General features: G+C 45.5%; 2 protein-coding genes and 1 long non-coding RNA gene across 6 annotated transcripts; all 3 read right to left on the bottom strand.

The window, feature by feature from the left end:
* Positions 1-3,279: 3,279 nt before the first annotated feature.
* On the bottom strand, positions 3,280-8,001 carry LOC137341756 (uncharacterized). Its single transcript, XR_010967114.1, has 3 exons — positions 7,892-8,001; positions 4,921-4,980; positions 3,280-3,703 (listed from the first exon to the last, which is right to left on the bottom strand). It is a non-coding gene; the product is annotated as an uncharacterized lncRNA (long non-coding RNA).
* Positions 8,002-10,881: 2,880 nt separating this feature from the next.
* LOC137341794 (SE-cephalotoxin-like) lies at positions 10,882-46,071 on the bottom strand. Its single transcript, XM_068005296.1, has 8 exons — positions 46,023-46,071; positions 37,614-37,867; positions 36,545-36,688; positions 34,668-34,866; positions 32,056-32,700; positions 28,448-30,365; positions 27,808-27,892; positions 10,882-10,944 (listed from the first exon to the last, which is right to left on the bottom strand). Exons 1-8 carry the CDS (start codon positions 46,069-46,071, stop codon positions 10,882-10,884), a joined length of 3,357 nt encoding a protein of 1,118 aa, XP_067861397.1.
* Positions 46,072-58,145: 12,074 nt separating this feature from the next.
* On the bottom strand, positions 58,146-102,160 carry LOC137341753 (peroxisomal succinyl-coenzyme A thioesterase-like). 4 transcript variants are annotated; one of them, XM_068005219.1, is made up of 12 exons: positions 102,003-102,159; positions 99,016-99,143; positions 95,986-96,186; positions 91,961-92,060; positions 87,704-87,894; positions 79,246-79,421; positions 76,914-77,033; positions 76,192-76,283; positions 68,248-68,341; positions 64,812-64,892; positions 64,558-64,699; positions 58,146-60,043 (listed from the first exon to the last, which is right to left on the bottom strand). In XM_068005219.1, the coding sequence occupies exons 2-12, from the start codon at positions 99,107-99,109 to the stop codon at positions 59,910-59,912; spliced, it is 1,425 nt and encodes a 474-aa protein (XP_067861320.1). In that variant the 5' UTR covers positions 99,110-99,143; positions 102,003-102,159; the 3' UTR covers positions 58,146-59,909. The 4 variants fall into 4 exon arrangements, with proteins under 4 accessions (XP_067861320.1, XP_067861321.1, XP_067861319.1 ...); XM_068005220.1 differs by lacking the exon at positions 99,016-99,143 and having other exon boundaries at positions 102,003-102,160; XM_068005218.1 differs by lacking the exon at positions 102,003-102,159 and having other exon boundaries at positions 99,016-99,260.
* Positions 102,161-111,280: the final 9,120 nt, after the last annotated feature.

Genomic DNA, 111,280 nt, shown 5'->3' with positions numbered 1-111,280 from the left:
AAACATCAACAATAAATGCTTTTGAACCCTGTTATTTTGAGGGGTAACTGAGAAACTCCCGAAAACCACAGCATAAACATCCTACTGTTAATCACTTATTGACCACTCAATGAGCGATCTGATTCCAAGAAACCAGAGCGATGGTGGTAACAGAGACAGGATGGACTCGGTGACACAGTGGAGTAGCAGTGTAACAGACACACCTAGGAGGAGCAGGGATTACAATGACCGAGATTGCCAAATGTAAGGAATCTTACAACACCAGGTTATAGTCCAACAATTTTATTTTAAAATCACAGCTTTCGGAGATTATCCCCTTCGTCAGGTGAGTGAGTGAAAGGTTCTCAAATCGCATATCTTATATTAGGCTGGGACACCATCACACCAATCAAAAGGTGTCGATGGTGTTCAGACAGGTTAGCCACGGAAAACAGTAGGTCCCAGTATACTGAATACACAATGGGTCAAATTACACAGACAGAGAGAAAGAGACCCAAAAGGCAGAGAGAGAGAGAGAGAGAGAGAATATTAAAAACAGATAACTTTTTCTTCCCCTTGCTGGTGGGGTTACATGTAGCGTGACATGAACCCAAGCTCCCGGTTGAGGCCGTCCTCATGGGTGCGGAACTTGGCTATCAATTTCTGCTCGACGATTTTGCGTTGTCGTGTGTCTCGAAGGCCGCCTTGGAGAACGCTTACCCGAAGATCGGTGGTTGAATGTCCTTGACTGCTAAAGCGTTCCCCGACTGGGAGGGAACCCTCCTGTCTGGCGATTGTTGCGCGGTGTCCGTTCATCCGTTGTCGCAGTGTCTACATGGTCTCGCCAATGTACCATGCTCTGGGGCATCCTTTCCTGCAACCTATGAGGTAGACAATGTTGGCCGAGTCACAGGAGTATGAACCATGTACCTGGTGGGTGGTGTCCTCTCGTGTGATGGTGGTATCTGTGTCGATGATCTGGCATGTCTTGTAGAGGTTGCCGTGGCAGGGTTGTGTGGTGTCGTGGACGCTGTTCTCCTGAAAGCTGGGTAACTTGCTGCGAACGATAGTCTGTTTGAGGTTGGGTGGCTGTTTGAAGGCGAGTAGTGGAGGCGTGGGGATGGCCTTAGCGAGATTGCCAGACAGACAGAGAGAGATTTGAACAAGCTGGCTGTAAGTGGACAAAGTACTGTGAATAAAATTGGGGGGTTTTGAAATAAAAGCATCAACAGAGACATGTTTTGTGCTAGAGCAGGACAGGGTGCTGATCAGGGAAATAAAGGTCATCTCACTTCCATCCACAACGATTGAGAAGCTGATCTAATCACAAAACACACCCGCTCTTACCACAAAGAAACCAATGTTTGGATCGGAGACAAAGATAGAAAAAGACTTGTGTGTATTTTATCTGCGATGGAATATGTGTGTAGAGAGTTAGTGACCACCAGACACACTGCGGTAAAATTTAACTTGGTCTGCCCGGCGTAAATGGTAACAGCCCAAGAATAACTTACTGATCGGTTTACGACAGCGCACCGGTCACTACCATCATCAAAGGGGCTGACTGCTGGATGGTCAGTTCCTAGCGGGCAGTTCTGCCCACAGATAGTCCATATCAGAAAATTGAGAACACAGTGCCCACGATTTTCCGAGTGTTCATTTTAACGCTTGGAGAATTGTGGGCACTGCCCACCCATGTGCTCCCCACTGTCCGAGAGTGCAGGCTCGTTTAATTATCTCTGATTTATATATAGGCACATTGGGTATGGTAGTGTAGTGGGTTATGGTGCTGAGCTAACAAACCAGAGTTTCAATTCCCACCATAGAATTCAAAAATTGGGTAATTTCTGGCTTGGCACCATGAAAACTGACCATGAAAGCTGGCAAATTGTCTTAAAAACCTAACTGGTTCAGTGTCCCTTAGGCAAGGGAGCCTGCCCAGTACAAACGGGCTGATAATGTTGTCAGGTCACTCGCTGTCCCCTTTACTCTGGCTGCTCTGCCATGTTGGGTGGGGTCCTGAGATGGGCGGCTGGAGCATCTGCCTGCTTCTGGGCGGAGGCCAGTTGTAATATGCAAATGGGGGGGGGGGGGTGGTGTTCTTCTGGCCCCATTAGTACTAGCCGGTGTGCAGACTAGCCCTCGCTCCTTAAAGGGGCCACTGGAGGCTGCTCACTAAACGGGCCAGGATGTGTCAACATATTTTTTTGTCTGTCAATATTCACAGCTGGACCTCTGGGAGGCGTCAAAACTGACGGAGGGTCCCCGGTCGGATTGGCAACTCTGGAGAGACGTCTTCCGGAAGGTCGAATCATGAGACTTCACGCAGCCGGTGGGAGTGAGAGAGTTCTGGGGTGGTGGGAGGGGGAAGCTGCTGGGAGAAGTATCGTGGGGAACTGGAGTATGGAGGGCCAGATCCCACTGGAAAAGGAGCTGCAGGAGGCGTTCAGCTCCGTGGAGCCACACGGTGGGAATGTGGGAAGGTGAATAGCATCAAAAGAGAAGCAAAGTTAAAAAAAAATAATAGTTTCAACAGAAAAAAAGTCAGCTCCCTTTTTCACTCCAGAGAGAATATTTCTGTTCCCTCCCAGCTCGATAAGGGAGAGGAAGGATTTACTTCTTGTACCTTGAGCCCGAAGGACGGTGCGTTGAAAGAATCTTCCAAATAGAAGGTTATGCTGATAGGGTGAGATGAAGAGGGGAGGGAGGAGGCTTGTGTGGAGCATAAACACCAGCATAGACCAGTTGGGCCGAATGGCCTATTTCTGTGCTGTAAATTCAATTATGTTAAAGTTGCTATAATCGATGTAAGTTGTTGTAGAGGAGGAGAAACACACTCATTGTCTCCGATCACACATTAAGAACAACTCTTGGTGAGTGTGATACTGGAAAGCGGCCAGGAGCCATGTGACCAGAGACCCCAGCAGCTTCAGGAGAGGGGAGATTATTTTTATAATTAATTCTCAGGACGCGGTTGTCGCTGGCGAGGCCGGCATTTATTGCCCATCCCTAATTTCCCCTTGAGAAGGTGGTGGTGAGCCGCCTTCTTGAACCGCTGCAGTCCGTGTGGTGACGGTTCTCCCACAGTGCAGTTAGGAAGGGAGTTCCAGGATTTTGACCCGATGATGAAGGAACGGCCGATATATTTCCAAGTCGGGATGGTGTGTGACTCGGAGGGGAACTTGGAGCTGATGGTGTTGAGAAAGAAAGTTACAGGAGCATTGTATTTTTCATGAATGTACATCACTGGAAGGAGATGATTATATTGGAAACACAAACAGCACAAGACAATGATCACTCTTTCAAGGTTTTGATATTTTTATTGGGAGTTTCATAAAGACAGAAATTATGCGTACAGCCTTGTAAAACATGGGGCATTTTCTTTACCAGCTGGGGCCCCTCGTCCCAACTAACCAAGCAACGCAGACAACCTGAAGCGAAAAAAATAAACTAAAATAAAAAATAAAAAGAATCTTTTGTGGTTTGTTTGTTGCTTTGGTTGAATCGTCATTTGTTTCGTTGCTTTGAGTGCTCAGCTCTTCCCAGCACTGAAGCCGACCAATCAGGCAACTTTGCGTTGCCTCGAACTGCTGGGCTTCAGTGCTTTGCCTCTCCAGATGTTTCCAATCTACACGCTCATCACTGGACTATCCACTCTGCGCACTAGTGCCCAAGGCACCAGTGTTCCTGCCGCATGGGAGCAGGGCCATCTTGTCTCTCAATCCTGCCAAGAAAAAAAACATATTGGAATGAGAAAAGGCCGCTCAGCCCATTAGACTTGCTTCTTCCACAGATCATGGACAATCTACCTCATCGTGGACTCTCCCCCTTATTTCCTGAGGCCAAGTTCTGCCTCAATACCACCTGATGCCTGAACCTCCAACTATTCATCCATCCCTACATCTCAACTACTTAATCTTGGCCTTCTCCCTTCCACAGGCCATCAGTCCACTGGCCCCATCAGCAAAGACACCATTGTGTCCTCTGGAGTGTTTGATCTTTTTACTCCGTACCTTTCTCTAATCTCATTCCCAGCCAGATATTTCGATACCTTTGAATAATTTGATAACCTTCAAAGATCAGGGAGAATATTTCAAAGAAAACTCCAGAATATTTATCTTGCCTCACACTGTCCAGATGTCAACCCAGCGCTTCTCCCCTCCAGGCAACACCCTCCCCAACCTTCCCAAGCTACATGAACTATAATATCCTGTGGACTCTTTGGTCTTCTCAGTCTGTACGTATCCCTGTAAACATCAATCTCATTACCGACCAGATACTTATTCATCTCCTTTTCACAGGAATTAAAGCACATCCTGGTGGAAAACGTGCAGAGTAGATCGGCTGCTATTGGGTTTTGAATTAGCAACCGACGGATATGGGGAGATCTGTCAGTGTGACATAGGATCGAGATTGTCATACGATGCCCCAGGAGATGGAACTAATATTACCAATAACTCCCTGTGTGTGGTTTAACTACAAATATCCCACTGTCTCTCACCCCTTATACGACAGAAGTGTGTTTGGAGTTTTAGGCCAAATGACAAAACACCTCTGGAGTCCCAGGGGGTAATTTTGAAATCCAACCTTCACCCAGCCACTACTCTTTGGTTCATCTAATCTTCTCTCCAACCCGTTTCGGTTTTGGTGTTGTCAAGCACTATGGGCCTTGGCCTGTCATTTGTGTATCTCAATATTAAAAAAAAAGGTTACACATTACTGGGGAACAGCTGACAGATTCACCATTCGCCCACCTCGTAGGGCCCACGCAGTGTGCAAACCCCCTCACTTCTTAAAGGAAACGTCAGTTTGGATGCAATCTGGGAACTTGTACAGATGACAGGGTTATACTACGGGTTACGCCCCATCCGCCTCCCCAGCCCTCAGAATAATCTGTTACTTTCACTGCAGATCCAGCGAGCCTGTAATTAAAATACTCACCATAGAACTACGAAAATAAACTACTGCAAGCAGAATCAGCTGGGTCACCGATCGGTGTCCCTGGGAAAAGGAAAGAAAAAAAGAACTGATAAGACAAAATTGGAAAGAACCTGCATTTATATAGCGCCTTTCACAACCTCAGGATGTCACAAAGCACTTTACAGCCAATGAAGTACTTTTGAAGTGTAGTCACTGTTGTAATGTAGGAAACACGGCAGCCAATTTGCACACAGCAAGAGCCCACAAACAGCAAAGTGATAAATGACCAAATAATCTGTTCTAGCTGTTGGTTGAGGGATAAATATTGGCCAGGGCACCGGTGATGGACTGGGGTTGACAATTGTAAACAATTTTACAACACCGAGTTATAGTCCAGCAATTTTATTTTAAATTCACAAGCTTTCGGAGGCTTCCTCCTTCGTCAGGTGAACGATGTGAAAAATGGAAACTAGACTGCAGCACAGGATGGGCTAAAAACACACACACAGGCAGGTTATTTGCATCCATAAGTGAGTTGCTGGTGTGAGTGGAGGTTTGGGAACTGGCCACAGCAGGGAATCATTTTAATCAGTTAGGGGACAAACTGGTAGGTAATGGAGCTCAGCTGTTTGCCCGCGGGCTAACACAGCAGGCAGACTGCTTCTGTGGTTCTCGGCACTCGCAGTCAGGCACTGACATGCCCTCTAATGTTCTGCTGTTACACACAACAGGAATGCAGCGGGACTGGTCTATAGGCAGCAACATTTCAAGGAAGAGTTGATTTATGAAGCTGTGCTACCAACCTCTCTGGGTGGGGCCACAGAAAGAAAGAAAGAAAGAAAGACTTGCATTTCTACAGCGCCTTTCATGACCTCAGGACGTCCCAAAGCACCTTATAGCCAATTAAGTACTTTTTGTTTTGAAGTGTAGTCACTGTTGTGATGTAGGAAACACAGCAGCCAATTTGCGCACAGCAAGATCCCACAAACAGCAATGAGATAAATGACCAGATAACCTATTTTAGTGAAAACCAAAAGCAAAATACTGCGGATGCTGGAAATCTGAAATAATAACAGAAAATGCTGGAGAAGCTCAGCAAGTGAGGCAGCACATGTGGGGAAAGAAACAGAGATAATGTTTCAGGTCGAAGTTTTAGTGATGTTGGTTGAGGGATAAATATTGGCCAAAACATCGGGCAGAACTCCGCTGCTCTTCTTCGAAATAGTGCGATGGGATCTTCATGCCCACCTGAGAGGGCAGACGGGGCCTCAATTTAACGTCTCATCCGAAAGACGGCACCTCCCTCAGACTGCCCTGGGACTGTCAGCCTAGATTTTGTGCTCCAGTCTCTGGAGTGGGACTTGAACCCACAACTTTCTGACTCAGAGGGTTACTCACTGAGCCAAGCAGAATCTCCGGCCTGGGCTGCTGGTTAGCTGAGATGCAGCTTCGCAAAAATCACCCTCTTGATTTATTTCAGGTCAATCATTAATTTTCCAATAACATCATCATAACAATCACCCCATTTCTGTTTTCACTCAGTCACATGACACGTAAACAAATAACAAGTCAATTGTGCAGCCTTAAACAACAGCACTTGATACAAGAGAGAGAGAGAGACACGCAGAGAGAGAGGGAGAGTGTGGAGAGAGAGAGAGAGAGACACACAGAGAGAAAAAAACACAGAGAGAGAGAAACACAGAGAGAGAGAGAAACACAGAGAGAAAAAAAAACAGAGAGAGAAAAAAAACAGAGAGAGAAAAAAAGAGAAAAAAAAACAGAGAGAAAAAAAGAGAGAAAAAAAGAGAGAAAAAAGAGAAAAAAACACAGAGAGAGAGAAAAAAAGAGAGAGAGAGAAAAAAACACAGAGAGAAAAAAAAACAGAGAGAGAGAAAAAAAAGGAGAGAGAGAGAAACACAGAAAGAGAGAGAGAAACAGAGAGAGAGAGAGAGAAACACAGACACACACAGAGAGGGAGATACAGAGAGGGGGAGAGAGACATAGACAGAGAGACACAGAGAGAGAGAGAGAGAGACATGAGACAGTGAGAGAGAGAGACAGAGAGAGAGAGAGACACACAGACGGCGGGAGACACACACAGGCAGAGAGAGAGAGACACACACTCACACACAGGCAGAGAGAGAGACACACACACAGGCAGAGAGAGACACACACACACAGGCAGAGAGAGAGAGACACACACTCACACACAGGCAGAGAGAGAGACACACACACAGGCAGAGAGAGACACACACACACAGGCAGAGAGAGAGACACACACACAGGCAGAGAGAGAGAGACACACACTCACACACAGGCAGAGAGAGAGACACACACACAGGCAGAGAGAGAGACACACACACAGGCAGAGAGAGAGAGACACACACTCACACACAGGCAGAGAGAGAGACACACACACAGGCAGAGAGAGAGAGACACACACTCACACACAGGCAGAGAGAGAGACACACACACAGGCAGAGAGAGACACACACACACAGGCAGAGAGAGAGACACACACACAGGCAGAGAGAGAGAGACACACACTCACACACAGGCAGAGAGAGAGACACACACACAGGCAGAGAGAGACACACACACACAGGCAGAGAGAGAGACACACACACACAGAGACAGAGACACACACACACACACAGAGACACAGACAGACAGAGACAGAGACAGAGAGGCAGAGAGAGAGACACACAGTCAGACAGACAGACAGAGAGAGGCAGAGTGAGAGAGAGACATGAACACAAACTCCAGACAAACGGAGCAACTGCTCGTTTACACCATTTCTCAGTTTCCATCGAATTTACGGCGAGCGATCGGGCGAAACCCCCTCCCCCTCGCCCTCCCCCTCGGAAATTCTACCCCGTAGAATCTGGGCGAGAAACAGAGGAAGATCCTGAGAGACCAAGCAGTGACGGAGAGGTAGAGAGAGAGTTGGAGGAGCTCCAGTGATGAGGACCCTGTGGATCAGCGCTCTTACCTTAGAAAGAAGAGAGAATGGCAGGTCTGGTCCGCCCGCTGAGGGGAGACGCCCGCAGTGAAAAGGAACAAACAGCCCAGAGAGCAGCCTCTTATTCTCCACTCTGAGACACACACTGTCCAATCAGCTGGAGCTGGGAATCCCCCTGCTCTCTCTCCACTTCCTGAGTTGCTCAATGGGCCGAATCAGCTGATGTAACTTAAAGTGGGACAACAGCCATCCCGACACATTGACATTCAGGGCAGTGGTCACTTTACAAACCACTGGCCCGGCAAAGAATGGTCCCCCCCCCGGCATAGAATGGTCCCCCCGGCATAGAATGGTCCCCCAGCATAGAATGGTCCCCCCCGGCATAGAATGGTCCCCCCCGGCATAGAATGGCCCCCCCGGCATAGAATGGTTCCCCCCCCCCGGCATAGAATGGTCCCCCCCGGCATAGAATGGTCCCCCCCGGCATAGAATGGTCCCCCCGGCATAGAATGGCCCCCTGGCAAAGAATGGTCCCCCGGCAAAGAATGGTCCCCTGGCATAGAATGGTCCCCCCCGGCATAGAATGGTCCCCCCCAGCATAGAATGGTTCCCCCCCCCCCGGCATAGAATGGCCCCCTGGCATAGAATGGTCCCCCCCGGCATAGAATGGTCCCCCCCAGCATAGAATGGTTCCCCCCCCCCGGCATAGAATGGTCCCCCCCGGCATAGAATGGTTCCCCCCCCCCGGCATAGAATGGTTCCCCCCCCCCGGCATAGAATGGTTCCCCCCCTCCGGCAAAGAATGGTCCCCTGGCAAAGAATGGTCCCCCGGCAAAGAATGGTCCCCTCCAGCAAAGAATGGTCCCCCTCCGGCATAGAATGGTCCCCCCCAGCATAGAATGGTCCCCCCCGGCATAGAATGGTCCCCTGGCAAAGAATGGTCCCCCCCGGCATAGAATGGCCTCCCCGGCATGGCACCCCCCCACCCGGTCAGCTGTAGGTCTTGAGGCCACAGAGGCCAGCAACGACCAGAAGGGCAGAATATAAGGGGAAAAACAGGTGGGGAGGGGAACAGGTGTTAAACGGTAATGAAAGAGGGGGCAGGGTTGACGTCAGTGAAGGGGGAAGTGGGCGGCAATGAAGAGAGAGTGAAAGGGAAAATCAAAGGGAAAGATAAATGGATGGCAATGGAGGGAATGGGGAAAAGAGTGGTGTAAGGAAAGAAGGGAGAAGCTGGGGGCGGTGCTTTGGGGAAAGAGAGGGGAGAAGCTGGGAGCAGTGTTTTGGGGAAAGAGAGGGGAGAAGCTGGGAGCAGTGTTTTGGGGAAAGAGAGGGGAGAAGCTGGGAGCAGTGTTTTGGGGAGAGAGGGGAGAAGCTGGTCGTTATCACATCGCTGTTTGTGGGACCTTGCTGTGTGTAAATTGATTGTCGGATTTCCCATTTAACAACAGTGACTGTTCTTTTTGGCTCCGAAGTTCTTTGGGTTGTGAAAGGTGTTGTACAAAACGCAAGTTTTTCTTTCCTTCTTCTGTTATCTCTGGACGAAGAGCGGGTGATCGCGAATGGGCCGCCCATTTCAAACCTCGCCCAATTCGATTGACTTCAATGGAAAGGTAACCGGGTGAGGTGTAAACCGGGCGGCCTGGTCGCTATCACTCGTTTTTCACCTGGTGATAACAGTTAAAATTAACCCCAACATCTTGATAGTTGCCTAATGTTAGCTGCGTGCGGTCTCACTGCGTCTGAGATACGTCTTTACTCTGTTACGCAGAGCTTGCGTAACAGAGTAAAGCACATGCAAGGCTACGTGTTAGCGCACACTGTGTGAGAAGTGAACAACTGATTAGATTATCTTCTGCAAACAAAGAATGGCAGGGCATGTCCGAGTCCTGTTTGGGGAATGTGGAATGTTATATTGGGAATTGCAGTACGCCTGAGCTGCAAAAACCAAGTACACAATCTGCTTGCCTTGTGTTTTAATAGGCTGGTTTTGTTTTGACAACAATTGTGTATCTGGCGCTCCATCTGAACTTGGTCAGAGAGGAGAGGTTACGACAAACATGAAACCAAAAGAAGAACCTTCGTTAAAACCCGCGGGGAATCAGCAGGAAGGAGTCCAAACGGAAGGACAGGCTGGGCGGCTAGAAATGAGCAGGGTCAGAAGCCCATGGCAAAAGGCAGGATGTGCAGACAGGAGACCCTTTTAGCATCAACAACAACAACTTGCATTTATATAGCGCCTTTAACGTAGTAAAACGTCCCAAGGCGCTTCACAGAAGCGATTATCAAACAAAAATTGACACCGAGCCACATAAGGAGATATTAGAACAGGTGACCAAAAGCTCGGTCAAAGAGGTAGGTTTTAAGGAGCTTCTTAAAGGAGGAGAGAGAGGCGGAGAGGTTTAGGGAGGGAATTCCAGAGCTTAGGGCCCAGGCAGCCGAAGGCACGGCCGCCGATGGTGGAGCGAAGGAAATCAGGGAGGCGCAAGAGGCCAGAATTGGAGGAGCGCAGAGATCTCGGAGGGTTGTCGGGCTGGAGGAGGTTACAGGGATAGGGAGAGTGGGGGAGGCCATGGAGGGATTTGAAAACAAGTGCTACTGAATGGAACCATTTGCCACTTTAGGCATAAAGTAATAACATTCCTACATGCGGAATCTCAAGAGTAAGAAGTCACTGATTTAGGAAATGTTAAAACAAAAGCAAAATACTGCGGATGCTGGAAATCCAAAACAAAAGCAGAAAATGCTGGAAAACACTCAGCGGGTCAGGCAGTCTCTGTGGAGAGAGAAACAGAGTTAACATTTCAGGTCGATGTTAACTCTGTTTCTGTCTCCATGGGTGCCTCTTTTGGTGAACCTGTAAGGAGGCACTGAGTTCCCCAAAATCTAACAAAAGTGCCCCCTTTTAAGAGGGGCACAACTAATAAACACAAAAATCATACAAAAGGAAAACAAAATTTATCAAATTAAATCATAACATTATTTCCAGTGTCAACTAAGCACTCCAGTCCCTGCGGTGCTCATCGGCTGCGGAAGGCCTCACACCTACTGGCGGACACCAGGCGCTCCTTCTCCAGTGTAACCTGGGCACAGAGAAAGCCGTGGGACAGAGGCAGGCAGTCAGAGCGACCACCCCCCCACCACGGGCCACATCCAATAACTGGCCACCTCGGCCATGCCCAGGAGCAGACCCACGAGGAGGCCCTCCGACATTCCCGCTCCCCACCTCCGCAACCGGGCGGCCAAAGGTCAGGAGCGTGGGACTGAAGTGCAGCCAGCAGTCGAGGAGCAGGTCCTTCAAATATTGGAACCTCTCCACAGAGGCTGCTTGACCTGCTGAGTGTTTTCCAGCACTTTCCTGGCTAGAAAAGGTTGTTCGGCCTCATCCTGGCATCTGATTGTACTTTGAATGACCCCAGTGTTTCTGCCTCCATTTACCTGGTCTGGTGGATTATTCCAAAGTTTTCTCAGACCGGTCCTGAATTTCTGCCGGGACCAGAGTCACACTCCCGGGTCAGATGTGAGTGCAGTCTTGCCAAAGAGGATATCGAATGGGTTCCCGGATACACGGCTCCCAGCTCAGGTTGTGACCTTCCGAGCTCGAGAACTGTAACGAGTAAATTCTCTGCTGAACTCACAAGGTAACACCGTAAGTGTGCTGTTACGTGTATGAGTAATTACATCGAGTTACATTGAGTCTACGGTGTAGAAACAGGCCATTCGGCCCAACTGGTCCATGCTGGTGTTTATGCTCCACACGAGCCTCCTCCCTCCTGACTTTATCTCACCCTATCAGAATATCCTTCTATTCCTTTCTCCCTCATGTGCTGATCCAGCTTCCCCTCAAATGTATCTATACTATTCGCCTCAACTACTCCTTGTGGTAGCAAGTTCCACATTCTCACCACTCTCTGGGTAAAGAAGTTTCTCCTGAATTCCCTATTGGATTTATTAGTGACGATCTTATATTTATGACCTCTAGTTCTGGTCTCCCCCACAAGTGGAAACATCTTCTCTACGTCTACCCTATCAAACCCTTTCATAATCTTAAAGACCTCTATCAGGTCACCCCTCAGCCTTCTCTTTTCGAGAGAAAAGAGCCCAAGCTTGTTTAGTTTTTTCTGGTAAGTATATCCTCTCAGTTCTGATATCATCCTTGTGAATGTTTTTTGCACCTTCTTCAATGCCTCTATATCCTTTTTATAATATGGAGACCAGAACAGTGCACAATACTCCCAAGTGTGGTCCAACCAATGTTTTATACAAGTTTAACATAACTTCTCTGCTTTTCAATTCTATTCCTCTAGAAATGAACCCCGAGTGCTTGATTTGCCTTTTTTATGGCGTGCGACGCTACTTTTAGTGATTTGTGTATCTGTACCCCGAGATCCATTTGCTCCTGTATCCCGTTTAGACCCTTATTCTTCCGACCAATATGCAAGAAGATAATAATGATTCTTATTATCAAAAATAGTTTTCACTCTATGCTTAATATTCTGTGTCTATCAACAATAAATGCTTTTGAACTCTATTATTTTAAGGAATAACTTTTAAACTTATAAGTAAGAACACCTATTCTCCAACACATTAGGCGTGCAAGAAAGTATTAAAAACTAGGGAGTTAGTAACACTGGACCCAGCAAAATGGACACTCGGTAAATTTAGTTCCAGTTTTTAATACTTAACTAGCTATACATCTCCCACACCAATACTTTTGGAGTGAGCCTTTGGCTCAGTGGTAGTATTCCTGCCTCTGAGGCTAAACAGCGGAAGCAACATGCTATAGACAGAGCTAAGTGATTCCACAACCAACGGATCAGATCAAAGCTCTGCAGTCCTGCCACATCCAGTCGTGAATGGTGGTGGACAATTAAACAACTAACGGGAAGAGGAGGCTCTGTAAACATTCCCACCCTCAATGATGGCGGAGTCCAGCACGTAAGTGCAAAAGCCAAGGCTGAAGCGTTTGCAACCATCTTCAGCCAGAAGTGCCGAGTGGATGATCCATCTTGGCCTCCTCCCGATATCCCCACCATCTCAGAAGCCAGTCTTCAGCCAATTCAATTCACTCTACGTGATATCAAGAAATGGCTGAATGCACCGGATATAGCAAAGGCTATGGGCCCCGACAACATCCCGGCTGTAGTGCTGAAAACTTGTGCTCCAGAACTAGCTGCGCCTCTAGCCAAGCTGTTCCAGTACAGCTACAACACTGGCATCTACACGACAATGTGGAAAATTGCTCAGGTATGTCCTGTCCACAAAAAGCAGGACAAATCCAATCTGGCCAATTACCGCCCCATCAGTCTACACTCAATCATCGGCAAAGTGATGGAAGGCGTCATCGACAGTGCTATCAAGCGGCACTTACTCACCAATAACCTGCTCACCGATGCTCAGTTTGGGTTCCGCCAGGACCACTCAGCTCCAGACCTCATTACAGCCTTGGTCCAAACATGGACAAAAGAGCTGAATTCCAGAGGTGAGGTGAGAGTGACTGCCCTTGACATCAAGACAGCATTTGACCGAGTGTGGCACCAAGGAGCCCTAGTAAAATTGAAGTCAATGGGAATCAGGGAGAAAACTCTCCAGTGGCTGGAGTCATACCTAGCACAAAGGAAGATGGTAGTGGTTGTTGGAGGCCAAGCATCTCAGCCCCAGGGCATTGCTGCAGGAGTTCCTCAGGGCAGTGTCCTAGGCCCAACCATCTTCAGCTGCTTCATCAATGACCTTCCCTCCATTATAAGGTCAGAAATGGGGATGTTTGCTGATGATTGCACAGTGATCAGTTCCAATCGCAACCTCTCAGATAATGAAGCAGTCCGAGCCCGCATGCAGCAAGACCTGGACAACATCCAGGCTTGGGCTGATAAGTGGCAAGTAACATTCGTGCCAGACAAGTGTCAGGCAATGACCATCTCCAACAAGAGAGAGTCTAACCACCTCCCATTGACATTCAACAGCATTACCATCGCCGAATCCCTCACCATCAACATCCTGGGGGTCACCATTGACCAGAAACTTAACTGGACCAGCCATATAAATACTGTGGCTACAAAAGCAGGTCAGAGGCTGGGTATTCTGCGGCGAGTGACTCACCTCCTGACTCCACAAAGCCTTTCCACCATCTACAAGGCACAAGTCAGGAGTGTGATGGAATACTCTCCACTTGCCTGGATGAGTGCAGCTCCAACAACACTCAAGAAGCTCAACACCATCCAGGACAAAGTAGCCCGCTTGATTGGCACCCCATCCACCACCCTAAACATTCACTCCCTTCACCACCGGCGCACAGTGGCTGCGGTCTGTATCATCCACAGGATGCACTGCAGCAACTCGCCAAGGCTTCTTCGACAGCACCTCCCAAACCCACGACCTCTACCACCTAGAAGGACAAGAGCAGCAGGAACATGGGAACAACACCACCTGCACGTTCCCCTCCAAGTCACACACCATCCCGACTTGGAAATATATCGCCATTCCTTCATCGTCGCTGGGTCAAAATCCTGGAACTCCCTTCCTAACAGCACTGTGGGAGAACCGTCACCACACGGACTGCAGCGGTTTAAGGCGGCTCACCACCACCTTCTCAAGGGCAATTAGGGATGGGCAATAAATGCCGACCTCGCCAGCGACGCCCACATCCCATGAACGAATAATTAAAAAAAAGAAGGTGCAGTGTTCAAACCACACTCCAGAAAGTCCCAACAAGTGGAGACTAGAGCTCCAGCTCTGAATTCTAGATTGACATCCAGTGGGTGTGGGTGGACCCCTCTCATCATGTCGGTTGTGGGAGCCCATTAAAACCCTCCCTCCCCCCAATCGGACTATTTCCACATGGGCTGGTCTAAAGGTGGTTCTGGCAATGGAAAGAACGTTGACATCGTGGCCTGTGAATCATCACACTGTTCTCCAAGGGAAGAGTGTGAAAGTGCAACAATCTATACATTTTAAACAATTACAAGCACTTTTTGGCAAATTGATTATCCGAGGTGAAACAGATAAATGTTTATCAATGAACTATCCAAAAATCGGGTTACAAGTGTGAGCCATGTCTCTCACCCCATTTACTTTAGTTTGGATCTGAGTTGAATCTGATTGATGTAGCACTTAGTGCTGGAACATTGTACGTCTCTCTCCTCCTTTAAGACGCTACTTAAAACCTACGTCTTTGACCAAGACCTGGTCCTAATATCTCCTTATGTGGCTCGGTGTCAAATTTTGTTTGATAATCGCTCCTATGAAGCGCCTTGGGACATTTTACTATGTTAAAGGCACTATATAAATCCAAGTTGTTGTGTTATATTACAGAGTGACACATGAAAGATATTCTGACAGCAACAATTCAAATCAATCTATTTATGAGAGCCCACTTCCTTCCTATGGAGCTAGCAACAAGATGTGGAATGTTTTTACAAAGTAAATCTACGTAATGTCGACGATAATCTTAATACAAAACGGCCTCAAATTGGAAAGTAGTCCCATATACCTTGCTTCTGCCTTAATACAGTGTTCCCCTTAGTATAGTTCCGGCAGCCACTAATTTATATTACTTGATTTATATTTCCCCAGCCCACCAAGCCAAACTTTCCCCTACGGTTCCCCCCTGCCCTAGCCCTGAACTCACCTCTTTCTCTAGTTTCTCTCCCATCTCTCCTCATGGCCTCTCCGAGCTTATCTAATCAATGAGACCCACCTCCTGCTCCCTCTCCTCAGATTCTGTCTGTTCCACCCCTTCAAATCTGCCGTTGTCACCCCCCTCCTCAAAAAATCCACCCTTGACCCATCAACTACCGCTCCATCTCCAACCTCCCTTTCCTCTCTAAAGTCCTTGAACATTTTGTTGTCTCCCAAATCTGTGTCCATCTTTCCCGCAACTCCATGTTTGAATCCCTCTAATCAGGTTTCCGCCCCTGCCACAGAACTGAAACGGCCCTTATCAAAGTCACAAATGACATCCTCTGTGACTGTGACCATGGTAAACTATCCCTCCTCATCCTTCTCCACCTGTCTTCAGCCTTTGACAGGGTTGACCACTCCATCCTCCTCCAACGCCTCTCCGTTGTCCAGCTGGGTGGGACTGGTTCCATTCTTATCTATCCAGTCATAGCCAGAGAATTACCTGCAGTGGCTTCTTTTCCTGCTCCCACACTGTTACCTCTGGAGCCCCCCAAAGATCTATCCTTGGTCCCTTCTTATTTCTCATCTACATGCTGCCCCTCGGCGACATTATCCGAAAACATGTCAGATTCCACATGTACGCTGACGACACCCAGCTCCACCTCACCACCCCTCTCTCGACCCCTCCACTGCCTCTGATTTGTCACGTTGCTTGTCCGACATCCAGGACTGGATGAGCAGAAAGTTTCTCCAATGAAATATTGGGAAGACCAAAGCCATTGTCTTTGGTCCCCACCACAAACTCCATTCCCTAGCCACTGACTCCATCCCTCTCCCTGGCCACTGTCTGAGACTGAACCAGACTGTTCCGAAGCTCAGCACCCTGTTTGACTCTGAGCTGAGCTTCTGATCCCATATCCTCTCCAGCATCAAGACCGCCTACTTCTACCTCCGTAATATCGGCCATCTCCGCTCCTGCCTCAAACCATCTGCTGTTGAAACCCTTTGTTACCTCCAGACCTGACTATTCCAATGCTCCCCCGGCCAGCCTCCCACCTTCTACCCTCCGTAAACTTGAGCTCATCCAAAACTCTGCTGCCCATATCCTAACTCGCACCAAGTCCCGTTCACCCATCGCCCCTGTGCTCGCTGACCTACATCGGCTCCCGGTCCGGGAACGCCTCGATTAAAAAATTCTCATCTTTGTTTTCAAATCCCTCCATGGCCTCAACCCTCCCTATGTCTGGAACCTCCTCTAGCCCTAAGCTCTGAAGTTCCCTCCCTAAACCTCTCCGCCTCTCTACCTCTCTCTCCTCCTTTAAAATGCTCCTTAAAACCTACCTCTTTGACCAAGCTTTTGGTCACCTGTCCTAATATCTCCTTATGTGGCTCGGTGTCAAATTTTGTTTGATAATCGCTCCCGTGATGTCCTGTGGGACATTTTACTGTGTTCAAAGTGCAATATAAATGTAAATTGTTGTTGACTAACTGCTTCTCGGCTTTCTGATGTGAAAGATACAGTTCTCCCATTGTTAGCAGTTGGTTTTCCTTGTTGCTGTTTAAGTTGCTTAGAAACTTGAAGTGAGGACGCCTTTGTAGGACACAATTATGCAATGGCTACACCCTTGCTGCCATGGCTACGCCCTCGGTTACAAGATTGAGTAACGCCAAAGAAGTGACTACCTGAAAAAATAAAATCGGAGTCTTTGGCGTGGGAGCGATTTACATGGGATTGAAAGTAGGAGGTTTAATGAGGTTGTCACACGTTTTTCACAAGGCTTCCAAACAGCTGAGAAAATTGTGACTTGCTGAACATAGCGTGAATCAATGGTTGGGCCTACTGGCTGGATCCATTGATGTCTCTCTGACACGCCATCCACGTGAATAGATGTGCTTACAGAGTGCACTATTATTGAATTGGCTCTATTCTTTCAGCCTTTGTAAAGATTAAAAATCATAGAATCATAGAATGGTTACAGCACAGAAGGAGGCCATTCGGCCCAACGAGACCGTGCCGGCTCTTTGCATGTATAGAGCATTGAGCAATCCAGCTAGTCCCACTCTCCTGCCCTTTCCCCATATCCCTGAATTTTTTTTTTCTTTCAAGGACTTATCCAGTTCCCTTTTGAAGGCCATGATTGAATCTGCCTCCACCACCCCCTCAGGCACTGCATTCCAGATCATAGCTACTCACTGCCTAAAAAATGTTTTTCCTCATGTCGCCTCTGGCTCTTTTGCCAATCACCTTAAATCTGTGTCCTCTGGTTCTCGATCCTTCCGCCTTTGTCAAGACAGTGATTTCAAATGCCTTTGAAATATCCGCCAGCCTTTGCCAAGGCTGTGGATGGAAAAAGGAAGGAAAGGCGTGCCAGGCAAAAATAAAGTCAAGATTAAACCCAATGTGGAGTTACAAAATGGAGCTTGTGGGCAAATAATGGACTGGCACACCACCCAACCTGTCTAATGGCTGGCAACGTCGCATTGCTGCCGCAAGATCTGGGTACAAGGAATGTTGCCCCATTTGGCAATCTAAGGTACCTTTCTCGGAGGTCAGCAGTGCAACTGGCCTATTAGATGTTGGCAGCCAAGCTTAATGCTCTATACAGTAAATGGACACCACCTACTCTGCCCTGTACTCTCAGGGACTCTTCCACCCATGGACACCACCTACTCTGCCCTGTACTCTCAGGAACTCTTCCACCCATGGACACCATCTACTCTGCCCTGTACTCTCAGGAACTCTTCCACCCATGGACACCATCTACTCTGCCCTGTACTCTCAGGGACTCTTCCACCCATGGACACCATCTACTCTGCCCTGTACTCTCAGGGACTCTTCCACCCATGGACACCATCTACTCTGCCCTGTACTCTCAGGGACTCTGCCACCCATGGACACCATCTACTCTGCCCTGTACTCTCAGGAACTCTTCCACCCATGGACACCATCTACTCTGCCCTGTACTCTCAGGGACTCTTCCACCCATGGACACCATCTACTCTGCCCTGTACTCTCAGGGACTCTTCCACCCATGGACACCATCTACTCTGCCCTGTACTCTCAGGAACTCTTCCACCCATGGACACCATCTACTCTGCCCTGTACTCTCAGGGACTCTTCCACCCATGGACACCATCTACTCTGCCCTGTACTCTCAGGGACTCTTCCACCCATGGACACTATCTACTCTGCCCTGTACTCTCAGGGACTCTTCCACCCATGGACACCATCTACTCTGCCCTGTACTCTCAGGAACTCTTCCACCCATGGACACCATCTACTCTGCCCTGTACTCTCAGGGACTCTTCCACCCATGGACACCATCTACTCTGCCCTGTACTCTCAGGGACTCTTCCACCCATGGACACCATCTACTCTGCCCTGTACTCTCAGGAACTCTTCCACCCATGGACACCATCTACTCTGCCCTGTACTCTCAGGGACTCTTCCACCCATGGACACTATCTACTCTGCCCTGTACTCTCAGGGACTCTTCCACCCATGGACACTATCTACTCTGCCCTGTACTCTCAGGGACTCTTCCACCCATGGACACTATCTACTCTGCCCTGTACTCTCAGGGACTCTTCCACCCATGGACACTATCTACTCTGCCCTGTACTCTCAGGGACTCTTCCACCCATGGACACTATCTACTCTGCCCTGTACTCTCAGGGACTCTTCCACCCATGGACACTATCTACTCTGCCCTGTACTCTCAGGGACTCTGCCACCCATGGACACTATCTACTCTGCCCTGTACTCTCAGGAACTCTTCCACCCATGGACACCATCTACTCTGCCCTGTACTCTCAGGGACTCTTCCACCCATGGACACTATCTACTCTGCCCTGTACGCTCAGGAACTCTGCCACCCCGGAAAAGTTCTGTGCTCTGTTGAGTTGGTGCCTCCTTTTCATTTGACAAGGGGTGAATCAATTGCCCCTAGCAGCAAAATATAGCACGGCCAGGGCAGGATGAAAATCCAAAAATTAAAAATAACCAGAGCAGAGCAGGTTGGGGCTAGAATAGCCTGGGACCTAACAATTGGGTGCAGTGACATTCGAAAAATAGAGAGATGTAACTCGGCAACAGGAAAGAGGTAACATTCATCCCTCCATCCATCCCTCCCTCCCTCCTTCCATCCCTCCCTCCCTTCAGATCTAAAATCGGGGCAAGGATCTTGGTTGCAGATATTTATTTATTTATACTTGGTGTCAGCAGGGAAAATCTTCACGGCCAGAGGAAGAGATATATAAAAACACCACTAAAGTATACATAGTCCAATGCTGCATCCCAAACTTACTCATCACCAACTGCCTAATCCAGGTCCCTATGGGAAGGGCTTTGGCAACCATAAGGCAGATTTCCCTGTGTACTTGGTGGTGACAGGTTGGCTCCCTCCCTCTCTGCAAACTCTTCCCTGTTTGCCACAAATCCAGTTCACAATCTGTTGAGTCATACCAGTAACAGCTGAATTAAATTTCCATTTCTCAGGAGCTGTGTGTTGTAAAGTTAACTTCTTGTGAGCTGGTTTTATCTTGATATTATTTTAATATCGTTTACATCGAAATCCTTCTATGACCAAATAATCAGAAATCCTCAAACATGAGAGTCTGTCTCTGTTTCTATGTTTTTCTTGCTATCTCACAGCTGTAAAATAATGTCAACATTCTGATTCCCAACTAGCAACTAAACACAAGTGATAATTAGAGCTTTCAAGATTCAACTTTTTTTTATTTAATAAAAGGATTCAAATTAAGATGAGAGAGACAAGTGTCTGGCTGAGTTTGGTAGTTGTTAGTAATTAGAATGTTAACATTTTCTAACTATCATTAAACCTACCATTAAATGGCTTTCTATCTACTTTCAGCTACAGGATGCTGCTGTGCCTCCTCGAAATTGGGTACATTGCACATGCTCAGACTGCATAACATGCACTCAGTTAACAGAGTCACAGCTCTGTGTAACATTATCAATTGTAAACAATTTTACAACACCAAGTTATAGTCCAGCAATTTTATTTTAAATTCACAAGCTTTCGGAGGCTTCCTCCTTCGTCAGGTGAACATCGTTCACCTGACGAAGGAGGAAGCCTCCGAAAGCTTGTGAATTTAAAATAAAATTGCTGGACTATAACTTGGTGTTGTAAAATTGTTTACAATTGTCAACCCCAGTCCATCACCGGCATCTCCACATCATAACATTATCAAGTCCAAGTCAATGCTTTTGGGAGAGACTGAGTCCTTCAAGTAGAAACTTTAACAAAGGCATTAAAAGATGCAGAAGACAATTCAATGGATATATTTAACCATGTTATTGTGAAACATGTAACTTTCTGATTGTTTTTATTTTGTTTAAACCCCTTTTTTGGACATTAGAAGTTTCAATTGCTGAGGGAAAAAAATGGCTAGTGAAAAACGTTACAGATAACATTTTGGGCGATTTGCGAGCAATAGATAATACCGTGCTATCTAATGGTCTGAACTTGAAATTACTCATTGACTGCGGACAGTTGACATAGGCCTTTGCCATTTTAAATGTGAAAACAGGAATTTAGAATAGCAGAAGTTAACTCAAAAGTGTGACTGAAAGTGTGATAATAGGAAGTGAGGTTTTATAGACAGGAAGTACATGCAGACAGAAGATTTTTAATAAGATTTATAAAATATATTTAGGTTTAATGATAGTTAGAAAATGTTAACATTCTAATTACTAACAACTACCAAACTCAGCTAGACACTTGGCTCTCTCATCTTAATTTGAATCCTTTTATTAAATAAAAAAATATAAAAACAGATGGAGAGGAATGGTGTACAATCTCAGTGTTAATTTGACATTTCTAAGTTAAAGTTTATGACACAATCTTAACCTTTTGATTGCGTTTCCACCTTGTAACTTGCTAACTTTCTTACCCATTATTTCATATTTACATCCTTAGGAATTCCCAAAGCACTGCACAACCAATGGATTACTTTTTTAAAATTCAGTCACAGTGTTAGAAAGAAACAAAGAAAGAATTCACATTTATATAGCGTCTTTCACAACCACAGGATGTCCCAAATGCTTTACAGCCAATGAAATACTTTTAGAAGTGTAGTCCCTGTTGTAACGTAAGAAACACGGCAGCCAATTTTATGAATAGCAAGCTCCCACAAATAGCAATGTGATAATGGCCAGATAATCTGTTTTAGTGATATTGGTTGAGGGATAAATATTGGCCAGGACACCAGGGAGAACTCCCCTGTTACATAGGCAAATGTTGACAAGAAGATCCAGCAAATAGCAAATGAATGAAAGCCCGCATAATTTGTTTTTGGTTGTGTTAGTTGAGAGAGGAGTGTCGATCGAGGAACAAGAGAACTCTATGCTTCTCGTCGAATAGTCTTTATGTGCAGCTTTTTTTTTTATTCGTTCACGGGATGTGGGCGTCGCTGGCGAGGCCAGCATTTATTGCCCATCCCGAATTGCCCACGAGAAGGTGGTGGTGAGCCGCCTTCTTGAACCGCTGCAGTCCGTGTGATGACGGTTCTCCCACAGTGCTGTTAGGAAGGGAGTTCCAGGATTTTGACCCAGCGACGATGAAGGAACGGCGATATATTTCCAAGTCGGGATGGTGTGTGACTTGGAGGGGAACGTGCAGGTGGTGTTGTTCCCATGTGCCTGCTGCTCTTGTCCTTCTAGGTGGTAGAGGTCGCGGGTTTGGGAGGTGCTGTCGAAGAAGCCTTGGCGAGTTGCAGCAGTGCATCCTGTGGATGGTACACACTGCAGCCACTGTGCGCCGGTGGTGAAGGGAGTGAACGTTTAGGGTGGCGGATGGGGTGCCAATCAAGCGGGCTGCTTTATCTTGGATGGTGTCGAGCTTCTTGAGTGTTGTTGGAGCTGCACTCATCCAAGCAAGTGGAGAATATTCCATCACACTCCTGACTTGTGCCTTGTAGATGGTGGAAAGGCTTTGTGGAGTCAGGAGGTGAGTCACTCTCCGCAGAATACCCAGCCTCTGACCTGCTCTCGTAGCCACAGTATTTATATGGCTGGTCCAGTTAAGTTTCTGGTCAATGGTAACCCCCAGGATGTTGATGGTGGGGGATTTGGCGATGGTAATGCCGTTGAATGTCAATGGGTGGTGGTTAGACTCTCTCTTGTTGGAGATGGTCATTGCCTGGCATTTATCTGGCGCGAATGTTACTTGCCACTTATGAGCCCAAGCCTGGATGTTGTCCAGGTCTTGCTGCATGCGGGCTCGGACTGCTTCGTTATTTGAGGGGTTGCGAATGGAACTGAACACCGTGCAGTCATCAGCGAACATCCCCTTTTCTGACCTTATGATGGAGGGAAGGTCATTGATGAAGCAGCTGAAGACGGTTGGGCCTAGGACACTGCCCTGAGGAACTCCTGCAGCTAAGCAGTCAGACATTGCTTCGGTTTGACGTCACATCCAAAACATGGCACCTCGAACAGTCCAGCGGTCCCTCAGCGCTCTGATGAAGTGGCAGCTAAGATAACGGGGGTAATTTTCAACTGGGTGGTAACCTGGCGGAGCAGATCATGTACCTGTTGGAGAGCCCGACGGAGTTTCGTTCCATGGATTTTAATGGGCGGGCGATCCACCAGGTTACTGCCCAGGTGGTGAGGGTGAAAATTACCGCCAGTCTGTGAAGTGTCTAGAGCCCTTAATCTTCTGAAACAATAGTTCTAACCAACTGTACCATGCTGAGGCACTGAAGAGGACTGAAGATCTCTCTCCGACTTTGATGCTAAGAATGATACTTGAATTACAAGTATAGAATCATACAGCACAGAAGGAGGCCATTCGGCCCATCGTGCCTGTGCCAGCTCTTTGAAAGAGCTATCCAATTAGTCTCACTCCTCCTGTTCTTTCCCCATAGCTCTGTAAATTTTTCCTTTTCAAGTATTTATCCAATTCCCTCTATTACTATAGTTACTATTGAATCTGCTTCCACCATCTTTTCAGGAAGTGCATTCCAGATCACAACAACTCACTGCGTAAAGAAATTCTCCCCATCTCCCCTCGGGGTCTTTTGCCAATTACCATAAATCAGTGTCCTCTGGTCACTGACTGATATAAGTCCAGGTGGCAAAACTATATGAATTTCCAATGCTCACAGCGTGTGACCTCGGGTGAAACTTTTAAAGCATTGCGTGCCTTTTACACACTAGTCTCTGTAGTTGGGAGTACAGGCTAAGCTCCAAAATCACAGTCCTGCACACCCTTCCTTTCCCGTTTCAGTATTGAAACAAAAACTTGTCAAACTGAGTCATCAAGAACTAGAGAATTGTATACCAGCATAAACTGTAACCTCAAATAATACTTGCCATGGAGGAGGTACTGAGTCACCAGTTGGGGGGGGGGGGGGTGGCAATCAACAAGAAATTCCCTTAGTTTTGTTAAATCAGACGCCAAGAGACTTCATGGGGTCTGGAGCCAATGTTGACAACTCCCAAAGACTCCCATCCAATTGTACACCACTGTGTCCCCAGGTCTGCCGATAGATATGATTCTGTATTTACGACTACATCGGGCTGTTGCTCGACTAATTCTGTGGGACAGCTCTCCCAACATGGGCACCAGCCCTCAGATGTTAGCGATGAAGACTTTGCAGGTTTGACTAGGCTGGGATTGCTTTAGTCCTGACACGATGCCTGGGTCATTGCCAATAGGTCTGTCCCATTTTCTTCTACTTATTGGAATTTTGTAGCAACATTTTACAACTGGATGGTTTACCAGGCCACTTCAGAGAGCGTCAAGAGTTAACCACATAGTGTGGGCTGGAGTCACATGCAAGCCAGAACAGGGACGGATGGCAGGCTCCCCTGCCTGAAGGACATACACACTTATTCCATCACAGATAAAATACACACAAGTCTTTCTCTACCTTTTGGGGATCATTGCCTCCGATCCAAACATTGGTTTCTTTCTGGTAAGAGTGGATGTGTTTTGTGATTATATCAGCTTCTCGATCATTGTGGATGGAAGTGAGATGACCTTTATTTCTATGTGATGTACAATCAAACTAGAAGAAGGGGAGAAGAATTAAGAATTGCATCCTGGACTTTCAAGGCAACATCTACCGCTCTGATTTGTGGCGTCACCATAACTGAATTCTGTCCTGCACACTCAGGATTTATTCAGAAATACCATTTATTTGGTGTTTCAGCTAAACTGTGAAGCAGGGAACGCCTTGCTTTCTCCTTGTGTGGCTCAGTCAAATTTTGTTGAATTATGCTCCTGTGAAACGGCTTGGGGTGTTTTACTACGTTAAAAGGCGCTATATAACTGCAAGTTGCTGTTGTTGTTGCTGCATTAGAGCCCACAAAGAGTGCCCCCTAAGATATGGTCGCTGTACGCTGCAACGGGGACAAAACATGGAACCACCATCAGAGGATTGACCTTCAGCATGATGACGAGGGAGAGGACACCAATAACATCGAGGCTCCGACATTTGCCTGCGGCCAGAACTGTTCAGCGGTGCCTTGAAGAGATCTTCAGTTGAACAATCGTGGTCTCGCAAATAAGAACAGAGAGACACTGGTCTGCAAATTACAATGATTGTTTTATTATTGTGGTGGGTAATCTTATCATTATTTCATATTCATTTTGTACACAGAACACTCAGAAACAGGCAAAGCACTAAATTACATAAAATTACATAGAATGTACAGCACAGAAATAGACCATACAGCCCAACAGGTCCATGCCAGTGTTTACGCTCCATGTGAGCCTCCTCCCACCCATCTTCATCTAACCCTATCAACATATCCTTCTTTTCCTTTCTCCCTCATGTGCTTATTTAGTTTCCCCTTAAATGGATCTATGCTATTTGCCTCAACTACTCCTTGTGGTAACGAGTTCCACATTTTTTCTGAGTGAAGACGTTTCTCCTGAATTCCCTATTGGATTTATTAGTGACTATATTATGTTTATGACCTCTAGTTCTGGTCTCTCCCACAAATGGAGTCATTTCCTAGTACCTAAATACACGATTTTTAAAACAAATTGTTTCTTGTATTTTGTCACTTCTCATGGTCCTTATTCTCTTGTCGATATATAAACATGGTACAATACTCTTTACCACATAGATTAGCCTTAATTTCTTGATTGGTATTATTTTAACTCCAGTATTAACCTCTTTTCTTTAAACGGTTTAATGCCTGCGTTTAAGTAACGTCCATTGGGAAATCTAGGCCACTGACCCTTGCTGCTTGCAGTTTAAAGACTCCTGACCAAATAACTAAACCAATAATTATTGTCAATATCCAGCACCAATAGTGATTGTGCGTCTGAAGTCACTCTAGGCAAAGTAATTATTAATAACCTTCTATAACTGCCAGTAAAAGCAATGAAAATGGACATGGTATGGATCCATTTTAAATTCATTGTATACAATCCGAGAAAATCACATTTATAATCAATATGAAGGAAGAAGTTTCATTTATAAAACATCTCATTACTTCTTCAATGCCTCTGGCATCTCACATAAAATCATCAACAACAACTTGCATTTATATAGCGCCTTTAACGTAGTAAAAACGTCCCAAGGCGCTTCACAGGAGTGTTATCAAACAAAGTTTGACACATATGGAGGGCAGGTGACAAAAAGCTTAGTAAAGGAGGGTCTTAAAGGAGGAGAGGGAGGTAGAGAGGCAGAGAGGTTTAGGGGGGGATTTCCAGAGTTGAGGGCCTAGACAGCTGATAGCACGGCCGCCAATGGTGGAGTGATTAAAATCAGGGAAATGCAAGAGGCAAGAATTGGAGGAGCGCAGAGATCTCAGAGGGTTGTAGGGTTGGAGGAGGTTCCAGAGATAGGCAGGGGCGAGGCCATTTGAAAACAAGGATCATACTTTTTTAATTGAGGCGTTGCCAGACTGGGAGCCAATGTAGGTCAGCGAGCTCAGGGGTGATGGATGAACAGGACTTGGTGCGAGTTAGGATATGGGCAGCAGAATTTTGGATGAGCTGAAGTTTCTGGAGGGTGCAAGGTGGGAGGCCGGCCAGGGGAGCATTGGAATAGTTGAGTCTGGAGGTAACAAAGGCACGGATGAGGGATTCAGCAGCAGATGAGCTGAGACAGGGGCGGAGACGGGCGATGTTACGGAGGTGGAAGTAGGAATAATCATAGAACCATACAGCACAGAAGGAGGCCATTCGGCCCATCGTGTCTGTGCCGGCTCTTTGAAAGAGCTACCAATTAGTTCCACTCTCTTGCTCTTTCCCCATAGAGATGCAAATTTTCCCTTTCAAGAATATATCCAATTACCTTTTGAAAGTTACTATTGAATCTGCTTCCACCACCCTTTCAGGCAGCGCGTTCCAGATCTTCACAACTCGACGTATAGAAAAAAATTCTTCTCCTCTCCCCTCTTGTTCTTTTGCCAATTACCTTAAATCTGTGTCCTCTGGTTACCGACCCCTCTGCCACTGGAAACAGTTTCTCCCTATTTACTATATCAAAACCCCTCATACTTGTTCAAGTATATTTGATACCATTATATAGGGAAACATGGCAGCCAATCTGTGCACAACAAGATCCCACTGACGGCAAATGAGATAAATGAGCAATTATTCTATTTTTGGTGGTGTTGGTTGAGAGAGGAATACTAGCTCGGGCACTGCAAGAACGCCCTCCTTTTTTTTTTAATCATGCAATGAGATCTTTTATGCCCACCTTAATCAGGACCTTGGTTTAACGTCTCATCTGAGTCAGTGCAGCACTCCCTCAGGACTGAATTGAAGTGAAAGCCAGAACCCACAACCTTCTGACAGACAGGCGAAAGTGACCCCCCACCCCTCCCTGTGATTTTGAGGCCCCAGCATCATTAAAATCTGGCAGGCGAACCGTGGGACACCTGGATTGTAGCCTTAAAATCAGGCCGGGGTGGTCCCCAGCCAGGGGACAATTCCCGAATCTAGAGAGCTTTGGAAAATTATGACAGATGCATCTGCAATTTTCCCACCAGTTTCCAGTTTCTTTTAATCCCAAGGGTGGAAACCATCAGGTCCTGGAGACTTGTCTACCTTAAGTCCCATTATTTTCTGCATTGCCATTTTTTAAACTTATATTAAATCTACTAAGTTCCTTCCCTTGACTTATTTTTAGGTTCCTTTGTACCTTTGATTCCTCTCGGCCAAAATACATGAAGTCCATCTCATGTGTCTCAGTATACTGGTCCACTGCTGAAAGATTGGGTCCCCATCCAGCACCAGGACCAGGACTGGGAGCTCCCTGCTTATCCCTCAGCCCATCATTTGCCTTGTACCGGGGTCGGGGGGCGGGAAGGGGTGGACAGAAGTTTCACCCCTTACAGGATCAATCACAAACTGGCCGAGACGGCGGGCACCCAAAGTTAGGCCAGGAAATCGGTAGAACCCCCATGGAATTTCAAAGAGCCTAAGTGAATAACGACACATTGGTTATAGTGTGAGAACAGAAGATGATTCGAGGAAAAACATGTATTGTCAATATCTTTTGGAGATTGTCCAGCTCTCACAAAGACATCTTGTTCCATAAGGATTATATTTCCCAGGGCATGGCCTAGTCCCAACCCATTTTAAGTCCTCACTGAGCCATTGCCTGCTATCAACAGTGGACCTCATCAGTACAACATCCCCATGCTGAATATTGTTCCCTATACATAAAGAGAATGTATCTGAAGAGCAGTCCCCTCTTCTTGCAGCTGAGAAGATAAAAAATCTTTCCCAAGTACAAGATTGCAATCTGGGACTATCAACGCTGCCTGGACAAGATCTGGTTTTGCACCATCTGCCTCCAGGTTCACAACTCAACCACTCAGCCATCGCTTGGGAATATATAGCAATCTCATCACCATGGCGAATGGGCCCGCCTCTCAATGACTTTATGGTAAACCTCTCATATGGACATCCATGGGCCCATTCATGTGGCTCCATTTCACTCCCTGGACAAGGGCGGGTCATGCATTTATACCAAATTGGACAATACTGGCACTGGCAACTCAGCCAGTGGTTTTCTGTGCAGGAGGCTTTGAGGGCTATGGTGTCACCCGATTGGATTATTTCAGGACACTTTGGTCCGAACTCATCGTCTCCATTCCAACAGTCGTTATTCCCATCACACAACTGCGACTGATGGATACATCTTCCATTTGAACATCTATAATTTCCATCCTTTGACAAACAACACTTCTTGTTGATGCAGGTCTTTTCCTGCCTCGACATTGAGCCACAGTAGCTCGTCCCATGGTTAACACACCCACGTGTACGATTCTGTATACCGATACCGCAGGTAACGGAACAGGAACTCCAGCTTCCCCACATGGCCCACTGGTAATTGCACTTTGGAATCGCGCTCCACACAAGCTTACCATCTTTCCTGACACACTGCACCGAACTGGGAGAAGGGACCTTGTGATCGGAGCAGCTAAGCTGGACCTTCATATTTTCATAACTAAGCTTCTCAGAACAGTAATTTTCAATTAATCCTGGGGCTATTAGAGATGGGCAACTGGTCTTTTTCCAATAATTATGAAAGTTGCGCTGCCGAGTGCTGAAATCCTGAGTAAAGGTCTCAAGACTTGTAATTGCTATCTTATTTCCTTTCTCTATCCCCCATTTTTTATAGGTTAATAAGGCTTCACCAACGGCCTCATCAAGGTAAGCCAGATTTGTTTTCAAATTGTTTACTGCAGTGGAATAGGCTTGAGTGCATGCATTGTTATACTTAGAGACATAATTTCTCTTGAAGGTGTTAAAAAAATCCTCTCCTTTTAAGTCTGCTATCCCTTCGCCAAGTAAAATTCCTCTCAGTCTAAAAAGAATATAATTCTCAGAATTAAACTGCAAGAAGTTTTCCAACAACTTTCCAAAAGTATCAAAATTCTTCCTTCCTTGTCTTAAGTCAATGAAAAGATGCAAGATATAGCTGGCCTTGTACAGTATCTCCGAGTGTTTAACCAAGGTCTGTGTGTGTGTTATAGCATCGTTTATGTTTTTCAAACCAGTTTTCAATCCATTCTGTAGTTCAAAGTAAATGTCCACTACACTAGGTATCCCATTAACAGCCATAAATTCTGTTCGCAGTGTGGCTAAATGTTTTAAAATCACATTGTTGAAAACAATTTCTCTCTCACATGTCTCACCAGCATACATCGCATGACAGATACACATGAACTGGTTTGTATCAGGGACAGGGTAACACTGTCCGTGTCCATTACAGACCTGCGGTTGACCACACATATCTTTCCGTGCCTCAACATCAACTGCAACCCAGTCCCAGTGCAAGCTCACCGTTGCGGTTAAATTATCCTTAATACATTGTAGGTTTAAAGTGTGTGGGCAGCGTTTCTTGATCAGGATATTCTGTGAAGCAGAGACATGATTATCATTACACTGATCACAACGCAGGTAGGGCACTCGTGTTTTGGCTAGACTGAGGTCAATGCAGCTTAAGTGGTCATTGATGTCCTGCCATGTTACCAGGATGTTTCTCTTCTGCTTACCAATGTTCGTAATAGTCAAATAGTTGGAGCCTTGTCTTCCCAATCCTGAAATGCAGGACGATTCACCAATCTTCTTAAACTCAGCGACTCCCCAGGCATACCAGGGATACAGGTGTGTCAGTCTCTGTGATATAAGCTGTACCAAGACCTCAGAATAGGGGAGAACGTTTTTCTCCAGTATCTTTTCCACTTCTTTCTTTCCATTTCTGATTGTGTTTTTCTTGCAGGAATAGACACGTTTTTGGAACTCTTGGCGCATTTTGAAGAGATACTTTTTTACTATTTCATACGAGCCCTTGGCGCGAGCATTCTCGCCCTTGAAGTAGTAATAAGTCAAAGTCTGCTGTGCAGCACTTGTCATCAGGCCTTTCAGAATGATCATTAAACCTGCAAAAGATGATTTTAACGTGATCAAAGGAAACAAAATAAGGAAAAAATAGACATTTTAATCCTCAACATAAAGAGACTCTCTCTCATTCCCTGTATGTGTCTCTTCTATCTCTCTCTTTCTATAACACACACATTTCCATTTTCATTATGATTTGTCTTGTACAGCACTATTCCGTGACTGATGCATGTGAACTAGCCCAAGAGTTCAATGGATAAATGCACCATTGGGGGTAGATCTTGACTTTGTGCGATAGTGTAAAACAGGTGATAGTGAAACAGGAAGGATTCAGATTCTGGTCGAGTCCATGATCGCTATTACAGCTGCCAGTATGTCCATTTCACTGGTGATATTCTTGGCTTGGTTGCACACCACTATTGATTCAGTTGATATTACCTAGGAATTGCTAGACGAGAAAAGACCAAAGTCCATCTAGTTCGCCTTCTACCACCCTGGTAGTCACATGATACAACGATAAAGGAGTCTAATCATAGCGATCAATCTCTATCAATTAGTCTACAACAGACCCAGAAATTACACAAGAAAAACCCCAGTGGTTGGAGAGCATTGGGAACCATAAGTTCAAAGTGACCATCTTCTTCCCCAGCCTGCTACACTTATTGTATATCAGAAGTTACCATTACATGGTGCTCCATCAAAGTGAAGTTCATGGCCAAGTAAGGGTACATTTTCCACCCCTGTGCACCAGTGGTGCAGATGCACGGAGGAGATGTGAAATGCACTGCCTGGTATTTTCAGTGCTGGACAAGTAGGAGAACTTTCACGCTCCCAACACGCAAGGTTCATTAGACCTTTAAAAATTATGTAAATGAGCCTGGACCATTTTCTGTAAGCTAACCACTGTGCACTGGTATAAAGAGACTCAAAGAACTGTAAGCTGGCCCACAGCCAGGAGAAGGCAGGTGCTGCCATTCTTAAGGCAGTGCACTCCATTGTTTTGGAGAGTAATTCAGATCTTTTTTAGAGCTCCTCCCTTTGCAATAATTAGGAGCTTTTTTTTTGGCATTTCAGTTTTATTCATCATATTTTAAATGTAATTCTTTTTCACAACGTTCAACAGAATTGAAATGAAATGAAAGAGGCAACAGTCCTCTCTGCTCTGTTCTTTTGGGAATTCCCTTTGTCTTTGGGCACAGGAATATTACAGCCAGACACGCCTACACTGGAGGAGGGCTCAGTGCTCCCATGACTACCCAAGAAGCCATGTGCTTAGACTATTTACTTTGACATGTCAGAGGAGCTGTATTTTCATCACATGTCACTAGGGAAGCAGATGCAGAACTTTACTGTCTTCTGCAGCCAGACTTCCATCCAAAGCACCTCTACAACTAGGACATCTCTAGTCGTGATGGTGGAAGTCATGACTCCCTTGAACTTCAATGCCACTGAATCCTTTCAAGCTGCTTTTGTTGATGTCTTTTCAGATCAGCCAGTATGCAGTGGACTGCTACATAATCCGATCAATGATGCATTGTATGCCAGGGCCAAAGGCTTTATCATTTTTCCTAAGGCCGCTGACCATCAACGAGGAGGCCTCGGGCCTCATGGTTTGGGCTCATCCAGCAGCTGCGTCACCGACTTTACGCCCGAAACCTTGGGTGGTGGGGTCGAATTCATATCCCTATTATCTGCTGAACTTAAAGAAATAACAGGGGTGACACTGTGCACCTGATAATTGTTTGACGTCACAAGAGTGTTGCTCAGCGAGGAGGTCGAACAGATTCCGGTTGGTTGGGTTGTTCGCTGTAACTGTGATGCGATACACATTGAGCATTCTCCCCTCCAGCTGATTGTCATTGTAGTACGTTATATAATCTAAAGCCAGGTTCCTCTGCTTCCTTTTGTCTTGCGTTTGTCCTATCCGTTCTCTGATAGTTCTCAGTTTCTCCGCGCCGTTTCTAATGGCATACTCCCACTCAATGTAGGTGGAAAGGAATGTGTTAAATGCTATCGAAGTTTTGATATTAGTTTCCATGAGCGTTAAACTATTTAACAATTTGTCCAATTTCCTGTTGATCTGATTGAACCGTAAACTAACTAGCTCTGTGATTAGATCCAGCTCACTCGGGAGAATGATGGCAAAAATAAAACTGGCGATAGCAGCAGCAGGCTCAACGACTTGAAGAGCCACTTCTACATTACCAGCCATTTGCAGCAAATCAAGCTGTCTCTGTAATATCTCCTCTTGACTGAACGAATCAGCCGTGTTCATGCCATCAATCACAATAAGCATCCTTTCTGACATTTGATCATTTGCCCCTTGCAATGTCAACTCAACGAGTTCCAGCTCAGTCTCTATCTCCACTTGGTCACCTGGAAGAAATAAAACAAAAAAAAATAGCTTTTATCAGACAATATAAAATACACAGAGTAGAATTTCAGTTCGATTAGCATACTGACACACTGGGGGTAATTTTTGACTTTGGGCGATAGAATAAAATGGGCGATATCCATTCATCTCTCCTCATTTTCATTTATGATGTGGAGATGCCGGTGATGGACTGGGGTTGACAATTGTAAACAATTTTACAACACCAAGTTATAGTCCAGCAATTTTATTTTAAATTCACAAGCTTTCGGAGATTTTCTCCTTCCTCAGGCAAATGTTTCAAGAGCTCCTTGAAGCCTACGCATTTATACATATTGAACAATACATGGTGTTTACAGACTGCCCCTGCAACTGCCCGTTGCCAAGGCAATCACCGTGTTCAGACAGAGAGGTGTCACCTGCAGAACCCCCGAATACACATTCAACAAAAAAACAAACAGGGAAAAAAAACAGAGAAAAAAAAAACATAGAGAGAGGCAGAAACATCCGGAAGGCAGAGAGAGCCAGCAAATGACCCATTATATTAAAAACAGATAACATTTGTTCGCTGGTGGGGTAACGTGTAGCGTGACATGAACCCAAGATCCCGGTTGAGGCCGTCCTCATGGGTGCGGAACTTGGCTATCAATTTCTGCTCGACGATTTTGCGTTGTCGTGTGTCTCGAAGGCCGCCTTGGAGTACGCTTACCCGAAGGTCGGTGGATGAATGTCCATGACTGCTGAAGTGTTCCCCGACTGGGAGGGAACCCTCCTGTTTGGCGATTGTTGCGCGGTGTCCGTTCATCCGTTGTCGCAGCGTCTGCATGGTCTCGCCAATGTACCATGCTCTGGGGCATCCTTTCCTGCAACGTATGAGGTAGACAACGTTGGCCGAGTCACAGGAGTATGAACCATGCACCTGGTGGGTGGTGTCATCTCGTGTGATGGTGGTATCTGTGTCGATGATCTGGCATGTCTTGCAGAGGTTACCGTGGCAGGGTTGTGTGGCGTCGTGGACGCTGTTCTCTTGAAAGCTAGGTAGTTTGCTGCGAACGATGGTCTGTTTGAGGTTGGGTGGCTGTTTAAAGGCGAGTAGTGGAGGTGTGGGGATGGCCATAGCGAGGTGTTTGTCCTCATTGATGACATGTTGAAGGCTGCGGAGAACATGGCGTAGTTTCTCCGCTCCGGGGAAGTACTGGACGACAAAGGGTACTCTGTTGGTTGCGTCCCGTGTTAGTCTCCTGAGGAGGTCTATGCGATTTTTTGCTGTGGCCCGTCGGAACTGTCGATCGATGAGTCGAGCGTCATATCCCGTTCTTACTAGGGCGTCTTTCAGCGTCTGTATGTGTCCATCGCGTTCCTCCTCGTCTGAGCAGACCCTGTGTATTCGCAGGGCCTGTCCATAGGGGATGGCCTCTTTGACGTGGTTAGGGTGGAAGCTGGAAAAGTGGAGCATCGTGAGGTTGTCCGTGGGCTTGCGGTAGAGTGAGGTGCTGAGGTGCCCGTCTTTGATGGAGATTCGTGTGTCCAAGAAAGAAACTGATTCTGAGGAGTAGTCCATGGTGAGCTTGATGGTGGAATGGAACTTGTTGATGTTATCGTGTAGTCTCTTTAGTGATTCCTTGCCGTGGGTCCATAGAAAGAAAATATCGTCGATGTATCTGGTGTATAGTGTTGGTTGGAGGTCTTGTGCAGTGAAGAAGTCCTGCTCGAACTTGTGCATGAAAATGTTGGCGTATTGGGGTGCGAATTTGGTCCCCATGGCTGTTCCGTGTGTTTGGGTAAAGAACTGGTTATCGAAGGTGAAGACATTGTGATCCAGGATGAAGCGGATGAGTTGTAGGATGGCGTCTGGAGATTGGCTGTTGTTGGTGTTGAGTATTGATGCTGTCGCCGCGTGCTGAAGTCACCCAGCGACTCGTGGTGCTGACAGGCAGGAAGGACCCTTCATCAGGGATCATCCACCATTTACAGGTTTGTTCCTGGTTTGTCGTTTGAGACTCCTGGTTAACTTCTGTGCGTTTTTTTGGTCTGTTTTCTGACTCTGGAAAGTTCAGTTTGATGTCTGAGAAGATTTTGCTGGTGTTGCTGTTTTTATCTGCCTTATAAACAATTTGACTGCGGTCATGGGTGGTCTGGCAGGTCTGGCAGGGCTGGAGGAGCGGGGCGAGCTGCAAGGAAGACAGAAGAGAGCAGGTGCAGTTCGCAGAAGAGGGAGGAGGAGGAGGAGGAGGAGGAGGGCACTGAACAGGAGGCCATATCCACAGAGGGGCTTCAGGCAGCACTTCTCCTACTCAACTTCACTGAGGAGCATTGTCTCAGGTACCTCCGTCTCACAAAGGAGACTGTCACCGAGCTACGTCAGCTGCTGCACCACAACTCCAGCCTCGCGCCAGAGCATGGACGGCACTGCCTGTGGCTGTCAAGATCACCGTGGCCCTTAACTTTCAGGCTGCGGCAGGAGATATCAGTGAATCTCCCAATTCACAGTCCACCACTGCATCAGGGAGGTCACCAAGGCTCTCTCCGCCGGTAGGAACACCTACTCCTCCTTCCCTATGTACAGTGCGAAGCAAGACGAGAGAGCACTAGGCTTCGCCCACTTGGGAGTCTTCCCCAGGGTGCAAAGTGCCATAGACTGCACCCACATCACCAATCAAAAGGGATTCCACTCCCTCAGCATCCAGCTGGTTTGTGACCACAGGCAGCGCATCATCCAGGGCTGTGCCCGGTATTCTGGCAGCAGTCGCGACTCATTTATCCTGCGCCAGTCCTCTGTGCCGCCTTTATTTCAACCACGCCATTAAGTTATAGCCTGGCTATTGGACGACAGGAAATCCCCTCTGGACTTGGCTCATGACTGCTGCCAGGAACCTGGGCATGGCTGCAGAGCAGGTCTACAATGGGAGCCATGCCACCACAAGAAACATCATTGAACAAATAATCGGCGTACTCAAGCAACGCTTCCGCTGCCTGGAGCGTTCAGGAAGAGCTTTGCAGTAAATCCCCGAACGGGTATCCAGATTTGTGGTTGTCTATTGCATGCTCCATAACTTTGCCATCATGAGGGACCAGCCCTTCTCATCACCTGGGCAGCAACAAGCGCAGGAGCAGGAGGAGGAGGAGCATGAAGAGGAGGAAAAGCAGGAGCAGCATCGACCACCAGTGCCCCTTGCTGCCAGAGCTCTCGGAGAGCAATTCATCCAAGAGCGCTTAACACGGGCCATCCCTCCCATCCCCAGTACACCAGCAGTCCCACAATCCTTATCACCACCATCCAATTGCCTGCCTTTACTCCTGCCTGATGGATCTACTCCTCACTTCACTACAAAGATAAACACCAACGCCAAGTCCAGAACAAAAGACAAATTCATCAAACAACTCAATTCCATCTCTATCTAAGTTAACAGAAACAATTGTGAATCGCACTTGTGCAAGCCCCTAGTGCCTGTCTTCTGTGCTCCTTCCCCTATCCTAGTGCTCCAAGAAGTGTTTCCCAATAGCTGCAGCTTGGTGGGGACGGTTGGTGGAGGATGCTGAGTTCCCATTGAGGACCCTTCAGATGGCCGTGGTGGGTGACCTTGAGCAGCTCTGGGTCTTGAGGGCCCGGCAGCAGACTGCAATCTGGCCCAGCTGGCTGTGTGGCACCAACAAGGGCACCGGCGGAGTGAGGTGGCGGGGGGAGCAGGCATGCTGTCGTCCTGAGAGAGGACAGCAGGTGCCTCTCTCATCGAGCCAAAGCCGCCCTCCTGGGGACTGGGCCTCAACATTCCTGCGGCTTTGCGCAAGAACAGAGTGCAGGAGTGAGGTGACCTCTTGAAGCCCCTGTCAACACTGGCCCCCAGAAACCAAGATGGCAGCTGTTTGAGCTTCCATGGCAGCTGTGAGAGATGTCAGCAGAGGCTCCATGGCGCTGGGCACCACTGTCCTGTTGATAGAGCTGACTGCTCGGTCCATATTGGACAGAATGATCTCAATGCTCTGTGCAAAAACCTTGAGATAAGATTTTGGGCAGGATCAAATTTCGAGGCCGGAATCTTTCGCTGCATCTCGCCCATCCTTACGTGGCAGGGCATGAAGCTGCCACTAAGTGCATCGACTAGAGAAAAAGGCTTTTTAAAACTCCTGATCATCACCCAACATGATGTTATAATGGTATCGGGAATGAGGGACTTCAGTTATTTCAACCATCTGGAGAAGCTGGGATTGTTTTCCTTACAGCAGAGAAGGTCAAGGGGAGATTTAATAGAGGTGAGTAAAATTGCAAAGGGGTTTCGATAGAGTAAATAAGGAGAAACCATTTCCACTGGCAACCAGAGGACACAAATTTAAGATAATTAAAAGAACCAGGGAGGAGATGAGGAGAATTTGTTTCTATGCAGCAAGTTATGGGGAAAAGGGGAAAAGAGTGGGGGAGTGGGACTAATTGGATAGCTCTTTCAAAGAGCCAGCACAGGCATGATGGGCTGTATGATTCTGATTCTATGATATCCATTTCGATATCTATTTACACTGATGAAACTTCTGGAAGATATTGTTAGGGTTTGAACATTTATTTCTTTTACACTCAGAGATAAAGTGTGACATGGATCAAAGGATTCCTATGAGAAGAACACACCAAGACCCAGACCATAGTGGCTGAATAAAGAGATAAAAAACATAAAAGCCAAAAGCCGTGAAAAGTACAAGGACTGAGAGTCATACAAAAGTCAGTTATGGAATAAATAAAACTAGAACTGTAATTCCTTACCTCTTAAATAGAAAATCAGCTCAAGCAGAAAGCTATAGCTATAGTGTAAAACTTGGTCGCAGAGGCAGGTTTACGATATTAAGGAAAATATAATATACCTTTATCTGTGTGGGTAACATTGAGGACCGTATCACTCATGTTTGATTGGGAGGTTAGATCACGAGAGACCCTGGTGAGCCCGGGCCCATCAGTACAGTTCTTGGAGGAGACGTTCACAATTGCTGTGATGTTGTAGGTTCCATTAGAGTTTCTTGCCAAAGGGGAGTGGTTTCTGCTGGAGAGTTGGAGGGCAAGGCGGGCTGCCTGAAAACTTGTCCCGACGGTTTCCGGGGAGGAACCATTCACCAAGCAGGCGGCCGTAAGTGTGGGAGAAGAAGCCACCTCTTCCGGAGCAGATTCAAATATCCGATGGGAAGGACAAGCTGGTTATAAAATGGAACAGAGAGGAGAATTATCACAGGGAGAAAATCCAACTGGATCAGACTGATGCAAGGAGGCCATTTACAGAGCGCATTTCATCGAAGGCCCAATATTTCAGTATTAACTAAAAAAAAAAATGTGAATGAAGAGTGGTGGAATGGCGAGAGAAAGAGCTCATATTTGGCACTGATCTAAGCAGGACCACCCCTCGTGAAATAGAGTTTGAAAAGTTTAGGGAAAAGACGGGGAGGACCACAATGAGGTCGATTTTCATCTTCACTGCCCGGGTGGTAACCTGGTGGAGCGAGCCGCTCGACCGCTATAGAACCTACCCCATTTCCATTCCATTGAAATCAGTGGCATAAAAACCGGGCGGGTTCGATAGCGGACGGACAATCCGCCCCGCCAGGATCCCGCGAAAAGGCGAAGATGAAGATCTACCCCGATTTGACTGGTTACAGATTTTATTAATGGGGATCTTGCGCAGCGTTCCTACAGCTCTAGAATCGCATTAAAATGAACATTTTATTCCAGGCCTGGAGCTCAATGAAGGGAAAGAGTAACAGCAGTGATGGGAGCGAATAATACAGAAAGCTCTTTTACCAGAGGCAGTGCTCATTGGCTGCTAATAACAACATAATAATACTTGCACTTCTTCCTTTCTTTCTTTTTCTTTTTCCTGTTTTTATGGAAGGTGGACTGAAAAGTAATATAGTGAGATGAGGCCTGATTATAAACCATGATGTGGAGATGCCGGTGATGGACTGGGGTGGACAAATGTAAGGAGTCGCACACCACCAGGTTATAGTCCAACAGCTTTATTGGAAATCACAAGCTTTCGGAGCTTTGCTCCTTCGGCTCCTTCACTTCACCTGACGAAGGAGCAAAGCTCCGAAAGCTTGTGATTTCAAATAAAGCTGTTGGACTATAACCTGGTGTTGTAAGACTCCTTACATTTGATTATAAACCAATAAACCTTTACATAGAATGCTCGAATGAACAGAATACTGTTTCCTAGTGAGATACATCTATTTCCCGTCACTCCTCGTACCATGAAAAATAATAAACCACCATTGCTGTTCGAGATGGAAACTTGCTTTTTAACCAGCTATTCCAAAGCTAACTGCCACTGACTTAGGTTCCAAGCATTATAAGGGCACTCTGCATTCTGGAGCCTCTGTGTTTCTCTGATTGTCTCAGACTGACTGGTGAAAGTGATCACTCTCCTCGCTCTCTCTCTCTCTCTCTCTCCCCTCTTCTGAGAAAGTGCAAGACAAGTAGAGACAGTCCTCTAGCCCCTCCCTCAACACTGTACATTGAGGATTGGTCCACCGAGCTGCCAGTCAAAGTTAACACCCTGAATGAAAAGCTATCTCCTCGCTGTGGGAGCTGGTGGATCTTGTATACCTGGTTCAGCTAAGCCCCCTGCCTAGCACATGAATGAAAAGCATTCCACCACTTTGGTGAGAACTGCAATGGAATGTGCTCAATAACTTCCCACTGTCCCAAAGCTGATGTAACATGAAAAAGGACATCATTTGATGCATGCTCCTTTTGGATCCTACCTGGGAACCAATCAACATTCTAAATGGCTTTATCTGTTGTGTCAAAAAAAAGTCATCCCTGTCAGAGTTAACCTTTTGTAAGGTGAATCCAATCTTCTTTGCGTGAATTAAAATAAAATCTCTTCGAGGCTAAATAGATAAAAGACTCAAATTGCCACACCTGCATAATTCTGGGCACCCTATTATAGAAAGGATATTATTAAACTAGAAAGAGTGCAGAAAAGATTTACTAGGATGCTGCCGGGACTTGATCGTTTGACTTATAGGGAGAGGTTAGACAGACTGGGACTTTTTTCCCTGGAGAGTAGGAGGTTGAGGGGTGATCTTATAGAAGTCTATAAAATAATGAGGGGCATAGATAAGGTAGATAGTCAAAATCTTTTCCCAAAGGTAGGGGAGTCTATAACGAGGGGACATAGATTTATGGTGAGAGGGGAGAGATACAAAAGGGTCCAGATGGGCAATTTTTTCACTCAAAGGGTGGTGAGTGTCTGGAACGAGCTGCCAGAGGCAGTAGTAGAGGCGGGTACAATTTTGTCTTTTAAAAAGCATTTGGACAGTTACATGGGTAAGATGGGTATCGAGGGATATGGGCCAAGTGCAGGCAATTGGGACTAGCTTAGTGGTATAAACTGGGCAACATGGACATGTTGGGCCGAAGGGCCTGTTTCCATGTTGTAAACTTCTATGATTCTAATTAATTCAATCTTTCAATCACTTCTTGCAGTGACAAACCCGTCGATCAAGTCAGCTCTTTTCCAGACTTTCTGGTACTGTTTTCACAATTTTAGAAGAAAGCAAAACTGCCACAATGGGTGAGAGTCATCGCCCCTCCCCAACCGCAGTGGGATTATAATCATGGGTAATGATTTAAGGGCACGTTTTCTGCTTTTGCACTCCTGGCAGAGAGGATCACATTCCAGGAACACATATCAGAACATGGAGCTTGGTGAATAGCGTACCTGTCATGCAGCCTGCCGTGGTAGAATTAGCTGCAATTTGCTTTTTAGAGGTCTGGGACATTGCAAATATAATAGATTGTAGGGCCTGAATTTCATGAGCCTGCAGGAAACATTTGCACTGCCTTTGAGGCAGGACCCTGTTCCACCAGTTCTGGGCGCCAAACCTCAGGAAAGATATATTGGCCGTGGAGGGGGTACAGCACAGATTCATCAGAATTATACCAGGGCTTTAAGGGTTAAATTATGAGGAGGAGGCTCTGTAAACATCCCCATTCTCAATGATGGCGGAGTCCAGCACGTGAGTGCAAAAGACAAGGCTGAAGCGTTTGCAACCATCTTCAGCCAGAAGTGCCGAGTGGATGATCCATCTCAGCCTCCTCCCGATATCCCCACCATCACGGAAGCCAGTCTTCGGCCAATTCAATTCACTCCACGTGATATCAAGAAACGGCTGAGTGCACTGGATACAGCAAAGGCTATGGGCCCCGACAACATCACAGCTGTAGTGCTGAAGACTTGTGCTCCAGAACTAGCTGCGCCTCTAGCCAAGCTGTTCCAGTACAGCTACAACACTGGCATCTACCCGACAATGTGGAAAATTGCCCAGGTATGTTCTGTCCACAAAAAGCAGGACAAATCCAATCCGGCCAATTACCGCCCCATCAGTCTACGCTCAATCATCAGCAAAGTGATGGAAGGTGTCGTCGACAGTGCTATCAAGCGGCACTTACTCACCAATAACCTGCTCACCGATGCTCAGTTTGGGTTCCGCCAGGACCACTCAGCTCCAGACCTCATTACAGCCTTGGTCCAAACATGGACAAAAGAGCTGAATTCCAGAGGTGAGGTGAAAGTGACTGCCCTTGACATCAAGGCAGCATTTGACCGAGTGTGGCACCAAGGAGCCCTAGTAAAATTGAAGTCAATGGGAATCAGGGGGAAAACTCTCCAGTGGCTGGAGTCATACCTAGCACAAAGGAAGATGGTAGTGGTTGTTGGAGGCCAAGCATCTCAGCCCCAGGGCATTGCTGCAGGAGTTCCTCAGGGCAGTGTCCTAGGCCCAACCATCTTCAGCTGCTTCATCAATGACCTTCCCTCCATCATAAGGTCAGAAATGGGGATGTTCGCTGATGACTGCACAGTGTTCAGTTCCATTCGCAACCCCTCAGATAATGAAGCAGTCCGAGCCCGCATGCAGCAAGACCTGGACAACATCCAGGCTTGGGCTCATAAGTGGCAAGTAACATTCGCGCCAGATAAGTGCCAGGCAATGACCATCTCCAACAAGAGAGAGTCTAACCACCTCCCCTTGACATTCAACGGCATTACCATCGCCGAATCCCCCACCATCAACATCCTGGGGGTCACCATTGACCAGAAACTTAACTGGACCAGCCATATAAATACTGTGGCTACAAGAGCAGGTCAGAGGCTGGGTATTCTGCAGCGAGTGACTCACCTCCTGACTCCCCAAAGCCTTTCCACCATCTACAAGGCACAAGTCAGGAGTGTGATGGAATGCTCTCCACTTGCATGGATGAGTGCAGCTCCAACAACACTCAAGAAGCTCGACACCATCCAAGATATAGCAGCCCGCTTGATTGGCACCCCATCCACCACCCTAAACATTCACTCCCTTCACCACCGGTGCACAGTGGCTGCAGTGTGTACCATCCACAGGATGCACTGCAGCAACTCGCCAAGGCTTCTTCAACAGCACCTCCCAAACCCGCGACCTCTCCCACCTAGAAGGACAAGAGCAGCAGGCGCATGGGAACAACACCACCTGCACGTTCCCCTCCAAGTCACACACCATCCCGACTTGGAAATATATCGCCGTTCCTTCATCGTCGCTGGGTCAAAATCCTGGAACTCCCTTCCTAACAGCACTGTGGGAGAACCGTCACCACACGGACTGCAGCGGTTCAAGAAGGCGGCTCACCACCACCTTCTCGAGGGCAATTAGGGATGGGCAATAAATGCCGGCCTCGCCAGCGACGCCCACATCCTGTGAACGAATAAAAAAAAACACACGGGATTTGAACCCACAACCTGCTGACTCAGAGGCAAGATTGCTGCAACAGAGCCAAGGCTGACACGGGATAGTTGTGTGTTGAAGTTTGATATATTTTTTTCCTCTTGTATTTTAATGGACAATCTCCTCCATAGGAGAGCATCACCAGCATTGTGAGACCTGGTCACTGAAGCAGCTCGTGATGGTCCAAAGTTGTCCTTTAAATAAAGAGTGTCACACCGGTTCACCACCCTGCTCAAGGAGGCCAGCTGCACTTTGTATTTGTACTCGCCCGAGTACTTTCCCTGCCATGCGTGTCGGCACGGGAATGGTCCTGTCCATCTCGGACCACTGTGCTAGGTGTTGACTCAACCCCCTGAACTCAGCTTCATCAGTGCAGTTCTCAGCGGAGACGTTAACCGCCGATGGATGCAGCTTCCATCAAAGAACGGGGAGTCATTTTTACAGGGTGACTCGGTCAGGCAGGCACGTTGCTTCAAACATCAACTTGATGGGTCCCAGGTTCGGAAAGCGTTTGCTGAACATGTGACAGAAGTCGGTGGAACAAATGTGGTTCCTTCGGGAGTAGATGCACATACCCGAGAGAAAGGATGAGCTGATTATAAAACGGGGGCAGAGAGGGGGGGGAGGGATTAACACGGAGAAGAATCCAACAGAATCAGGCTAATGTGATGGGTATATTCCAGACAATACGTCAGTGGGGCAGCAACCATCCCTTATCATTCATCAATTTAGTCTTGAATACATTTGTCCCCTCCAATCAAGACTCAGGAAATTAAATATTAACCTGGTCAAGTCATTCAAGCATCCAAGTCAGTCTTTTATCATATCTTTTTCTCAGCACAATATTGGGTACTGCAACCCTTCCTCTGCATAACTTCTACCAAAAGCATTTTCCAGAGGTAATCGTGATCTGGTGAAGGGATAGGTGCAAAATTGCAGTTGGCCAGATTGGGACAAGGAGTGGGTAAGTCGCCTGCTCCATTTTAACTGCACCCCCCCCACAGCGGAAACCAGGTGAGGGCAGGATTAAAATCGAGGCGTGTTTTTTTAAAAGAAATTCTAACCTTCCCTTTAATTCTTTTTGCGATTATCTTAAATTTGTCCCCGCTCATTAACCCTCAACTTTCCCAAAGGGCAAAATACTGCAGGTGCAATAGAAACAGAAAATGCTGAAAACACTCAGCGGCTCAGTCAACATCCGTGGAGAGAACGAATAAGTTGAGCGTGCGAACTCTTATCAGAACTGAAAAGATTACAGATGGGAACTATAGTTAAGGTCCTACAACCCCTCTGTCCCCTCTGACCTTGGCCTTCTCCACTGATCCAATGAAACTCAACACCAACACGAGGAACAGCGCCTCATCTTTTTACTCGGCACTTTTCAGCTCTGGCCTTAATATTGACTTTAACAACTTCAGACCTTAACTACAGCTCCTATTTTCTCTCTGGCAATAGGTGCTGACGGTGTGGGCTGGGTGTGTTTTCAGGGATGGGAGCGGCTTGGTGTCCCCCCCCCCCCCCCCCCCAGTTGGAAGACTGTGCTGGCAGGACGGTCTGCACCTTTGGTGTTTACCTGTTTTTTCTTTCTACCGGGTACCGGGGCCGTTGGAGTTGTACCACTGAGCCAAGGCTGGCAACTTTCTATTTCCTTTCCTGTGTGTGCTTTTCTCCTGCCTCTTCTTGTCCTGTTCCTTTTTAAATGCTGTTTATCTGTAATGTTTTCCAGTTCTAATGAAGAGTTTTACACATGCCAAACTTGTCCATTCTCTCCACAGGTGCTGAGTGCTTCCAGCATTTTCTGGTTTGTGTTTCTCAACTTTCTCAGTTCTAGTGGAAAAAATGCCTTACTTCTCAATTCATTGAATAACTCTAACCCCTAAGCCCTGGTAACATCTAAGCTGCACCTTCCCTATTACTTTTATATCTTCCTATGGTGGGGTACCCAAAACTGTAAACAATATTCCAACTGAGGCATAACTAAGGCATTGTACAAGGACAACATTACCTCCTTCTTTTTGTATTCTCTGCCTCTAGATACAAAAATCAGGAATTCTGTTTGCCATTTATAACGTCTTATGCACTTGTTCCACCACCTTTAATGTCCCTTGTATCTGCACACCAAGATCCCGTGGCTCCTCTACCCCACTTAAAATATTACTAACATTTACCTGAGGAAGGAGGAAGCCTCCGAAAGCTTGTGAATTTAAAATAAAATTGCTGGACTATAACTTGGTGTTGTAAAATTGTTTACAATTGTCAACCCCAGTCCATCACCGGCATCTCCACATCATAAAATATTACTGTTTAAGGTGCCCTTCCTTTCATTATTTTTACGTTCACACAGTGAACTGCATCTGCCATCGATTTGCCCATCCTGCCAGCCTGTCTATGTCCCTTCACAATCCTCGTCAGAATTTGGCAAACCCCTCCCCTCCCTCACCAGATTTGGTGTCATCGGTAAATTTCAATGATGTTCCCTGAATTTCTTAAGTCGAGATCATTTATATTTATTGTACATCAGAGGGGCCCTAACACAGGTTCCCATATGACATCACTCACCACGTCGTTTCAGTCTGACTAACTGCCCTTTACCTGCCCTATCCTCCGTTTTCTGCCCTCCAACTATCTCTCTGTCATTGTGGCCCAATTCCCTTTAATTCCACGTGCCATTGCCTTTGCGGTGCTATCTTATCAAACAGAATCATACAGCACAGAAAGAGGCCAGTCACCCTATCATGCCCTTGCCACCTCTTTGATGGAGCTATACATTAGTCCCACAGCCCCTGCTCTTTCCCCATAGCACTGCAAGTTTTCCCCATCGAAGTATACATCCAATATCCTGTTGAATCTGCTTCCAGATTTCACTGGGGACACCACTTATCACATTCCGCAGATTCAAAAATTACCTTTTGAAATTCCATAAAAATCACATTAGTTCCATTTCCTTTATCTGTTCTCTCTTATTTAATCGCTGAATTTTACAAGGCAGGTCAATGATGACCTGCCTTGTAGAAATCCCTGCTTACTAACCTAGTTTAACTTCTGTTTCTCCAAGTGTTTAATAAGTTCACCCCTTTTATGGATTGTAGTTTACAAACAACTGAAGTAGCCTCATTTTTGTGACTTATGCCGGTCTCCTTATTTGAAGAATGACATCCCACTCCTCCAGACCTTTGGCGCAATTTTTCCTTCCCGCAGGACTTTGGAAAATGATACTGAGACCCTCCGCTGTTTCTTCTCCAGCTTTCCTCAGGGTCCTTGTATTTAAACCACCAGGTCCCTGTGACCTTAATTCTCCTCAGTTTCAGTAACTTCTTTAGTATCACCTCTGTTTGAATAATAACCTCCACTCACTGTTCTACACACAACTCTGGTGGGTCTACAATTTCAATATCCACCTCCCCGATGAACCCTGAGGCAAAATAATTCTTTGATATCACTGCCGTTCCCTCACTCCCTACTATGAGCTGGTTTCCTTCTGCTCTCAGGAATCCTACCATGACTATCCTTGTATTACTCACGTGCCTTTTTATTGCTCCTTTGGCTTTGACTTTTCAAACTTTGATTAAAGTTTTATCGGTGGGTCCCGTACCTGCAAATGGAATCAGCAGCTGTAGGAAAATGCAGAATAATGTCGCCATGCCACTTGTTACAGGACATCCAACGAACTGGCTTCATCCCATCAAACCCAGAACCGGGCTGGGCCCAGCCCAGCCCTGCCCATTTCCTCTAAGTCACCAGATAACCATTTACCAACAAGGGGATGCAAAGCCAAACAGAAGCAATTGCACTGGGCACTAGGTCACAGTGCCCCAGTGACTGAGGACATTCAAAGTGTTACTAAGACAATAATAGGACAGAGCCAGACAGGATGCACCATTGCGCTATGTGCAGTTTCAGTTACCTATAAACAGGATGGTGGTGATGTATTTGATGTGAATCCTGTCCTTTTCATTTTGCCTTTGACTTTGGTCCATATTGTGTCTCAGGAATCGAGCTCAGTGGAGAAATTGTTTTCAGAAATGTGTTAATATTCAACCTTACATTATAGACCACTCTTAGGATTGGTTTCAAGATGCTACCTTCAAAAAGCATAGGAACAAAAGTAGGTCACTCAGCCCCTCGAGCCTATTCCACTATTCTATTATATCACGGCTGATCTGTACCTCAGCTCCATTTAACCCACCTTTGCTCCATATCCCTTGATACCCTTACCCAACAAAAATCTATCGATCTCAGTCTTGGAAATTTCAATTGACCCCCAGCATCCACAGCCTTTTGGGGGAGCGTTCCAGATTTCCTAACGATTAAAGGTTTCCTTGACCTTTGAAGATGTCTTCAAGTAGGTTTGACAATGGGTGAGCTGGGACTAATGACTGAAGCAGTAGACAGCAACTTCTCAGGTTCGGTTTCAACACTGTTGGGTTTCACAACTTTGTTGGAAGACCGTCCTGGAGAGAGTTCAAAGGAGCACGGACAGCATCCTGGAAGGTGGTTGGTTCATTACTCATGGCAAGACGCGAACCACCTGGCGTTTTCTGAGGAGTTGTAGCAGCTACTTTCTGAGGTGGAATAAGCATTGGTGATGGGTCACACTCAATGTTGTCATTTGGTATATCTCATTACTTTCCTTGTATCCCTTTGTTGCTTTTTATAGCTCTCCTAGTCTGCTGGATTTCCACTCTTCCTTGCATTTGTGTAAACCTTTTCTATTAGCTTGATACTGTCTCTGACCTCATTTGTTGACCATGTTGCTTAACTACACAAGTGGAGTCTTTTCTTTTTAGGGTTATGTACTGGTTTTGTATCATACCAAATATTCCTTTGAATACTTCCCAATGTTTGTCTGTAGGTTTACCCATTAACAGCTCAGCCCAGTTTACTGCGATCAATTCATTTCTCAACCCTTCGAAGTTTGACTTATTTAAATTTAAAACTTTGGTTTGTGACTCTCCCTTCTCCCTGTCAAACCTAATATCAAATTTAATCATTTTATGGTCATTATTTGAAAGATGTGCCCTTGCTATTGAATTGTTGGTTCGTTACTCATCACTAAACCTGATACAGCCTGTTCCCCTGTTGGTTCTAAAACATATTCTAGAAAACTGTCCCGATACTTTCTAGAAATTCATTGTCTTTACTACTTGAGTTGTTTGCCTCACCTTAACCTGTTCATCTGCTGAAAAACAATTAACTTTTAATAAAGTATTTCACTCTTCATCTCAGTAAGGCTTTTACTGTATTAATGGGGACTGTTTTAATGTCACGGAGTGTGATCCCAAAACGTTAACAAATGGCCAGCCCTGGGATCCTGAAGATTCCTAGAGTTGCCGGCAGTCTAAGGGTTAAAGCTGTATTACAATCCAGATGAGAGACGCAGGCTCTGAAATGCATGAAAGAGGGCTGGATTTAACACAGTTCAAGGTAAGGATTGTGAATACTGGGCAAATGGGAACACTTACCCACGATCTATACTCAGTGTCAGCTTGAGGGGCTGTCAAGCCAGGTGTAGAACATATCAGCTGCAGAGTAAAGTTCCCTCCACAGCGTCCTGTTGAGTACTCCCAGGTCAGGCTTAACAGGGATTAGTTACAAGGTCAAGATCCCTCTACATTGTCCCATCAAACACTCCCAGGTCAGGTACTGAGGGGATTGCCCAGGGATCGGTTAATTATCAGATTAATAATTCAGAACCTCAATGCAACCTGGTCAAGTTTACAAACAATACCAGATAATTTAAATCCGAGAAGGACAAATTGGAATATTTTCTTAATAGTGAGAGACTAGAAGCTGTGGAGGAGCAAATGAATTTAGGTGTCCATGTACATAAATCACTAAAAGCTAGTGCAGAGGTACAAATGCAATTAAAAAGGTGAATGGAATGTTGTCCTTTATTTTAAGAGGCTGGAATAAAAAGGGGAGGAAGTGATGCTAAGTTGTACAAAGCCTTGATCAGGCTCTATCTGGAATACTATGTTTAGTTCTGGGCACGGCACCTCAGGAAAAATATACTAGCCGTGGAGGGGGTACAGCACAGATTCACCAGAATGATACCAGGGCTTTAAGGGTTAAATTATGAGGCCAGGTTGCATAGACTTGGTTTTTGTTCCCTTGAGTTTAGGAGTGATCTAATCGACCGGCTGGGTGGGACTGCGCTTGCCTGGTTCCATTCTTATCTATCCAGTTGTGGTCAGCGAATCACCTGCAATTTATTCTTTTCCCACTCCCGCACCGTTACCTCTGGAGTCCCCCAAGGGTCTTCTATCCTTGGCCCCCTCCTATTTCTCATCTACGTGCTGCCCCTTGGCAACATCATCTGAAAACACGACGTCAGATTTCACGTGTACACTGACGACACCCAGGTCTACCTCACAACCACCTCCCTCGACCCCTCCACTGTCTCTCATTTGTCACATTGCTTATTCGACATCCAGTACTGGATTAGCAAAAATTTCCTCCAACTAAATATTGGGAAGACCGAAGCCATTATCTTTGGTCCCCGCTGCAAACTCCGTTCCCTGGCCACCGACTCCATCCCTCTCCTTGACCACTGTCTGAGGCTGAACCAGACCGTTCGCAACCCTGGCGTCCTATTTGACCCAAGATGAGCTTCCGACCACATATCTGCTCCATCACCAAGACCGCCTACTTCCACCTCCATAACATCGCCTGTCTCCGCCCCTGCCTCAGCTCATCTGCTGCTGAAGCCCTCATCCATGCCTTTGTTTCCTCCAGACTCGACTATTCCAATGGTCTCCTGGCCGGCCTCCCACCTTCCACCCTCCATAAACTTGGGCTCATCCAAAACTCTGCTGCCCGTATCCTAACTCGCACCAAGTCCCATTCTCCCATCACCCCCTGTGCTCGCTGACCTACATTGGCTCCCGGTCCAGGAACGGCTCGATTTAAAAATTCTCATCTTTGTTTTCAAATCCCTCCATAGTCTTGCCCCTCCCTATCTCTGTAACCTCCTCCAGCCCTACAACCCTCCAAGATGTCTGCGCTGCTCCAATTCTTGCCTCTTACGCATCCCTGATTTTAATCGCTCCATCATTGGCGGCCGTGCCTTCAGCCTTAAACTCTGGAATTCCCTCCCTAAACGTCTCTGCCTCTTTACCTCTCTCTCCACCTTTAAGACGCTCCTTAAAATCTACTTCTTTGACCAAGTTTTTGGTCACCTGTCCTAATACTTCAAGTAGTACTTTGGTGTAAAACTTTTCTTGATAACGTTCCTGTGAAGCGCCTTGAGACGTTTTACTACGTTAAAGGCGCTATATAAATGCAAATAGTTGTTGTTATTTAAAATGATAAAGGGATCCGATAGGGTACATACAGAGAAACTATTTCCTCTGGTGGGGGAATCCAGACCATGGGGAATAATCTTAAAATTAGAGCTGGGCCATTTAGAAGTGAAATCAGGAAGCCATTTTTTCACACAAAGGGTAGTGGAAATCTGGAACTCTCGTCCCCTAAATGGATGTTGGTAGGAATGAGATTTTCAAGACTGAGATCGATAGATTTTTGTCGGGTCAGGGTATCGAGAGATACAGAATAATGGCAGGTCAATGGAGTTAAGGTAGAGATCAGCCTTGATCTAACTGAATGGCAGAACAGGCTCGAGGGGCTGAAACCTGTCCCTGTTCCATCGAATGGAAACATTATATAGTCTTGTACTTGTAAATATAAAATGACCACTGCCTCCTCCTGGCCGACTGTCACCTACAGGACGATCAGAGAGTGGGCAGGGGGACATGGAAGCTGAACGTGAAATCGTTGACCCCGGAACTGACGAGGGATTACAAAGGTTGGAGAACCGTAAAGCCCCTCTTTGATTCCCCAGTGCACTGGTGGGAAGCCATCAAGGCGAACATCAAGAGGTTCTTCATCCTCAAAGGTGTTCAGAAGGCGAGAGAGAGGCAGAGGGAAACGTCCCGACTCCAGAAAAGCATGCAGAATCTTCTCCTGCTTCAGTCGATGGGGATCGATGTCAGGGAGGAACTCAGAGAGGTAAAGGACCAGTAAGCCTCGCTCTTTGCCTCCGAGGCCTCCAAGATCATCTTCCGGTCCAGAGTCCGCTCCGTGGAGCAGGACGAGACTTGCTCGCGCTTCTTCTTTTTCCAAAAGGTGCACAGAGAGAGCTCTGTGATCAGCAGCCTGAAGGAAGAGGATGGCTCGGTCACGTCCTCGCAGCCCGACATACTGAGGATCTGCAAATCCTTTTATGCCGGACTGTACGACGCGAAGCCCACAGACAGCGAGGCCTCCCAGTCCTTCTTGTCATCTATCACGGAGGTTCTAGACGACAGCAAGCGGGAGAGTCTGGATCACCCGCTAACTCTGGACGAACTGACAAAGGCCGTCCGTTCCTTCGAGAAGAGTAAGACTCCCGGAAGCGACGGCTTACCGGTGGAGTTGTACTCGGCTCTGTGGGACTGGATAGGCCCAGACCTGCTGGAAGTGTACGGGGGTATGCTCCTGGCAGGCAGCATGTCAGACTCCATGAGGAAAGGCATCATCACCCTCATCTACAAACGGAAGGGGGAGAGGGAAGAAATCAAAAATTGGCGATCCATCTCACTACTTAACGTGGACTACAAAATTCTGTCCAAGGTCATCGCCAATCGGGTCAAGTCAGCCCTGGAGGTGGTGATCCACCCCGATCAGACCTGCACCGTACCCGGCAGGAAGATCTCTGATAGCCTGGCGCTACTCAGGGATACGATCGCCTACGTACAGGACAGGGGGGTGAACACCTGCCTGATCAGCCTGGACCAGGAGAAGGCCTTTGACAGAATATCCCACACGTACATGATGGACGTGCTCTCCAAAATGGGGTTTGGGGAGCGAATCCGCAATTGGATCCAACTGCTCTGCACAGACATCAGTAGCGCAGTTTCAATCAACGGGTGGGAATCAGAAAGCTTTCCGATCAAATCTGGAGTCAGGCAGGGCTGTCCTCTCTCCTCCGTCTTGTTCGTGTGTTGCATCGAGCCCTTTGCTGAGTCCATCAGGAGGGATGCGGGAATAAGAGGGGTGACGATCCCAGGCAGCGGAGGTACTCAGGTCAAGGCCTCCCTGTACATGGACAACGTCGCCGTCTTTTGCTCGGATCAGCTGTCGGCCCGCAGATTGATGAGCATCTGCGACCAGTTCGAACTGGCCTCGGGGGCCAGGGTAAATCGTAGCAAGAACGAGGCCATGTTCTTTAGGAACTGGACCGACCGATCCTTTGTCCCCTTCACCGTCAGGTCGGATTACCTGAAGGTGCTGGGGATCTGGTTCGGGGGGGCCAGGGCGTGCACCAAAAACTGGGAGGAGCGTATTTCCAGGGTTAAGCAGAAACTGGGACTGTGGGATCAACGATCCTGTCGGTTGGTTCCCAGAGCAGACTGTCAATGTCATTTGGCAGAACGCCTCATCGCCAGAGCTTTCAAACAAGCACCAAGACCTAGCTTGGCTGGTGGTGAGAAGGGCCCTTCCCGTCAGATCCTTCATGCACTCCCGGGCTCTCAGCGCCACCGCGCGCTGTCCCAGAGGAGGCTGCATTGGAGACGAGACTGTCAGCCACCTCCTTCTGGAACGTGCCTTTGCAAAGAAGGTCTGGAGAGAGATGCAATGGTATCTGTCCAGGTTCGTCCCGAGCAGTTCCATAACACAGGATTCTGTGCTCTACGGGCTGTTCCCGGGGACGCACACCGAAACAGACATCAACTGCTGCTGGAAGACCATCAACTCGGTGAAAGACGCCCTTTGGTCTGCCCGAAACTTGCTGGTCTTCCAGTGCAAGGAGCTGTCCTCGACCGAGTGTTGCAGACTGGCACATTCCAAGGTCCTGGACTACGTGCTCAGGGACGCACTGAGGATGGTGCAGCCGCCACAAAGGCTCCGTGGGGAAAGGCAACCGTTTAGAGCCTTCCCGCCATTGTAGACCGAGGGGCTGCAATCAGGGAAAAACCCCCTCGGGCAGAATGTAAAATTCTAATTGATGTCATGTAACTGTAATGAATCTGTAATGAACCTGTAAAGAATCTGTAATGTACCTGTTATCAATAATCTGTATTGAGTGTAATGCAATGAGGCACCCGAGAGTGTCATGAACTGTAACTATGTCCAATGTGTTCATTGAACTGCACTTGATGTAACCTGAAAATTGCATAATCTGTATTGTGTACGTTTGGAATGTGATATGACAACTGTATTGTATGTATTGCTGCAAATTTTATGAATAAAGTATATTTTTTGAAAAAAAACTTGTAAATATAAAATGTAGTTTGCATTGTAGGGGCTTTTGAGATAAAGACTAGCACTTTTTGATTCTGTTTGCAAGATGTTTAACATCTGTTCATGTTGAATGAGTGGCTGATCTGTTAGACACGCCCTATCATCTGCAGGCTATTCCACTTCCAATTCAACACCCACACCTACTGAACACATACAAAGAATCTTTACTCTATGTGTAAGCTCAGGTATTTATACAGCTCAGTTATTCATTGATTCAGTGTCAGCCTGGATTCAATGGCACCACTCTTACCTCCAGTGCACTACTGAGTCATCTACTGTCTTTCAGATGGGATGTAAAAGATCCCATAGCACTATTAGAAGAGCAGAAAAGTTCTCCAAGTGTCCCGTCCAACCAACACCAGCAAAAAACAGATGAATCGGTCAGTTATCTCACTGCTGTTTGTGGGACCTTGCTGTGTGCAAATTATCTACATAACAGCAGTGACTACACTTCAAAAAGTAATTCATTGGCTATGAAGTATTTGGGACATCCTGAGGACATGATAGGTGCTATATAAATGCAAATCCTTTCTTTTTTTTTCAATACAACTCACTGAGCTTTTTGTGGGATGCAAGACCACTGTAAAGAAAGGGTTAATTCTTTATATTGGGCTGTGTGCGATGAACGAACGGCAAGTTACTGTCAGCCAAACATCCAAAGCGTGGTGCCCTCTACAGGGCATCTGGGACCTGTGTGAACAGGGCAAGCAGCTGTGCATCTCCTTAGCCAATCAGATTGAAGAATCGTTAATGAGCAGCGCAGAGTCTGAGCCAGGAAGTGTAAGTTAGAATAGTGAATTCAATATCAAATCAGGTACAGTAAACAAAATAAAGAGAGGGAAAGAAAGATTGGGTTGAGAGATAAAAGAGACAGAAAGAAAACATTTTATTCTTTTTCTTTTTAAATCTCCAACAATAATTAAAAGGTGAAGGAATGAGACTCCACACTAGTAAAAGTTAATTTTCAGTGCCTGAGAGGATGTTTGGCAATAATTAAGGCTTAATATACTGTTAAAAGGGTACTTAGACGAGAATGGACAAGTCCTAACTTTTTGTGATGAATTTAGTCTGTATCCACCGTACAGGACGTCAGTACAGGAACTTCACACCGTTCAATACATTTGAATGGGGAGCCAGGCGGGGAGATGCCGTTTGTGTACAGCTTATGGAGGGGGCAGTGCATCTCGGGCAGCAATTTCCAGATGTTTTGCGTTTAACTGCGCCTGTGTGGTTGCTAGAAGTTGCTGTCTGATTTGCGCGTAAATCACAGTGAGCGCTGTTAGCCTCACCATTATCTTCACAGCACTATCCGGCCCATTAACTTTTAGCTTTTGCCTGTTGAGTGAGTTTCTGTTAGAAGGCTGGAAATGTCGGTTTCAGTTTCATTTCCAGTGAAATGAAAAACAAAGACAAGGAAACAGCTAAGATAACGGGTGGCTATAAGTTGAATTTCTACCCCCACCCCCACACTGTTGTCTCTGCTTCACTCGCTAGCTCCACTAATGTATTCCACAGCCTTGCAACCCTCTGTGAATAGATTATTCTATAGCCATCTCCTGCAGGATATGTGAGAGAGACTGATACATAACTCTCTTTCTCCAATTGTACCTCTCCTGCCCCACAAGAAGTGTTAAGTGTGTGGAACTGGATCTAAACAAAATTGAAAAGAAACCACTCATTTTACAGATCATGTTCTTTGTATTTATTCCTGTTCAGATCATTGTTTCAGCCAGACAAATTCTAATGCATTGATCCTGTCTCCCAGCCAGGAACTTACCAAATGAATGACAACATTACCTCCAGTAATAGGTTCTGTCTGCTGGATATATATGTCGATATGTGATGTAGTCTTTAAACACTATACCTAATTGGCATCTCTCACAGCTGAACTCAGGAACTCACTGGATGCAATCAATGGTCTTCTACCTATGCTGAATTCCATTAAAACTCCAATACTCCACAGTAATTAACTAATTATTTAGAGATAGGGGCGAATGATACCGGGTTCATTGGCATATAAAGATGGAGCATGGAGCTGTTGTTTGATGAGTCACTTCAGGTCTTGGCACAATGAGATTAATTTTGCGAGTTCCTGCTACTGCTGAGGAAGCTCGCCCATCAGCTGCACATGTTGGGAAAGTGAAACATGTTGAACCGCCTGCTTATTCCAGGGGCTTAGGCGGAAACTAACGGTCCCATAGCACTGTTTGAAGAAGAATTGGAGGTTCTCCTGGGTGTCCTCTCTCAACGATCATTATCGGTCATCACCTTACTGTCTGTAGGATCTTGCTATATGCAAAATGTTTGCCTTCCTAACAGCCACCGCCCTTCAAAGAAATTAGGTGAAAGAGGTGAAGTGAAAACGGCTGCCCTTGACATCAAGGCAGCAGACTGAGTGTGGCACCTAGGAGACCTAGTAACACAGAAGTTAACGGGGATCAGGGGGAAAACTCTCTACCAGGCACAAAGGTGGATGGTTGTGGTTGTTGGAGGCCAATCATCATCTCGGCCACAGGACATCGCTGCAGGAGTTCCTCAGGGCAGCGTCCTAGGCCCAACTATCTTCAGCTGCTTCATCAATGACCTTCCCTCCATCAGAAGATCTGAATGATTGCATGTGGTCCAGCTCCATTCATAATTCCTCAGATAATGAAGCAGTCCGTGCCTGCATGCAGCTAGACCTGGACAACATCCAGATTTGTTACTTGTTGCTGATAAGTGACATTCAATGGCATTACCATCGCCGAATCCCCCACCATCAACTTCTTGGGTTCACCATTAACCAGAAACTCAACTGGACAAGCCACATAAATGCCGTGGCTACTAAAGCAGGTTGGAGGCTGGGTTCTGCGACAAGTGACTCACCTCCTGACTCCGCAAAGCTTCTCCAATATCTAGAAGGCACAAGTCAGGAGTGTGATGGAATGCTCTCCATGTGCTTGGATGGGTGCAGCTCCAACAATACTCAAGGAGGTCAACATCAGGACAAAGTAGTCCATTTGATCGGCATCCCATCCACTGGCTTAAACACCCAGTTCCACCACCACTGCCGCACTGTTGCTGCAGTGCATTGGCTGCAGTATGCACTGCAGCAAGTTGCCAAGGGTTCCTTGACAGCATCTCTCAAACCTGCAACCTAGAAGGGCAGCAGGTGCATAGGAACACCATCATCTCCAAGTCACACACCATCCTGACTTGGACATATATCGCTGTTCCTTCATCGTCGCTGAGTCAAAATCCTGGAACTCCCTAATTAACAGCTTTGTGGGAGTACCTTCACCACATGGACTTCAAGAAGGCTGCTCACCACCACCTTTTCAAGGGCAACCAGGAATGGGCAAAAAATGCCGGCCTTGCCAGCTACGTCCACATCCCGAGAATGAATTTTTAAAAAATGAAGTGGGGTTGAAGATGTTTGCCTTTCTAACAAACAATACCCGTCAAAGAAATTAAGGAGGTGAAAGGTTTAAGATATCTAAGAGATGTGACAAGCTATTATATAAATGTATTTTTTTTCTTGCCCAGTCTAGCCATCTTGTGGGCTCTTAAGAGCAAGATTGTCAAGTGTGTTCAATTACATCCCACACTCATTAGAAGCTGGTTTACACTATGCCAAGGATCATAGGATCCATAGAGTTAAAAAAAAGACTTGCACTTAGTACCCTGAATTAGCTGCAGGAAAAGATAATGGCACTCCCTCGTAGTGATAAGATCACACTGTTTTAAGATGGATGTTTTTCAAAAAAACATTGCTATCATGTTGGCAGAAGATAGTGTTTATAAAATAAATATGTTCTGAATTATGACTTTAAACTTTTATACAACCCATGTTTTTTTTATATAGATCACTGGTTTTTGCTTCTACTGAGGTATCACCTGAATCTTATTGACAACTTGCATTTATATGGCACATGATGTAGAAATGCCGGTGATGGACTGGGGTTGACAAATGTAAACAATTTTACAACACCAAGTTATAGTCCAACAATTTTATTTGAAAATCACAAGCTTTCGGAGGCTTCCTCCTTCCTCAGGTGAATGTCCGGAAATCCTTGAACCTTTCGCATTTATATTCAGAGAACAATACCTGGTGATTACAGATAATCATTCCAACTGCCCGTTGTCAAGGCAATCAAAGTGTTCAGACAGAGAGGTGTTACCTACAGGACCACCGAATATACAAACGGCCAGAACACAAAACAGAGAGAGGGAGAAACATTCAGGCTTGGGCTGATAAGTGGCAAGTAATATTCGCGCCAGACAAGTGCCAGGCAATGACCATCTCCAACAAGAGAGAGTCTAACCACCTCCCCATGACATTCAATGGCATTACCATCGCCGAATCCCCCACCATCAACGTCCTGGGGGTCACCATTGACCAGAAACTTAACTGGACCAGCCATATAAATACTGTGGCTACAAGAGCAGGTCAGAGGCTGGGTATTCTGCGGCGAGTGACTCACCTCCTGACTCCACAAAGCCTTTCCACCATCTACAAGGCACAAGTCAGGAGTGTGATGGAATACTCTCCACTTGCCTGGATGAGTGCAGCTCCAACAACACTCAAGAAGCTCGACACCACCCAGGACAAAGCAGCCCGCTTGATTGGCACCCCATCCACCACCCTAAACATTCACTCCCTTCACCACCGGCGCACTGTGGCTGCAGTGTGCACCATCCACAGGATGCACTGCAGCAACTCGCCAAGGCTTCTTCGACAGCACCTCCCAAACCCGCGACCTCTACCACCTAGAAGGACAAGAGCAGCAGGTACATGGGAACAACACCACCTGCACGTTCCCCTCCAAGTCACACACCATCCCGACTTGGAAATATATCGCCGTTCCTTCATCGTCGCTGGGTCAAAATCCTGGAACTCCCTTCCTAACAGCACTGTGGGAGAACCTTCACCACAAGGGCTGCAGCGGTTCAAGAAGGCAGCTAACCACCACCTTCTCAAGGGCAATTAGGGATGGGCAATAAATGCCGGCCTCGCCAGCGACGCCCACATCCCACGAACGAATAAAAAAAATGGGAGCAGTGGTTATGATCTGAAGTTTTTGAAATCAATGGAATCAATACAACCTTCCGGACTCAACATTGATTTCAATAACTTCATCTTTTGAACCACTAGGCGAGAGAACTTCTATTCTACATAGCTAGCCTCAATCTTTTGTATTTCCCGAAATGTAATTACATCACACTATTTACATAGAGGTGAGCCATTGATGTCCGACACCCGGCCTAGATAGTGAGTATTCCATTTAGAGAGTCTACTCCAGGCCAACAGTAACCAATTCTAAGTGGCCACAAAAAATGGCACAGCTACAAATCCTTAACATAAAAAATAAACACAGATTCTTATATATGAGACAGGCTTCTGATCTGTCACAATCAAGATGCTCCATGTTGAATTAATTCTTTTACTGCACTGTTAGATTCAAAATTCCATTTAATTGTCAACATAATATACATTAAAAACATCTTCCACTAAGTCATAATACAATTAAAATAGTACACAGGAGTCTTTTGTGGCATTCATAATTACATGATAATTCAGTGGAGAATATCCTTCACCTTTAGAAACACCTCAATTTAAAATAACAGGTCACATGCTGGAGAACAGATTTCGAAAATGAAAGATTTTTCAGATAAAACTGCACTAGTCATTGGATTTTTAGCAGTTACTTTGAAAGATGCTCATAACCACAATTGAAACAGCACAGCATTATTGAAGTGATTTTACACTAATGATAATTGTTAATTGACTACCATCAAAGTATTGTGACATCTTTAAGAATGCAATTGCAGTGAACAGTTTATTCAGTAATTCCCCAGGAAATAAGATTTCAACAACTGAACCAGATGGTTATCTTCATGAATAGGAAAAAAGTACATTTTGTGCAAAGACAGTGCAAATGCTGCCTGAATTTATGAAGGCCTCCTTAGACCTGTTACCTCCTATAAGCGGGCTGAACAGTGCTCCTGCGTATTTTAACTAGTACAAAAAGACACCATACCGTAGTGTCACTACTAATGTCATACCATTTTACTTAAAGAAAACAGCAGCTGATGACAATGTTTGAACGCCTCAATATAAAATGTTTGTTCACTTATGTCTTGATCTCAGTATCAACTTCGGTTAATCTGAAGCATCAAACAACAGGGGCGTGATTTTGACCCCGAGCCGGGAGATTTGGGGGGGAGGGGGGGGGGCGGGGCGGGGAAGTCAGATTACGGATGGGAAACCCAGAAGTACGAGTTTCCCGGATGTCCTTACGATTTTGACGTAAGGACGTCTTTTTATTTATTTTTTGTCGGTTTGCCATCTGACTGACCGGCCTGATTGACAGACTGGTCTCAGTTGGACAGGAGAGCAGCCAAGGAGAGGACGTCCTCAGGTAAGTCTTTGATTGTATGGATGCGGGGGGCAGTGGGGGGAGGGGGCATGGGTGCGGGGGCATGGCGGGGGTGGGTGGGAGGAAAGCCAGTCATGGGGGAGGGATCGGGGGTCATCGCAGGGTCCACGATTATTTGGGGGGGTGTCAGGGGTCCGCAATTATTGGGGGGGGGGGGGGGTGAGGATCGGGGGTCATCGTGAGGGTCCGAGATCATTGAGGGGAGTCCGCGATTGTTGGGGGGTTATTGCAGGTAGGCTTGTTGGGCCTGGGGGAAGCACTCCTGCTCCTCCGGGCCCACAAGCTATGCCAGAAAGGCTCTTACCTGCAGTTTCGGGCCTTCTCGCCTCCTTTCACGTGGCGTGAAGGAGAAGGCCCTAGAATCCAGGCCCCCATGGTTTGAAATTGCAAGTTCTGCAAAAATGGAGGCTTGCAGCCTCCTTGAAAGGTTTTAATCACCAATCCGTCTCCTGGGATTGGCGGATTGGTCGGCCGCCACTGGTCCTGCCCCGGTGAAAACTGGAAATGTGAGGGTTGGAGGCGGATCTGAAATGGTTGCGATTTTGAATGCCTCTCCATCCCCCAGCCACCCGTTTTTCAATATTAAAATCAAGCCCCAGTGTCAGTTTGTCAACCCTCGAAATGCACTGGTGCCAAAGACAAATTGCAAATCAGATCCAGGGCACACAATAGTCAGAAAGTAATAGGATTGTTTCTTTTGATCCAGAAGACATCACGATTGGTAAATTATTTCAGTATTGATCTGGGCACAAGAAAAAACCCAGGATATTGCCTTTCTCTCACATTTTGGATTGGACAATAGCAGTTGGGTGTTGAAGCTCAAGGTGCTTTTCTAGAAATGCTAGAATCTTTTTCCAAGAGTCCTCCTGAGCATCTGCATGAGGTTTGGCCTCTCCACCCCACAACACATTCACTGCAGAAAGAAACAGTGTAAAATAAGGACACGTTAGTTAGTAACTTGAGGTTTTAGGTTAGCATAATTGACAGATCCGTAATATTGCTGGGAGTCCAGTAGCTGAATAAATTCTTACAACCACTACTTAAATGTTATCTTTTTTTGAAAAATAAATCTCCTTTACCTCATTAGAGGAAAGCCGCATGGAGCCTAGATGCCATCACTGGCATTTGTATCTGCAAAACGCTAACCATCACATGGAGCCTAGATGCCATCACTGGCATTTGTATCTGCAAAACGCTAACCATCACATGATAGAAAGCAAAGGTTTTGAGAGTTCTTGCACTGTCCTACATTATGGAAAATCCCAGCAATATCTTTGTCCATTTTTGAGTTTCGGTGCTCCAAGGTACTAAACAACAATTGACAGTTCCTAGAACAAGTGGTACAAATGGATCCTGCCCAGTGAATGAAACCAACAGTCCTGCATTTCTAAAGCAAAATATTGCAGATGCTGGAAATCTGAAATAAAAACAGAAAATGCTGGAGAAGCTCAGCAAGTGAGGCAGCATCTGTGGAGAAAGAAATAGAGTTAATAGGCTCGATATTAGGAGGGAGGCGGGTTGGCAGCGGGGGGGGGTCGACTGGGTGCGTGGGTGACGCGCCCAGTGAATTCAAGATGCTCCGCACACGATCGCAGCCTAATTGAAGGCACTTACCTTGGCTTCTGGGTTTCGCGCTGGAAAGCTGCGCAGCGGGCGGACTGCGCAGCCACATCATAGGCTGTCAGCTGGAGGAGCCCTATTTAAAGGGGGAGTCCTCCACTGACTGATGCTGCAGAAAGGAGCCAAAATTACAGCATAGAGCAGTCCAGGGGGAAGGCTGCTCCCAGGTTTAATGATGCCTCACTCCAGGTCCTACTGGATGGGGTGAAGAGGAGGACGACAGAGATCTTCTCCCCGGCGAACGGGAGGAAGTGGCCTGCCTCTGCCACCACGAAGGCCTGGCTCGAGGTGGCAAAGGGGGTCACCAGCACCAACATATCACGCATCTGCATACAGTGCAGGAGGCGCTTCAATGACTTAAGTAGGTCAGCCGAAGTGAGCACACTTACTCATTCCCCTACACTCCGTCTGCCACATCACCGCCACCACCCCACATTTCCTTCTGCACTGCCAACACTACTCTATCACATCTCTCCTCACACCCACTCAAAGCTCATCCTCATCTTACCTGCACTTACTTACCTCGCCAGTACTCATCCCACCACTACAACTCAACCCAATCCTCATACAATCTCATGGCTCCGTCTCATACTCACCCGCTCATGCATCTCTTTCACGGTCAGCCTCACCCAACCTGCCACTACCTGTGCTGCAGCCACATGCATCATATATGTGTAGTAGGAAGCGTAAGGCAAACGTGTCGTGAGCATGAAGGGGATGCACAAGGGTGTTTGAGGGTTTGTCATGGTTTTTACTTACATTTGATTTCTGATCAACTCACATTACATATTGTATTGTCACCACTACTGCCATGTCTTTGCAAATCTTGTCTGGTTTGTGCAATAATGCCCTTTCCTGAGGATCATCATGAAGACCCACACCTGATGCCACCCATTGTGTCACTGCAGAGTGGGTGTAGGTGTATTTGCAGGGCTCTTTTGTGCAGACGACTGAGAGACGCCAGCGATGTCCCTGGTGGTACCCTGGAAGGATGCGGAGAAGTTGTTGAGGGCAGTGGTGACTGACAGCAACAGGTAAGAAGATGGTGCTCAGGCCAGCCGGGAGCAGCTCGGCATCAAGGAGGCTGCAGATGTCCATGACTACATGTCGAGTGACTCTGAGCCTCCGTGTGCACTGCTGCTCAGAGAGGTCCAGGAAGCTGAGCCTCGGTCTGTAGACCCTGTGGTGAGGGTAGTGCCTTCTGCGACGCATCTCTCGCTACGGTTGCCCTCCCTCCTGCTCTGCAGGTGGATGTGTCACAGCATTGTGTTGCGCAGCTCCACATGTCAGAGGTGGACGGCATGGCCGGCGAGGCTGGTGATGCTGTTCATCCTCCGAGGAGGTCATGACTACAGCTATGGCGGCCCCCATCCAGAAGATGCACGTTTGGGGGGTCCGCAAGGTAGGTAAATGTGTCTGCACACCGGAGTTGAGATTCCAACTTGGTGAATTTTATTGTTAGGAGGAGGGTGGTGGAGGCCAATCTTTGATCAAAGTGACAGAGTGGTCTCCTGCAATGAGTGAGGGTCTCCCCCCCACCCCCTCCCCCCACCTGTCAAATGGACCTTTGCAGCTGCCACAGGCTGGTGGCTGCAACACGTCCATTTCAACTGGGAGTGTTTCCCCCAGTAGGGGAAACACGCTCAGTTGAGATGAAAATCCCACCCCTCCTAAAATATCCTACAAATCAGGTCTGCTAACGACCTGAACTATGTAATTAATTGCCTTAAGTGGGAGCCCGCCGGCTTTAATTGCCGGCGGGAGTCCCGCATGCGGGGGCTGCGCACGCATCTAAGTGCGTCACTGGGGAACCCGGAAGTGAGCGGGTTGGAGCCGGGGTCCGGACCCGCCCCGGGAATCCCCGATTCTCGGAGCCCCCCGCCACAAACCCGCTGGCTCGGACGTCTAAAAATTGAGCCCAATGTTTCAGGTCAAAGACCTTTCGTCAGAACTAGAAGATATATTTCTATTGGCTCCTAATTCATTTCTGAAGCGACTGAGAGCAGCACATTTGGTTGTAAAAAGATATGTAGGGAAGTGTATTTTCAGAGCAGCCAAACGCAAAGAAAGAGGTGCTTCTGAATTCAAGCTTCCAAACACATTGTGGAGGCCTGAAGTAATTCCTTTAAGTCCCATGCAAGACTCCTCAATTTGTAGTGCACAGAGATCCGCTCCCAGGTCTATGCAAATAATGCTTTCTAAGCCTCCAGGTGAGCAATCAAACACAGGCTTACTCAGCTCCTATCTTAACTTCCTCCCTTGCCTCTCGTCAACACCTTCTCTTGAAAGCTACACAAGACATTGGGAACTTGACATTGAAAGCATGAACATCTGTTAATGCTGGATGGGGAGATGGTTGGGTGCAAAAGATAAAATTCAACAAACTTTCATTTTTTTAAAAAATACACTACTAACTCATTTATATAATCATTTATGTTCATAATACATTTATAGGTCAGGTGTAATAGGAGCATGACGGAACAAGAAGGCCTACCGCCTTCTCAGGGCAACTAGGGATGCAGCCTTGCCAGTATCGCCCACATCCCGAGATCAAATAAAAATCTATAACCTCCCACATTACTGAGTTTCCAATCCTAGGCAGGAGCAGATAGCAGACATATCCTCAAATTAGGAAGAGGCAAAATTGGAGATATCAGTGGCTGTCAAGGTCACAACCGGTCTGAACACTTATGCATACTTATACACTTGTGGACTACGGTTTTAAATGCACAGGCCTGGGATCAACTTCCTGCCCTTTTCTGGTGATAATGAAGGTGGTACAGTGTTACACTGTGCAAATTTGCAAGGGGTGGGTGGGTTTGCAGTGGGCACTATAGCATTCTGTAGTGCCTGCTGTTTGGGGGGGGGGGGGGGGTGCAAGGTTTCCTTTTTCAAATAATAGTTTTGGACTAGCAGGGAAATGGCACAAGGTGCCCCTGCTCCATTTTTCTCTACCATTCACTGCAAGAAAGGGGGTAAGCAGGATGAAAATCTAGGCTGAAATTTCTAGTTCAAGGAAACAAGGCATCAGTCACTTACTTGACAAATCTAAGAACAGAATTTATTGTTGTTATCCCCAGTGGCAGCTCGAAAGGATCCCGATGCATAAGTGTTCAGACCGGTTGTGACCTTGACAGCCACTGATAATGCCATGCCTCTGGTGAAGCTGGGCTGCAGGTCCGGTTGGAGCATGTGGCATAACTAACAGCAGCTGTTCTAAGTTATAGCCCCCGCAGGCACTGCTCTTCGAATATAGGAATTCCCATGAATACCCATTATGGCACTATGCAACAGGAGTCAGAAAAAATTGATTTTTTTTTGCAGTGAGCAGAAGGAAACAGAATGGGAGCAAGCCCAAATCGTAACAGTTCTTTCAGCAGGTCTAACCAGTGCCCACAATAACTCAATGAGGTGTTTCACATGATCAATTGCTCATTTAGATAAGCCCTCTATTATAGGGAATCTAGGTTGAAGTTTGTGGTAGCACACTGTGCATGTGCATATGCATATGCAAGTGCCCAACAGGAAAAGAACACATTGTGCAAACATATGAATTTGAAGGCAAAAGCATAAAATGATTATGAAATAAATCAGTGAGTATCCAAATTGAAATTGTTTCCAATCGCAGAAGGGAATAGAAAGCTCAAAGCCATTACAACTTTGTTATGTAACACACAAAGTCTGAATGACATCTTTGGGTATAACTAGTGGGGACAAGACTACCTAAAAATGTTTGAATTATAAGGAGTAATATAAAATAGTGCATTAGTACTTGGAGGGTCAATGCTATTTCTGGTACTAACCCACCTGTTCTCTTTTTGGAATGTAACCTAAACTTGGATTGCCTGCAGTGTGGGCTATATGGAGGTTCAATAAGATGTCCGGTTTGGGGGTATGAGAGTATAGTGAGCAAGTGATCGTTTCCTGCAGCCTTCATCAGCTTCTGGATCTGAAATGGAAAAGTAACCAAATTTACACTTTCAAATATATCTGGTCAATACCTCAAATCTCATACATAAATCAACTGATTAATCATGAAATGGGGCATAATATGCACTTACCTCAAAGGCCGCTTCTAGCGTAGGCCAGTTCTGATCATCCTCCCCAGAAATTAGCATCATGGGGCATTTGACTTTATCAACCTATCAATCAGACAACATAAGGGTTTATGCAGTGGGGAGTTAACAACAGTTCGTTCATGGGTATGAAGTCCTGTAACTCAAAAACATGACAGGCATGAGAAAGTAGAAATATAATTTGCACAAGTGAGAAATATACAAATATCACTTTGCCATTTGAGACCTTGGTAGCTACCTCAGCTCAGAACATTCTCTACTTTTGTCTCCCTATAAAGGAATCTTTCAAATTCAAACATTTGCTTTGCAGCATGAATTTGTGCAACAAACATCTTTAAAATTTGGAGTTGAAATAGGCGAAATATACTTGAAATTTTGTTTCTTCAAATATTACATGCAATTGAGCACTACAAGTGAAAAATTATCATCTATTCCTACCTTAGATTTCAGTTTTTAATAGATAGACAGCCAACTTACAGGTTTAAATCAAGCAACCCATGTAAATGAGGGACCTTGAAGAGACACTTTACTGTATTTTTTTTTAAAGTTTAATACGAATGCTGTGTTACAGTTGCACTTTCATGTACCATACACATTTTTCCTGTGTTTATGGCCTGACAAGTTTCCATAAGCAGATCAAGTCTCTTATGAACCAAAATCTGCATCTATATATTCTGCCGTATATGGATTAACATAATCGAGGTCTAACAATTAACCCCAAATCACAGTATATTGCCCACTGGTGAATAGTGGGACTCACTATGACTGATCTTACTGTCATATGATTCTCACCACTAAATTTCTTTTTTCTAAATAGGAATTTGTAGTTTACCAGTATTACAGCAGTTTTAAGTTGGCTGCAGTAACTGCACGCCGAGAAAGGATCGCTAAAAGCAATCTACAAAGGCCATCTGCCGCTGCCAAAAACAAATGACTCATCTTCGTTGATGTTGACTATTTTTAGGCAGTCCCCCATCAAGGGAAAATAGATTGATTGTTTAAGCAGATGCATATTTCCCTACAAAATGGTAGCAGATCCTAAGTAAGCCCAGGTAATAATAATAATTAATATTGATCAACAGCTTACCAGACTTGGAGCTCGGCTTTGTCCTGAAGATGTGTGAATTACCTCAGTCAGTCTGAGGGGCTACTTTAATAACTTGGAACCCTGAAATGTTTCACAGTGGGTTGGCTTTGATTAATTATGAATGATAGCTGTCTATCTACCTTTATACTAGACAAGATCAAAGAAAAGAAATATAAATGGGACCGGAGACATTGCTGGCAGTTCCTTTCCTGCTGTGTTGTCATACAAGGGCCAGGGGCTAACAAAGGACTGTGTGCAATGTCTTTCTCACACAAAAGTTTTTCATCAAGGACATGTAGTTCTAGTTACTAAAGTTACTGCAAAGAACTGTTAAGGCTTCTTGACTATTGGTTTTAAACGACTGGTGAAAAATTCATTCTACTCACTATGCTGATAGAGCACAAAATGGATCAGTCTCAATAAAAAATGATTTGGTAGTTTTCAGATTAGGTTATATTAGCATATTATTTTCCAGGAATTACAGGAATAACCAATACCATTTCCAGTGTATAGAACAGAGATGAAAATAGGTTTGCTCTTCATCCTAGGCATGTTATGCCCTAGATAGTGTTTACATATGGTTACATTTCGGTTCATAGAGAACAAGGGACTGCCTATGGAAGTGTTCTTTTGAAGTGAGCACGAGTTTTTAAAAAAAGTGTTGGGAGATGGTTCAAATTGTAATACCCAGCACACACTCATGAGACCTCAGGAGGCAGAACATTTACCACACCCCTAGACCAGTTGTCCAGGTTTATTTGCAGTTTAAAATAACACGGGGAAAGAGAAAGACGTACAATATACTAACAGTCCAATAATCAAATTTACATTATACTCAAACTAGATTAACTAGTTTAAATCAAAGTCAACCCCATAATTCTTATAGCTCCTCTCAGCAAGTTCCTGGAAATAATCTATTTAAACCACTTCCTCATAGTGAGCAGCTAAAGAGTGGCCTTAAAAAGACAGGATAGGTTAAACATACAGGCTATGAAATTCCTCAGGTCGCAATCCTGATGATTACACAGGGATCACGCCCAAATGTGTGCTCCAGCACTGGCCCCATTGCAGTTTGCGGGGTCAGTGGGAGGGCACCTTATTAGCTTGGGGCAGGCAGGCGCAAGCACCATTATGAGTCCATCTGTGGTGTCATCCTGCCCCATGTCCATGGAAACTCTAGACTCTTTATGCCCAGCAGATGGAGGTTGGGGAGGCAAAGGTTACAAAGGTCCCCTTGGCTCTGAGCAAGATGGCTGATCTGGAATTATTTTTTTAATTCATACCTATTTGAGGGTGCAGACCCCTATAGCGGGGGCCACATATACCCTTGTGTAGGCTAGTACGCCACCACTCACTTGGCATACATGCCGCCACGACAACAACAGGTCCCAACTGATGAGCAGGAATGGGAACTCTCACGAAGGGAGTCCCCAGTCCACTGGTCCCACCCCTTGTCACTACAAGATAGAAGTTTCACCCATTACAAGACATTAAGGCGTCTATTGTTTTCCTAACCTTTCTGCCAATCTCCTGCCAGAGTTATGGCAGAACACAGGGGAACACTGATTGAATTCTGGGGCCACAATATTCCCCAGCCTTTCAAATATAGAGGCTTGAAGCCCATAAGAAAGTCTCAGGATTATAAAATCAATCTACATCAATCCTTTGATATAGAAACAGTTTAAAGATTTTTCTTAAATAGGATCTAAGCAGGATCACAAAACAGTCAACAATAACAACTTGCATTTATATGGCGCCTTTAACAGAGTAAAATGGCCACAATATGTCAATCGCCTGGGAGACATGTTATCTCTCTGTGTTCACACCTTTTCAATTAGCTTGGTTCTAACACATCCCAGTTGAAATATCATTTTCAGATGGCTAGCACCAAGATTAATTCACAAAAGTAGTGATGTCGTAAACAGAAAATGTACTATGTTTTGGACAAACAGATAGGGATTGAAACAATGACAATGTATTGAGCTTGATGCTAGCTGAGAATGGTTTCGATCCATTGACCTCTGGGTTATGGGCCCAGCACGCTTCTGCTGCGCCACTCTGCTCAGACGGACAGACACTGACATTGAATAAGGTAACGAGCACAATTGCAATGCAGACAGCCATTCGTAGACTAACATTACCACACAACAAAGGATCTTACATACAGGCATTCCAGAGTACAGCTGGCTCTGCCATTTTTAATACAGATTTACATTTTACAATTTAAAGTCATACAAATCAGACAGAAATTCATATTTTTCATTGCCGCTTGCTCTGCAATTTGTACTGAACTAAGCATCTTTTATTATTCCTATACTTAACAGAACCCTTTACCTTCACTAGCTTCTTTGGATCATCTGAGAACGGCAAGGAAATATCTCTCCATATCATAGCACCATCTTCTGTAAACTTAACTTTACTCATATCTCTGGGTGGGGAGGCAAAAAAAAGGAAAGACAAGTCAATGACTAGACAATGAAACCCAATGGTAACATATCTTTTCTGTATTGTGCTGCTAAAATAACCACTAAATCTACAAACCCTCCCAGTTTTTAAAATTAGTGTACCAGAGATTTACATAACCTACCAAGTTCACAACAGTTGAGGAGGCATTTGAAGACCTTTTATCAAGACATTTAAGTTTTTTTGCAGACGGCAACCACTTCCCCCTGACCTTCAATGGCACCGAGTCACCCATCAACATCAGGGCTGGAGATCCCCACTGATCATAAGCTCAACTGGACCAGCAATATCAACAGGACAGCTATAGGAGCAGAGCAGAATCTGGGTATTGTATGATGAGTGACTCAGCTTCTGACCCCTTAAAGCCTCTCCACTATCAACAACACTCACTACGCCCCAGGATAAGTGCAGCCATAACTCTCAAGAAGCTCAACACCATTCAAAACAAAGCAGTCTGCTTGACGGGCTCCCCTCAACCAAGACACACAGCATACTGACATGGACATGCAATCACCGTTACTTCAATGTCATTGGATCTATATCCTGGAAATCCCATCGTGGGAGCAACATCACCTCAAGGACCGCAGCAATTCGAGAAGGCCCATCACATTTTCTCAAGGCAATGAGGGATAGGCAATAAATGCAGTCTTGCCAGCATCACCCACATCCCGAGAACAAATATTAAAAAAGTGACTCCAATTGGCACATTAGCCTTTGGTCTTTTTTGTTTTCTCCTGAAATGTGAATGGAATTCACAGGTCATCAGCTGACCTTTCCTTCAGGGGGTTAAAAAGGAGTGGAGGGGGCGGGGGAAGGATCTACAGTAACGTAGTTTGTACATGGTCTGTGAAAGAAATCAAGGGCTCGCGTTGGGCCAAATGTCCTTTTTTCAATCAGTATTTGTGATTTAGCAGAAGCTACAGGAGGCGACAGTCATGATGATGATGAACAAAAACATAAAAGGCTAGAAACACAGGTCAGTCGGTACTTGAGGAGAGAGACTCGCCAAGTCAGCATTTCAGGCCAAACCCTTCTTCTGAATGGAATGCTGATTTGTCTGGTCTCTCCACATATGCTGACTAACCTGCTGAGTGCTTCCAGCCTTTTCTACATTGTATTCACATTTCTAGCATTTCATGTTATTGCTTTTTATTAGACACAATAATTTTTTTTTTACAGCAGGGAACCATGATTTTGAAGCCAGAATCTGGCAAACAGCAACCAGACTCCCAGCTGATAAAAGTTTCTCTTGTGTTTTTTTCTGTAATGAACACAACTGCACACAATAATTTTTGCAAACTTCTATTGTATTGTAGGAACATAGGTCCTGAAATTTCACTTGTGACAATCCTGCTGCCCTACAACACTGAACCCCCAATGGAGTTTCAGGGTTAAGTATGAGGGAAAATCATTTGAATGGGGCAGGCAGGTGTGCATTTGGTGAAAACCTGCTCCATGCCAACAGAAATTCAGCCGAGGAGGGGAGTGTTGTCCAGGCGCCCCCATCTCTGGTAATGCTCCGTTTGGGGCCAATGCAGAATAATTTTTTAAAAAATATTTTTCTCTCTTTGGGGGTCCAGGCCTCTTGCCACCGGTGGGGCCCACGTGTGGAGGACGGTACACATCACTTTACTGGGTGTATTGGCTGACACTACTACGACAACTCCCCAGTAAGGCTCAATCGTGGGAACTGCAGCTTGCTGAGTCCCCATTCCTGGCCCATTTGCCTTGGTGGGAGGGTGTAATTACAGCGTATTGAGTTTACATATGTAGTTTACATTATAAATGTGGATATAAAATTTAAAATAGAAATAGTTGGCAGTAAGTGTCCTTAGATGATGTGTATTTTATTTATCTCCCGCAGAATTGATTATATTCACAACAGAAAAATATTTTTGGCTTCAAATGCTGAATCACAGCATGCTTCAAAATGCACCAAAAATGTTGAAAATCAAAATTTCTTTGGTGTGGGGTTATGCCTCAGACTCCCCATGGAAATAAATTATGCACCATCATTTCCCCCAAATATTTCTAAATCCACCATTGTAAAATAACACCTTTGTATACTTCAGTTTTCCCCCTATAATACAACTAACGGAATATTGGGTATAGCCACAGCTTAAGTCATGAAAACTGCCTGTGCACTCCTAGTGTAACTACTACTTTTTGTATGTGAGACCATTGGGTATTGTTTTCACTGAGAAACAAGCTGAATTGCAGAATGTGATCCCAAATCACTAATACAATTCCTGAAATCCAATGTGATAAAAAGATATTTAATTTATTCAGTCACCTTACCCATTCTTTGAAAGGGTATATTAACAGAATATGTTGAGCAGTAGGATGTTACTCTGGTTAGCAGTGCCACTAGATTTTTAAGCAATATTGCTGTGCAGGATATAAATCAGTCCAAGGAAAATGTGAGGGAAGCAAACTCAGTGCAGCCTACGTCCTTTCATGATGTGGAGATGCCGGTGATGGACTGGGGTGGACAAACGTAAGGAATCTTACAACACCAGGTTATAGTCCAACAGTTTTATTTGAAAATCACAAGCTTTCGGTGATTATCTCCTTCGTCAGGTGAGTGAGTGAAAGGTTCTCAAATCGCATATCTTATATTAGGCTGGGACACGATCACACCAATCAAAGGTGTCGTTGGTGTTCAGACAGGTTAGCCACGGAAAACAGTACATCCCAGTATACTGAATACACACTGGGTTAGATTACAAAGCCAGAGAGAGAAAGAGACCTGAAAGGCAGAGAGAGAGAGAGAGAGAGAGAGACAGAATGTTCAGTTGTATTAAAAACAGATAACTTTTTTTTTCCTGCTGGTGGGGTTACATGTAGCGTGACATGAACCCAAGATCCCGGTTGAGGCCGTCCTCATGGGTGCGGAACTTGGCTATCAATTTCTGCTCGACGATTTTGCGTTGTCGTGTGTCTCGAAGGCCGCCTTTGAGAACACTTACCCGAAGATCGGTGGCTGAATGTCCTTGACTGCTAAAGTGTTCCCCGACTGGGAGGGAACCCTCCTGTCTGGCGATTGTTGCGCGGTGTCCCGTTCATCCGTTGTCACAGTGTCTGCATGGTCTCGCCAATGTACCATGCTCCGGGGCATCCTTTCCTGCAACGTATGAGGTAGACAACATTGGCCGAGTCACAGGAGTATGAACCATGTACCTGGTGGGTGGTGTCCTCTCGTGTGATGGTGGTATCTGTGTCGATGATCTGGCATGTCTTGCAGAGGTTGCCGTGGCAGGGTTGTGTGGTGTCGTGGACGCTGTTCTCCTGAAAGCTGGGTAATTTGCTGCGAACGATGGTCTGTTAGAGGTTGGGTGGCTGTTTGAAGGCGAGTAGCGGAGGTGTGGGGATGGCCTTAGCGAGGTGTTCGTCGTCATCGATGACATGTTGAAGGCTGCGGAGAACAAGGCGTAGTTTCTCCGCTCCGGGGAAGTACTGGACGACGAAGGGTACTCTGTTGGTTGTGTCCCGTGTTTGTCTTCTGAGGAGGTCTATGCGATTCTTCGCTGTGGCCCGTCGGAACTGTCGATCGACAAGTCGAACGCCATATCCCGTTCTTACGAGGGCGCCTTTCAGCGTCTGTAGGTGTCCATCGTGTTCCTCCTCGTCTGAGCAGATCCTGTGTATTCGCAGGGCCTGTCCATAGGGGATGGCCTCTTTGACGTGGTTAGGGTGGAAGCTGGATAAGTGGAGCATCGTGAGGTTGTCCGTGGGCTTGCGGTAGAGTGAGGTGCTGAGGTGCCCGTCTTTGATGGAGATTTGTGTATCCAAGAAAGAAACCGATTCTGAGGAGTAGTCCATGGTGAGTTTGATAGTGGGATGGAACTTGTTGATGTTATCGTGTGGTCTCTTCAGCGATTCTTCGCTGTAGGTCCACAGGAAGAAAATGTCGTCGATGCACCTGGTGCACAGCTTTGGTTGGTGGTCCTGTGCAGTGACGAAGTCCTGCTCGAACTTGTGCATGAAAATGTTGGCGTATTGGGGTGCGAATTTGGTCCCCATGGCTGTTCCGTGTGTTTGGGTAAAGAACTGGTTATCGAAGGTGAAGACATTGTGATCCAGGATGAAGCGGATGAGTTGTAGGATGGCGTCTGGAGATTGGCTGTTGTTGGTGTTGAGTACTGAGGCTGTGCCTCCAACCAACGCTGTGCACCAGGTGCATCGATGACATTTTCTTCCTGTGGACCCATGGCAAAGAATCGCTGAAGAGACTACACGATAACATCAACAAGTTCCATCCCACTATCAAACTCACCATGGACTACTCCTCAGAATCGGTTTCTTTCTTGGATACACAAATCTCCATCAAAGACGGGCACCTCAGCACCTCAATCTACCGCAAGCCCACGGACAACCTCACGATGCTCCACTTATCCAGCTTCCACCCTAACCACGTCAAAGAGGCCATCCCCTATGGACAGGCCCTGCGAATACACAGGGTCTGCTCAGACGAGGAGGAACGCGATGGACACCTACAGACGCTGAAAGACGCCCTAGTAAGAACGGGATATGACGCTCGACTCATCGATCGACAGTTCCGACGGGCCACAGCGAAGAATCGCATAGACCTCCTCAGAAGACAAACACGGGACACAACCAACAGAGTACCCTTCGTCGTCCAGTACTTCCCCGGAGCGGAGAAACTACGCCTTGTTCTCCGCAGCCTTCAACATGTCATCGATGACGACGAACACCTCGCTAAGGCCATCCCCACACCTCCGCTACTCGCCTTCAAACAGCCACCCAACCTCTAACAGACCAACGTTCGCAGCAAATTACCCAGCTTTCAGGAGAACAGCGTCCACGACACCACACAACCCTGCCACGGCAACCTCTACAAGACATGCCAGATCATCGACACAGATACCACCATCACACGAGAGGACACCACCCACCAGGTACATGGTTCATACTCCTGTGACTCGGCCAATGTTGTCTACCTCATACGTTGCAGGAAAGGATGCCCCGGAGCATGGTACATTGGCGAGACCATGCAGACACTGCGACAACGGATGAACGGACACCGCGCAACGATCGCCAGACAGGAGGGTTCCCTCCCAGTCGGGGAACACTTTAGCAGTCAAGGACATTCAGCCACCGATCTTCGGGTAAGCATTCTCAAAGGCGGCCTTCGAGACACACGACAACGCAAAATCATCGAGCAGAAATTGATAGCCAAGTTCCGCACCCATGAGGACGGCCTCAACCGGCATCTTGGGTTCATGTCACGCTACATGTAACCCCACCAGCAGGAAAAAAAAAGTTATCTGTTTTTAATACAACTGGACATTCTCTCTCTCTCTCTCTCTGCCTTTCAGGTTTCTTTCTCTCTCTGGCTTTGTAATCTGACCCAGTGTGTATTCAGTATACTGAGATGTACTGTTTTCCGTGGCTAACCTGTCTGAACACCAACGACACCTTTGATTGGTGTGATCGTGTCCCAGCCTAATATAAGATATGCGATTTGAGAACCTTTCACTCACTCACCTGACGAAGGAGATAATCTCCGAAAGCTTGTGATTTTCAAATAAAACTGTTGGACTATAACCTGGTGTTGTAAGATTCCTTACATACATCCTTTCAGACAAAGGAGCAGCATATTCATAGAATCCTAGAAATTTACGGCACAGAAGGAGGCCATTCGGCCCATCGTGTCTGTGCCAGCTGAAAAAGAGCTATTCAGCCTAATCACACTTTCCAGCTCTTGATCCGTAGCCTTGAAGGTTACGGTGCTTCAAGTGCACATCTAAGCACCTTTTAAATGAGATGAGAGTTTCTGCCTCTACCATCCTTTCAGGCAGTGAGTTCCAGACCCCCACCACCCTCTGGGTGAAAAAAATTCTCCTCAACTCCCCTCTAATCCCTCTACCAATTACTTTAAATCTATGCCCCCTGGTTATTGACCATTCTGCTAAGGGAAATATGTCCTTACAAGCCACTCTATCTAGGCCCCTCATAATTTTATACATCTCAATTAAATCTCCCCTCAGCCTTCTCTGTTCTTAAAAAAAAACCTCAGCCTATCCAACCTTTCCTCACAGCTAAAATTCTCCAGTCCTGGCAACATCCTCATAATTCTCCTCTGCGCCCTCTCTAGTGCAATTACATCTTTCCTGTAATGCGGTGACCAGAACTGTATGCAGTACTCTAGCTGTGGCCTAACTAGTGTTTTATACAGTTCTAGCATAACCTCCCTGCTTTTATATTCTATGCCTCGGCTAATAAAGGAAAGTATCCCGTATGCCTTCTTAACCGCCTTATCTACCTGTCCTGCTACCTTTAGGGATCTGTGGACATGCATTCTAAAGTCCCTCTGTTTCTCTGCACTTCTCAGTATCCTACCATTTATTGTGTATTCCCTCGCCTTGTTTGCACCCCCCCGCCCAAATGCATTACCTCACACTTCTCCGGATTGAATTCCATTTGCCACTATTCTGCCCACCTGACCAGTCCATTGATATCTTCCTGCAGCCTACAGCTTTCCTCCTCACTATCAACCACATGGCCAATTTTTGTATCATCTGCAAACCTCTTAATCATTCCCCCTAAATTTAAGTCTAAATCATTGATAAATACCACAAAAGGCAAGGGACCTAGTACTGAGCCATGCGAAACCCCACTGGAAACAGCCTTCCAATCACAAAAACACTCGGCGATCATTACTCTTTGTGTCCTGCCACTAAGCCAATTTTGGATCCAACTTGCCACTTTCCCTTGGTCCCACATGGCTGACCAGTCTGCCATGTGGGACCTCATCAAAAGCTTTGCTAAAATCCATGTAGACTACATCAAACGCGCTACTCTCATCGATCCTCCTCGTTACCTCCTCAAAAAATTCAATCAAGTTAGTCAGACACAACCTTCCCTTAACAAATCCATGCTGATTGTCCGTGCCTTTCTAAATGACGATTAATACTGTCCCTCAGAACTTTTTCCAATAATTTGCCCACCACCGAGGTTAGGCTGATTGGCCTGCAATTACTTGGCCTATCCCTTTCTCCCTTTTCAAACAACAGTACAACGTTAGCAGTCCTCCAGTACCTCGCCTGTAGCAAGAGAGGATTGGAAAATGATGGTCAGAGCCTCCGCTATTTCCTCCCTTGCTTCTCTTAACAGCCTGGGATACATTTCATCCAGGCCTGGCGATTTATCTACTTTCAAAGATGCTAATTCCCCTAATATTTCCTCCCTCACTATGTTTATCCCATCCAATATTTCACACTCCTCCTCCTTAACTACAATGTCTGCACGGTCCCCCTCTTTTGTGAACAAATGCAGGCATCGATTTCGATAAAACAATTTCTTTTTAGGCTCAAGTGGTGTTTTCTCCATCCATTTTACTTTAATGTAATATTTATTTATTCCTTAAAAGTATTTTAAGTTTGAATAATCTTATTGGGCTTTAAATGTGCTTTTTTCCAAAGGGGGATATGGGAAAGCATCATAGAAATATAGTACAGAATCACAGAACTTCAACATAGGAGGCCACCATTCAGTCCCTTATGTCAGTGTTAGCTTCGTAGCAGAGCTATTCCTCTAATTCCATTAAAATAGAAAATCAACACAGAGATATAGTGCAACAGTTAGCATCAAATGCAGGCATCAATATTGATAAAGCAATTTCTTTTTAGGCTCAAGTGGTGTTTTCTCCATCCAATTTACTTTGTGCGTTTATTATGTTTGTTAGATCCTTAATTGTGTCCCACATATTCAAAAAAGAGTATTTGGCTGTGCCCATATGAAGAACAGCAAAAATACATAACATGAAAAAAACAGGAAATTAAAGTAACTTACTTGGAAAACACATCTAATACATCAACCATATCAAATTTTGTTTCCTTGAGCAGGTTATAATGAATTCCACTGATGCAGATTAAGCACTTGGGCTAAGGGAAAAGCATAACAAGTGCAGGAGATAAACAATCAAGATAAACAAAAAGAATTTGTATTCATGGTAAAAATGAAACTATGACCAATGTTCAGCAAATAAATCCATTCTAAGGGCCAAAATACCAACCAGATATGACCACAGCAAATTGTATGATAATGTACACTAGGTCAGAATTAGTAAATGCTCTAGTTTAGTTGGGAAACTGTCTCTGAGACTGTCCTATCAAATTTCTTCTGCACAAATGCAAGACCATGAATAAATCCCTCTTGCAAAACACATGGTATGCCATGGGTTATCAAGCTGGTTTGAAGGCTACATGTAAATAAATAAAACCATGGAAAATTTATCGCTATCAATTCTCATTTTGACCCTTGCTACTGTAATTTTTCTTTCACAACCTTCTTTTACCAGTCAGATGTTCCAAAAATACTATTTAGGAATTGCTCTGTAGGCAATGGATTATAACTGAAAATACACAGAGAGTGAACAGATATAAACCTAGTTTGGATTTCTCAGTAGTCAGGTAACTGGAGTTGACATATTGTATTTTTCTACCAAGTTTCCATTAAATCAAGAGACTTGATATTCCTCTTGTCTAAATCTGTTTCATTGCTGATCAACTTACATGAATACTTGGGATCTCTGTTGCCATCAGGAGTGCAAGTGTGAATCCAAATGAGAGCCCCAAAACAGCAACTCTGCCTTTTGCAACCTGTGGATGGTTATTCAGGGTACTGAAGGCGTCCTGTGAATCAGTAAATACAATGTTGCAGATGCCCCTTGTGATTTAACAGCAACATCTCTAAGTATCTGACAATAGTAAACGCCAAACGCTTGAATTGCCTCTGCCATCTGCAATGGCGCTGGATTTGCGGCAGGGCAGGACTTCCGCCACCCCTTGCCTGTGTCTGGCTTTGGCCCATTTCCTGGGTCAGGATCATTTATATACCAGGGTCCTTTGCAGCACCGATGGATGCCTTCCTTGGGGGCGGGAGGAAGGGAAATTGTTGTAATTTCTTGCTGGCTGAAGATTTTACTTTTTTTTAAAAAAAGTCAAACTTATTGAATTTGACACTTTACTTAATGCAAGCGATCGTAGAGTAAATTGGACAATTATTTAACCCCCCTCCTTCAATCCTGCCAAGGCGCAAATAACAGGAAATACATTTTACCATCTTGTTATTTGTGCTCTATTATAATACACGAGCTAATATGTGGGTGGATATACTGTACATCCAGCATCACTGCCGGTAGAAAATTCCCAGAAGTGGCATTGGGCAGCAGGGAGCTAGATTTTTCTTGCCCGCCCAGGTTTAGGCATAACCACAGAGGAAATTCAAAGGCCCAAAGCTCCAAGTGTTTCTGAGAAACAGTAAACTAACATTAGTTGCAGGATAAAGAATTATCCCGGCTTGTTAACATAATAACAAACAGAGCAATTCCAAACTGCTGGATGTCATTAAAAATTATATTCTGTTTCCTGATAATACTAACTCCCCCAAAACAGACAAAAATCACTGCAGCCACATATGGCCAGAATTGGACAGTGAGCAAATAGAGTGCCTTCTCTAGCAATGAGAAGCCCAAGACATTACGCTGAGAAGGAGAGATCTTGATACTGCCCATTCAGATTTATTCTTCAGTTACAAGGATTCAGTTGCTTGGCTTGGTAATCATATCCGATCCATACTCGGGCAAGCAAGTCATAAAGGTGGCTGTGGTCTGTCACTGTCAACAACTTTAATTTTCCGAAAAGCCTACATCCACACAGTAACGAATACCATGGCTACCTTTGTCAGACAGCGTAGAAAACTCCTCTTTTGTACCTGAACATAATATATTCCAAAGCAATTTAGACCAATGGACATGAGGAGCATGAGCACAGTCTGATCCATACCAGTATCCATCCTCTATAATGACAGGGAAAGTGGTGAGAAGGCAGAAGGTGCCCTAATGGTGCAAAGGGGGCTATAGATGGGTCGGGGAGGCTGACAGGCTCGACTGCAGTGGGGGGTTGGGGCTCTGATGGGCTGAAAGGGGCAAAAGGCATTTTGGGTCCCATTCTCCTCGCACCCCCCCCCCTCCCACATCCACAGGGCAACTAGACCGTGCCCTCCAAATACTGCCAGATCCCAGTAACCCTCAATTATGCCAGACTCTGCCCTCCCAAATCTGTTGCCTTTTCTAGCTGGATTCGCTCTCCCAAGATGGTCCCCCTATTCACAGATCCCCATGTCAAGGTTTACAAACCACGAGATTCCATTCCCAGTGCTCCCCGATCCCAGGGCATCTCCCATGCTCCCAGGTCCTGGGACCTCCCTATTCAATGCTCCTAGATCCCAGGACCCCTCTCCAGGCAATCCCAGGTACCAAGACCTGTCCCTGTATTCCCAGAGCTACAGGACTCTTCCCAACCACCAACCCCCCCCCCCCCCCCCCAAGTACTTTCAGACCTTGGAACCTCCTCTGAAAGTACTGTTAGGTCCTTGGACACCATCCCATTACTGACAGAACTCAGGCTCCCCCTCAATGCTGATTTATCAGGGGCACTGATCTTACAATTTGGCATTAACACCCTTGTTCTTATAAAATCTCCAACTGACCATGAGCAGCCCCATGAAAGATTTGCTAGTATACAAGTCAAAATACTGAAAGAAGAAAATGGGATCCATAAGAAATAACAGAGCTGAAGAATAACTTCAATTACGTAATGATTTATCATAACTAAAACACATTATGTTTTCCAAATTTAATTCCTCTTAATTATTCAGTGACTAATCTGGAATTACATTTATGACAGTCAATCCAAATTTTACACATCTTTAGCACATTAGTACTTTTGGCTCTGATGTTTTCCTGACAATAGTGTGTTGCAGTAAATATCTGCCAACTTCCTAATTATCACATTTGTAAACCCAAAGTAGTTGAAACATTGCAACACATTAAATATTCTTTACCTCAAAGTAAGGCAGTTTTGGGTCGAAGGTTTGGTATGACTCTGGGACCCTCGTATGCCCCATGTAAGCTAAAGCTAAGGTTGCAAATCCTCGGGATGCAAGAAGAGCTGCACGATATTCAACAAGACCTCCTCCACCACCCCACATATCTACAACAGCAGGAAATGGTCCAGGGCCTAAAAAACACAACAGTAAGTAGAGTTCTGGAATGCAGCCAACAGACTAGGAATTCAGTAGGACATTGTGTACTAAAGCTGAATCATGATTACTGCACATTAGAAGTAAGTTTTGTAGAACAACAATTTGCAAATAGAAAGAACAAACATTTTATATAGCACATTGCACAACCTTAGGACACCACAAAGCACTTCACAGCCAATGAAGTACTTTTGAAGTATAGCCACTGTTGTAATGTATGAAATGTGGCAGCCAATTTGCACACAGTAAGGTCCCACAAACAGATACATAAACAGATAATCTGTTTTAGTGATGTTGGTTGAAGGATAAATATTGGTCAGGACACTGGGGAGAACTCCCCTGCTCTTCTTCAAATAGTGCCATGGGATCTTTTACATCCACCGGAAAGGGCAGACCCTCGGTTTAATGTCTCATCTGAAAGACATCACCTCCGACAATGCAACACTCTCTCAGTACTGGATTGGAGTGTCAGCCTAGATTATATGCTAAAGTCTCTGGAGTGGGGCTTGAACCCGTAACCTTCTGGCAGAGGCAAGGGTGCTACCACTGAACGACGGATGTCACCCCGATACAAAAAAAAATCTATCATAATTCTACCTTGGAAGAGCCCAAATATAGTTTGGGTGCTTTTTGCCCTGTCCAATGACCAATTATGCCCATGAGCATTTTCCTCTCCCACATCAGCCATCCTTACAGCTTTTCAGAGAATACTGCAAATTTAATGTTAAATTGTGCCAAATTACAGACAGTTTTGTTTTCTGTGGACAATGTTTACTTGTAACCTAAATAAAACTGGCCAACTACATTTGCATAGAACTTTTACAGTCAGTGTGCTGAGAGTTCGGTAAGTGTGGGAGTTGAAGGGTTAATCTCTTTAAATCTAGTGCATATTGCTTCAACTGTTTAAGGTCAATTTAAAAGTTTAAATTTCGAAGTTTCTGTCAGGCTTCAGCAGAGAGCTGCTGTAGCAAGTTAATTGGTTAGCTAGATTCAATTGGTCCCTGAAGGTGGGGCAGGCCTGACTCATCTGAGTCTCAACTGTAGAAATACAGGGGCCTGTCGGTGCGGACTGCACGGTGTGCAGATATTACACAGTGTGCTGAGAGTTCGGTAAGTGTGGGAGTTTGGTGAAGTGGGGGAAGGAGGTGCTGCTTTGCCTTGCTTTTCCAAACTTTTCCTGCAGAGTGGTAGTGGACCTGAGAGTAGAAGACTGAGATTGTGGAATAAAAGCAGCAGCAGACCTGCACCAAGAGACAACTACTGTGCGACATCACAGGGACTTAACTCCTGGACCTGAGATAAATAAGAAGCAAAAAGTAATCCAAGTGGGACGTCACCAAGGAAGAGGTAAGTGATTGGCTGGTGAGTATTTTCCTGCTGAATTTGTCTAAGGTTAGAGTTTGTGGATTCTCTGGTCTCTGTTGTGTAGTGGGGGACTGCTGTTCAGCAAGGGCCCTTGAGTATACCTTTTTAATTGAAGTGAAATTGGTGGGATTCATTTAATTTGAATTAATTAGTTAAAGGGTAAGTCATGTCAGGACAGCCCAGCCCATGTTATGCTCTTCCTGCTCTATGTGGGAAATCAGGGACCCTTCCGGTGTCCCTGACGACCATGTGTGCGGGAAATGCATCCAGCTGCAGCTACTGACAAACCGCATTGCGGCACTGGAGCTGCGGATGGATTCATTAAGGAGCATTCGCGATGCTGAGAACGTCGTGGATAGCATGTTTAGTGAGGTGGTCACGCCGCAGGTAAAGGTTGTACAGGCAGGAAGTAAGTGGGTGACCACCAGGCAGAGTAAGAGGAGCAGGCAGGCAGTGCAGGGGTCCTCTGTGGCCGTCCCCCTCTCAAACAAATATACCACTTTGGATATTGTTGAGGGGGATGACTTATCAGGGGAAGGCAGCAGCAGCCAACTTCCTGGCACCAAGGGTAGCTCTGCTGCACAGGCTGGGAGGAAAAAGAGTGGAAGAGCTATAGTGGTAGGGGATTCTATCGTAAGGGGAACAGACAGGCGTTTCTGTGGCCGTAAACGTGACTCCAGGATGGTTTGTTGCCTCCCTGGTGCCAGGGTCATGGATGTCACTGAGTGGCTTCAGGGCATTCTCAAGGGGGAGGGGGAGCGGGAGCAGGCAGAGGTCGTGGTCCACATTGGGACCAACGACATAGGTAGGAAGGGAGATGAGGTCCTGCATCAAGAATTTAGGGAGCTAGGTAGCAGATTAAAGAGCAGGACCTCAAAGGTTGTAATCTCTGGATTACTCCCAGTGCCACGGGCTAGTGAGTATAGAAATAGGAGGATAGAACAGATGAATGCGTGGCTAAAGAGTTGGTGCAGGAGGGAGGGTTTCAGTTTCCTGGATCACTGGGCCTGCTTCTGGGGAAGGTGGGACTTGTACAAGTCGGACGGGTTGCATCTGAACCAGAGCGGGACAAATATCCTTGCAGGGAGGTTTGCTAGCACTGTTGGGGGGGTTTAAACTAACTTGGGGGGGGGGGGGGGGATGGGATACAGAGTGGAGCTACAATAGGGGGTGATGTGCAGCCAAATATTGAGAAAAAAACAAGTCCGCTTGGAAGACAGGGCAAATATGTAAGAGCAAGGCTGGATGGCATCTATTTTAATGCAAGGAGTCTTGCAAATAAGGTGGATGAACTGAAGGTGTTGATAAACACATGGGAGTATGATATTGTTGCTGTCACAGAGACATGGTTGAGGGAGGGGCAAGACTGGCAGCTCAATATTCCGGGGTACAGAATCTTCAGGCGAGACAGAGGGGGAGGTATAAGAGGAGGGGGGTCGCAATATTAATTAAAGAATCAATTACTGCCATAAGGAGGGATGATATATTAGCAGGTTCCTCTAATGAGGCCATATGGGTGGAGCTTAAAAACAAAAAGGGGGCAAGCACTTTGATGGGAGTGTACTCTCGGCCCCCAAACAGTCAGGGGGAGATAGAGGAACAGATATGTAGGCAAATCTCAGAAAATTGTGCAAATAATAGGGTAATAATAGTGGGGGATTTCAACTTCCCCAATATTAACTGGGATACTCGGAGTGTAAAAGGCTTAGAGGGTACAAAATTCTTAACGTGCATCCAGGAGAGCTTTTTGAGCCAGCATGTAGAAAGTCCTACAAGAGAGGGGGCGGTACTGGACCTAATTCTAGGGAATGTGGCCGGCCAAGTGGAAGAAGTGCTAGTAGGTGAGCACTTTGGTGACAGTGACCATAATTTGGTGAGATTTAAGGTGGTCATGGAAAAGGACAGGGAGGGGCCGGAAATAAAGGTTCTAAATTGGGGGAAGGCCGATTTTAATAGGATAAGGCAGGATCTGGCCAAAATGGACTGGGATCAGCTGCTTGTAGGAAAATCCGCATCGGAGCAATGGGAGTCTTTCAGAAGGGAGATTGAGACCATACAATGGCAACATGTTCCCGTAAAGGTCAAGGGTGGTTCCAAGAACTCCAGGGAACCTTGGATGTCAGGGGATATACGAGAATGGATTAGGAAAAAAAGGAGGGCTTTTGGCAGATACAAAAGGCTAAAGACGGAGGAAGCCCTAGAGGAGTACAAAAAGTGCAGGGGGATACTTAAAAAAGAAATTAGGAGATCAAGGAGGGGCCATGAAATAACACTGGCGAGCAAAATAAAGGAAAATCCTAAGATGTTTTATAAGTATATTAAGGGTAAGAGGATGACTAGGGAAAAAATAGAGCCCATTAGGGACAAAAATGGCAATCTGTGTGTGGAGCCGGCAGATGTAGGAGGGGTTCTAAATGAATTTTTTGCATCTGTTTTCACTATGGAGAAGGACGATGTAGACATAGAAATACGGCAGGGGGACTGTGATATACTCGAACATATTAACATCGAGCGGGAGGAGGTATTGGCGGTTTTAGCAGGCCTAAAAATGGATAAATCCCCAGGCCCGGATGAAATGTATCCCAGGCTACTGTGTGAGGCAAAGGAGGAGATTGCGGGGGCTCTGACACATATATTCAGAACCTCTCTGGCCACAGGGGATGTGCCAGAGGACTGGAGAACCGCTAATGTAATACCATTATTCAAGAAGGGGAGTAGGGAAAAACCGGGGAACTACAGGCCAGTGAGCCTAACATCAGTGGTAGGAAAATTATTGGAAAAAATTCTGAAGGACAAAATTAGTCTCCACTTGGAGAAGCAAGGATTAATCAGGGATAGTCAACATGGCTTTGTCAAGGGAAGATCATGTCTGACTAATTTGATTGAATTTTTTGAGGGGGTGACTAGGCGTGTGGATGAGGGTAACGCAGTGGATGTGGTATACATGGATTTCAGTAAGGCCTTCGATAAAGTCCCGCACAGGAGACTGGTCAAGAAGGTACGAGCCCATGGAATCCAGGGTGCCTTGGCACTTTGGATACAAAACTGGCTTAGTGGCAGAAGGCAGAGGGTGATGGTCGAAGGTTGTTTTTGTGACTGGAAGCCTGTGGCCAGTCACAAAAGGTATGATCAGTAAGTTCGCTGATGATACAAAAATTGGTAGGGTGGTAAATAGCGAGGAGGATAGCCTCAGTCTGCAGGACGATACAGATGGGTTGGTCAGATGGGCGGAACAGTGGCAAATGGAATTTAACCCGGAAAAGTGCGAGGTGATGCACTTTGGAGGGACTAACAAGGCAAGGGAATACACAATGAATGGGAAGACCCTAGGCAAGACAGAGGGTCAGAGGGATCTTGGTGTGCAAGTTCACAGATCCCTGAAGGTAGCGGAACAGGTAGATAAGGTGGTAAAGAAGGCATATGGGATACTTGCCTTTATTAGCCGAGGCATAGAATATAAGAGCAAGGAGGTTATGATGGAGCTGTATAAAACACTGGTTAGGCCACAGCTGGAGTACTGTGTGCAGTTCTGGTCGCCGCACTACAGGAAGGATGTGATCGCTTTGGAGAGGGTGCAGAGGAGATTCACCAGGATGTTACCAGGGCTGGCGCGCTTCAGCTATGAAGAGAGACTGGGAAGATTGGGTTTGTTTTCCTTGGAGCAGAGGAGGCTGAGGGGGGACATGATTGAGGTGTACAAAATTATGAGGGGCATAGATAGGATGGATACGAAGGAGCTTTTTCCATTCGTTGAGGGTTCTATAACAAGGGGGCATAGATTCAAGGTAAAAGGCAGGAGGTTTAGAGGGGATTTGAGAAAGAACTTTTTCACCCAGAGGGTGGTTGGAGTCTGGAACTCACTGCCTGAAAGGGTTGTGGAGGCAGGAACCCTCACAACATTCAAGAAGCATTTGGATGAGCACTTGAAATGCCATAGCATACAAGGCTACGGACCAAATGCTGGAATATGGGATTAGATTAGACTGGGCTTGATGGCCGGCGCGGACACGATGGGCTGAAGGGCCTCTATCCGTGCTGTATAACTCTATGACTCTATGGAAGAGTTTAGGGAGAGTTCCAGTGAGCAGGGCCTAAGACGGTTATAAGCTCTGCCACCAACTGCGGGGTGAAGGGAGTGGGATGCACAATAAGGCCAGAATTAGAAGACTAAATTATTTGGTAGGGAAAGCAGTCTGGGGAAGTAGGGCTGAGTGAGTCCACGGAGCAATTTGAAGAGGAAAAGGGTTTTAAATTTATAGCCTAACACACTGACCATCTTTTTCAAGAAAAATCAAACCTGTATCCTAAACACTGTTCTCTTTGCATAAATATGAATTCCCTTTTATATATGTCCATATTCAAAGGTTCCCCCCTTGAAAGGCTCCTTCAGAAACTAATTGCAGTGCAATTCCTAATGGAATCAAGCTCCAGCAAAAAAAGTGCCCATAACTTAATACAAATTGAGTGAGGCTGCAAATTAATTTAATGCAAGAGAGGCCATAAAATATCAGCAATGGAAATGTCACATTGGTACAAGTAGAGCGTCCTTTTAAAATTGGGATTAGGCATATCAGTGTGGTATAGCAATGGGTGCATTACTCTGCAAATGGCTCTGCTGTATCTGATCTGAGTGTTCTCAATGTTGACATGATGAAAAACGAAAGTGTTCTATTTCATTGCATCTCTTATCTTGATACAACCAAAAATGTAATAAAGATTAAGAAATACTCGTTCAGTCACTTTCTCAAATTACTCCACAATCCTATATTTGTACGGCTTCATCACTGGCAGTAGGTTGGTCTGACTGCTTATCACAGAGATTCTATTACAAATACTTGGATTGGGAACTTAAAAAAGTGACTTTTTAAAAGGGAAGGAAAATCAAAGAAGCGTACTTTTTGTTTTTTATACTGTAAAATAATAATCTCACCGAATCCACAATTCCCAGTATAGTTTTCAGCATGGCCATTCCATTTGGTGCCTACATTATGCAGCTCTGGAAACCTCCTCTTGAACACTTTGATGAATTAACCATCTTTGTCAAAGGGTTTGGAGATATCCACAGCAAAGTATGGCACTGTATACTAATCAAGTTAGCACATGGACTTACAATTGTATTCTCTTGGCTACGATGTTTCTTCTGAAGTCAATATTTGTGCTCTTGCTCATGGCTCATCTTCCAACTATTTTTCCATTAATTTAGTGTTCTGTCCTCTCTTCCACTCCATTCTTTCCTCATATCAATAACCTCCTCCTTAGATCAATCTCCTACGGATTGCATGCCCTCAGTGCTCACAACTGCCAGCTTTTACAGTGCAATGGCTGAATCACTACATCTTGATCTCCTCTATGCCCCTCAATGGTGCAATAGAAATCTTGTTTGTTTCAATTCTTCGAAGGCATAATTTTTTTTAATGTCTTTTCCCAAGTTTAACTCAACAGCTCCCATGATCCTTGACCTCTCTATAAAGCCCAAAGTCCATCCAGGCCTTCAGTACTGTTCTACTAACAACTGTTGCCCCTGTCCATCTTTCCCTCGCACACGCAAACTTTCTTGTCTTTCTCTTTTATTGCTACTAATATAGTCTCTGGTTTTCTGAAAACATTGGGATTTCCTCTTTTGATCCTTCTAAGCTTCAAATAGACCTTCCTACACATTCTTCCTCTTCTCTACATCCCCGGTGTGTAGAAATGAAGACTCATCACAAAGCCTCCTAACTCTCCATTTCCCAGGACCTCAAAGCTTTGGAAGTCCTTGCCCCACCGCCCCCCCCCCCCCCCCAACCCCAATCCTTCCTTCCTCCTATAATCCTCCGAAGCTTTTAAAACCCAAACTTGGCACTCCTAATCATTTCATTTTGACTTACCTGGCTTCTGTTTTACTCTTTTCAACTTTGATGTTGTATTGCATTATCTTAGTTGTTGTATAATTTTATTTGGTTTATGTAAACATGCCAATCATCCTAACCCCATAGGGACTCTCAAGTCAGGTCCCCCTCCCTGCTAGGCTGCTCCAATGACATCACTGACAAGGATTGCCTGTGTATCCCAGAGTGGATCCATAGGAAATAGCCAGGGCAATTTTGGACCATCTCGAGAGCCGTTTGATCCTGGGAAAAATCACATTTCGGCGTGCAGATTTCTCAGTTGATAGCACGTTTTCCTTGAATTGCGTGGCTCCAGGTTAGTTCTCAGGCTTGTCTGAAGTCTCAGCTTGAGCAGTTTCCCACAGTGACATTACCAGAGAAGCTTAACAAGGTATCCACGTGGTTTAAAAAAAATAATTGAGATTTCTACAAAAACTTGACAAATAAAATTCTGAAGAGTCCAACTTGACCTTAAATCTCCTTTAATAGTCACTAAAAAAATAAGACTTTTAATTTAGTACAATATTTGAACACAGGTCCCAGAGATGAACAAAGCTTTCTCACCTTATACCTTAGGTGTATACCTTAGAATATTCATCAGATGAACACACCTTCAACCAAACAGGCCGTGATTTTTCACGGGAGCATGAACAATACTGACAAAACTGCAAAATAGTGAGCGGCTCAACCTAGTGCATCAAAAGCACCACAGAGTGGTGGAAAATGTGAGGAGATCACATTTATGACCTCCCAAATCAAAAGATTGAAAATTCTAGGCCAACAGTACAGAGAGAGCATTGTATAACCAGTGATGTTGCCATTTGGATGAGACATTAAACTAAGCTATCTGCCTGGAAAAGGAGAGAAAGTTATGCCCGTTAGTGACCAGATATAGAAAGGCATTGGGAAAGGATTGAGAAAAAGTCATAACTGCAGAATGATCCATGGCATGCTGGATGCAAAAGAAACAAAGATAAATACAGTGAAACATAATCGCCATATCATTTTGCAATATAGCTCCCCATTACCTGGTGGAAAGAACATTGTTCCAATAACACGACCCTCGTTGAGCTCTAACCTGGTGATGCCTGGGGCCATATAGAAACGTTCTAATACAATTAACGCCACTGCTGTCTCCTTGTCAAAATCACTGGCAATGCATCCATCATACACAGAAAGGGTTACCAAAAATGGGACCGTCACATCCTTCTTCCTCAGCCTAAAAGGCAAATTGACATATGCAGGGATTATAACCTACTGCTAAAAGTCAAGATAGAATTAAGAATGTGATTGCATACATTTTCCTGTTTAGTGGAATTGGGGCTTTCGCCTACCACAAAAATGTGCCCCTGACTGCAGGTGATTTTCTGGCCTCGGAGCCATTTCTATAATTCGGGCGGGCTCCTGGCCTCAATAGAGGAGTCCACGTCCCATGGGGCTGGAGAGTGGCTACAGCAGACCTCCGAGAGCTGCTGCAGCGGAGAGCTGCCGGCAGCCACAGTGATGCCAATATAAGTTTGCAAATAAGTTTGCCACTAATGTATTTAGTTTCTTTTTCCCTGATCCGGCCCAGGCGTGAATCAGAGCGGTGGGCAAGCCGCCCAGGTAAGTTTAAAAATCTTTCTAATCCCTTCATCTGTCACAGGTAAATTACCTTAAATACCTCAATGAGGCTCTTTAACTGTCATCTCACCGGCTTTAATTGCCGGCAGGACCTCCGTTTTCGGGTCGCCCGCACGCGCACAGGTGGGTCCCTGGGAAACACAGAAGCTGGCGGGTTGCAGCCAGCTTCCGAACCCGAACGTGATTTGCGCAATTTTCGGAGCCCCCACCCCCCTGCGCCCGCATTTGCCTCTTAAAATCACCCCCCTGATGTCCATATATGGGTACTTTCTAGCAGTGATCACTGGAATGTGAACAGCTCTAAGAATCACAGACGATTTACTCTCTCTAAGCAATGACACTGAGGCGAACTGTAACACTCCTACTGTTTGCCCAGGGCAAGATCAGCTAACTTTTCATGGACAAGGGGTTGAACCCAAGATCTTCTTGGTCTATAAGATTTTAGCTACTCACTACCATAACTGGCTGCTTTGGAGGTTTTTTAATTCTTTGCTTTGACTTACTTGGAAAATTATGAGTTAAGGCTAGGCAGGCACAAAATTCTTGTGCTGCAAAGTAATCATCAAATAATCAAGGACCAACAACTAGGATTTAATTCCTTTTTCAGATATCAAAATAGAAAAGGAAGACTGGGTAGTGCAGTGAGTTAAATATGGTTATGACTTTAGGTCAGCTGTAGATACCTTCATGGATTCACTGGCATCAGTCGCTCCCATAAACGGTCCAAGTGTCTTACTTTTATGGGAGTTGATTCACGCTGCCCAATATTTACTTGTGCAATAGCATAACCCAGATATGTTAACAATTGTACTCCCTTCTGACCTGAACCGGATATTTGTGTCTATTGTACATACGCTTCAGCCTTGTCTTTTACACTCACGTGCTGGACTCCGCCATCATTGAGGATGGGGATGTTTACAGAGCCTCCTCCTCCCATTAGTTGTTTAATTGCCCAACACCATTCACAACTGGATAAGGCAGGACTGCAGAGCTTTGATCTGATCCGTTGGCTGTGGAATCGCTTAGACCATAAGAGATAGGAGCAGGAGTAGGCCATTCGGCCCCTCGAGCCTGCTCCGCCATTCAATGAGATCATGGCTGATCTGATTTTTACCTCAAATCCACTTTACTGCCCTTTCCCCATATCCTTTGTCTAACTCAGCCTTGAATGTATTCAATGACGCAGCCTCCACAGCTTTTTGGGGTCAAGAATTCCAAAGAGTCACGACCCTCTAGGAGAAGAAATTCCCCCTTATTTCCGTCTTAAACAGGTGACTCCTTATTCTGAGACTATGCCCCCTAGTTTTAGATTCCCTCATGAGGGGTAACATCCTCTCAGCATCTACCCTATCGAGTCCCCTCAGAATCTTGTATGTTTCAATAAGATCTCCTTTCATTCTTCTAAACTCCAATGAGTATAGACCCAACCTGTTCAATCTTTCCTCATAAGACAACCTTTCCATACCGGAATCAACCTAGTGAACTTTCTCTGAACTGCCTCCATTGCAAGTATGTCCTTCCTTAAATAAGGGCACCAGAACTGTACGCAGTACTCCAGGTGTGGTCTCACCAGCACCATGTACAGTTGGAGCATGACTTCCCTGCTTTTATACTCCATCCCCCTAGAAATAAATGCCAATATTCCGTTTGCCTTCCGATTACCTGCTGCACTTGTATGTTAACATTTTGTGTTTCATTTACGAGGACACCCAGATCCCTCTGTACCGCAGCATTTTGTAGTATTTCTCCATTCAAATAATATTTTGCTTTTTTATTTTTCCTCCCAAAGTGGATGACTTCACATTTTCCCACATTATATTCCATCTGCCAAATTTTTGCCCAGCTCTGCCTATAGCATGATGCTTCCACTGTTTAGCATGCATGTAGTCCTGAGTTGTAGCTTCACCAGGTTAGCACTTCATTTTTAGGTATGCCTGGTGCTGCTCCTGGCATGCTCTTCCACACTTCTCATTGAACCAGGGTTGATCCCCTGGCTTGTTGGTAATGGTAGAGTGAGGAATATGCCAGGCCATGAGGTTACAGATTGTGCTGGAATACAATTCTGCTGCTGCTGATGGCCCACAGCGCCTCATGGATGCCCAGTTTTGAGCTGCTAGATCTATTCTGAATCTATCCCATTTAGCACGGTGCTGGTGCCACACAACACGTTGGATGGTGTCCTCAATGCGAAGTCGGGACATCGTCTTCACGAGGACTGTGCGGTGTTCACTTCTACCAATACTGTCATGGACAGATGCATCTGCGACAGGTAGATTGGTGAGGACAAGGTCAAGTAGGTTTTTCCCTCGTGTTGGTTCGCTCACCACCTGCTGCAGGCCCAGTCTGGCAGCTATGTCCTTCAAGGACTCGGCCAGCTCGGTCAATAGTGGTGCTACCGAGCCACTCTTGGTGATGGACATTGAAGCCCCCCCACCAGAGTACGTTCTGTGCCCTAGCTACCCTCAGTGCTTCCTCCAAGTGGTGCTCAACATGGAGGAAGGCTGATTCGTCAGCTGAGGGAGGACAGTACGTGGTAATCAGCAGATGGTTTCCTTGCCTATTTGACCTGATGCCATGAGATTTCATGGGGTCCGGAGTCAATGTTGAGGACTCCCAGGGCCACTCCCTCCTGACTGTATATCACTGCACCGCCACCTCTGGTCGGTCGGTCCGTCCTGCCGGTGGGACAGGACATACCCAGGGATGGTAATGGAAGAGTCTGGGACGTTGGTTGAAACCTTTTGCTGCCTGACTGCCCGTTCCAAAACATTGACTGCCTGCCAGTACTTGTAACTGCTTTATTTCTGACTGGTCACAGCCAGGGAGAATAAAAACCTTCCAGTACAATGGATGTGAGGTATTTTTTGATTATTGAGACAATTGCTTATTATTTGCAGTCTATGAGGGAACATCAAAGATAGCTTATCTGCATTTTATTTACCTACTGTCACAGACCCCCTTTTTTTCTTGCAGAAATACACTATGCATTAAAACACAAGTACTTTAAAATAAAGTACCTTTTCTCCCCCCCCCCCGCCCCCAAAATCCTTTCTTTGAAAAAAATTGTCAAAAGATCCCAAACAATGACAACACTGACCTTTTACCTCTAGCACCAGGATTTAAATCCAACCCAGGCTCCTCTATCTATTGATTGAGTCTGCCCAAACTCTCTTCATTTAAGACAATCATGTTCTGAGTGGGCAGGGCCCACAACATAAAACTACCCACGTATGGTCAGCTCACCTCAGAAGGAACGCAGAATGATTACTGTGGAAAATCAAAAAAATGATAAACTGGTATACTAGGGGGTTTTCTGGAGTTGGGATTGAAGTACAATATTTAGGCTGAGTAGAGCGAGCTTCAAACTGCAAAACTGTTCCATTTCTTAGTGAACTTAATGATTGTGAAATTCACAAAAATAGGATTTTTGTTTTTATAATACTCATATGGAGATTACCAATGGAAGTAAAAATAAAACGGGGACAAACAGGAGCAAGCAGGGAGGGAAAGTATTTTCTTCCAAATTGTATAAAGAAATGACCACAGGCCCATTTGCTTCAAAAAAACTAATAAAAAAACCACACAGATATAAAAGCAAAAGTAAGCAGTCCCCTATCTTTTAACAGATTAAAGTCCACAGCGTTTAAAGAAAAAAGTTGTACCTTATTCCAGGACGACTACCAGGTACAGGTTTCATGCTCCATATTAAGCCCATCGGTTCCTGGCCAGTGTAAGTGCCTCCCAATGACTTATCTCTGGTAACTGTGAACAATACCATTAAAGGAAATTTACTGCAGGCTTCTGCTAGCAACACTTCTATCCAGATGAAAAGCTAGATACTGAATACCGTTCATATGAACAATTTCTTTTGTAATCGCACTTTTCTAAACATAAGGAATGTATCAAATATTATAAAATTTAAAGGTTATATAATCAATAGAGACAAATTTCTCTTCTTGAATTGGCTTGGAATCAATCAGATTGACAATTTCAGTGAAAAGTTTTCTCCTTTACCTCCCTTGTAGCTTAAATTCACTACAAGGCTCACTAGGTGAAGATATTTAGATTGTGTGTGATTTTTTAGTTCAAATTACTCTTGTCTAATTTCTCCCTATTTTACTCTTGCAGGTTGTGACAGCAATCCTGACTACCATATCATGTCAGTGCAGGAAAAGCCTGAGAGAAAAAAAGTCTGCTAGCCAGAATCAACTAAAAGGAGGACAGAGGCAGATGATGTGCATCTTTGCAACATGAAAGTCAGGGAGAAAGTACACATACAAAAAAAAAACAGCAGTAAAAATGAACAGAAAAAGATACAAATGGGGCTACAGTGAAAGTGCAGGAGAGCATTCAGGACAGGAAACCAAAAAAGGCCAAGAAGCCATTCAAAGAAACAAAAGCTAAAGGCAGGAGACCAGGAACCAGTGAAAAAGATATTAAGACTGAATTGGGGGATGGAAGCACAAGACAGTGCAGAAGACCCAATGAAACTCATGGTAAGGGAAGTGTATGAAACAGTGAGGTGGAGAGTAGAACAGAATAGGGACAGAAGAGTGTGACTGAGATTGAATAGCAGTATACCTGGGCCACAGAGAAGCCAGGCGCTTTGTGAGGAACAACTGGCAGAACCCAGAAAGGGAGAGCCCTGGCAGCAGCCTAGAGAGGGAGAGAGTCTTAAGAGCCAGCAGTATTAGCAAAGAAGGAACAAATTGAGGAAGCCAGCCTGAACAATCCAAGTTCAACGAAGATGACAATAAGTGAATTCGGTCAGTGTCATTGGGCAGCACAGACGGTTGGTTACTTGAAACTTAGATGCCAAAACGGTAGATGTGAAACTATGGTACTGGAGGTTACTAAACTATTTATAATTTTGTAAAGTGCAAAGCTGTATGATATTCTATGAATTAAACTGTACTGTAGTATGCTGAGAGCTCAGCTTGAAACAAATGGGGAGTAAAGTGATTCAGACAAACTGCAACAGCAGCATGCATTCAGATAGCAAGTATTTCAGAAGTATAATGAAAAAGTGGATGCCAAGCTCAATTAGGGTGGTGGGAGGGAAAATCTACAATGCAAGTCAAAAAGTGTGAGAAAAAAACCAGCAGGAATTATGGGCAAGGTCAGGGCAGTTACCCAGATAAGAGTTCTATAAATGAATGCACAAAGCAAAAGAAATAAAACAAGTGAGTCTGAAGCACAAATTCAGCTTAAAGGGTATGCTGTAGTAGCCATTAGAGATCTGGCTACAACCAGAGCATGATTGAGCACTAAATATTCCAGGCGATAGCATCATTAGAAAGGATAGGAAAATTGGAAAAGGAGAGGGAGTGGCAATATTGATGAGACACAATCACCACAGTAGAAAGGAGGGATTTTAGTAAGCGCGACCGGGCAGTGGAAACACTATGGGTAGAGTTAAGGAACAGTAAAGGATGCAAGCCTGTGGTAGGAGTTGTGTACAAACCTCCTGATAGGAGTGATGTGGTGGTGCATACAGAGATCAGGGAAGCAAGTAGCAAAAACAATGCAGTTATAATGGGAGATTTTAATTTTCACATAGACTGGGAGAAGCAGAACAACACAAGTAGTAAAGGCAAAGAATTTTTACAATCTATTCCGGACAGTTTTCTAGAACAATATGTTTTAGAATTGACATGGGAACAGGCAGTACTGGATTTAGTGCAGAGAATTTAATGAACCAGAATTAGTTAACAATCTGTTGGTAAGGCAGCATTTTGCAAATAGTGACCATATGATTGAATTTGATATTAGGGGGAGAAGAGAGTCACAAACTAAGGTTTTAAATTTAAGTAAGGCAAAAAATGAATTTACAACAGTAAAATGGGCAGAACTGTTAATTAATAAACCTACAGTGGGAAGTATTTGATATGATACATAACCACAATTACAAATGTCACTTCATTATTTAAAAAGGATGGGAGGGAGAAACTAAGTAACTACAGACCTATCAGTTTAACATCAACTGGAATCTATCATCAGTGACAAAGTGACTGATTATTTGGACAGGTATCAGTTGATCAAAGAGAGTCCGCATGGATTTGGGAAGGGACGGTCATGTCTGACTAATCTAGCTGAATTGTATAAGGAGATCACTAACATGGTGGATCGGGGAGTGTCTACACATGTTGTCTCTATGGACTTCCAGATGGCATTTGACGAGGTTCCACACAAGAGATTATTAGCAAAAATGAGAGTGCACGGAATTGGAGACAATCTCGTGACATGGGTTGATAATTAGTTGGAAGATAGGAAGAGAGTAGAGATGAAGGGAATGTTTTCTGATTGGCGGGATATGACGAGTGGTGGTCTCCAGGGATCTGTACTCGGGCATCAGTATTTCACCATATATATTAATGACTTGGATGAGGGAATGGAGAGTTGTATATCCAAGTTTGCAGTTGACACGAAGTTAGGAGGCACACTAAGTTGTGCGGATGGGAGCAGGAATTTACAAAGGGACAAAGACAGACTAAGTGAGTGGGCGAAACCATGGCAGATTGAGCTCAATAGAGGGAAGTGTGAGGTCATCCACTTTGGATCCAAGAACTACAAATCAGAATATTTTCTTAATGGTGAGAGACTAGGAGCTGAGAATTTAGGTGCCCATGTACACATCACAAAAAGCTAGTACACAGGTATAAAAAGTAATCAAAAAGGCTCATGGATTGATTGTTGGCCTTTGTATCAAGGGAGTTGAAATTTAAAAGTGAGGAGCTGATGCTTCAGTTGTACAGAACTTTGGTCAGACTCTATCTAGAGTACTGTGTTCAGTTTTGGAGACCAAACCTCAAGAAAGATTCACCAGAATGGTACCAGGGTTTAAGGGGTTCAATTATGAGGTTAGGTTGCATAAACTTGACTTGTATTCCCTTGAGTTTAGAAGTTTGAGCTGTGATCTAATCTAGGTGCTTAAAATGATAAAAGGATTTGATAGAGTAGGTACAGAAAAGCTATTTCCTCTGGTGGGGAACAAGGTGGAGCAATCCAGAACAAGGTGGTGCAATCTTAAAATTAGAGCTAGACCATTCAGGAGTAATATCAGGAAGCATTTTTTTGCGCAAAGGGTAGTGGAAATATGGAACTCACTCCCCCAAAAGGCTGTGGATGCTGGTTGACTTGAAATTTTCAAGAGATTGATAGATTTTAGTTGGGTACAGGTATCAAGTAACATGGAACAAAGGCAGCTAAATGGAGTTCAGCCATAATCTAATTGAATGGCGGAACAGGCTTAAGGGGCTGATTGGCCTACTCCTTCCTGTTCCTATGTGCCTAAGGCAAAGGAGGAGATGTTAGGAGGTATAACCAAAGACTTAATCAATGAGTTGGGTTTCAAGAAAGGTCTTAAAGGAAAGAGGAAGGCAATGTATACGTCCACACACTACGAATGGAGTTGAATATTAAAGTGTATAACTTCAGATCCTGTGATTAAGAATTATCAGAATATTTAAAACTTCATTAGGCCACATGGTAATGGTAGTTTCTCCAAATACCATTACCACCCTTCTAATACACACACAAATAGGAAGGGCACAATAGGTTAGTCAGCATATTAAATAGAAAGGCCTGCCTTTTCTTCAAGAGTCTCTGTATTTCTAGCATTTTGTGCTTTTACTTTGTAAAGACCATGAAGGGTTTCAGTTGCATAGTGTAACTTATTTGTACAAACCTCGGACAATCCCCTCTGAATCACTGACATAGTGGGCATATGCCTCCCACCAATCAGAGTCCTCAGACTGCAGCCTCGAGTACAATGTGACTGGTTGGTTTGGTACTAAATGTACCACCTCAAGTTTGATTGGGTCATCCACAAGTCCCCTTATTGGCTCTGCTTTAATCAGGGGTGTCACACTGTATCTTCTCACAGAACCTAGATTTAAAAGAACAAATTAGTGCATACAGGCATATCCATGTATACTCTCGTACTGGAAAACAAATTTTAAAAGTTACTCATCTCCTGATGTATAGGATAGATTTTGAAATCAGCTAAATAAAATTAATTAAAACAATTCAATCAAATCTGATCCTACAATATGGTAATAATGTGTGTGGTACAGGCGATAATCTAATCAGCAATGTCGAAAGAGCCGCAACAGAGCACAAAGAGTCAGAGAAAGTTAAAAAATAACATTATAATTTGCTGTTTCAGTTCAGTAAGCTTGGGAATGGCCTGCATGTGACTAGCTAGCACTTTCTAGCCCCTTATTTCCTAGTAAAATCTTGGTGAATCTAAGCTCTATGCTCTCTATAGCTTCAATGTCTGTTCTATAATGGGGTCCCCAAAACTGCTCACTGTACCCTAACTATGGTTTAACTATTGTCTTGCACAAATGTATTACCTCTTTGCTCATATAGGCTATACAAAATGCTACTAGCCTTTTTAATGACTTTCAATGAATTATCTATTGGCACTGCTAGTCTCTCAGCTCTTCGACATTTTTCAGCATCACAACTGATTGTATATCTCAGTCCTTGTTTTTCTTAGCAAAATGCATTATAAGAACATAAGAACATAAGAAATTGGAGCAGGAGTAGGCCAATCGGCCCCTCGAGCCTGCTCCGCCATTCAATAAGATCATGGCTGATCTGATCCCAACCACAAATCTAAAGAACACAAGAAGTCGGAGCAGGACCCGGCCACATAGCCCCTGGGCCCTCTCCGCCACCCACAGGGCATTGACCGATCCGAACTCAGCTTCATGTCCAATTTCCTGCCCGCTCCCCATAACCCCTAATTCCCTTTACTTCTAGGAAACTGTCTATTTCTGTTTTAAATTTATCTAATGATGTAGCTTCCACAGCTTCCTGGGGCAGCAAATTCCACAGACCTACCACCCTCTGAGTGAAGAAGTTTCTCCTCATCTCAGTTTTGAAAGAGCAGCCCCTTATTCTAAGATTATGCCCCCTAGTTCTAGTTTCACCCATGTTTGGGAACATCCTTACTGCATCCACCCGATCAAGACCCTTCACAATCTTATATGTTTCAATAAGATCGCCTCTCAAGATTATCTCACACTTCTCGTATTAAATTCCAGCTACCACCTGTCTGCCCATTCCACTGTCTATATTCTCCTTAAGTTTTTGTTTACTACAGCCCTCCTTACCGTTTGACAAGCCCCTGTAGTCGGATCATTTCAATACTGCACTGCCTATGCCCAAGTCTAAATCATGCTTTAGCCAGCACTGACTTCTATGGTACATCACTTCCAAAACTTCTCCAATCTGAGTAACACCCATTAACCCAAATGCTTTATTTCCTGTCTGCCAATCTACTTTCTACCCGATCCCATGATTTTTGTAACAAGCCTTCTGTGAGACACCTTATTGAGTGCCTTCTGAAAATCTATTTAAACCACATCTTCTGCATTCCCTTTAACTATACAACCAGCCACTTATTCAAAAAGCTCTCTTAACTAAGACAAGGCTATCCTTGATTATCCTATGTATTCCTAAATGCTGACTACTTTGATCTAAAATCATGGATTCTAAGATGTGAGCCTAACTGATCCATAATTAGCCTGTTTATCCTACTCTCCCTTAGTGAACAGGAATGCTATATTGATTACCCTTCTGAGGATTCCTATCTGAGGATTGAAAATTTGTGGTCAGAATCTCTGCTATCTCCTCCATAGCTTTTCTCAACACAATGATTTATCCACTTTGAGTTCTGCTAAAATTTTCAGAACCAAATCCTTTTCTAGTTATCTATAACACTTTATTCACATGCTCCTCTAAAACACTTCAATGGAAAACAACTTGAATTTATAATGCACCTTTAATGTAGTAAAGCGTCCCAGGGCTCTTCACAGGAGCGATTATCAAACAAAATTTGACATCAAGCCACATAAGGAGATATTAGGACAGGTGACCAAAAGCATGGCCAAAGAAGTAGGTTTTAAGGAGCGTCTTAAAGGAGAAGTAGAGGGGTTTAGGGAGGGAATTCCAGAGCTTAGGGTCTAGGCAGCTGAAGGCACAGCCACCAATAGTGAAGCAGTTAAAATTGGGGATGTGCAAGAGGCCAGAATTGGAGGAGAATTAGAAAAGAACATTTTGCGGGTGTAAAATGGGCAGCTGATTAGCTGTCGCTCATTTTGCACTACCACCAAAGTCAAATTTTACCCTCATGGATGTATGAGATGGGTTGAATGATACTGTCTGGAGAAGACATTAGGGGAAATGGGGGCTGAATTAACATCCTGAAGCTTTGACAGATTGCTGCTTTTGGGAATCGGAGTATTTAGCAGAACTCCTCAGTATACTGTGTAAGTGATTACAGTAAACAACAGAGCCGAATATACCTGGTCTGTGGAAGCTGTAGAGGGAATAAAACAGCCTTTTCTCATTCCTACTTTTTATAGATGTAGTAACTATAATACTTTGTCACAGGTTCATTAATTTGATCTATTTATTATGTTGAAGGAGAGATTATTAAGCAGCAGTTCCTCAACTGTCATTGGTAGTGGTAGAACCCCAACAGTGCAATTCCAGCAAATTGGGATTTAAAAGAATTATTTTAACCAGAGCAGTATTCTGTCAGTGCTGCCTTTTCCAGCACGGACAACAGCAAACCGTACATTATACAAAATAATTGACGAGTAGATTACAAATATTATTCAAAAACCAATTAAAGATACCATCCAGCATTCTGCACTTAATCCAAAAGGCTATGACAGTAAGACCATACAGTATAATATTGTACCCGAAGAGTGCCGTCTTCCAGTGGAGAGCATCATGTTGCTAATATGGTTAAAACAGCCGCCTCTGATGAGTCTTGTTATCCAAAAGTATTTCATATCTTAGTAGCCAGTGCAGCCAAGAATAATGCAACTGTGAAAATATCCCAAATGAGAGTAAAATAATATCTATCAATAATGATTAAAATTACAAATGCTCTGGCTCTATATGTTGACTTTCCACAAGCACCATTCACCTTTGGCAGATCTGCAACACAATGTTACACAATTCTAGTGCATAAATAAATAACTCCAAATGTGCAACCTATGTACAAACTTCTTGGTCACATTTTAAACAGAACTGCCAGAGCAGAAAAATATGATCACACCAAATGAAGAGTTTTTTTTTTGTCATAAATCTGATGAGAAGAGAAATCCTCTGTATCTCATTCTAAGTTCTGCCTGGCAGTGCTCCTGGTACACCCTTCTACACTCTACATTGATCCAGTATTGGTCTCCTGGCTTGATATCCAAGTCTAGCATTTACAACTTTTCACCTCCTTTATGAAGTTTCTATTCATGAGACGCAACCTTTCCAGAGTACAAGAAATTTTACCACCACTAATGCACTGACATTTATTATATATTAAGAACAGTGAGTGGCGGCAACATTTCCATTGGTACTGAGCAGGTAGATGGCATTGTGAGGGTCATGTTATGTGACCAGAGTACAGTAGGGCTCAATTCATGTCACGTGACTATCAAAGAATGGTGAACTATACTTTTCAATCTTCATGCTATTCTTAATCTTTGCAAGCAGTTAGCATGCAAAAATGCCTCTGCTCAAAGTGCTTCAACCATGGTGGATATGGATATGAATGAATGGAACCAATGGTGATGCTGCAAGTATTCAAAATCACTGAATTATTTATAATTGTCATTTATAATGAACTTCCCCAATTCTGTATCTGACCCCGGTTCCGTAGCCATGTCTTTCCTCCCACTGTCCTATTCTCAGCCACCAACCACTAAATTCTCGAAGCCTCTGGATCATCCATTGAATCATAGCATTGAATTATTCTCCTTTTTCCTCAGCTGAGAATTTCCCTCTATGGTGATCAATGGAGCCCTGGATTGGGTCTGTCCCATTTCTCATGCTTCTGCCCTGGCTCCTTCCCCCTCCTCTTACAACCATAACAACGTCCCCCGGGATCCTCACCTTCCACCGCACCAGCTTCCACATTCACTATATCACCTTTTGCCATTTCTGCCACCTACAACATGGTCCCAAACACATCTTCCCCTCCCCTCTCCGCTCCGCTTTCCAGAGGGATCATTCCTTACACCTGGTTCATTTTTCCACCACCCATACTTAGAGCTGCCATCTTCTCATGCATAGGCAGGAAATGCATCACAACCCCTCCTCCCACACCACTGTCCAGAACCCCAAACACTCCTTCGATTTGATGCAGCAATTTACGTATTCTTCCTCTAATCTACTATACTGTATTTGCTATTCATGGTGCAGTCTCCTCTACAAATGCAGATTAGGTAACTGCTTATCTGAACAATTATGTTCTGACCACAAGTGCAACCCTGAGCGACCTGATCTCTCTGGTATTGGCCTTGTTCATTGTTCCAACAAAGCTCAATGAAAACTTCTGGAAAGAAAGACTTGCATTTATATAGCGCCTTTCACGACCTCAGGATATCCCAAAGCGCTTTACAGGCAATGAAGTACTTCTGAAGTGGTGTCATTCTTGCAATGTAGGAACAATATCTCATCTTGCTCCTAGGCACCCTGTAACCCTCTGACTTGAGCACTTCAGTAAATTCAGTCTTGAACTATATCCTCACTTTTAAACCTGTGTTTATTATATACCCTACACCAATCTCTCCCATCTTCTCGCATTTCCCCAAGCCTCTCATTCTCATCGATATTTACATACACTTTGTTTCTTTAATGTCTTTACGCCTCTAGCTATTACATGACTGAGATAATTTGTTACGTCAATCCACTCATGACTCCTCTCTGGGTTTGTTGTTTTCTTCCCACCACCCCTCAATTTTTCAATTCCCATTAACATGCCTGTCCACCTTTTATCTTTTAGCAAGAGTCCACACCCAAACCATTAACCTGTGCTCTGCACAGATGCTGACTGGCCTACAGAACGTCTCAAGCATTTTCTGTTTTTATTTCAGATTTGTTTCAAGGTGTGAGCCTTGGCTCAGGTGATAGCGTTCGTGCCTCTGAGTCAGAAGGTTGTGGGTTCTCAAGTCCCACTCCAGAGACTTGAGTTCCAGCTGACACTCTAGTGCTGTACTGAGGGAGCGTTGCACTGTCAGAGGTGCCGACTTTCAGATGACACATTAAAACTACCCTCTTAGGTGGGCGTAAAAGATCCCAGGGCACTATTCAAAAAAAAAGTGGGGATTTCCCCTCCCTCCTGTCCTGGCCAATATTTATTCCTCATCCAACACCACTAAAACAGTTTAATCAGGTCGTTATCTGCTGTTTGTGGGACCTTGCTGACTGCTGCATTTCCCTACATTACAACAGTGACTACATCTCCGCACTGTATTGGCTGTAAAGCGCTTTGGGACTTTCTGAGGTCACGAAAGGTGCTATATAAAATACAAGTTATTTCTTTCCAAGATCTGCAGTTTTTACTTTGTTTAAATGAACTGGAATCTGCTTCTTCAACCTCATTTGCAACACCATATGAGAGAATGCACGGATAACGGCACATCGGAGGCACTGGTTAATTCTGTGCCTCAATGTCAGGAGTCGGACAACAGTCATCAGGTGAGTGACCAAGGAGGACAGCTGCGAAAGCTTGTGATTTCAAATAAAGCTGTTGGACTATAACCTGATGCTGTAAGACTTCTTACATTTGTCCACCCCAGTCCATCACCAATTCTGTGCGTGGGGGCGGAAGAGAAAGGGGACCGCGGTCACACTTGAGCGACAGGCTGAGCTCGGCCCAGCCCCGGGGACAGAGGAAGTCTTTACCTTGCACAGAACACGGAAGATTGAGGCCCGTCATGACTTCGTCAAAATGAGTTAGCGAGTCTTACAAAAAAAAAGTTAGAACTTTTAGATTTTAAAAAAAAACAAAGCTTAAAAGTAATTCGGCCTCGTTCACTCGACGCGAAGCTCCAAGACACCTCCTCAACAGGCGGCCACAAGACGGCTCAATGCGCAGGCGCTCAGTCGGCGGGACGTGGAACGGTGGAAAGTTCCAAAGCGCGAGCGGCGGTCGTTGGTGGGGCGGAGGCGTTTCCGCCACCGCGCGAGGGAAGGGCCGCTGAGGCTTGGCAGGTGGATTTAAGGTGGTGAGATATGTGGTGAGTTAATGGCCGGCGATCGAATTACAATGTTCCCTTAGAAAGGCTCTCGCCTCTGAGTCAAAAGGTCGTGGCGTCGAGTCCCACTCCAGAAACTTGGGCACCTAATCTAAGGCTGACACCCCACCGGGGGACTGCCGCACTCCCCGAGGTGCCGTCTTTCGGATGGGACGTTAAACCCCAGGCGCAATCTGCCTTCTCGGGGTGGATGTTGAAGCCCCCAGGGCGCTAAACAATGAGCAAGGGAGACATGGCCAATGTTTATCTGTCAACCAACACCTAAAACAGATGATCTGGTCACTATCTCATTGCTATTTGTGGGAGCTTGCTGTGCGCAAATTGGTTGTCATGTTTCCTACATTACAACGGTGACCACACTTAATTGGCTGTGAAGCACTTTGGAATGTCTTGAGGTCGTGAATACCGCTATATCAAGACAGGTTTTTTTTTTAAGGATAGTGGTGTGGAAAACGACACATTGGTGATGCTGACACAATACTAAAGATGAAAACATATTCCAGAACACCAGATTACATTGTCTCAATGATTTCATCAATACCCATAATAATAGGACCAATTCTTTTCTCCAAGGCCCTGGTGAAAATCATCATTAAAGTCTGACATCATTGTATTTATTGTACTGATAGAAAACCATAGAAAAGATACAGCACAGAAGGGGGCCATTCAGCCCATTGTGTCCGTGCCAGCTCAAAGAACAACCAGGTGCCCATTCTAATCCCACATTCCAGCACCTGGTCTGTAGCCCTGCAGCTTAGAGCACTTTAGATGCAGGTCCAGGTACTTTTGAAAAGAGTTGAGGGTCCCTGCCTCTACCACCAATTCGGGCAGCGAATTCCATACAGCCACCACCCTCTGGGTAAAAAAGTTTTTCCTCATGTCCCCTCTAATCCTTCCGTATGTCCTCTAGTTCTTGAACTCTTCGCTAGGGGAAACAGGTACTCTCTGTCCACTCTATCTGGGCCCCTCATAATTTTGTACACCTCAATCAAGTCTCCCCTTAGCCTCCTCTGCTCCAAGGAAAACAACCCCAGCCTATCCAATCTCACCTCGTAGCTGCAATTTTCAAGCCCTGACAACATTCTTGTAAATCTTCTCTGCACTCTCTCCAGAGCAATTATGCCATTCCTGTAATGTGGTGACCAGAACGGCGTACAATACTCCAGCTGTGGCCTTACCAGCTTTTTATACAGTTCCATCATTACATCCCTGCTTTTGTATTCTATACCTCGACCAATAACGGAGAGCATTCCATATGCCTTCTTCACAACCTTATCTACCTGTACTGCTACCTTCAGGGACCTATGCACATGCACTCCAAGGTCTGTCACTTCCTCTACCCCTCAATATTTTCCCATTTACTGCATATTCCCTTTTACTGTTTGCCCTCCCGAAATGCATTACCTCACACTTCTCCGGGTTGAACTCCATTTGCCATTTTTCCGCCCACTCCACCAACCCATTGATATCTTCTTGGAGTCTACAGCTATCCTCTTCACTATCAACTCCACGGCCAATTTTTGTGTCATCTGCAAATTTGCCAATCATGCCCCCTACATTCAAGTCTAAATCATTAATATATACCACAAACAGCTGAGCCCTGTGGCGCACCACTGGAAACGGAATTCCATTCGCAAAGACATCCATCGACTTTTACCCTTTGTTTCCTGTTACTGAGCCAATTTTGGATCCAATTGTTCACATTTCCCTGTATCCCATGGGCTTTTACCTTTCTGACCAGTTTGCCATGTGGGACCTTGTCAAATGCCTTACTAAAATCCATGTAGACAACATCCACTGCACTACCCTCATCAATCCTCCTTGTCACTTCCTCAAAGAATTCAATCAGATTTGTAAGGCATGACCTTTCCTGAACAAATCCATGCTGACTGTCCCTGATTAAACCATGCCTTTCCAAGTGTCAGTTTATCCTATCTCTCAGTATTGATTCTAATAGTTTTCCCACCACCGAGGTAAGACTGACCGGCCTATAATTGTTTGGCCTTTCCCTCGTACCCTATTTAAACAATGGTACTACGTTTGCAGTCTTCCAGTCCTCTGGTACCTCCCCTGTATCTACTGAGAATTGGAAAATGATCCTCAGAGCATTTCCTCCCTGGCTTCCTTCAATAGCCTAGGAAACAATCCATCCGGCCCAATCAACTTTCAAGGATTCCAGTCCCTCAAGTACTTCCTCTCTCGTAATGTTTACCTTATCCAATATTTCACACCTTTCCTCTTTAACTACTACGTCCGGATCATCCCTTTCCTTTGTGAATACGGAGATAAAATATTCATTTAAAACCCTACCCACATCCTCCAATTGTACACACAAGTTACCCTTATCATCCCTGATTGGTCCCACCTTTTCCTTAGCTATCCTCTTGTTCTTAATGTACTGATAAAACATCTTTTGGTTTTCTTTAATCTTACTAGCTAATATTTTTTCATGCCCTCTCTTTGCTTTCCTTATTTCCTTTTTTACGTCATCCCTGTACTTTCTATACTCCTCTAGGCTTTCTGCAGTATTCAGTTTTCTGTGACAGTCATAAACTTTCATTTTCTGCTTTATCTTGCCCTGTATGCGTCGAGACAACCGGGGGGCTCTAGATTTGGCAGTGCCACCCTTTTTCTTTGACGGGACGTGTCTGCAATGTACCTGTAGAATTTCACTTTTCAGTGCCTCCCACTGGCTTGCCACTGATTTCTCAAGTAGTTGTGTCCAGTCCACTTCTGCCAAATCACCTCTTAGTTCTGTAAAATTTGCCTTCCCCAATTTAAAACATTTACTCCTGATTTAACTCTGTCCTTTTCCATAATAATGCTAAAACTAACGGAATTGTGCTCACTATCCCCAATATGGTCACCCACTGTCACTTCACCCACTTGCCCATCTTCATTTCCCAGGACTAAATCTAGAATTGCATCCCCTCTTGTTGGGCTTGTCACGTACTGGCTAAAAAAGTTCTCCTGGACACTGATCAAGAATTTTGTGCCCTCTGTGCCCCTCAAACCGTTTGAATCCCAGTTGATGTGAGTAGTTGAAGTCCCCTACTATTAGTGCCATCTTATTTTTGCACTCAGAAATTTGCCTACATATTTGTTCTTCTATCTCCCTTTCGCTATTCGGGGGTCGAAAGTACACTCCTAGTATTGTGACTGCCCCTTTTTTATTTCTTAGCTCAACCCATATGGCCTCGATTGATGATCCATTTAGCATATCATCCCTTCTCACAACTGTAATTGATTCTTTAACCAATAATGCTACCCCCCCTCTTTTTTTTTATCACCCACTCTATCCTGCCTGAAAACTCTATATCCAGGGATATTGAGCTGCCAATTATCCCCCTCTTTAAGCCAGGTTTCCATTATAGCAATACTATGCTGCCATGTGTCTATCTGTGCCCTTAGCTCATCTGCTTTGTTTGTAATACTCCTTGCACTGAAGTAGATACCCTTTAACCCCGTCAAATTCCTGTGCTGAACACTATTTAACCTTTGCTTCTTTTGCCTTTCTGAGTCGCGAACTAAGTCACTAACTGCTTTTCTACTTCCCGCTTCCTATTCTGAATTTGTCCTATCTGTACCTGCCCTTTGGTTCCCATCCCCCGCCATACTAGTTTAAACCCTCCCCAACAGAATTAGCAAATGCCCCCGCGAGGATATTGGTCCCGGTTCTGCTTGGGTGCAACCGTCCAGCTTGTACAGGTCCCGCCTTTCCCAGAATCGGTCCCAATGCCTCAGGAATTTAAACCCCTCCCTCCTACACCGTCTCTCAAGCCACGCATTCATCTAGTCTATTCTCCTATTTCTGCTCTCGCTAGCACGTGGCACTGGGAGTAATCCTGAGATTACTACCTTAGAGGTCCTGCTTTTTCATTTATTTCCTATATTCTGCTTGCAGGACCTCATCCCTTTTTTTACCGATGTCGTTGGTACCGCTATGGACCACGACCTCTCGCTGTTCACCCTCCCCCTTCAGAATGTCCTGCAGCCGCTCTGTGACGTCCTTGACCCTAGCACCAGGAAGGCAACATACCATCCTGGAGTCACGTCTGCGGCTGCAGAAACACCTATCTGTTCCCCTTACGATGGAATCCCCTATCACTATTGCTCTCCCATTCTTTTTCCTCCCCTTCTGTGCAGCTGAGTCACTCGTGGTGCCACATAAGAACATAAGAAATGGGAGCAGGAGTAGGCCAATCGGCCCCTCGAGCCTGCACGGTCTTGGCTCTTGGCTCTTGCTGCATTCCCCGATAAGCCATCTCCCCCAACAATATGGGTACGGTAGCATAGTGGTTATGTTACTGGACTAGTAATCCAGAGGCCTGGACTAAAATCCAGAGTCATGAGTTCAAATCCCGCCACGGCAGCTGGTGAATTTAAATTCAATTAATTAATTAAATTCAATTAATTAAATAAAAATCTGGAATTAAAATACTAGTATCAGTAATGATGGCCATGAAACTACCGGATTGTCGTAAAAACCCATCTGGTTCACTAATGTCCTTTAGGGAAGGAAACCTGCCGTCCTTACCCGGTCTGGCCTATACGTGACTCCAGACCCACAGCAATGTGGTTGATTCTTAATTGCCCTCTGTAATGGCCTAGCAAGCCACTCAGTTGTAAAATCTCACTACGAAAAGTCACTATAAGAATTTTAAAAAACGGACGGCCCACCCGGCATCGGACCACTAGGCACCGGACACGACAACGGCAAAACACCAAGCCCAGTCGACCCTGCAAGGTCCTCCTTACTAACATCTGGGGACTTGTGCCAAAATTGGGAGAGCTGTCCCACAGACTAGTCAAGCAACAGCCTGACATAGCCATACTTACAGAATCATATCTTTCAGCCAATGTCCCAGACTCTTCCATCACCATCCCTGGGTATGTCCTGTCCCACCGGCATGACAGACCCACCAGAGGTGGCGGTACAGTGATATACAGTCAGGAGGGAGTGGCCCTGGGAGTCCTCAACATTGACTCTGGACCCCATGAAATCTCATGGCATCAGGTCAAACATGGGCAAGGAAACCTCCTGCTGATTACCACCTACCGTCCTCCCTCAACTGATGAATCAGTCCTCCTCCATGTTGAGCACCACTTGGAGGAAGCACTGAGGGTAGCAAGGGCACAAAATGTACTCTGGGTGGGGGACTTCAATGTCCATCACCAAGCGTGGCTCGGTAGCACCACTACTAACCGAGCTGGCCGAGTCCTGAAGGACATAGCTGCTAGACTGGGCCTGCGGCAGGTGGTGAGCGAACCAACACGAGGGAAAAACTTACTTGACCTCGTCCTCACCAATCTACCTGTCGCAAATGCATCTGTCCATGACAGTATTGGTAGGAGTGACCACCGCACAGTCCTTGTGGAGATGAAGTCCCGTCTTTGCACTGAGGACACCATCCAACGTGTTGTGTGGCACTACCACCGTGCTAAATGGGATAGATTCAGAATGGATCTAGCAGCTCAAAACTGGGCATCCATGAGGCGCTGTGGGCCATCAGCAGCAGCAGAATTATATTCCAGCACAATCTGTAACCTCATGGCCCGGCATATTCCTCACTCTACCATTACCAACAAGCCAGGGGATCAACCCTGGTTCAATGAGGAGTGCAGAAGAGCATGCCAGGAGCAGCACCAGGCGTACCTAAAGATGAGGTGCCAACCTGGTGAAGCTACAACTCAGGACTACATGCATGCTAAACAGCGGAAGCAACATGCTATAGACAGAGCTAAGCGATTCCACAACCAACGGATCAGATCAAAGCTCTGCAGTCCTGCCACATCCAGTCGTGAATGGTGGTGGACAATTAAACAACTAACGGGAGGAGGAGGCTCTGCAAACATCCCCATCCTCAATGATGGCGGAGTCCAGCATGTGAGTGCAAAAGCCAAGGCTGAAGCGTTTGCAACCATCTTCAGCCAGAAGTGCCGAGTGGATGATCCATCTCAGCCTCCTCCCGATATCCCCACCATCACGGAAGCCAGTCTTCGGCCAATTCAATTCACTCCACGTGATATCAAGAAACAGCTGAGTGCACTGGATACAGCAAAGGCTATGGGCCCCGACAACATCCCTGCTGAAGACTTGTGCTCCAGAACGAGCTGCGCCTCAAGCCAACCTGTTCCAGTACAGCTACAACACTGGCATCTACCCGACAATGTGGAAAATTGCCCAGGTATGTCCTGTCCACAAAAAGCAGGACAAATCCAATCCGGCCAATTACCGCCCCATCAGTCTACTCTCAATCATCAGCAAAGTGATGGAAGGTGTCGTCGACAGTGCTATCAAGCGGCACTTACTCACCAATAACCTGCTCACCGATGCTCAGTTTGGGTTCCGCCAGGACCACTCGGCTCCAGACCTCATTACAGCCTTGGTCCAAACATGGACAAAAGAGCTGAATTCCAGAGGTGAGGTGAGAGTGACTGCCCTTGACATCAAGGCAGCATTTGACCGAGTGTGGCACCAAGGAGCCCTAGTAAAATTGAAGTCAATGGGAATCAGGGGGAAAACTCTCCAGTGGCTGGAGTCATACCTAGCACAAAGGAAGATGGTAGTGGTTGTTGGAGGCCAATCATCTCAGCCCCAGGACATTGCTGCAGGAGTTCCTCAGGGTAGTGTCCTCGGCCCAACCATCTTCAGCTGCTTCATCAATGACCTTCCCTCCATCATAAGGTCAGAAATAGTGATGTTCGCTGATGACTGCACAGTGTTCAGTTCCATTCGCAACCCCTCAAATAATGAAGCAGTCCGAGCCCACATGCAGCAAGACCTGGACAACATCCAGGCTTGGGCTCATAAGTGGCAAGTAACATTCGCGCCAGATAAGTGCCAGGCAATGACCATCTCCAACAAGAGAGAGTCTAACCACCTCCCCTTGACATTCAACGGCATTACCATCGCCGAATCCCCCACCATCAACATCCTGGGGGTCACCATTGACCAGAAACTTAACTGGACCAGCCATATAAATACTGTGGCTACAAGAGCAGGTCAGAGGCTGGGTATTCTGCGGCGAGTGACTCACCTCCTGACTCCCCAAAGCCTTTCCACCATCTACAAGGCACAAGTCAGGAGTGTGATGGAATACTCTCCACTTGCCTGGATGAGTGCAGCTCCAACAACACTCAAGAAGCTCGACACCATCCAAGATAAAGCAGCCCGCTTGATTGGCACCCCATCCACCACCCTAAACATTCACTCCCTTCACCACCGGCGCACTGTGGCTGCAGTGTGCACTATCCACAGGATGCACTGCAGCAACTCGCCAAGGCTTCTTCGACAGCACCTCCCAAACCCGCGACCTCTACCACCTAGAGGGACAAGAGCAGCAGGCACATGGGAACAACACCACCTGCACGTTCCCCTCCAAGTCACACACCATCCCGACTTGGAAATATATCGCCGTTCCTTCATTGTCGCTGGGTCAAAATCCTGGAACTCCCTTCCTAACAGCACTGTGGGAGAACCGTCACCACATGGACTGCAGCGGTTCAAGGCGGCGGCTCACCACCACCTTCTCAAGGGTAATTAGGGATGGGCAATAAATGCTGGCCTCGCCAGCGACGCCCACATCCCATGAACGAATAAAAAAAAAATCCAAAACGGAATATCTGTTTGAGAGGGAGATGGCCCCAGGGGACTCCTCCTCTACCTGCTGGTCACCCATTTCCTTTCTGCCTGCATAATCTTTACCTGCGGTGTGACCACCTCACTGAATGTGCTATCCATGATAATCTCAGCATCGCGGATGCTCCACAGTGAATCCACCTGCAGCTCCAGAGGGACCATTCCTTACACCTGGTTCATTTTTCCACCACCCATACTTAGAGCTGCCATCTTCTCATGCATAGGCAGGAAATGCATCACAACCCCTCCTCCCACACCACTGTCCAGAACCCCAAACACTCCTTCGATTTGATGCAGCAATTTACGTATTCTTCCTCTAATCTACTATACTGTATTTGCTATTCATGGTGCAGTCTCCTCTACAAATGCAGATTAGGTAACTGCTTATCTGAACAAATATGTTCTGACCACAAGTGCAACCCTGAGCGACCTGATCTCTCTGGTATTGGCCTTGTTCATTGTTCCAACAAAGCTCAATGAAAACTTCTGGAAAGAAAGACTTGCATTTATATAGCGCCTTTCACGACCTCAGGATATCCCAAAGCGCTTTACAGGCAATGAAGTACTTCTGAAGTGGTGTCATTCTTGCAATGTAGGAACAATATCTCATCTTGCTCCTAGGCACCCTGTAACCCTCTGACTTGAGCACTTCAGTAAATTCAGTCTTGAACTATATCCTCACTTTTAAACCTGTGTTTATTATATACCCTACACCAATCTCTCCCATCTTCTCGCATTTCCCCAAGCCTCTCATTCTCATCGATATTTACATACACTTTGTTTCTTTAATGTCTTTACGCCTCTAGCTATTACATGACTGAGATAATTTGTTACGTCAATCCACTCATGACTCCTCTCTGGGTTTGTTGTTTTCTTCCCACCACCCCTCAATTTTTCAATTCCCATTAACATGCCTGTCCACCTTTTATCTTTTAGCAAGAGTCCACACCCAAACCATTAACCTGTGCTCTGCACAGATGCTGACTGGCCTACAGAACGTCTCAAGCATTTTCTGTTTTTATTTCAGATTTGTTTCAAGGTGTGAGCCTTGGCTCAGGTGATAGCGTTCGTGCCTCTGAGTCAGAAGGTTGTGGGTTCTCAAGTCCCACTCCAGAGACTTGAGTTCCAGCTGACACTCTAGTGCTGTACTGAGGGAGCGTTGCACTGTCAGAGGTGCCGTCTTTCAGATAACACATTAAAACTACCCTCTTAGGTGGGCGTAAAAGATCCCAGGGCACTATTCAAAAAAAAGTGGGGATTTCCCCTCCCTCCTGTCCTGGCCA

This window comes from Heptranchias perlo, chromosome 24 (assembly GCF_035084215.1).
Source record: "Heptranchias perlo isolate sHepPer1 chromosome 24, sHepPer1.hap1, whole genome shotgun sequence".
Classification (NCBI taxonomy): domain Eukaryota; kingdom Metazoa; phylum Chordata; class Chondrichthyes; order Hexanchiformes; family Hexanchidae; genus Heptranchias; species Heptranchias perlo.
This window is presented reverse-complemented; position numbering and strand designations above follow the sequence as displayed.

Bases quoted from the DNA above. Each gene is read 5' to 3' on its own strand.
- LOC137341794 (XM_068005296.1), bottom strand. From the start codon at position 46,071: ATGGCGACATTATTCTGCATTTTCCTACAGCTGCTGATTCCATTTGCA. The intron at 34,867-36,544 runs GTTTCTGGGGGC...TCTTCCTTGCAG, and splicing joins CTCAAACAGCTGCCATCTTG to CTCGCCCCGCTCCTCCAGCC. The intron at 30,366-32,055 runs GTGCACAGTGTC...CATCTTTTGCAG, and splicing joins TGACGTCAAACAATTATCAG to GTTTAATGATCATTCTGAAA.
- LOC137341753 (XM_068005219.1), bottom strand. From the start codon at position 99,109: ATGAAATACTTTTGGATAACAAGACTCATCAGAGGCGGCTGTTTTAAC. The intron at 92,061-95,985 runs GTTTGTACAAAT...TATTGTTCACAG, and splicing joins TTCAGAGGGGATTGTCCGAG to TTACCAGAGATAAGTCATTG. The intron at 68,342-76,191 runs GTAAGTTACTTT...CTCCCCACCCAG, and splicing joins GTATTAGATGTGTTTTCCAA to AGATATGAGTAAAGTTAAGT.